At 44.1% G+C, this 105,528-nt stretch overlaps 7 protein-coding genes and 1 non-coding gene across 13 annotated transcripts; 1 reads left to right on the top strand and 7 right to left on the bottom strand.

The window, feature by feature from the left end:
* Positions 1–7,686: 7,686 nt before the first annotated feature.
* PAIP2 (poly(A) binding protein interacting protein 2) lies at positions 7,687–29,019 on the top strand. The gene is made up of 4 exons (XM_090288211.1): positions 7,687–7,828; positions 24,535–24,698; positions 26,101–26,280; positions 28,666–29,019. The coding sequence occupies exons 2-4, from the start codon at positions 24,561–24,563 to the stop codon at positions 28,720–28,722; spliced, it is 375 nt and encodes a 124-aa protein (XP_090144337.1). The 5' UTR covers positions 7,687–7,828; positions 24,535–24,560; the 3' UTR covers positions 28,723–29,019.
* LOC150000712 (small nucleolar RNA U13) lies at positions 27,652–27,755 on the bottom strand. Its single transcript, XR_016513856.1, has one exon. It is a non-coding gene; the product is annotated as a small nucleolar RNA U13 (small nucleolar RNA).
* SLC23A1 (solute carrier family 23 member 1) lies at positions 27,935–41,230 on the bottom strand. 5 transcript variants are annotated; one of them, XM_090288207.1, is made up of 17 exons: positions 40,858–41,228; positions 39,778–39,839; positions 39,317–39,382; positions 39,000–39,134; positions 38,408–38,565; positions 37,538–37,626; positions 37,305–37,372; positions 36,951–37,132; positions 36,699–36,819; positions 36,260–36,416; positions 35,781–35,928; positions 35,138–35,243; positions 34,776–34,905; positions 34,534–34,677; positions 33,939–34,034; positions 31,102–31,351; positions 27,935–28,190 (listed from the first exon to the last, which is right to left on the bottom strand). In XM_090288207.1, the coding sequence occupies exons 1-16, from the start codon at positions 40,937–40,939 to the stop codon at positions 31,116–31,118; spliced, it is 1,980 nt and encodes a 659-aa protein (XP_090144333.1). In that variant the 5' UTR covers positions 40,940–41,228; the 3' UTR covers positions 27,935–28,190; positions 31,102–31,115. The 5 variants fall into 5 exon arrangements, with proteins under 5 accessions (XP_090144333.1, XP_090144336.1, XP_090144334.1 ...); XM_090288208.1 differs by lacking the exon at positions 27,935–28,190 and adding an exon at positions 30,644–30,835 and having other exon boundaries at positions 40,858–41,230; XM_090288205.1 differs by lacking the exon at positions 27,935–28,190 and adding an exon at positions 30,644–30,911.
* Positions 41,231–42,256: 1,026 nt separating this feature from the next.
* On the bottom strand, positions 42,257–44,604 carry MZB1 (marginal zone B and B1 cell specific protein). Its single transcript, XM_090289407.1, has 4 exons — positions 44,356–44,604; positions 43,203–43,321; positions 42,736–42,846; positions 42,257–42,639 (listed from the first exon to the last, which is right to left on the bottom strand). The coding sequence occupies exons 1-4, from the start codon at positions 44,557–44,559 to the stop codon at positions 42,483–42,485; spliced, it is 591 nt and encodes a 196-aa protein (XP_090145533.1). The 5' UTR covers positions 44,560–44,604; the 3' UTR covers positions 42,257–42,482.
* A 1,138-nt stretch (positions 44,605–45,742) lies between these two features.
* Positions 45,743–49,787, bottom strand: PROB1 (proline rich basic protein 1). The gene has a single exon (XM_090288204.1). The coding sequence runs from the start codon at positions 49,720–49,722 to the stop codon at positions 46,657–46,659; it is 3,066 nt and encodes a 1,021-aa protein (XP_090144330.1). The 5' UTR covers positions 49,723–49,787; the 3' UTR covers positions 45,743–46,656.
* Positions 49,788–51,389: 1,602 nt separating this feature from the next.
* SPATA24 (spermatogenesis associated 24) lies at positions 51,390–56,443 on the bottom strand. The gene is made up of 6 exons (XM_090289406.1): positions 56,292–56,443; positions 55,058–55,123; positions 54,695–54,825; positions 54,540–54,610; positions 51,647–51,749; positions 51,390–51,541 (listed from the first exon to the last, which is right to left on the bottom strand). The coding sequence occupies exons 1-6, from the start codon at positions 56,406–56,408 to the stop codon at positions 51,412–51,414; spliced, it is 618 nt and encodes a 205-aa protein (XP_090145532.1). The 5' UTR covers positions 56,409–56,443; the 3' UTR covers positions 51,390–51,411.
* Positions 56,444–66,229: 9,786 nt separating this feature from the next.
* Positions 66,230–89,554, bottom strand: DNAJC18 (DnaJ heat shock protein family (Hsp40) member C18). The gene is made up of 8 exons (XM_090289405.1): positions 89,459–89,554; positions 87,639–87,825; positions 79,680–79,825; positions 76,293–76,478; positions 75,526–75,635; positions 74,208–74,317; positions 72,269–72,441; positions 66,230–67,265 (listed from the first exon to the last, which is right to left on the bottom strand). The coding sequence occupies exons 1-8, from the start codon at positions 89,496–89,498 to the stop codon at positions 67,141–67,143; spliced, it is 1,077 nt and encodes a 358-aa protein (XP_090145531.1). The 5' UTR covers positions 89,499–89,554; the 3' UTR covers positions 66,230–67,140.
* Positions 89,555–95,038: 5,484 nt separating this feature from the next.
* Positions 95,039–103,424, bottom strand: ECSCR (endothelial cell surface expressed chemotaxis and apoptosis regulator). 2 transcript variants are annotated; one of them, XM_090289404.1, is made up of 9 exons: positions 103,279–103,424; positions 99,412–99,456; positions 99,061–99,105; positions 98,246–98,383; positions 97,032–97,145; positions 96,535–96,633; positions 96,279–96,315; positions 95,519–95,615; positions 95,039–95,363 (listed from the first exon to the last, which is right to left on the bottom strand). In XM_090289404.1, the coding sequence occupies exons 1-9, from the start codon at positions 103,337–103,339 to the stop codon at positions 95,355–95,357; spliced, it is 645 nt and encodes a 214-aa protein (XP_090145530.1). In that variant the 5' UTR covers positions 103,340–103,424; the 3' UTR covers positions 95,039–95,354. The 2 variants fall into 2 exon arrangements, with proteins under 2 accessions (XP_090145530.1, XP_090145529.1); XM_090289403.1 differs by lacking the exon at positions 99,061–99,105 and having other exon boundaries at positions 103,279–103,422.
* Between the last annotated feature and the right edge of the window lie 2,104 nt (positions 103,425–105,528).

The following is a 105,528-nucleotide window of genomic DNA, read 5'->3' as shown; positions in this document are numbered from 1 at the left end:
GTCCTATGAATGTTAAGGGGTAAGGCTGAGATATTTTTCTTTTATACTAGTGGTTCTCAAGTGCCAGCATGCGTCAAAATTACGTGGAGGCTCTTTAAAAACATTGGGGCCCTGCACTTAGAATTTCTGATAGTTTTCAGCTGGGTATTGATTTGCATTTTTCACAAATTAATGGATGGTGGTAACATCAAGGATGGATGCCACACTTTTGGGGAAATGGCTTTACCTATAACTCAAGAAGTGTTTTTGCTAGGCTATTGCAATCAGATAAATGTCTGGTTTAGATAACTATTGAAGTAACTGGTTTTGCTACTCTTCCAAATCTAAAACTAAGGGAAACACAAAAGTAATCATTTGGGGGCATGGGCAAAGCATTTCTTTAAAAATCACGCCATTTTAGCCCTGGCTGGTGTGGTTCAGTGGATTGAGCACCAGACTGAACCAAAAGGTTGCCAGTTCGATTCCCAGTCAGGATACATACCTGGCTTTGTGTGCCAGGTCCTCAGTTGGAGGCATGCAAGAGGCAGACACACACTGTTGTTTCTCCTCTCCCTCAAAATCTTTGAAAAATCACCCCATTTTAGAACCGTAGGTACTGCTTTTCCAAGTCCTTTATATTTTGCTCAGAATATTTCAAAAGTTTTCTGGGGACCTGGTGCAGTTACACATTTCAAGAATGGAAATAAAACGTGAAGTCTTGGGCATTAACTATTTTGCTTGGCCAGAGGCTTTTTTTCTTTTTAGTTCTTTTCTAGTGTCACACCACTCAATCACATCATAGGAGCTAAGGAAAAGGCTTGGTAACAGCTAGTTTATTGAAGTTTCAAGTAAACAGTAAGATGGAAATAGCTACCTTATCACTCAGGTACAGTTAACTTGCTGATTATTAGCTAGGGCTTGATTAAAGTCAAGTCATTTTTCCTGGGATGAATCATGGCTTGAGACTGCTTGGACTCCTGACAGATGAGAGTTGGACTTACATCCATCAGCATTCTGGAACTGTGCCCCACTGCTTGAGCTCTAGTGGGCTGTTAAGATTTGATGATGCTGTGGTCTGGCCAGGCGGTACCTTTTTCAGTGTGTATCTCACCTCCAGGTACATGGAAAGAAGCTCAAGCAAAGGCACAGGCTGAGTTGGGTTTTCTATGTGGGGAAGGAGACTAGGGATTTGAGGCTTTGAGGTTGATATTCCTCAGGTCATCAAATAGTTTGAGTAATTAATAATCAAAAGAAAAATTAGCGTTTATTGGACACTGAGCTTAGAACCTGGTTGTTATTGGGTCCCATGTGTTCCCAGGCTGGGAAGTACTTTCAGAAAATAGTGTGGTACTAAAGTGGTAATTAAGGGTAGTTTAAAGGCTCTCTTGAGGAATACTAAAGGCAGGAAGAATGTTCTCAGTGCTGTGTGAATTAAAAATCTGCATGGCTCCTCCCGATTAAATGCAATGCAGGTTTTCTTTAAAGAAAAAAACTAGGTAAATGAAGATAAAATACCAGTTAAGACTAGAAATTTTTTGGATGAGAAGATTCAGACAGTAATATGATCTTTAAAGATGTAAAGGATTTATCTTAAGATTTTTAGCCCTGGCGTTTCCTTGAACTTAGAGTTACCAGAAATTCTTGTAATTTCCACAGAATTTAAGAGTTCTGTAAAAACTGTATAAAAGGGAATAGGAAAAGGAAAGAGTAATCAGTTGGGTATAGCAAAAATAAACTCCCACCCTGATAGCAGGGTATCTAATATTTTGTGATCTTGGGGGCTGTTTCCCAGAATCCTTTCTTATAAAATGAAGTCTGGAAAATCTGCATTCTGATTTATTTTGTAGTGTCATGAGTGCCTGCAGAAGAATTTCAGTTTAAATGATTATTAGTGTAAGTTATACTGAAACTCAGTGATATCTCCTAATTCATTTTCCTGATGCTGGCTACTCAAAAGCACCAAGTGTGTCTCCAACTCCTCTATTTTTCTCTTTTTTAACTAATAAAAACAACTTACTTAGAAGCAATCAGAATGTCAACAAAACAGCTGCTGCTTTTTTTTTTTTTCTTGCAATTACAGAGTGCCATTCAGTTAAGTTATTTTACATAAACTGCATCAGAGACAACTGAAGATGAAAAAACCACATAAAACTAATTAGTGCTGTGCACCTGCAAGAACCTGCTTTAAATTTCCATGCCAATTCATAACATCCATACTGTACCAGGCAAGGTTAGTGGCTGTTGAAAATATCACCAGGACAGGGCTATTTAAAGATACACTTGGTAGTGTGTGAACTATACAAAAAGACTACAGTTTTAAAACGAATCTTACACAGCCTTATGTTGCATTTTTTTTTTTTCTTGAAAAAGTGAATTTTGTTCCAAGGGGTTTAAATGCTTTACAGACAAGGAAAAAGTATGCAAAACCCAACACGTCTTCCTCATCTTCATCCTCCTTTTTCTTGCATTTGTCACTTTTTAAAGTATATTTTATTATGTTATTACAATTGTCCCAGTTTTCCCTTTGCTCCCCTCTTCCCAATACCCCCCTTACCTGCAGCAACCCCACCCCCTTAGTTCATGTCCATGGGTTGTGCATATAAGTTCTTTGGTTTCATGCTTTCCTATACTATTACTTCCCTGTCTATTTTGTACCAACCAATTATGCTTCTTAATCCCTGCACCATTTCCTAATTTCTCCCCTTCCCCCCTCCCAGCTGATAACCCTCCAAATGATCCCTATATCTATGATTCTGTTTCTGTTCCGGTGGTTTGCTTAGTTTTTTTATTTTTTAGATTCAGTTGCTGATAGTTGTGAGATGGTTGTCATTTTAATGTTATAGTGTTGGTCTTTTTAAAAATAAGTCCCTTTAACATTTCATATAATAATGGCTTGGTGATGATGAACTCCTTTAGCTTTACCTTCTCTGGGAAGCACTTTACCTGCCATTCTAAAAGATAACTTTGTTGGGAAGAGTAATCTTGGTTGTTGGTCCTTGCTTCTCATCACATTGAACACTCCTTGCCATTTCCTTCTTGCCTGTGAAGTTTCTTTTGAGAAATCAGCTGATAGCCTTATAGGCAACCCTTTGTAGGTAACTGCTTTTCTTTTGCTGCTTTTGAGTCTCTTTATCTTGAATCTTTGGCATTCTAATTATGATGTTCTTGGTGTGGTCCTCTTTGGATCTAGCTTCTTTGGGACTCTGCTTCCTGGACTTGTATGTCCATTTCCTTGGCCGTATTTGGGGAGATTTTCTTCATTTTTTCACATAAGCTTTCGATTTCTTGCTCTTCCTCTTCTCCTGGCACATCTATGATTCGGATGTTGGCACATTTAAAGTTTGTCCCAGAGGTTCCTAAGCCTCTCTTTCCTTACGTCCCAAATCATTGATTTGAACCCTGGTATCCTTCCCTTCACCATTGGTTTTGTGTGGATTTCCCTTCGTTTCATTTAACATAAACTTCACTTCCTCCTTTATAGGTTTGCCATACTTAATCATATCAGCATATCTGTCAAGTCTGAGCATCTTTATCACCAGTGCTTTGAACTCTGCATCTGTTAGGTTGGCTGTCTCCTAGTTGCTTAGTTATCCCACTGGAACCTTGATCCATTGCTTCCTTTGGGCCATACTTCTGCCTCCTCAACTTGACAGGCTCCTGTGTTAATTTGTGTCTGTGTCTTAGGTAAAGCTGTTGTACCTGCTACATTGTAAGGGGCAGAGCCTTAGGTATTCGTCAGTACAGGACGACCCATTTCACCACGTTGTGGCACTGTGTGTGGGGGAGGGGTCTGAGGGAACAATACCACTGGCTCAGCACTTGCCCCTTTTCCAGGTACTTCTCCCACTTCTGTAAGAGATGGGTGCCCCTCTAGCTGTTTCCCTGGCTGTGGTTCCCAGAGTGGATGGGTCTGTGGATGTTCTAGGACCGTGGGGGCCCTTTAAACAAACGGACTCTACTGAGCGACCCGTAGTTTCTGCCTCTGCCCCAACCCCCACTGGTTTGCACAATCAAAAGCAATGGGGCTTTATTTTCCCTGGCGCTGGAATTGTGAGTTGTGTGGTTTGCTCTGGTGCTGGGAGCACTCCCCAGTTGTCCCTCCCTACTTTTTAAAACGTGACTGCTTTCTGCTGGCCTGCCACTGCTGCTGTTGCAGCTACACCACATCTTCTCCACCCCATACCTGTCTGAATATTTCTTCTTTATATCTTTGTTGAACTTCCATGCAGCTCAAGTTTCTGGAACTTCTGGTTGTCTCTATTTTTGAGGCAATTGTATTCCTTCTTAGTTGTAGAGAGAGGCAGCATATCTATCTAGGCCTCCATCTTGGCCAGAAGTCGCATTTGTCAGTCTTGACGATTCCCTTTTTTGTCGCATCAGGCTTCCTTCAGTTCAGTATGCAACAATATCCTTTTCATATTTATCCTTCAGCTTAGCAGCCACCTTTTCTTAAGGCTGCTTGTCATCTGCAGCAGTGTTGTTCAACATTTCTCCCAGCTTCTTTCTAACATCACCGATGAATAGGTCAGTATGCTCTCCTTTGATTTTTGGGCAGTACACAGAACAAAACAAGAAAAAGGCCAAAAGAGGCCTCTTGGGTTTATTAAAATCTTGAACTTTTTTGTTTCCCCGTTAGGAGGGATATAAGTTTTCATTTCTCTTTTGTAATGGGCCTTCTCCACCTTTGCCATGTCTTGGGCAAATTTTCCTTTCTTTTTAGCAGACATGGTCTTCCTCCTCTGAGCACTTCTTAGGAAACTGAGAAGTTGGCTGAAGCATCTGGGTGCTGCTGCTTGTGATCCTCCCAGCAAGTTTGCACAAAGAAAGAATATGCCCTGGCTGGTGTGATGGCCTGCAAACCAAAGGTCGCCAGTTTGATTCAAAGTCAGGGCCCACATGCTTGGTGCAGGCTGGGTTCTCCAGTTAGGGCTGTGTGAGAGGCAACAGATTGATTCCCTCCCTCTCTCCCTCCCCCTCTCTTCCTAAAACTAAATAAAATCTTTAAAGAAAAACAACATTTATTCAACATGTCCCCATATTATTTTCTTACAACCAGCTTGGAAGCTAGGTTTTATTATACCTGTTTTCCAGACAAAAACACAAAAGGAAAAGAATATGACATTTTGCCTCTCTGCTTCTTAGGATCTCCTTTGCCCATGTTTAATTTTCCTCAGTGAGCACAGTTGCCCACTACCCATCTGGCTCGCACTTGCCCTGGTGCTATTTGTGGATCTCCATGTACTGCAATGGCTGTCCAACTTAATCTCATTTTAAGCAGCAGTTAATGCTGCACAAAACCAGCAGCAGGGAAGGGCTTGGCTCAGGCTAGAGAAGAGAAATTGCCTATACCCTCTAATACACCACACACAAAGGCACACACCACCCTTCTGCCAAAACCTTTTCCTATTAAATTAGACAAGTTTTTTGTTTTGAGTTTTATTTTAACCATTTTTAACTGGTAATATGACCACATTGTATAATCACTGTCACCATAACTTCATCTTGTAATACAAACAATACCCATTAAACAACTCTTCCAGTCCTTCACAACCATTATTACATTTTATCTTTATGGTTTTGACTACCTCATATAAGTGGAATCAAAGTACTTGTGAGAATTCACTTAACGTGAAATAGCATATTGTAGAATTCCTTAAAGGCTGGATAGTACTCCATTGTATGTATACGAGGTCTCTCCAGAAGATATCCAGCCATGTAATATGGAAAATAGAGCCATTTATTGAAGATACAAGAAACATTGTACATGGGACTATGGTGCCTCAGTCCCCTTCAAAATAAGCATCTTGGTACCTCACGCAGTTCCAGTTGCCATCAACTGCCCCATCATATTTTCCTGAATCTTACTGATGGTCTGAAATCTTCCCTTTCAAAGGTGATTTTAGTTTTGGGAAAAGCCGTAAGTCACAGGGTACCAAGTCTGGGCTCTAGTGGGGCTGAGTCACCAGTGTGATTTGAGGTTTGACCAAAAAACTCTTGAGACATGATGCATGATTAGGCATGCTGTTGTGATGAAGCTGCCAATCACCAGTTGCCCATAGCTGCAGCCTTCTGAAACACCTGAATAGTTTCTGCGATGGAATGTTCAAGCTTAACACAGAATTTGATGCAGATTCGTTGCTATACTCAGTCATTTTGAATGTGACAGCCACACACGGTACACATGCTCACTCAAGGCATCTACCACCCCCTCTGACTAGTACAGTGAAGTTGTCGTTCACACATGTGCATTCCAGTCCGCTCTGGCTGCCAGGTTACATCTATGTTGTGCAAACCATTCTCATAACAATGGCTGAACTTTTCCCAGACAGACCTTGTATACCACATTTGCTTATTCATCCATTGATGGACACTTGGTTTGCTTCCATGATTGTATTGCCAATACTGCTATGAACATGTATGTACAAATGCCTCTTCAAGACCTCCTCAGTTCTTAATGGATATATACCCAATAGTAGAATCGCTGGGTAATACGGTAATTCTATTTTTAATTTTTTGAGAAACTCCATACTGTTTTTCCATAGCGATTGTCCCATTTTTCATCCCTAGCAACAATGCACAAGGGTTCCAAGTTCACATTCTCACCGATATTTTTTTGTTTATTTGATAATAACCATGAGGCGGTATCATTTAAAATTTACTACAACTTTTCCAGGAAAAGATTATGCCAGTTATTGCTTTGTGTATTCTCAGTGTCTGTAACAGTGCTGGCACATAACACATTCAAAGTTTGTTGAATGACTTTATCTTCTTACCTGCATTCTAAACATTCAGAGCAGGGACCATTGCTTCCCTGCACAGTGGTAGGCCCTTGGGTAATGCTGGGGTATACATACTCTGTATATGATACAAGTGTCCGTGGAGACAAGGTTATTACCAAACTACTACAGAAATGTGTAGACCTCATTTCAGGTGTGATTTTTCTCCTGCTTATAAATTTAATTCAAGCTTTCATAGAGATTCAGACAATACCATGTGTACAGGAGAGAGTAAGTCCTTCATCTGACCACCTATCGATATTGCTGTCCTATCGGATATTTGCATTTATATCCACACAGGCTATATATAATTTTAGTTATAAATGGCTGTTTTGCAGTGTGCTTTTAAAATTTTATGGATAGTATTCCCTATCAATGAGTATATATCTTTTTAATAACTTATTCTTCAAAATTCATTTAACCAATTGCCTATTGATAGGTTTTGAGGTGTTTTTTATTGTAACAGCTATGAATATCCTTACATCTTTTCATAGGGCCAGTGTCTTTGGACAGACTTTTGTGTAGGGTGGACAAAAGTAGGTTAATTATAAGTAATACAAGAATAAACATTGGCGTATTTGCAACTGTAAACCTTCTTTTACCCCTCCGTGCATTTTACAATATAAAAAGGTCTGCAGGGAGGTGAGTTTAAGTCCGTGTATCTTTTCAAAGACTTCTTCAGTCCCGACTTCCCCACTCACTGCATCCCATCATCATTGAAAGACCGGCGGGTGTAGGGTCTCTCGAGTCTCCCGATATACCCCACGGTCGTCAGGGTACGCTGGATAGGATGTTGCGCATGCACACTTTTGTAAGCCTGGTAGAGAAAACTTAGAGGTCCCGAGTTCTCTCGCGCGCGCTCTAGTGGCCTCCGGGGGCAGCGTTTACAGAACGAGAGGGCGGGGCCCGAGGCGGCGGAAGTTAAGTCACTTCCGGGCTGGGGTGTTTGTTTGGACTGGAGCAGAGAGAGTCGAGGAGGGAAGCGCGCGTCGAGCGGGGGAGCGGCGCTGCCTGTAGAGATCCGCGGAGGCCGACCGGATTCGCTGGCTGCCGTCCCCGCTGCCGTGCATTGGGTGAGGGATTCCCTCGGGCCGAGCGGCGAGAAGGGTGTGACGGCACTAGTGGTACAGGAACAGTACCTCGGCGACGTCTGAGAGGCCTAGAGGGTCCCCTGGGTTTGTTGGCCACCTAGCCCGGTATTGTCTTTTGTATTATTTGCCTCTTTCAGCCGAATATGAGGGATGAACTTGAACAGACTTACTCGCGTTTTACTGTAAGAAATGGCCGTCGCTTTTTTTCTTCATTGTCATTATTTATGATTTGGATCTCGCTGCATTTTATCCGGGTCCTCCGTGGCGCGCGAGGGTTGCCGGGATGGCACTTTTTCGCGTTACGCTCCCCCCCCCCCCCCCCCCGCCCAAGTCCCTTCGTACACACCCTCCGGTACCCTTTTCCTCTGCCCCTCAGGGCCGCCTGGCAACAAAGCTCATTGTTTCTCCCCCACTTTACGCCTGCGCGTCGCCACGCGCAGCCCCTAGTTGCTGCGCGTGCGCGCTTTTCCGAAGCTGGGATGGGGGAAGAGAAAGGGGTGGAGGGAACTGGGGGGCTGGCGAACGTCCTAGGGAGCGCTCCGCAGCGGACCGGCGACCTGTACCTTTCTGATTGTTTCTCCCGCTTCTTCGCTTTCGGATACCCCTTATTTATAATTATATTGTATCCCATGCTCCAGATAGAAGAGCCTTTTGTTACTGGGGTTTTGAGCCACATCAACTCTACGGGCCTGTCCTATTCATTCTTTGATTCTGGTCACCTTTTAATTTCTCTCTACTACTTTGTGTTCATTCCCCACCACCACCAAAAATATATGGCTTATGGTAGTTTTTGAAAACATTTGCTGAAGCAAGCCAGCAGTATTATTTCCTAGCAACTCCAAAAAAGGGCTTCTTCTGCTTCCTTTTTGTTGTCTTGTTTTCCCTGCCTTTGCCGCCCCATTATCTCACAGAAACCACAACTTCTAGAAAGAATTTGGCATCCAATTTTCCATGGGAGACAGTGACAGCTAACGGCTTTTGGCATTTATTTCAGCAAAAGACAGTTCCCATTTTGGTGTGCTGGCTACTCTTGTATCTTGTTGGCATGATTTTCACAAATCGCATTTGAGCGCTTCATCAGATGTTCGTTTACATTTTCATTAAATAAACTTTGAATTTTCATCACCTGCAGGTTATGTTCACAAATAAGAAAAGGAATTTTAAATAAGATTCCTGGTATTTACCGTTTGTGCTTCTGTTTCTGGTTTATGAAATAGGATATTTGGCCTGTTAGCCTGTTTATGCTACATGCTCTTTGTGTACTTGAACAAAACTTATTTTCCCCACAAATATGTCTATGACAAATGAAAATAGGTAGCTTTACAAAAATTATAGTGTATTTGTTTCTTTATGAGATGAGAATTAGGTGTGGAGACTCACTGTAATAGTAAAAAGGCTTGGAAGGGTTGACCATTTTTCTTATAGTATGTAACATATTGTTCCTTAAGAGCTCAAATTTTGGAGTAGTAAATTTATAGTAGGTTTTTTTTTTTTTTTTCCAATAAGTATTCTGCATCTTATTCAGGTTTACCTCTTTATGACTAAGAGTGATGTTCCAGTTTTAATAAAAAATATAAACATTTATTAAACGTCTGCTGTTAGCTCAACATTTTGCAGATATTGTGGGAGATGAAAGAAGATGGAAAATAAGGCCCCTACCTCTTTCCTTTTCTGCTTTTACATATTCTTGTAATTTACAGATTTTTCAAATTTGTAATCATAACAACTGAAATAAGCAGAGCAACTTTATCTTGCCCATTTTGAAATTGAGGATAGAAGTTTGAAAGTTTTTTGTTTTTTCTATAGCACTTAGAAATGCCAGTTATTATTCTATTCAATAAATGCTTTTACAAGTATTTAATCTTTCATGTCTCTAAGTGGTAAGTACTGCCTACTAAAATAACAAATGAGAGATGTGAAGTAACTTGCCCAATGTTCCACAGCTAGTAAGAGCTGGAATTCAAATCCAAGTATTCTAGAGATTAGGTGCTCTTAACCATTATACTGTGCTGCCTATGATTTTAGTGACATATCCAAGATCCTGTGAGTGCTTAGTGGCATATCTGGGATTTGAACCGAATCCAAGATTTAAGTTTTCCAAGTTATTGCATTTATGATCTGAATCATTCTGTTTGCACAGGTGCCTTAATATCAGGTTGGTGCAAATGTAATGTCTGACTTTTTAAAAGAAAGTTTTAGATAGTATTTATTAAATTTGTGCCTCTTATAATTTTTTGACGTCACAGTGACTACTTTATACCTTATTTTTTCATATTATTGAAGTATTGTTAATAATCGTCCACAATATTTGCACCCATGTTCGTCCCATCCAGAGACCACACTAGAAATGTTTTACTCTGTGTATTTCATAAAGGTGCCAATGCAAGTACAGCAGCAAAGTCTATTCAGAGCGCTTATGGGGACAATGAAGTGACTGAAAGAAGTTGCAGGAGGTGGTTTTCCCATTTTCAAAGTGGAGATTTCAGTTTGAAAAACGAGCCAAAAGAGGGTCGTCCAAAAAAACTTGATTCTGAAGTGTTGAAAGCTGTTGTCACAGAAAACCTCACCATTACCTCTAGGGAACTAGCAGAACAATTTAACGTAGCCCATACAACCATGCTGCGCCAACTGAAAAAGATCAAAAAGGGTTCAGTAGTTGGAAAATGGGTCCCACACGAACTGTCTCCAGAGAATCTGCAACAGCATGTTGCTTGTTGTGAACCATTGCTTTCTCGACACCTTCAGGCACCATTTTTAGGCAGGCTTGTTACAGGTGCTGAGAAATGGATCCTTTACCATAACGTTAAATGCCGCCAATTGTGTATCAGTTGAAGAGGAAGAAGAGTTCAACAACCAAGAGGAAGACTTCATCCAAAGAAGATCATGTTGAGTGTATGGTGGGATATGGAAGGAATTGTCTATCATGAACTGTTAGACAACAATCAAACAATTACTGCTAATCTTTACTATGAACAACTTCATGGTTTGAAAGCAGCTTTGAACCAAAAGCGACCCTCCTTAGTCAACTGAAAGGCTGTCATCTTCCATCACGATAATGCTCATCCTCACACAACTTGACTCACCAAAGATTTCTTGAAAAAGCTTGATTGGGAAATATTGCTTCATCCTCCATATTCTCCTGACCTTGCTCCTGATTATCACTTGTTCCTGGGACTACAGAACCATTTTGATGGTCTTAGGTTAACGTCAAGAGAAGAGTTGAAAATGTGTTGGATTCATATTTTGCTTCAAACTAAAGAATTTTACAAGCATGGCATTTATAAGCTAGTTGACAGATGGAATGAGGTTCTAGAAAGCAAATGAGGTTATGTTAACAAATAAATATTTTCATAATCATGGGCTTTTTCATTTTTAAAATAGATCTCAAAATCAGACATTATTTTTGCACCAGTCTTATAGTTTGCATTCAGTACAGCCTCAGGTTCAATTCCAGTAATTCAATCCTTTTTTCTCTTAGTTTTCTCTTTGTTCAGAGCAGTGCTGCTCAGTCAGACAGCTACTAAGCAACTGTGTCTATTGAGCACTTTAAATGTGGCAGGTGCAAATAAAGAACTAAATTTTTAATTGAATTATAATTCATTTAAATTTAAATAATCATACGTAGCAGTGGTTACCACATTGGATGGTGTGGTTCAGACGTTTGAATAGCCAGTGCTTACTTTTTGTATCAGTTTTTATAAGGATGATGTTTCTGATGTGCTTTGAGTTTTTTTTTCCTTTATTTTTATTGTTGACATGAATACAGATGCCCCCCCCCACCCCCTTTTACCTGCCTCATCCATTCCTTGCTGTCCCCTTCCCTCTGGCCATCACTACGCTATTGTCTGTATCTGTGAGTTATACATATTTTTTCTTTGGCTAATCCCTTCACCTTCTTCCATCTAGTTCCCCCTTCCCCCCCTCTGACAGCTTTCAGTCTGTTCCATGTGTCCATGCCTCTGTTTGTATTTTGTCAGTTTATTTTGTTCATTAGATTCCACATATAAATGAGAACATAAGGTATTTGTCTTTCTTTGACTGGTTTATTTCACTTAATATAATAATCTCCAGGTCCATTCATGCTGTCACAAAAGGTAAGATTCCCTTTTTTTTTTTTCTTTATGGCTATGTAGTATTCCATTGTGTAAATGTACCACAGCTTTTTCATCTGCTCATCTACTTATGGGCACTTGGGCTATTTCCAGATCTAGGCTATTATAAACAACACTGCTATGAACACACAGATTCATATGTTCTTTTGAATTGGTGTTTCAGGATTCTTAGAATATATTCCCAGAAGTGGGATTCCTGGGTCAAAAGGCGGTTCCATTTTTAATTTTTTGAGGAAACTCAGTACTCCACAGTGGCTGCACCAGTTTGCATTCCCACCAACAGTGCACTAGGGTTCCCTTTTCTCCACGTTGTTGTTTGTTAATTTATTGATGATAGTCATTCTGACAGATGTGAGGTGGTATCTCATTGTGATTTTAATTTGCATTTTTCTGATGGTAGTGATGTCAAAAATTTTTTCATATGTCTGTTGGCCATCCGTGTGTCCTCTTTGGAGAAGTGTCTATTATGGTCTTTTGCCTATTTTTTATTTGGATTGTTTTATCTTTTGGTGTTGTAGTATAAGTTTTTTATATATTTTGGAAATTAATTTTTTATTTGATGTGTCATTGGCAAATATGTTCTCCCATACAGTGGGTTCCCTTTTCATTTTATTGATGGTTTCTTTAGCTGTGCAGAAACTTTAGTTTAATATAGTCCCATTTGTTTATTTTTTTCCTTTATTTTCCTTGCCCTAGGAGACATATTGGCAAAAATATTGCTACAAGAGATCTTTTCTTCTAGGATTTTTATGGTTTCACAGCTTACATTTAAGTCTTTTATCCATTTTGAACTTATTCTTTTATATGGTTTAAGTTGGTCGTCTAGTTTCATTTTTTTGCATGTATCTGTCATTTTCCCAATACCATTAATTGCAGAAACTGTCTTTATGACATTGTATGCTCTTGCCTCCTTTGTCAAATACTAGTTGACCATATAGGCTTGGGTTTATTTCTGTGCTCTCTATTCTGTTCTATTGATATACACCTGTTCTTACACCAGTACCAGGGTATTCTGTTTACAGTGGCAATCCCTCCAACTTTGTGCTCCTTTCTCAAGATTGCTGAGGCTATTTGGGATCTTTTTGATTTCATATAAACTTTGAAATATTTGTTAATATACCATTGGTATTTTAGTAGGAATTGCATTGAATCTGTAGATTGCTTTGGGTAGTATGAACATTTTTATGATATTTATTCTCTCGATCCATGAACTCAGTATATGCATCCACTCATTTGTATCTTCCTCAATTGCTTTGGTGCCCTATACTTTTACAAGTACAAGTCTTTTATCTCCTTTGTTAAATTTATAAGCACCTTATTTTTTTGTTGCAATAGGAAATGGTATTGTTTTCTTAGTTTCTCTTTCCAATAATTCATTATTGGTGAATAGAAATGTCACTGATTTCTGAATGTTAAATTGTGCCCTCCTACTTTGGCAAATTCATTTATTAGCTTTAGTAGCTTTTTGGTGGAGTCTTGAGGGTTTTCTATGTACAATATCATGTCATCATGAATAATGACAGTGTTACTTCCTCCTTTCCAATTTGGGTGCCTTTTATCTCTTCTTTTCTGATTGCTGTGACTAGGACTTATAGTACTGTGTTGAATAAGAGTGGAGAAAGTGGACACCCCTGTCTTGTTCCTGATCTTAAGGGAAATGCTTTTAGTTTTTGCCCATTGAGTATCATGGGTTTGTCATATATGGCCTTTGTTATGTTGAGGTATGTTCCCTCTATTCCCACTTTACTTGAGATTTATCATAAGTGGATATTAGATACTTTTGAAATTTTTATTTATTGATTTGACAGGGAGAAGGAGGGGTGAGAGACAGACAGACAGACAGATCCATTTGTTGTCCCACTTATTTATGCATTCAGTGGTTGATTCTTGTATGTGCCCCGATCGGGGATCGAACTTGAAAGCTTGGCATATCCAGGTGATGCTCTAACCAACTGAGCTACCTGGCTGAGGTGGGTAATGGATTTTATAAAATACTTTTTCTGCATCTGTTGATATGATCATATGATTTTTATTCTTCATTATTTGGTGTATCATGTTTATTGATTTGTGGATATTGTACCAACCTTCCATCCCCTGAATAAATCCCACATGATCATGATGTATGATCTTTTAAAGTATTGCTGGTTCCAGTGTGCTAATATTTTGTTGCGGATTTTAGCACCTATGTTCATCAAGCATATTGACCTACAATATTTTTTCTTTGTAGTGTCTTTATCTGGTTTTGGAATTAGGATAATGCTGGCCTTGCAAAATGAGCTTGGGAGTTTTCCTTCCTCCTGAGAAAAAATTTTTTTGAATAATTTAAGAAAGATAGGTGTTAGTTCTTTGAATGGTAAAATGGTAAAATTTACCTGTGAACCCAAACCCACTTGGACCAGGGCTTTTTTTTTTGCATTTCAGTCCTGGACTTTTATAATTTGAAATCTTTTTTTCTTCTTTTTAATGTTTCAGTTTCACTAGTCAGATTCTCTGACTCTTCCTGGTCTGGTTTTGGAAGACTGTATGTTTCTAGAATTTATCCATTTCTTCCAGATTGTTCAGATTGTTTGTTGGCATATAGTTGTTAGTAATATTTTCTTAAAATTGTTTTTATTTCTTTTCTGTTGTTACTTCTCTTATTTTTATTTGGACCATCTTTTCTTTTTCTTGATGAGTCTGGTTGTTAAAGGTTTGTTGATCTTATTTATCTTTTCAAAGAACTAGCCTCTTGGTTTCATTGATCTTTTGAATTCTTTTTTTTTTTTTTAGACCATTTTATTTATTTCTGCTCTGATTTTTATTTCTTCTACTCACTTTGGGCTTTGTTTTGTTTTGTTTTGTTTTTCCAGTTCCTTTCAGTGATAAATTAGATTATTTATTTTAGTGTTTTCTTGTTTCCTGACATAGGCCTGTAATGCTATGAATTTTCCTCTTAGGACTGCTTTTGCTCTGTCCAATAGATTTTGGTTTCTTGTGTTCTCATTTTCATTTGTTTCAAGGTAAGTTGATTTCTTCCTTTATCTCATTGTTAACCCATCTATTGTTTAGTAACATGTTTTTTAGCCTCCATGACTGTGTTTTTCATTTTTTTTTTTTCTTGGGGTTGGTTTCTAGTTTCATACCATTAAGGTCAGAGAAGATGCTTGATATAATTTCAATCTTCTTAAATTTATTGAGACTTATTTTGTGTCCTACCTAACATGTGATCTACCCTAGAAAGTGTTCCATGTGCACTTGAAAATAATGTGTAGTTTGCTTTGGGGTGAAATGCTCTGAAGATACCAATTAAATCCATCTGCACTGGTGTGTCATTTAAGTCCCTCATTTCCTTGTTGATTTTCTGTCTTGAAGATCTATCCATTGATGTCAGTGGGGTGTTAAAATCCCCTACTATGACTCTATACTGTCAATCACTCCCTCTGTGTCCATAAAGATTTGCTTTACATATGTAGGTGCTCTTGTCTTGAGTGCATAACTGCTTTTTTACCAGAATTATATCCTCTTGTTGGACTGTTCCTTTTGTCATTATGAGTTTTTATTTGCAGTGAGGATAGGTGGTGCTTAGCGATCCTTACTCTTACCTTTACCTCATCACCCTTGTTACATTGCAGTTTAGATTAGGGTTATAGTCTCTGATTGGGATTTTTCTTTGACATTATTTCACTCATACGGGTTTTTGGACATGTGATTTTTACATAATACCTTCTCTAAAAATCTTTAATTGCTATATATGTTTAATAAGCATTAAGATAATACTATTATTTGCCAGGCACTCTGCTTAGGTACTTTAATTGTTATACATTTTATAGATGGGGAACCTGAGACACAGAGAGGTTAAGTTACTTGCCTAAGGGGTCTAGAACTCATACTTTTTTAAAAATATGCTTTATTGATTATGCTGTTAGAGTTGTTCCAATTTCTTTTCCCTTTGTTGCCCCTCCATCTAGTGACGCCTCTCCCTCCAGTTGTCACCCACCTTAGTCCATGGCCATTGGTTGTACATATAATTCTTCTCAACATCTTCCTGTATACTCCACTCCCTCCTACTATACTTCTTAATTCTTTTACCATCTCTCCCTTTCCCCCCTTACCCCTCCCCACTGACCTCCTCGCAGTATGTTCCCCATACCTATAATTCTTTTTTCACTGTCCTTGTCTACTTAGTTTGCCTTTGTTTCAATTCCCTAGCTTCTGTTGTCGGTTGTTGTGATACTGTTTTCATTTTAATGTTCATAGTTTTGATCCTCTTTCTCCTAAACAAGTCCCTTTAACATTTCATATAACAGTGGTTTGGATCTGATGAACTCCTTCAGTTTTACTTTTTCCTGGAAGCACTTTCTCTGCCTTTCTATTCTGACTGACAGCTTCACTGGATAGAGTAATCGTGGTTGTAGGTTTTTGCTTTTAATTACAGTACTTTGAATATTTCTTGCCAGTCCCTTCTTGTCTGTAGAGTTACTTTTGAGAAGTCAGCTGATAGTCTTATTGGGACCCCTTTGTACGTAATTCTCTTCTTCTCTCTTGCTGCTTTTAAGATTCTCTCTTTATCCTTAATTTTCGACATTTTGATTATACTGTGTATTGGTGTGGTTCTCCCTGGGTCCAGTTTTTTTGGAACTCTCTGTGCTTCCTGGACCTATAAGTCTACTTCTTTCTCCAAGTTAGGGAAGTTCTGCTTCATTATTTTTTCACATCATTTTTCAATTTCTAGTTGTTCTTCTTCACCTTCTGGCAGCCCTATGATTCGGATGTTGGCCCGCTTATAGCTGTCCCATAGGTTTCTGGGCCTCTCCTCATTTTCCTCACTTTTCATTTCCTCTTTCTGCACTGGTTGTTTATTCCTTCCCTATGTTCTGATTTGTTGATTTGATCCCTGGTTTTCTTTTCCTCACCAGTAGTTTCATATGTGTTTTTGTTCATTTCAGCAGGACTAGCCTTCATTCCAGCCCCGTCTTGTTTAAGATCTGCTGTCAGATATGTAAGCATTCGTATAACTAAAGCTCTGAACTGTGTCTCAGAAAGATTTCCTATCTGCTGCTTTGTTAGATTAGATATTTGTTGTCTGGTCAGCTGTGTCACTGGGATCTCTATCATGATCTGTGCCATCCAGACAATTTTGTGTTTACTTTTCCTTCCTGGGCAGGGCTGTCACACCTCCTACACTATAGGGGGTGGAGTCCTGTGCACTTGTCACTACTGGGCAACCCTTCTCACCAGGCTGTGATGTTTTTTGTGGGGGTGGGGGTCCAAGATGGATTCTTGCTGTTCACTATCTGCTGAGAGACCAGGAGCTTCTTCCTCCGTCCCCACCTGCTCTGGCCTTCACAGTCCAAGGCAATGGGGGTCTGCCTTTTCCAGTGTTGGAATTGCAAGCTGACGGGTCTGGTCTGCAGCTGGGGGTGCTCCCCAGGCGCTTCTTGCCTCTTAAATATGGGTGTCTGTCCTTACCACCTTCCCTCCGTTGTTGCTGCCCCTGCTGCAGCCAGCTCAGCTTGACCTCTCCGTCCTGGCTTCCCCGCTTCTACCTGTCTGGACGAGCACCATGTGTTTATAACTTCATACGTTGGACTTCCATGTAGCTTTATTTTCTGGAACTTCTGGTTATTTCTGGTTTTGCAGTAGATCTATTCCTTCTTAGTCGTGGAGGGAGATGGAGCATGTCAGTGTAGGCCTCTATCTTGGCTGTAAAGTCCAGAACTCATACTTAATCGTTACCAAAAAAGAAAAAGAAAAAGAAACCATGTACCCCTTAGCCATCATGCAACATGTGATCCTTTGTGACTTACTTCTTTCACTTAACATAATGTTTTCATTATTCATGATATAATGTATTAAATATTTAATTATTTATTGTCGAGTAATATTCTACTGTATGGACATACCACATTGTATTTATCCATTTATCTGCTGGGTCCCTTTGGGTTGTATTTGCTTTTTGGCTTACAGATAATACTGCTATGAACATTTGTGTACACGTTCTTATGTAGATATATATTTATATCTTTTTAGAGAATTCCTGCATTTGTAACCCATGAAAACACACACACATATACCTCTCTTTTACATATATAAATTTAGTACACTCACTGTTCTGCAAATAGCAAAGCTGGATTTTTTTTTTTTTCCCTAAATCTGATAGGCCTAATCAAGGAAAAGAGGAACATAAAATAAAATCAGCTATGAAACAAAAGAAATTAGAATAGTGATATATTGTGCAAATTACAGCCTTTGTCATTTTATAACACAATTGAAATTCTGGAGAAAACAAAATTTTGGTGAAAAATAATTCACCATAATTTAACCAAAGATGTAGAAAACCTGAATTGACCTATCATAACAAGAAAAAAAATTAAATCTTGTTTAAGATATACTAGTTTAAAGCATTTGAGATGTTACAAATTTATTTTACCATTTTTTCCTGGCATTTGTTGTCATTTTTGGCTTAAACTATTATAAAAATTGTCTTTAAAAGAAATGTACTAGTTTAAATCATGCCAAGCCATTATAATTTTAGATTTATTTACCTTCAGGAATCACGTAGTTCTTGTTACTTAAACTATTTCTGAATATAAGGATGGAAATTTCCCAGTTTGTGTTTGAAAGCTATTTTCTGCAGGGATCTAGCATTCTGGGGTTGCAGTTATTTTCTTTCAGTATAGTCTTTTCATTATTGTTGAAACACAGCTGATTTTTCATGTCACTTTTTATTTTATTAAGATTTTATTTATTTTTAGAGAGAGGGGAGTGTGTGATTGCCTCTTACACACCTACAACTGGGGACCTGGCCCCTAATCCAGGCATACGCCCTGACTGGGAATTGAACTGGTGACCCTTTGGTTTGTAGGATGGCACTCAATCCACTGAGCCATACCAGCTAGGGCTCTGTCACTTTTTGAATGCTAAGTAAGTGGAACAACACATCAGTGTTTCTCTCTCTCTCTCTCTCTCTCTCTCTCTCTCTCTCTCTCTCTCTCTCTCTCTCTCCCTCCCCCCCCTCCCCCTCTCCCTTTCTCAGCCCCCTCCCCACTCACACTTCTCTTTTTTTGAAAGATTTTTATTTACTTATTTTTAGAGGGGGGAGGGAGAGAGAAAGAGGGAGAGAAACTTCGATTGTGAGAGAAACATCGATTCGTTGCCTCTCAAATGCCCATAACTGGGGTCTTGGCCCATAACTCAGGCATGTGCGCTGACTGGGAATCGAACCGGTGACCTTTCGGTCCACAGGCCAGTGCTCAGTCCACTGAGCCATACCAGCCAGGGCGATACTCTTTTTTTGATGAAACATCATTCTTATGGTTTTCTTTAGTTCTTTGTACATGGTTTCCTTTAGCTCTTTGAACATACTTTAAACACTTGATTTAAAGTCTTTGTCTAGTAAATCCAATGTCTGGGCCATACTTTTTCTTTTCTTTCTTTCTTTCTTTTTTTATTTATTTATTTTTTTTGCCTACATCAAAATTTTTATTGAAAACTCAACATTTTGAATATTACAATGTGGCAGCTCTGGAAACCACATTCTTCCCTCTCCCTAGGGTTGTTCTACTTGTTGTAGTTGTTTGGTTACTTTTCTAAACTAATTTTGTAAAACTTCACAATCTCTTTTGTATGTGGCCAGTGAAGTCTCTTCCGTTAGCTTAGTGGTCTGCTGATTTCATTTAAGAGATTTCTTTAAATACCTGTAAACAAAAAACAAAACTCCCCCAGACTTTGCAGATGGGCTCAAACATATATTGAGGCATATGTTCAACACTCAGGCAGATTACAACTCTTTCTTAGCTTTCACTTTAAGTGCAGAACAGAACATGATGGTCAGTCAGAGGTGAGATTGTAAGGTCATCTTAGGTCTTTTGCCATGGCTTTTCACTTATTTGTTGTTTGTCCCAAATGTTATTTCTTGCCTTAGACAGCATTGGCTACTGCTATATTTGGCTTTATGTTTTGAACATATGCCAGTCACTTTACAATTTTACACTTTAGAATCGTAAACCTTATGATGTCCACACTACATACTCAATTTTTTGAAGTAGCAAACACAAGTGGAAGCACTGTACAGATTGTGGTCTAAGAAGGGTCAAGAACAGATCATATAAGAAAATTAAAAACTCAATACATTACCTTATATTAGAACACTTTGGGTTCATTAATTGTAAGTCTGTCAACATTCTGAAAGTAAATGATCCTTACCCCTCTGACTTTGACTTGACTGGCCTTTGTTCCTTCCCTTAGCTGTCTAAAGTATAAGATAAGTGTCCAGGTTCCCGTTCATTCTTTTTTGCTTCAGTTATGATTTATTCCCCAAATATTGCATGACCAAGTAATTTCATTTACTTAGACTTCATAGACTCACAGGGATCTATACTAGATCCACAGCTTGTTTGATGACATACTAACAGGCAAAAAGCTGACCTAGGGCTTTGTCAAATGCACGGATTGGGCTGTTTTTGCTAAGCACTGTTTATATTTTGTTACTGGTTGGCATCAAATGAGGAGGGAGTTCATTGGGATTCCCAGATTATAAAATTTGGTGAAGCAGCTATTTCATTGTTTAACACAAACTTGTGCTCATAAAATGCATGGAAAACACTTTTCTTTAAAAAAAATTTTTTGCATTAATATACAGATCTACTTTAGTCACCTGAAAGCATATTTTAAAACAAGTTGAAAATATTTCTAAACGGACTTGTCTCACGTAAAGAGTTGCTGCTTAACTATTCAGTTCTATTTGAATATTGATTATCTTATACTCTATTAAACATGATTTTTGCTGTTTTTCATTGAGATATAAGTAACTTGTTAATATTTTGATCTTCTGAAAGGTAGGGTTTAAAGGGTACAAGTTGGGATAATATACATGGTGGGAAAATAATAATGAAGAGCTGTTATAAATTGGGGTGTCTTTGAACATGGTTTAATGATCGGTTTATACAAAGAGTAAACAAAGTTCTGTGTAGCTGCAAAGCAGGATTGGCCTCTGCTTTTCATAATATTTGAGGTGGATCTAAAATGTAATTCATGTAAAGATGAACATATAAATATTTGGTAGCCTGACATAAGAATGGGTAATTTTCTTTTGAGGAACTGAATGCTTTTTAGTCAAAACTTTTATCAAAATAAAGGGTTTATTTAATTCAAGATTAATGATAAATAAAAATATCAAAGATATCCATTATCTGTTTTCTGTCATGTCTACTTTCACAGTGCCTCAATTTCCTAACCCAGATCATGTTTTCTTTCTGTCTACACCCTAGGACATCAATAAATCTCAGAGTCTGTATATATACACACACAATAACTAGAGCAGATCTTCTCAGGAATTTTTAGTTTGAGAACATCTTTTAACTAAAAAAGTCAATGCTGTTGTTATTATTCAATATTTGAGAAAATACATGTGTGTCAGGATAGGACCTCCTATCCCCAACTTAGACGCTAAATTTATATTTTATAATAAAAATGAATTTTTATTATACTTAGGTTTCCTAAAGATAAGTCCATAAAAATGAATTTCAAGGGTCAGACAACACTCATAGATCAAGTCTCTCTTTGAACCTTAATCCCAGGAAAAAGTATGTTTCTGGTATAAGACTTTATTAATGTTTTACCTGATTTTGATAACTTTGAAGTAAGAAGGCTTGAAGAGGGTTTTTTTGTTTTGTTGTTTTTTTAAACACTATACTGAAATAGGTTTCCTTCCTTTGGCACAAGTCACACCACTGTTTGGATTTATATACAAGTAACTCTTGTTTTATATGAACTCATTTTTAGAATATTGTAGAATTCCAAATATAATGTTTGAACTTTTAGCCTGCAATTTTATGTCAATTAAATTAGATCAAGTTAGGCATATCTCAGAGATATTGAAGGTTCAGTTCCAGACCACAATAAAAGGGAGTCTGGTAATAGAGCCATTTCTAATTCTTTTGCTGGTGGGGAGGTTTGCCTTCAATTTGTAAAAATCACAACATCTGTGAAGCTTAATAAAACAAGATAGGCCTGTATTTGGGTGTAAGAAGCCAGTTAGACCTACTGCATTAGATACTACTTTTACTCACATAAAAAGAGATAAAGAGATGATTGTTGAACAAAGAGGCTGGATACCTGAAACTCATTGTACAATGGAGATATCCATACATTAACCCACAAATAAGGCAAATACAGCAACCTTTGAACCACATAGGGTTTAGAGGCAAAATTGTGTATAATTGGCCCACTGCATACGCAGATTCCCAACTGTAGAATTAACAACAGCTTTTAACTGCAGTAAATTGAAAAAAATCTGTGTGTAAGTTTGAACCTGTACAGTTCAAAGCCATGTTGTTCAAGGGAAACCTGTCAGCTGTAGAGTGGGCTATGAAGTCTGAGAGATCTAGCACTATATCCTGGGACTGAGGAACTAAAAGTTTACTAAAAATTTGTTAATTTTTACTTTCAGTCTCTGAGCTTTTTAATGTCGTTTTTTAAAAGTATCTGTTTTTCTGAAGTCACTGGATGGCTTGAGTCTTCCAGACCATGCTTGTTTTATAAAGCAAGAGATAGGTAATATTTTTAAAAATTGGACTGTGTGGGGATTCCATTTAAGAAATTGATTACTGACTTCCGGCCAAGATGGAGGCCTAGACTGAAACGCTCCGTCTCCCTCCACAACTAAGAAGGACTACAACTACTGCAAAACCAGAAATAACCGAAAGTTCCAGGAAATAAAGCTACATGGAAGTCCAATGTATGAAGTTATAAACAAGTGGTGCTCATCCGGATGGGTAGGAGGGGCAAAGCTGGGGCAGAGAGGTCATGCTGTGCTGGCAGCGGTGGCTGCAGTGACGGGCGGTGGGACGGCGGTAAGCACAGACACCCGTATTTAAGGGGAGGTGAGAAGCGCCTGGGAGCACCCCCAGCTGCAGTCCAAACCTGTCAGCTCGTGATTCCAGTGCCAGGGAAGGCAGACCCCCATTGCCTTGGACGGTGAGGCCCAGAGGGCGTGGGGATGGAGGAGAAGGTTCCCAGTCTCTCAGCAGAGAGAGAACAGCAGGAATCCATCTTGGACCCCCATCCCCACACAAAGCACCACAGTGTGGTGAGAAGGGTCGCCTGGTAATGACGAGTGCACAGGGCTCCGCCCCCTATAGCATAGGAAGTGTGGCAGCCCCCACCCCCCCCAGGAAGCAAAAAACTGCCAGGATGGCAGGGATAATGATAGAGATCCCAATCACGCAGCTGACCAGAAAGCAAATACATGAATTAACAGATGAACAGATAGATAACCTTTCTGAGGCTCAGTTCTGAGCTATAGTTTTAAGACAGCTCACAGAAATAACAGTGGGACTTAATCAAGATGGGGAAGGAATGAAGGCTAGTCCTGCTGAAATGAACGAAAACACATACGAAACTAGTGGTGAGGGAAGGAAAACCAGGGATCAAATCAACAGATCAGAACATAGGGAAGGAACAAACAGCCAACCAGTGCAAAGAGAGAAAACAAAAAGTGAGGAGAAGCTCAGAAATCTCTGGGACAACTATAAGAGAGCAAACATCCAAATTATAGGTTTGTCAGAAGGTGAAGAAGAAGAACTAGAAATTGAAAAATGATGTGAAAAAATAATGAAGCAGAACTTCCCTAACTTGGGGAAGGGAATAGACTTACAGGTCCATGAAGCACAGAGTTCCAAATAAACTGGACCAGGTAGAACCACACCAAGACACATTATAATCAGAATGTCAAAAATTAAGAATAAAGAGAATCTTAAAAGCAGCAAGAGAGAAGAAGAGAATTATGTACAAAGGGGTCCCAATTAGACTCTGAGCTGATTTCTCAAAGGAAACTCTGCAGGCAAGAAGGGACTGGCAAGAAATAAAGTAATGAAAATCAAAAACCTACAGCCATGATTACTATATCCAGCAAAGCTGTCATTCAGAATAGAAAGGCAGAGAAAGTGCTTCCAGGAAAAAGTAAAACTGAAGGAGTTCATCAGATCCAAACCACTTGTTATATGAGATGTTAAAGGAACTTGTTTAGAAGAAGGAGGATCAAAACTATGAACATTAAAATGAAAACTGTATCACAACAATCAACAACAGAAGCTAGGGAATTGAAACAAAGGCAAACTAGGTAGGCAAGGACAGTGAAAAAAGAATTATAGGTATGGGGAACATATAGGGGGGAGGTGAAAGGGAGGGAGATGATGCAGGAATTAAGAAGCATAGTAGGAGGGAGTGGAGTAGATAGATGTTGAGAAGAATTATATGTACAACCAATGGGCATGGACTAAGGTGGGGGGACAACTGAAGGGAGGTGGGGTCACTGGGTGGAGGGGAGCAGAAGGAAAAGCAATTGAGACAACTATAACAGCATAATCAATAAAACATTTTAAAAAATTGATTACTTTCACTGACTATTATCTGAAAATATTAGATGAATCAAGCTTGTTCGCAGGTATTTTGTAAACATTAAAATAATTTGGGGAAAAGAAGCTTTCTAGTTGCTTGATTTATCATGTGCATCTAACACCTAACTGTGGTACCTGGTGATAATGAATGCTCACTAAGAAAAAATGACTAAATAAAATGTATTGTTTTTCTTCTAAGGTTAAACACAACAACTAACTCCAACCATGAAAGACCCAAGTCGCAGCAGTACTAGCCCAAGCATCATCAATGAAGATGTGATTATTAATGGTCATTCTCATGAAGATGACAATCCATTTGCAGAGTACATGTGGATGGAAAATGAAGAGGAATTTAACAGACAAGTTAGTTTTGAGTACAAACGTTCTTTTTTTGGTACCCCATGACAGTCCTCAAATATTGTAACTATACTATAAGTGTGTTTTTTATCTGATCCCTTATATATGAAATACATGGATTTATGTACCACCACTCCTATTTTATCTGGATGCTGATTGCTACCAAGTTAGCAAGCTTTTTTCAGGGTTCCACCCCAGAGATTCTAATTGAGGTGGACTAGGGCGTAGCCTGGGAAACTTGTTTTTGAAAAGCTCCCAGATGGTTCCAGTGAGCAATTAGGTTTGGAAACCACTGACTTACAGCAATCATATTGCTCTACTGCAGTGAAAGGCAAGAGAATAGGAATCAGGAGCAGATGCACATAGGTACTAGGGTTAGAGAACTCTCCTATGTTGATAAATATTGTCTTTCATTCCCATATTTCTGGTATCTGTTCTCATCTTTTGCCACTTCCTCCCCGATTATGTCTTTGGTAGTAAGTAGCTAGCTTGATTTTGCTGTATCTGACGATGGGCATTCAAGAGAAAAACAACATAGTCTTGCCCTGCTAGTGTGGCTCCGTTGGTTGGCGAGTCATCCCATAGACCGAAAGGTCACAAGGTTCAATTCCTGGTTAGGACACATACCTAGGTTACAGATTCAGTCCCCAATTGGGGCACATGTGGGAGGCAACTGATCAATATTTCTTTCACATCAATGTTTCTCTCTCCCTTTCTCTCTGGAATCAATAAATATATATATATTTTTTAAATTTTATAAAAAACAAAAAACAATGTTGTCTTGCCCTGACTGGTGTGGCTCAGTGGGTTGAGCATCGTCCTGCAAACCAAAAGGTCACCAGTTAGATTCCCAGTCAGGGCACATGCCTGGGTTGTGGGCCAGGTCCCCATTTGGGGGCATGTGAGAGGCAACCAGTTGATGTTTCTCTTGCATATCCATATTTCTCTTCCCCTCTTTCTCCCTCCCTCCCCCTCTCTCTAAAAATAAATAAATAAAATATAAAACAATGTAGTCTTATTTCAGTGAGAATCAGTTGAAGTTTTTGTTTCTTTGTTTTTAATTGTCCATGCCCTAATCCTTTAAAGTTTTTTTCTTTTCATTTTGGGTAGGTTTAGAGTTTATATAGTTTTAAAGTATAAGTAATTCTGACATGCATTCCTCAATGAGAACACTCCTTTATTTGTTACTTCTTCCCCTCCACCTTTAATGGTAAAAAGTATGTTCTGCTAAGATAAGTAAAGACATAGCAAAACCCTAAACAGATCTTCCCAGGTATTATGGTAAACATTTTTTTCCTTAGCACAGAGAAGTATGACATTGTGCTTTTAAATAGTTCAAGATATTTCAATCTGTTCCTAGTGCTGTCTTACCAAATATGCTATAAATTATCCTTTATTATAAATCCAGATAGAAGAGGAGTTATGGGAAGAAGAATTTATTGAACGCTGTTTCCAAGAAATGCTGGAAGAGGAAGAAGAACATGAGTGGTTTATTCCAGCTCGAGATCTTCCACAAACTATGGACCAAATCCAAGACCAATTTAATGACCTTGTTATCAGTGATGGCTCTTCTCTGGAAGATCTTGTGGTAAAAAGTTATTTTTCATCTTTTTAAAACCTAGCTCATCTTTTCCATAAGTGGAAAAGCCAGCAACCATTTGTTTAAAAAGAGTTCTACATCTCTTCTCCTTCTGAAATTCTACTGCTCTTTACTATGGTGCAGAGGCCTCTCTGTCTCACTTATGACATGGAGTGACTTCTGACAACACTCTGAAGTTAGTCTGAGACTGCTAACAGACTTCTTGCCACTGCTTTTAGTTTTGATACCTGTTGCCCGAAGATACGTAAATGTCTTAAAGCTTTAATCCAAAATAAGTACACAGTATGCCCATGTGACCTGCCTATACAAAAATACCTTGATGGAGAAGTTTTGCTCTTTAATTTTGCCTTAAACATTTGGTGAAATTTGCAAGTTTTTATCTGCAAGGTAAAAATTTGGACATCCCCCCAACCCCCCCTGAATTCAGTAACTCCAGGATTTTCATTGAGTTAACCCTGTCTCCTTTTGGAATTGTGATTTAATAAGGACATCTATTAAGCTCTTGGCACAAAAGGAGCCTATTTGCATCTTTAGTTATTCTCAGTGTCTCATTGCTGATGGTATATTTGTAGTAAAAAAGTATTTTTAGGAATTGTCATAACTAGGCATTAGTATTATAATAGAACCCAAAGAGTCTTCACTAAAATTAAGAAAAAATAATTTAAAGTCGGAATGTTAACCTTTCCATCTATATTGAGAGTCTCTATTTGCTCCTACAAGGTCTGAAATTTACCCCTAAACTCTGAACTATTTCTTGCAACTGTCTTCTGTCCACTGTGCAGTGACTTCCTAACATGGCTGTGTATTATAAGTACCTATGAAACATTAAAAAAAAAAAAAAAAAGAGCCCTAAGCTACATCCCAGAACTGCAGAATCAATTGTCTAGGCATGTTTATTTTTAAAAAGCACTCCCAGAAGATAACTGTCAGCCCACCCTATCAGGCATTTGGAAACCATTCTTCTAAAGGGCTGTATAGAGAACACTGAAATTTAAATTGTGGTATAGCCTTTGTTGTAGTAAAGAACCCAATTGAGGAGATATGTGATCTGAATAGACTATTGGGATATGCTTACTTATGACTACCTTAGTCACTCCACAAATAATGCTGGTTGCTCTGATGAGTTAAGCCCTTTGCTGGGTATAATGTATAACTTTAATCTGGAACCAGTAGAAATCCATTGTCTAGAAACTGGTTTGTTCAACTTGATCTATTGAAGGTTACTTACGCCAAAAGATTGTACATTCAGGAACACTGCTTTTTTATTTAAACCTCACATTTATATATATTTCCCTTGAGAGAAGGAAGAATATGTCCTGTGTAAGGAAATGCTTGTATATAAATTTTTTTTTTTTTTCACGTCAGATGGGTAATGTGCCAAGGTCATAACAAGGTTTGTAGGAGGCACATGTCACACAGGAGCGTGAGAACCCAATCATCACACTTATGAACTACAAAAGGATCCTATATAAATTTAATGAAACTAAGATTAAATTATTGCTCAACATGTTGTTTAATATGCTTTAGTCTTGAAGTAAGTGACAGGGGGCTCAGAATCAGTCTAAATGCTTTCCATCATGCCTACATGTCAGACCCATCCTGGTTTCTTTTTGTCTTTTTCAACTTGCATTCTAAGATGTGATAGAGGAAAATTTCCATTTATTCCCTATATGCTGACACATCTGCTTAGGAAAGTAAAGATTTAGGGATATAGAATAACGGGGGTACAAATCTCTAAGACTATCTCAGAGACTTGGCGCATTCTTCCCCTGATTCAAAAATGAAGTCCCAGAGAGAGTGACTTTGCCAGGCTTACATAGGAAGTTAGGAGCTTAGCTGGAATTCCAATTTAGGTCTTCTGACTCCTCGTGTAGTTTACATATTATATACCATGTTTCCTGTGGGAATTGAATACAGCAGTTGTAGAAAGACAACTCTACATTTTCAATGAAGATCATAAAGTGAAATTAATCTATAACCTATTCCCCAATTACTTCAATCATTTCAACACTTGTTTAATATTTTTACAAAGTATGAAACTGCTTAAAGAAAGTTAAATATTATAGTTAAGAGAACAGAATTCCTTGTTCTGTGTTACTTTTTTAGTTTATGTGAAGTTAGTGGGTTTCTGGTTACACTTAAGCAAATTTAATTTCAATTCCTACTTTCCCTTTAGAAAGTTGATAAATTTTGATATAATATACCTTACATCTGATTTCTGCCTTCCCAGCCATAGTTTTTTTGGGTTAAGTTTATCTTGCTTTTGTCTTATATTTTTTGGAAGATGTTTTGCATGTAGATCTGGGTTGAATGCTTCTGAGTATATGAAACCATCTGTTAATAAATTTGCTTTTTTATGTACTTATTTTTCAGGTCAAGAGCAATCTGAATCCAAATGCAAAGGAGTTTGTTCCTGGGGTGAAGTACTAAAATATTTGAGTAGACGGGGCCCTCTTTTGGTGGATGTAGCACAATTTCCACACTGTGAAGGCAGTATTAGAAGACTTAATTGTAAAAGCTCTCTTGTCACTGTGTTACACTTATGCATTGCCAAAGTTTTGTTAGTCTTGCATGCTTAATAAAAGTGCTGAGACTGTTATTAAGTAAAAAACTGTCAAAACATTTACTGAAAAATAGAATTGGCCCCATGGCTTGATGTGAAAACAGCAAGGAAAGAAGCACCAGTCAAGTTGTGACAAAGCACCAAATTAAATGACCTTTAACTTAGTGAATTGTCTTTTTTTTAAGGCTAAACTGGTCCCTTTGGGTTAACTAACACTTGTTACTGTCAAAACTTTTTTAAAATGAGTAAATTTAAATTAAGTTATAGTTGTTAAGCAAATTTCTCTGTTCAGACTTAAATTCGTATTTGTTCCCATCAAAAAGAATCTTCTGAGGAAGGCTTGTTAATTTGAAATAATTCATTATAGACACATGTCTTTGGTTACTAAGGTAGTGATCAGATTAGAACTAATATTGGCTTTTATGATATGTTATCATGTAAGAAATATATCTAAGGAAATACGTGATTTGAGAATTGCATCTCCTGTAATTCTTGTAGCTATGCCTTTGTGAAGTCTAACATTTGACCAATCCTTAATCCAATTGAACAAAGAAATTGTAACATATGATTTGAGTGGTGCTTTTCCTTGCTTTGTTAACCATCACTACAATAGTCTGCAGCACAACTTTTCTTTTAACTAAGCTAGAACAGTTTTGGCTTCTTAAACTTCATATTTGGGTAGGTTAAGCTGCCATACGTGTTCAGTGTGAATAGTGTTTAAGTTGAAAATATTGTAAAAAAATTATATTTTTTCAAAAATATTTAAAAAAATAAATAATAGTAGAACTAAGCTGATGGTTGTGTTTCTTGATACTGAATCCAGACTTTCCTGTGGTGATACTTTACTGTGGGCTTAGTCCCTCAGGACAACCCTGCTGGCAAGATTGCTGGGAGAACAGAGTATTAGATCCCATTGTGTCAGGTGTCTTATTCTGTGAGTATCTGTCTAAAATACAGTATTAAAATAAAGCCCATAGCCCCTTCCCATGCTGATCTCCTCAGGCTACAATGTCAAGGTAGTTGTAGGATATCCATTTTAAAAAACTTTAGCTGACTCTACTATAACCTTCATTGGGTTCTACTCTTCACAAGCCCTTACTGATCTAATTGGACTGCTTTGCTATTTTGATTCACATAGACTTTCCCCTTTTTCCCCTCAAAAGCTTATTTATAATGTGTTTGTGGCAAATTACCATATTGCAGTATACTGGAGATTATAAAGTTAGGCATTATAACTTAATGATTAAGAGCAAAGACTAGCCAGACTTCCTGTGAATCCAGTCATTGTGGGCAAGTCACTCAACCTTTCGACTTAGTTTCTGCCTCTTTAAAATAGTAGTAATAACAGTATTTATCTCAGGATTGTGTAATTAGTTGATACACATCAAGCACTTGACAGTCTCTGGCACATAGAAAATTCTATTTAAATTATAGTTATTACTATTAAGTAGTCATCTCGGCCAAGTTCTCATTTTGTTGGAACTTTTCTTAGGGAACATGCACATTAAAACTACTTTGAAGTTTAATTAGAGAGCCAGGCATCTATCTACATTACAGATAGAGATGGAAAGTTTTAGAGCATCACTACTTCACTTTTTTTCTCATCATTTTGTTTTATTGTTTTTCTATTATAGTTGTCCCACTTTTTCCCTCATTGCTTCCCGCCCACACCTTCTCCCACAGTCAGTCTCCACCCCATTGTCCATGTCCATGGGTCATTTATACTAGTTCTTTGAACTAATTCATTTTGAAGTCCTTGGGACAAATGATTACCCCAGGGTAACTAAAGTAAGTCATCCTGTTTTTATTTTATAACCATTATTGAAGCAAGCAAGGCATATGACAGGGTTTTTCCAGTTCTTGTGCTATATCATTATTTCTCAGCTTTTTCCATGTCATGAAGTATAATTTGTTTAGCATACTGGAGTGCAGAGATGAGGCTGGCTGCTGGTGTCACTTGACCTCCAGTAGACCCAGCTCCTGCCCAGAGGGATCAATATTTCAGCATACTTGTAACCTCTTAGTAGCCCACAGCAGTTGGGAAGTTCCACTGTCCCTATAAAATGGTTAAGTAATTGCACTTAAGATCCATATATTGACCAGTTTACCTTCCCCTTAAAGATACCCAAATAGGTCACAAAAATGGAAACTGAGTAGCTGGATTTTTCTTTGGTTAAAGCAGAAGAATGTGATTTTTTTTTTTTTTAACCCTCCCACAAAAAACATAGACTAACATCCTACCTTACCTGGGAGTAATGTTTTAGACTTTGGTGCACACAGGCTCATTTTCTCTATTTTCTGGAACTGGAAGCGGGTCTTTTGACCTTGAAGAAAATCCTTTGAAGACTGGACAGATAGGAATGTATTTCAGAAAGGCAGTCCTTTTTACCATGTTCATTCCAATGGGGAAGTCATAGCTCTTGAGACTGGTAGACATCTCACTGTTGGCATGAGCCCCAGCTTTCCACTGTATCAGACCGCGTTCATCTGGGCTCCCTAAAAAAGGACAGTGTGGTCACTTTCCAGGGCCAGCCACTGTTGGCCACCTCTCCTTCCTATCGAGTCCTGAAGCAGACTTCTGGAATTGAGTGTCTTGATTCAAGTATCTCTGGTTCTAAAAAGGGTTGAATCTGTGATTTTTCAGCTCCTGACTTGACCAGAGCTCTAGGGAACCCTAAAAGGATACTGGTTATAATTAATTAGTGTTCATTATGTATCTGCAGTGTGCTAGGTTTTGTGCTAAGTGCTTTAATTTCATTATCTTATTTCTTCAAAATATACCTGAAGGATGTGTAAAGGCACTACTGTACACAATTTTATCATGAAGAAACTGGCAGAAAGGTTAAGGAATTGTCACCCTACATCTTGAATATGGGGCTAATGTGTGCTGGGCTGTTAGCGACCAAAAAGTACCCCAACTCTGCTGTGGGGGCAGGTTGGTATGTATTGAAACACTATAATCAGTATTAATATAATTTTGTATTTGGAAAATAAACTTTTGTTTCTATAATGCAACCTCAGAAAGTCAAGCTAAGTAAAATCTTTGGTAGTGATGATAGGGATTTTTACAATTAGGGGAATTTGCCCTACAAAGTGGGAGAGGGGTGCATGAGCTCTCTGAAGTTTTCACAACAAGGCTGGTTGCTGAAGACTGTGACAGTATAAATCTGGTAACAGTGAGATTTCATATGCTGGCAGCCCAGTCTGAGATCCCCATGAGTAGTGCAAATGAAATGTGTCCCAGAGTCAGGGAAGAGGGCACTGAGGGAAGGTTTGGGTCCTTAGGGAAGACTACTTGGAGGAGGTACTCTTCGAACTGGGCCTGGCTGCACAGGTGGGCAGAATGGAAGGGGAAGAGCTGTAGATGTAGCACAGGACTATGTTGTCTGATCTCTCCCCCCTTACCACTGCCAGGACACAACAGCTGGCCCAGAGTTCCCTCACCCACCTTTCATATCCCTCCCTGCCTGCAGTCTTTGCACATCCCCTTTAGTGTCTAACCAAAGGCCAAACTGGTAAGCTCCTCTAGCGTTTGAACTAAATTGACTGCCCCTCTAAGTTTGAGTTATGGATGGATAAAGAGAGAGCAAATGTAAAGTGGTATATCAGCAGAAAGCTAGTAAAGACTTGAGTTCTGAGCTAGCCAGGCATGGGTTGGAATCCAGGTTGTATGGCCTTAGGCAAGTGATTTCACCACTCTGAGCTTCAGGTTCATCAGCAGTGTATGTTGAAAGATTCTTGAAGATTATGTGACATAATATACAATCCCTTGGCAAGGATGGTTGCTGATGGGCAGTTGGATTGAAGGATGGGGATGTGAGGAACTCTATGAGGCAATCTGAGACTCCACATCTGGTGAGCTTAATCCAGCTACACAAATCACAGAGAAGCTCCTCAGTTTATAGCTGCCCACCTGATACCCTCCTTCTCCCCAGGTTCCCTAGGAATAGAGGCTGCCAATTTCCTCCCCAGCCCAGCTTCCTCTAAGTGAGGAGGGGTGGGTACTATAATCAGATATCCATCCATCCAAGGAGTAGCTGCTACCAAGAGCTCCCTCATTTGATGCTTTCTAAAATCCCTATAAGTGCCAGGGAGCCCTGGCTCTACCTTGCCCACACTCCAACCCACCAGCTGTGCATAGCCAACCTCTGACTCACATCTTCAGAGAGGGAAAAGCAAGTGGGGTCTGCAGCCCTATTCAAGCTGGCAAGTGGTAGGGGATAGAGGGTCATCCTGTTACTCCCATTCCTCATCTCCCTGGAGTGGTTCTGTCTTAACTCCTGTCTCCATGGAGCTTTCCCTGATCTTTCAGTCCCCCCGAAACCCTCCAACAGAGGTTGTGTGGTGAAATGACTGGGGCCTAGGCCATAACACTGCATTAGATGGACTTAAAATCCCAGGTTTGCAAAATTAGAAATCTGCACAAGTTCTGACCTATGGTGAGTCACTTGATAGTCTCTCTTTCTCACAGGATAGTTTTTGAGGATGGAGACATTTATTTTCATACCTGGCCCATTGAAGATGTTTAGTAAATGTTAACAATGCTTGTTACTAGTTAAGGTACCTGGTGACATTTAGTTTTTATGTATTTGCTGGACACATAAATGTGGCCCAGGAGGGTTCTCTGGAACCCCTACTAAGTATCCACAATCCCTGCAAAAAGCCCTAAAAAAGAAAGTTAGGGATCTTCCTAGTAGCCACCATTGCAGGCTGCTGGCATATTTGGAGTGGGTTTTTGTGAACAAACTGGTGCTGCATTTGTATCTGTCCTAGTAAAGCAAAAGCACCCGAAGGATAACCCTCACACTAGTGGCTATCAAGAAATGGAGAGGAAAAGATAAGGGCTCTGGAATTACTCTCCTAGCCCCATCCTCTTCAAGACTGTGAGGCATGTCTATGCCTCTTGTCTGGCCAGTGGTCTCTCCCTCCAGCCAGTGGGCAGGCACTCCAGTAGCCCATCTGTTCCTGCTTCTCCCTGCCTACAGGGCTTATATAGTCTGGTCACAGCTCCGGTTCAGAGGCCATCTCTTGGAGTGCAAATGAGCCCAGCGTAGTTATGTTTTTCTCCCAGGGTGACCCATACCTGGCACTGTGTTATCCAGTATGAAAGCAAGGCACCCACCCACGAACATCTCCGTGGTCAGCAGCACAGTCAGAATCTGGTCCACTTCAGCAATGCCTGTGGAATATGCCAAGGGCCAATGGACGTCATGGCCCCATCTGGAGAACAGACCTCAGGAACTTTCTAGCTGTGCAGCCTGCTGACTGACTGCCTTGAGCAGGCTGGAGGTGGAACCATACAAACCCTAACTTCCAAGCTCATCTGTACCTCTGCCTCTCCCACCCTTGGATTCAAATCACAGTTTTGCTAGTTGCTACTTATTGTCTTGGGACAAATTGTTTAAGCCTCACTATCCTCATCTGTGACATGGAAATCATAACAGTATCTCGTGGAGCTGTTGTGAAAATTAAATGAGCATATGTAAAGCTCAATACCTGTCTGCAGAAAGTGTCTTAGTAAAGGACACCTGTTAATTAGCATCTCAGCTGCTGATTAACATTCAGAGTTGAGCAGGATTTGTTGCTCCAGCTACATGGAGCCTTTGAGGGAGGGGACTGTGCTCAGAGTCGGGCCCTCCACACCTCCCCCTCCCCCACTGACATTCAGGTGGAGACACCTGTGTTGATGGCGCCAGGGTTGGACTCCAGGTAATTTGGCAGTGTAAGCCCGAAGAACATGGAAAATCCAAGCACGAAGAGGTTGCGGGAGGAGTTCATGTCCACGAACTGCAGATTGGACAGCCCCACAGCGGTAATCATGCCTGAGGGCGCAGGAGAACCTCTGGAGACACCGCGCAGGCTGGGTGTGCTCCACCACTCCGCCACCATGCTGCCACCGGGATGTACGCGCAGCACTCACCGAAGAGGGTGCAGAACATGCCACCCAGGATGGGGTCAGGGAGCGAAGCGAAGAGGGCTGTGAATTTGCCAATGGTGCCCAGGGCCAGCATGATGCCTGCACCGTACTGCACCACACGCCGGCTGCCCACCTGCCGGGGAGTCAGGGGGCGGGGCTATATAACCCAGAGATGAGTTCTGGGGCAGGTCGGGATGAGTGGGGTCTGTGATAAGAGCGTGGCACAAATTGGCCAAGGCTTGATGCAGAGCAGGGCTTCTCAAAGACTGGGTGAGACTAGGCCAAAGTGGGGACCAGCCTGAGGAGAGGCCTGCGGCAAGTGGAGTGGAGGTGGGACTCTGTGCTGTTCTGGCTTGGCGTGGCACCTTAGTAATCCCCAGGACGCCGATGTTGGGGCTAGATGAGGTGGACCCGTTGCCGGTACCAAACAGCCCTGCGATAATGCAGCAGATGCCTTCGGTGAAGATGCCCCTATAAGGAAAGGGAGCATGGGGGGATTTGGTCAGGCTCTGTCCCATTACCCTGGCTGGGATGCTCACCTTCTGTGAAAGCTGAAACTATCTGTAGTATAGTCCCCACTCCAGGCCAAAGGTAGGTGTGGGATCCAGGAGCCCAGGTCTGAGCTCTAGTCCCAGTGCCTTGGCACTTACTCCCTTAGGTGATTCTGGGTTTCAATTTCCTCACCTGTGAAATGGGGATAAATAAGGGTACCTGTCTCACAAAGTCACTTGGTGGATTGCATAAAAGAATGCACATTGAGAACTAGGCACATGGAAGGTTGTCAAGGACTGTAGTTTCCCTTGGACTTCATTATCTTCTCAACCACTCACAATACTCAGAAAGATGAGAACATCCAACCTCGTTTCATAAGTGAGGAGAATGAAGTCTGGAGAGTATTAATGACTTGCCCAAGTCCACACCTTTGTGACTCAACCCTGTTCCTATGTTTGCTTCCTGAGTGGCCTCAGAGGGGATCAGATAGATATTGGGGAGGGCAGATGAGCATACCTATTGATAGCATGTACTGGAGGGGGTGGCGCACCAGCCAGGCGAGCACAAGCATAGTAATCTCCAATGGATTCAATGATACCCGCCAATGTGGCACTGAACATTCCCAGGACAGCAGCTGCGGTCACCGTAGGCAGGCCCCACTGACCTGGGTTGAGGGGAGACAGGAGGATGTATGTTGTGCCCCTGGTTGGGTTAGGAGGTAGACTAGGTGTGGGTTTTTCTGTTTGTTTGTTTTGGGGGTGGAGGGCTGGGTAAAGGGATCTCTAGCTAGGGTGGAAACTGTACAGTTGTGGGCACTTACGTGAGATCACTCAGTCACAAAGCTTTGTAGTGAGGCTTTGAGTTAAACAGCATTCTGCCTGGCACACAATACATATGCAGCTAATGCTAGTTTTATCGTCATCTGGATTGGGATCAGCATGGGCCTTATAGATGGTCTGAGTTTGAGGCAGAGGGGCCCCTGTTGGGTAGCTCACAGGGGTAGGGGATTCGTATCCAGGGTGCAATATCCATGATGTTCCCTCGGGCGTCCGTTCGTGCCTGGAAGCCATAGGCTGTAGGGTCTGTGGGCAGCACATCCGTCAGGGTCAGGACATAGCAGAGCAGCCACACGGTCATAATGGCCAGCACAATCTGAAATGGGGAGGGGTGAGGTACACACCGAGGGCCCTGAAGATCTTGTTCCAAGCTAACCAGCCTCTACTTCAGCACTAGCCCTAGCTCTAGCCCCAACCCCAGCCTTTGCCCCAGCCTTAGATCCCAGCCCCCAACACCTGCTCCAGTCCCTGGCTGGGACCCAATTTCTGCTCTAGCTCTAGTTCCCCTGCTCTTCGGGCCCTTGTCCCCCACTTTGGTCCTGGACACAAGTCCAGCCCCTTCCCTAGTCCCAACCCCAGCTGTCTGTCAATTCCTCACGGGAAACATCTTGAAGATCTGGATGCGGAAGAGAGTGAGGCCCTTGCCCCAGCGGTAGACAGGCAGCAGGAAGGTGAGGTTGCGCAGGTACTGGGAGAAGAGGACGATCAGGAGAATGGAGCTGGGGGCAAGAGGCACAAGGAAGAGATGGCTGGGAGGCCAGGCTGAAGGCAGGAGACAGGACTAGGGGAAGAAAACATAGGGGGTGAGGGGGCTGGGGCTGGGCAAGAATTGGTCCTGGTGTCCGCTCACCAAGCTGAGATGCCCCAATGGGAACCAGCTCGGTCACCAGCAGCTTGGAAGACAGAGAGGCCAATAAGGGAGACGGTGGGGGTGACCGTGAGAGGCCCAATGTAGCTGAGCAGGGCTCCAGGCAGCCCCATCAACCCGATCACCACTTCCACCATGCTGGATACTATGATTGCACCCTGAACCTGGAAGAGCAAAGATCAACTCTAAGTTACTATGCAGAATCCTTCACCTCTACATTAAAAAAAAAAAAGCCTCTGGGCTACCTCCTTATATCTCCTAATTCAACAGTAGCTCTCACTCCCACCTAGCCCCCTCCTCAGGTCCATGTCTCTTCTACTCCACAAGGAAACCCACCTCTCGTATCCGTGGATGCCAGATATGAGAGGTGTTCAGGGGCAGACTCCAGTTACCATAGATCTCCTCTGGGGGTAGAGATAGGGATACACACATATGAACAGGGAACAGAGACACACAGAGAGAAGATGCTGCCGTGAATGCATCCTGATGTCTGGACTTGGGACAGTCACCCAGACCTCCAGGCTTCTAGTCCCCCCACTCTCCAGCACAGACCCCAGAAGTGTGCTTACCTTCTGGGGGGCATTTCCATCTCTCCAGAGCCAGGATGGCTTTGGCTGGGATCAGAAATGCAAAGGCGCTAGCCTGGAACAGTGGCAGCCTGGAGAAGAAGCACAGAGCAGCAGGGGTAGGGCAGTGTGGGGGCAGGGACAGACAGGGGAGACAAGGAGAGAAGGGCACAAAAGAGAGGGGGACAGAAAGTATCACACAAAGGGACAGAGACAGAGGGACAAGGGCAGGGGCATAGCAGACGGAAGTCATTGAGGCCCCTGGCAGGACTCTAACACATTTTGGGAAACCAAGGAAGACAACAAATGGAGTCCCTGGCCCACAACCTGTCCCCTTTTCTTCTCTACACCAGTTCCTGCACTGTGAGGGGCCACATGTAGAGAAGTGGACAGCTTAGTTCTTGTATCCAAGCTCCACTCATGACCTTCCTCCCTCCTCTCACCACACAAACAACCATGCTTTGGCCACCCAAGCCTAAGGTTGTGCACAAGGGGGTGGGTCCCCCAGGAAGACAGACTATTGAAGAGGCCTGCACAGGCCCCTGAAGCAGGGAAGCAGGTGGTCCTCTTTACCCTGAATAGCGCTTAATCAGTAGGACTTAATCGGCTTGGTGGGTAGGCACCAGGACGAATCCTTGTCCTGCTAAGGCACATTCCCTTAAAAACACAGATTCCTCCTAGTCCTTGAGAAGTGCCAGGTGCCAGAGTAGGACCCCAGCTACATAGTCCTAAGGCTGTGCCTGGGAGAAACAGCAGCAGGTTTGGGGGGGCCGTGTCAAAACCAGCTTTCTTTGTCCAGTGAGTCCTCTGAGAGAGACCACCTGCTTGTGCTGTGTGTGTTTGTGTGTCTGAGTCAGGGATGGAGCAGCTCACCGGATGCCCAGTGTAGTCTGGATGAGGGTGGTGATGCCCACGCAGGTGAAGATGGTGCCAATGAGCTGGCTGACCACACGCTGGTCATGGCCCACACACATCGCCTCAGCCAGGAGGAAGGGCACAGCAATGGTGCCGCTGAAGCACGTCAGGTAATGCTAGGGGGTAGGCGAGGGGAGTACATGAGGCCATAGAGCTCACAGGGAAACAGGGCTGCCTAACAGTTCTCAAGCTTGCCTCAGTGGGCCTGAAGCCATGCTGCCCTAGGCAACATACCCACCCAGGGAATTCCCAGAGGGCTACTGCTCACCTCTCTGGGGATTCCTAATATGCCCCCAAGTTATTCCTGCATCTTCTGTGGAGCAGGCCCCATTGCCTGTCTCCAGCACTCCACCTAGCAGGTAACACTTGCTCCCAGAGGGTTAATCCTTTCTTGGGCACCATAAACCTCTTCCCCACCCCTGTTTGGTGACAGTCACTGTTGCTGACTTTAGGTTTCTCTTCCTTTTACCCAAGATAACTTTGTGTAGCCAGGGTGGGGGCTGGGATTCTCGGGAGTGTACAGTGGGAAGACCGGTGGGAAAAAGCCCACCTGGAAGCCCAGCAGGATGCACAGGTACCAGGGCGGCACGTCCTCAATCTTGTACAACATGTCAAACTTGGGTTCTGTGGACAGGGACACAGGGTGGTCCCTCGTGGAGGTCCCTGCTAAGCCCAGGTCCTCATGCTGCGGACAGAAGAGAGCAGTCACTCAGGGTGGAGAGGTGGACAATGGCAAAGTCAATTCTGCCCCAGAATCAATCAAGTGCCTGAGTGGCCTGTCAGCTCCTCAGAATGGAGTCTGAGCCTCACCTCCATCCCAGTTCATCCACCCAGTTGTCTTTGGTCCTGACTACACCTGGCACCCACCTCACATTGCTCTGCATAGGTTGAGTCCACTGTGCTGACTCCTAGAGCTCTAGGGACCCAGGCATTCTAGCAAAGAGAATGGGCTCCTAAGTTGGAAGTCCTGGGGTAGTACCAGGAAAGGGGGCCACAAGGTCTGGAGGCTGGACAGTCCCTTGTAGGCCCAATCTGGTCCCACCTCTGCCCTTTGGAGGTCCTTGGGATGTCACTGTTGGGGTTCTGCCCCTACTGGCCCTCAAGCTGGAGTCAGCAGGTACCCAAGCTGAAGTCTTTTTTACCTCCAGTGCCACCCCCACTTCCACCCCACACCATCCCCCAACTGCCATGCTGAGCCTGGAACAGTCACTCGGTCAAGTTTATCAGAACCTTTGTCTCTGCCCTCCCAGGGAGAAGTCCTGTGCAGTCAGTCCCTCCAACCCCCACCCCACCCTGCCCCTACCCAGCTCCCATCCATCCTCCGGCACCTGTGTCTGGCCCTCGGGTTCCTCCTGGACCCTCATGTTTGGCACACAGGTATGAGCAGTTCCTGAAGAGAAGAGGGGATGGCTTTAGAAAGGCCAAGGAGGACTTTACTCCACATATCAGACATTGTTCAAAGTAAATCTGTAACCAGATCCCCAGCTCCGATCAAGATTGTGAAAGCAGGACCCACGTGGAGGTAATGTATTAACTCTAGTCATAGGGAGTGGTAAAGACTGCCCAAGCCTCTGCCACACTCACCACCCACACCTAAAACGAAACACAAGACTTATTCTTGTTCTCCAAGAGGGGGCCAAGTGGGGGGTGAGGGGTGGACAGTCTTGGAAGTTTACCAAACTCTGAAAAATGGGCACTTATTATGTTATTGTCTGAATATTAATAACAAGTTAATCATTATCATCATCATAACCACTCTCATTATCAAGGAATGACTGTACTTCAGGCAACATCTCTATATTGTGTTTAACCCCAGGCACTGGGCAATATTAACCTCTTTTACAGCTGAGGAAACAGATTAGGAAATGTGATCCGACCAAGGCCACACAGGTAACAAGATTTTAGAAAACCATTCCTAAAATTCAGGTTGGCCTGAACTCTTGCGTTTATGCTGTAAATCATACATTGAATGTGATAAAGGCACCGCCCTCCCCACCACCTCCGCTCACCCTTCAGGGTCCCTGAGGCATACTACAGAAGGAGCTGCCAAGGCTGGCCCTGCCTTGCCTGTCCCTCAAGTCAGTACCTAGTGAAAAATGAAAATGCAGGGTTCCTGTTCCAACAGTAGTACGAATTTTAAGACAGCAACAGCAGAGTGTTGAACAGTCTGGGGCCTTTTTGAATGCCAGGCTGTGAGAGCTTGTCACATAGCTCCCGACGCCAGCCATAGGCCCAGCCTGTCTTTCCCTCCTGGCAGGTCCAACCCACCCTGGCCATGGGGCCTGAGTCTGGCTGAGAGGGGCTGGGAGGGCCTGAATCGCTGAGGCTCCTTAGCTGGTGGGGTGTAGGCCTGAGTTTCTGCTCCCCACAGTGCAGCCCTAGCCCCAGCCCCCCTAGGGTCTACCTACTTCTGGGTTGCTGTGCCCATGGCCAGGCCCGGCCCGGAGGACCCACAGTCAGCACCGCTCTCCAGCTAGGCAGCAGCTTCATGCCACAGCCCTGAATCCGTCCTCAGCCTGTTCAGCCTCCAGGCTGTTCCTCTGTCCGCCTGTCCTCTCCTCTCCCTTCTTGGCTTCTGCTCCCGGGTTCCCGAAGTCGTCTGACCAGTTTGAAGCTTCAGAGCTGCTCCTTAGCACTTTCCTTTCCACCCTCTCCTCCCCAGTACTCCCCAGGGGGCAGTGGAGGCAGAGCCCTACCTCTTCCTGTATCCTAGGCACTCAATTCAACCACACAGAGACAAGGCCTTGAAATTGTGCAGGGTCTCAGATAAGAGTCACACAAAGGACTCACAGCACACAGACTCAGATGCAGACTCCACGTAAACACAGAGCCACGTCCCAGGCTCCCAACTTCACACCTAATATGACTCAGCAGTTCCTTGGGCCCTGGCTCCCATCCTGGTGCCTAGGGCTTCTCTTCTAGGGGGAGGGTCAGGGAGAAGGGACTCAGGCAGGTCAGGAACAGGTGATAGAATGTAGAGGGCTTGGCTGCAGTGTAGCTCAGGGAAGCTGGAGAGTCAGAGCGTGTTTGGTGTACCCCTATTCCTCCATCAGTGACCTTTCCCCACCCCCCAAATCAGAATCCCCTCCCAACCCTACCACTACTCAGCCTGTGACTTTTGTCCTGAGCCTCTTTTGTTGTCTAAGTCTTGGTTTCTGCATCTGTCATCTGGGGATTAGAGTGTCTATTCTGTCCACCTCCCAGGGCTTTGGAGGATCAGAGAGATACTCACTAAGGAAACTGCAAGTTGTAACATCACCTGATCCCAGGTTCCCAGACCCAGGTAGGCTCCAGCTGGGGCCCTTGACTCTGTTTGCTAGGGGAAGAGCCCCAGGACAGAAGAATTTCTAGGGAGAGCAGGACTTAGAGCCAAGATGCTGAATCCAGCAGGTTCCAGGAACCCTACCCCACCCTCTCCCAGGCAGGCACCTGGGGCCCAACCATGCCAGTTGGGGTCAGAGGCAGAATCTAGAGAGGCAGCAGCAGCTGGGTGTAGACCCAGTGAGACTGCTGTTCCGGGTGGAGCTCTGATAGCACCCAGTGGTTTCAGTAGGTGTGTCACAAGGTGACCTGCTTATAGAGTTTTCCATGGTTTTTCTTCTTTCTCATGATGGATCTGGGGTTTCACCGTTTACATAACTGGATCCATATGCCTTAGACTGCTCACTGACATTTCCAACCACGACATCTCACTTACCTCTGGAAAATTGTGAGGACCTGTATTTGACCCTCTCTAGGAGGGACATCAGCAGAAACACTAATATCTGACCTCCCAGCCCCCCAAGCACATTTTGCAGAGAGGAAGAATCAAGGTCACTGGGTTTTATTTGAGTCCATAGGGGAAGGCTTTGGCCCCCTGCCCAGACCCCAGTGCCCCAAAGCTAGAGAAGGAGGGAGAGTGGCAGCCCAAAAGGGCAAGGCTCCTGCCCTCAAGCAGCCTGCACAAAGGAGTGGGGCAGATCCAGAAGAAGCCCCTGCTGTCTTCAGGGGCTGATCCAGCTGATCCAACTCCAAATGGGAAGGAGGAGTTGGGCTAGAGCTCTGCCCTTGTGACTGACACCTCCTCTGAGCAGGCTCCCCGGGGGCCTCCACACAGCAATGCCTTCAGAGCCCCTCGGCCTTGTTGGTGGGCTTCATAGATCAGGTCTTCTCCAAACTCCCCCAGGTAGTGCAGGCATGTCATGGAGAGCCTAGGGGAGCCCAACAGGAGCCTCAGACTCTGCCAGCCCACAGCAGGCAGACTAAGGTTCCAAGGGCTCCATCCCACCTCCACCTCCCTGTCCTACCTGGTGGGCCAGGGGCCCCCCGTGACCATCACGCTGATGTGCGGCTCTGGACCATTGCTAAGTCCTGGGCCTGTGAGACGTTTCGCCTGGTTCACCTCTCGAACCCCATAGCTGTAGGCAGTGGGGAGGAGAGTGACACAGCGTTAGTGAGGGCCTGGCCAGTGGAGACCTGTCTCCACATGAAGCTGGGCACACTGCGCCTTGGCTGAGTTCAGTGCCCAGGTTCTGATCCTCCCTGGTGGAAAACTGAGGACCTGAGAGGGAGAGCTCCTGGCCCCATGAGCTTGTCCCTTGGCCACCTACCCTTCTACTTGCTCTCAGCTCCAGAACTCAGACTTAGTCCCAATTGACCACCTACATTGGACCAGAGCCCTAGTGGAGTGTGTGCGGTGCGAGTGGGAGAGCGGGAACCTCTGCCCACCAAGTCCTGACCCTGGAGGAAGGAAGGCACCAGATTTTCAACTCACTCCTGCCAGGTCTGGGAGCAGCTCTTGTCCAGGACGTCTGTGTAAACTGATTCACTCAGCTTCTGATGCCCCACAGTGGTGTGAAGCTTGGCCTCTGCCTTTGCCAGATGTTGCCACATCTGGAACAAGGAGGAGCTGAGAGTCAGGGCTAAGAGACTGCTCAGTGTGAGGGAGAGGAGAACAGGAACCTCAGTCTGGGGGAGAATGAGGTGGCAAGGGAGACTTTTGAGCAGGAAACACCTCTGAGGCATGCAGGCTTCAGGGTCCTCCCCCAGGTCCTGAAAGCTGGGACCAGGCCAGCGGAGGCAGGACCTACTTTCCTGGGATGGGATGGGTGGGTGGGAAACACTGAGGTGGAAGGTTAGGTCTGGGCACTGGGGTCCCTCCCCCAGGGCACACCTGCCCATCAGCACATGCTACTTTAAACCACAAGAAAAAGGAAAGAAGAGCCCTGGCTGCTGTGGCTCAGTGGATTGAGTGCTGGCCTGTGACTCAAAAGGTCGCAGGTTTGATTCCCAGTCAGGGCACATGCCTGGGTTGAAGGCCAGGTCCCCAGTTGGGGGTGTACAAGAGGCAACCACACATTCATGTTTCTCTCTCTCTTTTTCTCCCTTGCTTCCCCTCTCTCTAAAAATAAATAAATAAAACCTTAAAAAAAGAGAGAGAGAAAAAAAACCACAGTCCAGTCTTCAGTGACACGTGTACTCATAGGTCCCTTTCCCCCACCACAGAGGTACTCAGACAGGCTTGTGTGTGAACTCAGACACACACAGACTCATATATTCATGCACTCAGAACAAATACACACATATACCAATGCTCCTCAGTCATATTTTAGGAAGGAGTCCAGACCTGAGGATGGTGAGGATGGGCCTGGAACTGGAGGAGTCTGAGACTACAAAGCGATGACTCCCTGGGGTCTCAAGATACTGTGAGGTGTTGCAGATTGTATGGTCTTTGGGCAGACAGATGTGTAAACTGAGGCATGGAAGGTTCAGGTGAGGTGAAGAGGGCAATGTCAAGGAAGGCTGAGTCTAGTTGGATGGCTGGGCCTGGGGTTTGGGAATCAAAGGCCAGTGGTGGAATTTGAGGTAGATGGAGGGGTCTGGCTTGAGGAGGCCTGGGCAAGGAAACTGCTGGGGGAGGGACTCACCTGGTAGGCCACCACCCTGCAGGCATCACATCGAAGGTGAGCAGGCATGTGAGCTGAGTACTTCTCCTCATCATCCAGCTGTGGGGCAGTGGCTGTGAGCGAAGCACTGTCCCCGATGCCCCCTGGGATAGCCCAGGCCCCCAGAAGCAGCAGTAGCAGTGGCAGTGACAGCCTCATGGTTCGTGGAGCCAGCTCAGTGAGCATGGGCTGTGGCTGGGATGCAGGTGTACGTGTGTGTTCAGTGGGGGCCTCCCCAGAGCGCCTGAGCCAGACCAATGGGGAACTGACACTTCACCCCTCCCACTTTCTCTCTTCCCCTCAGGAGACGCCACATGTGCACTTCCCTTCCCCCCAGAAGATGCCACATGTGCACGTCCCCACCTCCAGCCAACTCCATTTCACAGGTAGGGCACAATGAGACAAGGAGAATGGCTGGGCCTGGGCAAAGACACATAGGAACTGGTACTTCCCAAGACCTGGGATCTGGCCACGTGGCAGGCACTGTGCTGAGCACCTTGGGGGAGGAGGTGTTTGGTTACTATCATCTTTATTCCACCACAAGGACACGAAAGCTCAGTGAGAAGTGACAAATCCAAGGCCACACATCTTGAGGGGCCATGCTGAAATTGGAACTCAGACTTGATTGACCCCAAAGCCCACTGGCCACTCAGCCATTAGGAGGAATGATGCCATAGGCATGGTTGCCAGACTAGGGACACCACAGTGTATGAAAGACACACGTGATCTCCTTCCCTAGTGTCCCCTCCACCCAGGCTGTACCCAGGCATGAAAGGGCATTGTGGGGGTGTTAAAGGGTCACAGCAGGAAATCAGACACCTTACACCAATTGTTCTAGCCATCATAGCTCATTGGGTCAGTGATTTATTGCTCACCAGGATGAGGTGACAGGCCCAAGGCCCTCCATGTTATGGAAACAGCATCTCCGGCCACAAAAAGATGTCCAGCTTTTTCTGGCTCATAGCTCTCCCAGTCAGATTCTGGTTCAAGGCAGGAGGGTAGGGACTCCAAGGGCCCCTGGCCCCCCAGGAACATGAAACTTAATCAAGACCTCCATCTCCATCCCTAACACTGCTTCTAATGGGCACTCTTCTTCCCCCAACTCATAACAGCACACTCCTGTCCAGCAAGACCCAGGCACTTCAAGCTCAGAACTAAACACAGACTCCCACACAGAGCACCTTCCACTTACTCCATGCACCTTCTTCCGCCCTTCTTAGAGGCTCCTGGAATCTCAGGGCAGTTGGAACACATGCCCTGGATCCTGTCCCTTACTATGGTGTGACCAGCCCGTAGAACCCGCGCCTCTTGGCATGGTTGTCACATCTGTTACTGAGGGCTCTAAGTTTCTCTGGCCAGCCCCACACAGAGGCATCCCTTCTACTGCCAGCCCTAACCCACCTTCTACCCCACCCAGAAGGGGCAAGAGGCTCCTCTGGAACAATAGTTCAACCATTTTTCTGCTTGTAAGTCCTTTCTGATGACTCACTTCATCTGCTCCCTACACAGGGCCGGAATGGCTGAAGTCCCCATTCCTGGCCCCAGGATGAGCCAGCTCAGCTCTGAGGGCTTAGAGAAGCCAAGTCAGAGGCTGGGGTTGAGGGGAGAAAAAAGGGTGGGACTCCCAGCTAGAGACCACAGCCACTTTCCCACCTGCCCCCTAGTATCCCATAGCACCTCCTATATTACTTCCCTGCTCCACCTCCACCTGCTGTCCCCACAGTTCCCCTTCTCAGACGCAGCCTGGCCCGGCTGCACCAGCCACTTTCCTCTACAGCCTTCCAGGCCAAGGCTTAAATTCTCTTCCAAAGAATAACAGATTTGATTTCCAGAGTCCTTCTCCCTCTATCCTGCTGTTGCTCACTAGCCTGCTCCACTTCAGCTGGGCCCACCTTCAGGGAGGGACAGACTACTGCCTCTGGGGGCAGCTCTGTCCCCTGCTGCTCCCAATTTCTGCTGCTCCTAGGGAACCCCAACACCCCCTCAGCCTGGCTCCTGGGGACAAGTCCTTAGACTCCTCACTTACACACACACACAAACACACTACACTCTGGGAATGCTTGGGAAAGGGGTATACAATGCTGTTGTGGAAGGAAGGCAGTCACTTCCTGAGCTCCAGCTCCATCAGCTCTGAGGTCTCATATATTCTCTGAAGGTAACTTCTGGTTTGAGGACTAGATGAGATGAGCGAAACAGGTGACAGAAGAAGGGCAGGGGATGGACGCCTGAACCTTTTAAGGACATCAACAGGCCCCAACATCATGGGGATCAGGCCCTGGGGCCTCACACAGGGAACACGGAGCCCTTGCCGGGCTGGGCAGGACCCAGGCTGGTGGGAGGAGCACAGAGAAGCAGAGGGGGTGCGGTGCTGGGGGTTCCACTCACGGGCAGGTAGTACATCCCGTCCAGGGGCCCCGCCTCTGAGGCCCAAGGTAGCTGGGTGCCGCTGAAGGGTGGCGGGCCCGGGGATGGTGGCAGTGAAAGCCCAGGGATAGGCCCATAGGCGGACGGGTAGAGGCTGGGGTTTAGGGCCAGCGGGGTGTAGATGTGTCGGGGTGGCCCCAGGGGAGAGGGCGGCAGAAGCACCTCCACGTACTGCCCGCTCTCAGGGTCGAAGAACAGCCGCAGCCGAGGCTGCCGCGGCGCCTCCACAAAGTAGTAGCGGCCGCTCTCGGGGTCCACCAGGACCTTTCCAGTGTGCGCGGCCCCAGGTGGCCTGCGTGACCCCTGGGAGTGGCCTTCTGGGGACTGGTCAGTTGGAGGCGCGGAGGCTGCGCGGGGATGGGGCGGGGCCATTCTACCCGCCAATGCCTGGGGCTCCCGCAGGAGAAGCGCCTGGGTCGCAGTCGCAGGCTCGGGGGTCGAAGGGAGAGTCTGCAATTTGGGTGCTCTCCCAGGGCTCGGGCTGGGGTGCACCTGAGTAGAGCTGGGGTGTGGTGGTCCAGACGGTTGGACTCCTGCTGGCCCAATGGACGGCTGCTGGGGTGAGGTGCGAGCTCCACCTAGAGGGCTCATCGTACTCTCACTGTCGGGGACAAGGCGCTGGGTCTCCGTAACCGGGTTCTCCCCTCCAGGGCGGCGCACCAGGACTCCCCGGGGTTCCTCCTGCCGGCGGCCCAATGCCAGGGCACCAGGCAGACGGATCTCAGTGCGCGCAAAGGGTTTCGCTGTGCTGTTCTCTGCCCTCCGCCGCACGGCCCCGTTAGGCTGCGAAGCATCTGGGGGCGCTGTGTTGGGGGACGGCTCTGGGGACTCGTAGGGGTGCGATACGACCGGCAGAAAGTCCTTGAGATAAACGGAAGTATAGTGAGCCGGGGCGGGGGTCCCCAGCACCTGGAGCTCTTGTGTCTTCGATGCACCACCCTCCTCCCGACTGGAATCCTCAGGAGGCGCAGGCAACCCTGAGCGTGGAATTACCGCAGGAAAGCTCGGCGCGTAAGTGGTCTTCACCATTTTGCGCACGTCTCGGGGCCGCGGAATAGCCACGCGCGGGCGTCCCAGGGCCGCTTCTCCGGGGCCGAAGGCTTCCGGGCGCACATCCGAATCCGCCGGGCCCAAGAGGCGACTGAGGGGCAGGTCGGGTGCAGCCACCTCTGGCGACCGCTGACTGCCTCGGGAGGCAGGATCTGGCATCTCCTGCGTGGAGGGGCTCTGAGCCTCCCTTAGCTCTGGAGTCCTGGGCGAGGATGGTATAGATGGCGCCAGCTCCCCCTGGACTACGCCGTTCACAGCTTCCCGCGTAAAGACTATCGATGACCTCTGCATTGTGGGATCCCATGTCTCTTGGGGCAATGGGCTCCCCATCCCAATAGGATGATCTGGAGCCTCGCCTGAGGACAAGGCCGGCGGGGATGGGCTCCTACTCCCCTTTACTGTAGCTCGGATTACGGGCTGCGGAACCTCCCACAGTGAAGGAGCCTCGGGGGATGGGCCTCTTGCCTTGGCAACACCTGGATTCCACTGAGAAAGGGTCGGAGGTGAAGAGTTTTTTCTGCTGACAGTTTCCTCGACGGTGGGATCCTGATTTTCCCTTACAGAGTATTCCTCGGGGAAGCACGGACTACTCACCCTCTGAATAGCCCGATTCCACGGGGACAGGTTCTGCGAGGCAAGGCAGTGAGAACCCCGCACGGCTCCATTTGGAGCCTGCCACAGCGAGGACGGGCTCCTCGGCCTCACAGCCTTACTAGGAACTTCCCAGGGGTCCCTGGATTCAAAAGGCGGACTCTGTGGTCTCAGAACCGTTCGATCCGGATCCTCCCCCGGGAACCTAGTCTTGAGTTCCTGGTTCTTCGCCTCCTGGGTCTTCTCCCCTGACTGCAGGAAGATGCTGGAACTAACTGGACCCAGTGGCTCGGTCCCGGGCGAAGGTCTGTCGCGCCGAATCGCGCGTTCTCGGAGGCTGGGCCACGGTCGTGGGGCTCTGGCAGGGGTTGAATTATACTGCACGCGGGGTGGTCGAGACCTTCCATCCTCCTGGACTATTCGTGTACTCCTGGCCATTTTCCGCGTCTCGGGCTCTGGTCGATCCGTGGGCTCGAAAGTGGCGCTGCTTGGGGCAGGAGCCGCGGAGTTCAGTTTTCTGGCCAGCGCAGTCTGCACGATGCCCGCGGCGGCCTGCAGGCGGCCCAGGGACTCGTCCAGGGAGCCGGTGCGCAGGAGCAGTCGGGGGCGCGGTGCGCCGGCTTCCTGCGGGGGACTCCGAGGCCTCGGGCGCAACTCAATCTGGCGCTTAGGCACCGTTCGGGGCCTGGCGGGCGCCGCACGCTCCTCCAGCGCTACCTCCACACATTCGAACTGCGCTGGGGTGGCAGGACTTGGCCCACAGGGCCGTAGCTCCAGGTAGGTGGCCCAGCGGGAGCCAACGTCGGGCGGCTGGAGCTGTAGTGCGGCGGGGGCGGGAGACTTGGGCCCTGGCAGAGAGAGGCCGTGGGGAGCCCGCGCTGTGATCTGTTGCACCTCGCTGTCCGCCGAGTCAGAGGGGCTGAACAGGGCCCCGGTGCCGAAGATGACTTCCATTTCCCCCGACGGCAGCATGCGCAGCTGGGGCTGGGGTGGCCGCGGGCCTGAGCCCGGGCCTCGCGGGAAACCCGAGCCTGGCCGGAGCTGCTGGAGGCTATTCTGGGCGCTGACGGACAGGCGAGGCTGCGCACCCGCCCCCAGCGCAGGGGCCACCCGGGGCCAATTCGCCCGGCCCTCCGCGTCCGGCCCAATGTCCGGGGGCTGTGGAGAACCCGGAGCCGTGTGGTAAGAACCTGACGAACCGGAGGAGTCCTGGCGCCGCGCGGGGGCCGAGGGTAGTTGACCTGTGAGCCCGGGCAGGGCTGGCGGGGCGAGCGCGATCAGCATCGTGGGGCCGGACGCCGCTCACTACCTCCCTCGCATTCGCCTCTGCTGGTGCCGCGGACGCCTGCACTGTCCCCGCCCCACCCGCAGATGCCAAGGGGTCACCGCGCCTTAAAGTGGCCGCGACCGCTCCCAACCTAGCGGTACCGCCGGCAGGAGAGATCTGGACCCTGGGCCTTATCCTCCCAAGCCCCTTCTCTGGCGCGGCCTGGCACTCCAGGTTTTGGCTCACAGGCAGGTGAGGAGAGGAAACTGAGGCTGATTGGAGAACTGCCTGAGGTCAAGTACTGTGGCATGTGGATCAGTGTGTGAGCCAGGGGATCAGACTTTCCTGCCAGGCAACTCAGGTCATGCCAACAATTTCATCTTTCCCTCAGTGCCTTCCCATCACAGGCAGGGCATCCTTGCTCCCTGGCTCTGTCATCCCATCCCAGCTGGAGCTCCTAACAGTACATCCACTTTCTTTGACCTGTCACTCCACAACCTTGGATAGAGGAGCATTGCCTGGAGGACTCCCTCAAATCCAAAAGTTGTGCTTGGGACTTCAGGAAGTTGCTGTCCCTGGCTAGGCCTAATACTGTTAGTGGGAACTTATTGGAAGGAGCTGGAGTGGACAGCTCTTTTACAGGCTGCCTTGGCAACCAGGACAAGTCCTGGATGCTGATGTGGGCTCTCTTAGGAACCTTTTTGGTAGCTGTGGTCCCCTCTCTAAAGTCCCACTGAGGCAGGAAGTCCATTGTGCTCCCGCAGGCACTCATTCAGCCTCCACCCCCTCAGCACTAGCCCTGGGGACAGGCACTGTTCGGGAAGCAGCCACAATCTCTGAGACAATGACAATGGGCACCATTTGTCCTTAAACTTCTGACTTCAAGGTCCTGCATGACTCAGGCCCCAGTTGGCCTTGGAGCAAGAGCACTGGCCCTCCTGTGCACTTAACTTTCACACTGACCCAGGAAAGGCTAACTTGACAAATCTGACTCAGCCTCCCTAGTGGGTCCCCTGCCACGATGAGTCCCTGTGATCACCTAGCCATCACTGATGGCTTCTGAGAGGATGAAGCCTGTTGTGGCCCCTTCACAGTCTGTTTCCCCACTGTAAAAATAGACATAGCATTATCCTTTTCCCTCCATTTTTGTGAAGACTGATGAGCTTCTGTCCAGGGAAAGTGTAAGAAGGTGCACATGTAATTCACAATATAACAGTTTTGTTGTGGAAACTGATTTCCTAAATTTATTGTGGTCCTGGAACCCACTGTCTCTGAGTTCTCCGGTCAGGTCTTTCTCTCTCTCTGTCTCTCTCTCTCTCTCTCTCACACACACACACACACACACAGCTGTTTATATAGGCAGGGATTAAATAATGAGTAAGAAAGGACAGTGCCCACTAGACAACAAAGTAGTTCTTCCCTAGGCTGCAGTCCCATAATCCCATGGACCCTCTGACAGGTGGTGGTCCAAAGCCTGTTCCCCACCGAGTCCCTGGTAATTTCTCACTTAGGTCACCAAGGTTCAGGAGGCAGGCAGGGAAGAAGGAGTGCCTTCTGCCTCTTATCCTGCCTCTTCCTTGGGGGCCAGGCCACTGGTGAGGCTTGAAGGGGTACCCACAGGGATAGGAAGGGTCAGAATAGGGATCCCCACAGCAGAGAAGGCAGAGGTCAGCTTACAAACAGAGATCAGAAAGTTGACAACCATTTTATTTTTCCCTGGGATGCTGGTGGCTCTGGGCCTGACGTGTCCCTAAGGCTTTCTTATGCTTCTGGTCCAGCACCCTGGCCATGTAGTTCTCCTGCTGCTTCTGGATCCGGAAGTCAGACATGTGATTCCTGCAAGGAGCCGGCTAGGCATGGGCTGGGGACAGCCCATGGTAGGGGCCAGAGGTCTGGCTCCCACATCCATCAACAACCCCCAGCCTGTCCATGACCCCTCACCTGAAGATCTGTTTCTGTTGGCTGATAACTTGCTGCAATTCCTTAATTTCATTCTCTTTGCCATTAAGTATATCTTCTTGCTTTATAATGTGAGACTCAATTTCTGTTGGGGAGAGAGGCATGGAGGAGGTGGTTCCATCCCATGGTTCCTTCCTGAGATAAGGCATTCCCTTATGGGTCTTTTCAGAACTTGGCTCCCCCCACCCAGAGGTTCTTCATGAGTAGCTGTTAATACTTTAGTAAGAATGAATTTATTATGGAGTCTTGATGGGGTGGTGGGGACACAATGTCTGATGAATGTGTCAGTGACTTCACAACTCTCTTTCAGACCAGGTGACACACATGAGGGCAGGCAAAGGTCCTTGGAGAGAGGTGGCAGCCCTGCCCAGAGGCAGGAGTATGAATGGCTCCTGGCCTGAACTCCTGCAGATCTTTGCAGGTACCACCTCTTTGGTGAGGCCCTCCCTAGTCTAAAATTATAACCCTTTCCAATACTTCCTATCCCTTTTCCCTGCTTTATTTTTCTTCTTAACATTTATATCTAACATACCATATATTTACTCATTTACCTTCTCCCCAACTAGTGTAAGGACAAGGATTTTTGTTTTATTCATGGTTTTAAGCATAAGGTCTAAAATAGTAACTGGCACAAAGGAGGTGCACAATAAATTTGTGGAATGAACAAACAGGATGTCCCCTGGGGGTTTATGACTTAGAAACATCACCTAGTTTGGTCATCTCAATTCAATCAGACCTACTGAGGACCTGCCAGATATCCAGCCCCATGCAGGGTCCCTGCCCTAGAGGCAACAGCTCCTGAAAGGAGTGGTAGGACTCAGAAACTGAGTAGAGGACAGAATAAGGTGACGCTGCAATGAATATTGGTGAGACAGTACTACCACTTTGGGCAAGCTGCCTCCTTTTCAGACCAATGTCCTCATCTATTTATATAGATGTGGACAGAGACAGCCCCTACAGGGTGGGGAGGACCCAGGGGGCAAAGCTTACCCGCTAATTAAGTGCCCATTGGATGCAAGGATGATTTTTGTAACTTGGGTCAGAATCTAGTGTGGCTTCAGGGATCTGGGGGGTGCTTCATTTACATAACTGTCCCTCAGGAAGCCCTGGAAAATTCTGATCCTCATAGGAAGAAAATTCCACTGCCTTTAAAGTTTAGACAAAGAGTAACTGAAACAAAAGCTTTGAAAATACAGACATGCTGAAGCACTTAAGGTCTCAGAAGAGACAGTTTGGTAAAAAGTTAAGGCACATTATAGAAAAGAGGAGACACAGGTGAAGGAAGAGAAGGAAAACATGAGCTCATGGGGTCATCAAAACTCCTTCCCCAGGTCATCAAGCTAAGCCTCACTCATTGCTTATGAAGTTCTCTTGAGAAAAAGCATCAAATATTTATGTAAATCTTTTAAAATAAATGAGATAAATGTAAAATAAATGGCACCCAATGAGAGGATGTTTAGAAAAGTCCTTTGAAAAGATTCAGGAACTACGTAAGTAAAACCACACAAAGGGAAGTGGTAGCAGGAGGCAAAGGCCAGGAGGAGGCCAGGGGGAGGTTCAAGTCACCAGATTTGCACAGGTGAGGGCTTATGCCCCAGTAGGGGGATTGAGGACATTCTGGGGGGAAGCAGCCAGGCTCCACCCCTGTGACTCACACACACCTTCTACAAGCAGGTGCAGAGCCCTGCGGCCTTGATGATCTCTAGGGAATGCCCTGAAGGAAGGATGTCTTTTCTTAGCACCCCCAGGAAAGGACCCTAGGTTCCTTTTAGAGAAGTGGAGATGGGGATATCCAGAGAAAGGGAAAGGACTAGAGACCAGGTCCTTGGGTATGAAGGCAGTGACTGCCTGTTGCGCCGCAGGAGGCCCTAATGGGAGCCCTTGATCAAACAACCCATGAGGCCTGTCAGGCCACCTGGCCAGATCAAGATGGCAACATGCTGGCAACTTACCCGTGAGAATACTCACCCAAGGGACAGAGAAGGCTGGATTGGAAAGTAAGAGGATGCCCAAGACTCCAGGTGGGGCCCCTTAAGAGAGACCCTGAATCTCTTTTGGGCCGGAGCTTTGGACTCTGGCCTATTCAAAATCTGCTGCAGTGAATGAAGCAGATGTATGTGAATTGCCATCTATTTCTTAAAATAGGTATGAGGAGTTCAGCATTCTGGGAAAATCAAAGTGGATAGCTGATTGAAAGTGCCCTGCAACTCAGAGCACCAACTGCCAAGTGGTTACATACATCTGCATGGAGCAGAGCTGAAAACTAATGGCTAACAGAAACACTTTACTTGGCCCATACAATATTTTTAAAATTTCTAAATCAGTTGCCAATACTAAAAAGTCAGAAAAGCTTCCATTAAAACTGATTTCTTTTTTAAAGCTCAGACAGTACTGGACCCCCATTTCCACAGCAGAGGAGCTAAGCCCTTAAGAAGCATGGTTCTTCACATCACCGCAGTCCCCACTCCTCCCTACTATCCCAATCCAGAGATTAGAGGTCAGCTCCCAAATAGGACTGTGCTTGCCCTGTTGTTCCTCTTTTAATACAGTTATGAGTAAAGTACACTATTTCTAATATCCATCAAAAGTGGAAAAACAAAAGGTGGACTAAGAAAAGTTGTATGTTTCAAGAAAAATGGGAGCAAACCCATTCCTTTATGGTGATGAAGAATATTGTACACCAACAGCTTCCCTCATTTCCGTGGCCTGCCTGGTCCCTGAAGGCCTTTGCGAAGGTGTGGCCCACTTGGGCCCGCCTGTATCCTCAGCCGGGGACAGAAGTTGGGATGAAGCCCTGTCCTGGACATGGGCATGTAGCAGTTAGGGAAGAGCCCAGGTATGTGAGCTTGGGAAGGAGCACGGGCCTCCCGCCTACCATTGCACTTGGTGATGAGCTGGTCCTTCTTGCTGGACTCCTGCAGGGCTTTGCTCTTGACAGTGGAGAGCCTTGTGGAGAACATAAGAAAGGGTGGGAAGGCTGACAGGCAGTTGAGATCCCTAATCTTTCCCCCCCTACCAGTGCCCACTCACGCCTTTTCAAAGGCCAGCTTCTCTTTCTCCAGCTGTTTAGACAGCACCTCTACTTCTCCGAGGGCAAACTGCAACTTTTCCTCTTCCTTAGCCAGGAGGACCTTGGTCTTGGCATGAGCAGCTTTCTCTTCCTGCATGGGCAATACCAGTAACCTTATTACCCCAAGCCACCTTGGGTCTCCTAGGCTCCCTTAACTAGCTTAGCTCCCTTACTCAGAGGGCCACACAGAAACCAGGGCACAGGAAGATTCTGTCCTCATTACTTGGGCTGGAGGCTCTCAGAGGCCAATACTCAATAACTCTGCTCAATCACAGGGATCCCAGGACACAGAAGATAAGGAGCCTGCAGAGGCTATTACTCACCACCAGCTTCTTCTCCACTGCCTCGAACTCTTCTTTACTGACAAAATTTTCATCCTGGAGAACCATCTGTAAAAGAACCTGGCTCAGGAAGGGCCTGGGGCTGAAGTGTCAGGGACCAGGAGCAAGGATGGATAATGGGATGGATAATGGGATGAAGCCCAGGGCACCTAAGATGAGACTGGGGCCCTCGGAAGGGGGAATTCGGTTCCACAAAGATTCACTGAGGCCCAGCTCTAGGTCCTGCCTGCAAGGAGCAGCTAGTCTTATACGGGAGATAGCCCATGCCCAGCACTTGTAACATGGTGTGTGCTATGATGGAGGAGCATAAAGTGGTGTTCAGAAGAGGTGCCTGACCTGGCCTGGGGGTCAGAACTGCTTCGGGAGAAGGAAACATCAAATCAATCCTGAGGTCTGACTGCTATATAGGGCTGGGCCAGAAGAGAGATGGAAGAAAAAAGTGTTCTAGCCTGTGAGAAAAAGGCCAGGGATGGAGCCTACCTCTTAAGGAAGCCAATAGGAAGAGCTGGGTACCTTCAGGGAATTTAAAGTAATTCAATGCTTAGGTGTCTACATACAGCCATTAGAATGAGAAAGAGAGGTGCAGTAATCTTATTTCTGAGATGGAGTTATTTCCCGTCTTTTTTATCAAGATAGAAAACAAAAACAGAAAAACCATGAACTCCACCTGGCTGGTATTTTACCATGTCTGTCCAGAGAATCTGTGGCTCCAATGCTTTGCTCCCATTAACTGGGGTTTGATAGAGAAAGCAAAAGCAAAGGGACATAATGGGGTAAGAAGCCCAAGCCCTTAAATTATCGTGTGCAAGGGCTAAACCTATGCTTACTGCACTCAGCGTTAGACACTGGGGAGGGTATGTCCCTAATAGGGAGGATGCCTGAACACGAGGGCCCTGGGAAGTCAGTGAAGTCATCTCCAACTAGAAAGGGGAAAATGAGACTCAGTGGATAGATATGGCCTTATCTACCAGAACCTGCACAACCAGGCAGAGCGAGTAGAGAACAACTTGATTTTGATTTAAATTCCCTTGTAAAATATTAATAAGATTCTGCCCCTTTTGACTCCACCCCCACAAGCCATAACACATCTGGGCCCCGCCTCCTTCTGATGACGCATTTGGCAAGGGGCTCTCGGCACGCCCCTTGCTTCGGGACAGGGTCTGGCCCCAACCCCACCATTTAGGCGGCCTCTCCCTCAGCTCTTCTGGCTGCGTACCACGTTCCTCAGCTGATGGATCAGTTCTTCCTGAGATTCAATCACGTCCCGCAGTTGGTCGAAGGCGAGACACACCGACCCAGAGCCCCCCTGCGACCACCCGGCGGGCGTAGCCATCTTTTACCCCCTCCAGCTCGTTGGAAATAGCTACCGGGGGCTGGCTCACCACGCCACCCACCAATGAGGATGCGACGCCACAGAGCACCCTGGCAACCGGGGGCGGGGGCTTTAGCTGTTAGCCGGGATGGGATCCGCCTCTTAAAGGAGTAGCCCGGGAAATTTAACAACTTTAAGGAATTTAAGTTTATGTAGAATTTGCCTGTTTTATATTGTGTTTCTCACGCAGTCCTAAGGAGCAGACAGGGCCGGACTAATATTGCTATTTCCTTTATGAGCCAGTGAACAGGCAACATACCCGCCCTCTGCCTTCTCCCAGAAACTGCAAGACTGTGAAGCAAGAGCCAGTTAAAGCAACACCTGCATCTGTAACTTCACATGCCCCTCTCCGATCCTAATCTCTAAATATACCCCAGAATATGGAGACTCCCCTCTCCTGTGTTCTCTCTTCCTCCTACAACATATGCAGTACTTAGAAGGCCTGAGCCTAAGCAATGAAGGTGAGGCTCAAGAATAGAAAAGGAGAGTGGTTTCACCCACTGGAGCCAAGTGCGACCATATCAGGGTACTGTGGAGGGCACTGAAGAAGTGTCTGACGAGATTAGAGCTGAAGTGGAGCATGAAGGAGACTTCTAAAACGGGTAGGGAATGATAAGGTGATCACACAGCTTCACCAAATCTCCCCCATTTCTGAAGCCCCGTTAAGATTGAGCTTGGGGAATATGAGAGCTAATATTTATTGAGTATTCACTATTTTGTGGCACAGTTATGCCACATGAGTATAATTTCACGTGATCTTTATAATAACCTTGAAAGTAGATTCTAATAGCCATATTTTACAGATGAGAAAATGTAGGTTCTCTGAGAGTGAACAACTTGCCCAAGGTCACCCAAGCTACTAAGCCTCAGAACGGTTTTCAGGTGGGCAGTTTGATTCTAGAGTCCATGTTCTTTTTTTGTTTGTTTTTTGTTTTTTTAAATTTTCATTTATTTTTAGAGAGAGGGGAGGAGAGGGAGAAAGATAGGGAGAGAAACAACGATGTGAGAGAGAAACATGATTGGCTGCATCTTGCAAGCTCCCTGACCAGGCACAAAGCTGACACCTAGACATGTGCCCTGACTGGGAATCAAACCGGCGACCTTTTGCTTTGTGGGACAACACCCAACCAACTGAGCCACAGGGGTCAGGACTAGAGTCATGTTTTTAACCATGATGCTGTGCTGCATTTTTGTTGAACATAATGGATACTGAAGTTATGGAAGCAGGAAATTACTATGATAAGGGGTTTGCAAAAAGTTGTTATCAGTGGCCAGGAAGGGAAGCTGCAAGTTTAGGTAGGCCTTTCAGGCTGCTCCCAGGGCTCCCGAGGGGCCTCTTTTTTAGCTGGATGTTGCGGCCTGACAAACGTGGTCATCCCAGTGATAGCCCTTGTTTTATCTTTCCTTGTTGCTTGTGTCTGTTCTCATGTCCCTGAGAGCAAGGCTATTTCTGCTTCTGTGATGGAAATGTTCATTGGCACTGTCTAGTACTTCAACTACTAGACAATGTGAGTTATTCAACCATTGAAATATTGCTCATGTGACTAAGGAATAGCTTTTTTAATTTAAAAAATTTTTAATTAGTTAAAATTTACATTTAAATAGTCTTATGTAGCCCTGACTGGTGTGGCTCAGAGGGTTGGGCATCATCCTGCAAATCAAAAGGTTGCAGTTTCGATTCCTGGCACGTGCCTGAGTTGCAGTCCAGGTCGCAGGTTGGGGGAATACAAGAGGCAACGGATCAACATTTCTCTCCCTTTCTTTCTCCCTCCCTTCCCCTCTCTCTAAAAATAAGTAAATAAAATCTTTTAAAAAAATAAAAGGCTTATGTGGCTAGTGGCTACTGTTTTGGACAGAACGAGCCTAGAGGATGCTGTATATACAGATCGTGTGCCTCAGCATAGAGCTTTCATGGAACTTTAACTATCAAATGTGAAACTCCTTGGACAAAGCTGCACATTTTTCTGGGGCAGTAATTCCTGAAATTTCTGCTTGAACTGTGTCCCCTCTGTAGGGTTTTTCATGAGGGGCTGCTTGATATCTCTTGCCATTCACCATTTACCTCCACTAGCTGGAACAGACTGCCTTGTACACTTAGGGTAAAACCCTGGAGCACAGTAGGCTCCAGCAGCTAGTTCCCTGGGGATGAACAGTTATGTGCAAGAGAGAACACTGGATACCAGCATAGTCATGAAGGATGGTCAATCGGTTGGGGACTACCACAGACTCCCACTCTCTAGGTCAATAAACATTATGAGCCCCTGTACAATCAGGGCTCAGTGGGGCTCAGGATTACATGATATCACAAACAGCTCTGTGATCCTGCCTCAGAAAGAGTGGCTTTCTACAGTGTTATCATCCTGACTGATGTTCTGGTTTTCTATTGCTGTATAACACACCACCCAAAATTTATACCTTGAAAAAAAACCATTTTGCTCAGGAATTTTCAGTTTGGTCAGAGTTCAATAATGAAAGCTCATCTCTGCTCCATTTAGTATCAGCTGGCATAGTTGTCACTCCAGTAACTAGCAAATTGGTGCTGGGAGCTGGGAGCTCATCTGAGACTGAGGACCCAGGGTCTTGTTCCTCTCCATGGACTTGGTGACTGGGTTCAAGAGAAAGCATTCAAAGTGACAGGAAATGGAAGGTGCCAGTTTCTTGAGGCCTGGGCCGAAACAGCAGCAGAATGTCACTTCTGATGTATTCTATTGATTGAGGAGCCACAGCGTCCAGCTTCAAGGAGAGCGGACACATCCCAAATTTTGATGGGAGGAATTTCAATTTGGGCTATACTTCCAGAAGAAGTCCTGACAGATGGCATGTCATTCCCTTCAGGATTCAGCTCAGATAAAATTAGACTGGAACTTAGACTAGTAGGGGAGACATAATAATCAAATAAACACTCAAATCTCAAACTAAGTCATTATTCAAATAAATAGCTTACAGTACAGCAGGTGCTAAGAGAGGAATGAGAATATTTTACTTATTATTTATTAATATGCTTTATGGATTATGGTGTTACAGTTGTCCCAATTTCTTTTCCCTCTGCCCCCCTCCACCCAGTGACCCCCCTCCCTCCAGTTGTCCCCCCCGCCTTAGTCCATGCCCATTGCTTGTGCATATAGTGTAGATCTTCTCAACATCTTCCTATCTACTCCACTCCCTCCTACTATGCTTCTTAATTCCTGTACCATCTCCCTCCCTTTCTTCCCTTCCCCCTCCCCGCTGACCCCCCCACAAAATGTTCCCCATACCTATAATTCTTTTCCCACTCTCATTGCCTACTTAGTTTGCCTTTGTTTCAATTCCCTAGCTCTGTTGTTGGTTGTTGTGATACAGTTTTCATTTTAATGTTCATAGTTTTGATCCCCCTTCTCCTAAACAAGTCCCTTTAACATTTCATATAACAGTGGTTTGGATCTGATGAACTCCTTCAGTTTTACTTTTCCCTGGAAGCACTTTCTCTGCCCTTGTATTCTGACTGACAGCTTCGCTAGATAGTAATCGTGGTTGTAGGTTTTTGCTTTTAATTACAGTACTTTGAATATTTCTTGCCAGTTCCTTCTTGCCTGTAGAGTTACTTTTGAGAAATCAGCTGATAGTCTTACTGGGACCCCTTTGTATGTAATTCTCTTCTTCTTTCTTGCTGCTTTTAAGATTCTCTCCTTATCTTAATTTTTGACATTTTGATTATAATGTATCTTGGTGTAGTTCTCCCTGGGTCCAGTTTTTTTGGAACTCTCTGTGCTTCCTGGACCTGGAAGTCTATTTCCTTCCCTAAGTTAGGGAAGTTCTGCTTCATTATTTTTCACAAAATTTTTCAATTTCTAGCTCTCCTTCACCTTCTGGCAACCCTATGATTCAATGTTGACCCACTTATAAGCTGTCCCATCGGTTTCTGAGCCTCTCCTCATCTTCCTCACTTTTCGTTTCCTCTTTCTGCACTGGTTGGCTGTTCCTTCCCTATGTTCCGATTTGTTGATTTGGTCCCTGGTTTTCTTTCCCTCACCACTAGTTTTGTATGTGTTTTAGTTCATTTCACCAGGACCAGTCTTCATTCCTTCCCTATCTTATTTAAGATCTGCTGTTAGGTCTGCAAACATTCGTATAACTGTTACAGAAACAGGGGAGTCCAAAAACAAACCCCAGAGTTTTCGGCTGGGAGGTAAGGAAAAGGAAGCAGCTTTCAGGATGCCCTTGCATGCCTGGAGCTAGTGGTTGGAAACATTGCTGCAAAGATCCGCTTTACTTCCAAGACTCAGGAAGATGGGAGGGATCTTGGACTGTGGGCTGGTACGGAAGAAGCAGACAGAGCCTATGTAGGGTTCTGTGAATGGTCAGGACTCTTTGCAACACCCACTGCGTGAGAGGACACAGGGAGAGAGAGGAGGCAGGGAGGAAGAGGGAAGCAGCTGAGGATATATTTTGGGCTGGCTCTGGCTCTAGGAGGCTCTCTCTCTCAGGCTCTCTCTGGCCCTCACGCCCTCACTCTCTGGCTCTTGTGGGCTCCCTCCATCTGGCTTGGAGAAGGGATCTCCAGGCTGCTTTAAGAAGAGGCTCTTGCCAGACTGCTTTGAGAAGGAGAGGAGATCCATGCGGTTTGCAGGAAGAAGGCAGTTTACAAGGAGGCTGAGAATGCAGGCGGTTCTGCATTGAGAGCTAGAGGGCACCACGGCACAAAAAGGACCTCCCCAATCAGAACTGAGTGATTGGCAGCTACTGGTAAAGCTGAACTGTGCCTAGGAAGTAGGGAAACGGTGTTTCTGACTTTCCTAAGACTGGCCAGGTCTGGGAGGGGGGGGCAGGACTATGTGTAAATAAACAATTATTTTTCTTTTCACCAAACTCTGGTATTCAGAGTTATAATTCTGGCTGCGGGCAATCGGGCCCCTAACTAAACAGCCCATGGGTTCTGTTTCAATCGGAGCAGCCCAGGGGTTCTGTTACATAACCAAAGCTCGGAACTGTGTCTCAGAAAGATTTCCTATCTGCTGAGCTGTTAGATCAGATATTTGCTGGCTGGTCAGCTGCATCACCGGGCTCTCTATCATGATCTGTACCATCCTGACAGTTTTGTGTTTACCTTTGCTTCCTGGGCAGGGATGTCACACCTCCTATGCTATAGGGGGCGGAACCCCGTGCACTCATCACTAACGGGTAACCCTTCTTACCACTCTGTGGCATTTTGTGTGGGGGCGGGGATCCAAGATGCATTCCTGCTGTTCACTCTCCACTTAGAGGCTGGGAGCCTCCTCCTCCGTACCCACCCCCTCTGGCTCTCACAGTCCGAGGCAATGGAAGTCTGCCTTCCCCGGCGTTGGAATCGCAAGCTGACTGGTCTGGTCTGCAGCCAGGGGTGCTCCACAGGTGCTTCTCATCTCCTCTTAAATACGGGTGTCTGTGCTTACCGCTGTCCCACCGCTGTCCTGCCGCCATCACTGCAGTTGCTGCTGGCAGCACAGCTTGACCTCTCTGCCCCGGCTTCGCCCCTCCTACCCGTCCGATGAGCACCACTTCTTTATAACTTTGTACATTGGACTTCCATGTAGCTTTATTTTCTGAAACTTCTGGTTATTTCTCATTTTGCAGTAGTTGTGGAATGTGTCAGTCTAGGCCTCCATGTTGGCCGGAAGTGGAATGAGAATATTTTAAAAGGAGATTTATCCTAGTCTGGGGAATGGGGAAGGCTTCTGTGAGGAAATGATTTTTGAACTGGAATACAGGAAGATAATTAGGAAGCACTTAGCAAAGAGGGGAGGGCCAGGTGAGTGGGAAAGGGTTCTAGAAAGAGGAACCAGTGTACACAAAGTCCCTGGGTTAGCAGAGTGTAGTAATGAAAAGGCTAGTATGGCAGGGGAAGAGGCCCGAAACTTGGTAGAGCCATATTAAATATCAGGCCATGGTAATTATTCTGGGGGCAAAAGAAAGCTACTGAAATATTTTAATCAAGAGGGTGGTGTGATCTAATTTATGCTTTGAAAAGATCTCTGTAGTTGCAGCAAGGCGTACACATCAGAGAGGCCATAAGTTAATGCACAGAGACTACTTATACTCGCGAGGCTGCTGCAAATTTTTATCAGAGAAAGTGGATGGTAGTTTGGGAGTCAAATGGTGTCAGAGGGAATGAAAAAAGTAGATGGATTTAGGATGTTCTGGAGGTAAAACTGTCAGGACTTAGCAATAATGGAGGGGATATGGGAAAAAGGGAGCCAAGGTGTTTTGGTTGTTTATTGCTGCAGACTACCACAAAATGTAATTAATGACTTAAAACAGCAACCCTTTTATTATTTGCTCATGAGTCTGCAGTTTGAAGAGGGCTCATTGGGGCAGCTAATTTTTGCTCTGCCCAATCAGCTGGCCTAAATCGATCATATATCTATGTTCTTAGTTCTTGCTGCCAGCTCAGTCATTTGGTTCTCCTCTGCATACCTTCTTCATGTGGTTAGCTTGGTGGTGTCAGGGAGGCTGGACTTACATGGCAGCTGGCTTCCCCTGGTGCAAAAATGGAAGCTGCTAGTTTTGCCACATTGTATGGATTAAATATCAAAGGCCAGCCTAGATCAGAAAGGGGACTATGCAAGGGCATGAATATTAGGTGTGGTCCATTGGAAACCACAAGTCTACCACACGGTTTCCTGGGTTTCTGACTTTTGTACTTGGATGATGATGCTATTTATAGAAATGGGAGCACTCAAGGAGTGTTGCTCCCATCTCTTTCATTAAAAAATAAATCACTGTACTCTGTGAGAAGGGTGATTATATTTTAACTTCCTCTTCCTCAGAGTTGCTTTCACTGATCCCTCATACTGGATTAAATCTCTTTGTTATATATTCCCATGGTTCCCCTGGTATCCCCTTTGACATTCATCCTACTGGGGAGCACTATCTAAAGTTGGGTTCCCAATTAGATGTGAGCTCCAGGAGCCTCTGTGCTGGGTCTCACTTGTTCCTGACTCCCATCCCAAAAGCTCAGCTCACCTGACATATGTAAATTCTCCATCTTTGTTGAATTGAATCTCATCTGAATCTTTCTCCAAATGACAGGTAGACCAGTTGGGCTCTGGAGAACCCAACCAAAACATGTAGTGTATTTTTAAACCAAAACTTTCCTAAACATGGGCCACTGGGGACAAAGTCAGCAAGGAACTGAAATAACAGCTTATTTTCAGATGCTAAGTAGTTTTGGTCTGTACATTGGTTGTAATATGCTGCAGCTGCTGTTATCTGATAGAAAACACAGAACTGGTGATGGCACCAGGCTACCTATTGTTCTAAACACCAATAATTCCCCTGAAGGATGAGGGAAGACTGGGGAAGAGGGCAAGAGCTTCTCTAGTCTTCAGTGGCTCCGAGGGAGTCAGCAATATGCAGTGCCCAAGGGTGCCATGGGCAAAGGTAAAAGAAAAAAGGAAAAATATAAAGCCACTCTTTATATAAAATCATTTAATTTCTTTCTCGGTTAAAATACACTCAATCCGGATGTAGTAGATTAGGTGACCAGATTTTTTAGGATTCGGACTCCACCAGGAGCTGATTCCATCTGTGTCAAACCTGGCTCTGGTCACAGAACGTTCATGTCTTTAATTCCAAATACTGAATGGGATGCAAATGATGTAATCATATCTAACACATGGGTATATAGTTACTTGGAGGTCATTGCACAAGGTATCAACAATGCAGGCTCAAAAAATAAGATGTACAGTAACTTGGCCCTTTCCAAAAACAAGTGTATTAGGATACTAAGCTTATACCTTAAATGAATTCAAAATAAATACTAATTAAGTGCTAGATCCTGTGAGGAACAGTGCATGCAGAGACAACTTGCATGTGTGGCCAGTTATAACAGAAAACTTCTGGAATCCCAACAGTGCCTTCTCACAAAGCCAGTCCTGAGTGTAAGGATGAAAATGAGAATAACACATAGGTTGGCGAGGCTGCTGGATTCCATGTTCCAGTGGGGTTTGGAGTTCAATGTAATTTCTAATAGTTTCCAACAGAAAGCATAGCAATTGCATTTTCTTACTGGTCACTTCTTCGAATTTGTGAGGCCTGGAGCTGATCAAGGAAGTTCTGGTTTGAGCAGATGAATCCCAGGGTTGCTAATCTGGGGACATGGATGCCTTCAAGCTGCAGTGTCCCTTGTGGTGAGGATTTTCACGCTCCCCTCCTCATTGCTGATCATGTAGTGCAAAGACCACTATCATTCTAATGATGAGAGCTTCAGTTTCGGCTTGAGCCTCAATCCCTATTTCTTAGCCCCTCTCCCATCACATGTCTCCAATTTATACTAATGCTCAGGGACCCAGTCTAGAGCTGCATGCCAAGTTCTGATAGCAAGAATAAGCCTTATCAAAAGAGCTTATTTATGACTAGGAAACCTTCCAGGGGATGTAGGCAAGAAGAAAATGCTAATTTGTACCACCATGCAGACAACCCATCTAAACTATAACCTGGGAAAGTATAGCTTAACAATATTCTGGACTGTACCAGATAGATTAATCTATCCTTCAACCAAATGCAAATAACATTCCTTTGAGGAAAATCAGATGTGACTGTTGTGGTCTATTAGGTAATAAATAAAATAGTACCATCAGTCTTGTAAAAACAGACAATAGGCCTGACATCTATTGGAGTTAGTATTGCCTCTATGTCATATCATCACAGATAACTAACATCTGCCATGAAATCCATAAAATGTGTGACTACAATCTTCATGGGCATCTAGAGCAGGGTCTTTTATAACCTGTTTAATTATGGCCCATTTTCTAGCAAGGATTGGGGTTGAAGAGAATGTGGATTTTTATGTGTGCAGGAAAACTTTCCACAAGCCTGTTTGACTCACAGGCACATTTTACCATATATGTCCACTCAGTCAGTCAGAGGAAATCAAGAAAGCCCCCAAAACCCAGGAGGATAGACATAGTTGGGCATCAAAATCTGGCTATCTCTGGAGCTGCTCCCTCTCCCCTAGCCGAGCAGTTGTCCCCTACCAGCCACTAACGTCCCATTCTTTCCCTCTGGAGGCATCTCCTGACCCTGTGGAATGCCCACATGTGGAACCATACTAGACACATCTGTCTGAAACATGATTGGGTATCTGAAAGGAGGAACTCCACTCTGGAAGTCAGCTTTCATGTTGAGTCTGTCCAACAGGAACTTTTCTTCCATACTGAAGAAAATATGAGTGTTGCCTTCCAGGTTCAGATTCCTGATCATCTAGGCAGCTCGGTCTGGTGGCTTGTGTCTGCAGGCAGGCCCAGAACCACACGGTCCAGACAGCAACTTACTCCTTCCTTGTCTCCGTGGCGGGCGGGGGGTGGGGTGGGGCGTGCTGCCTGCCTTTGAAGGACCTTTTATTTTGCATACTAAGTTGATGTAGAGAGTTTTGGCTCCTAAAGGCTAGGGGAAAGGTGTCCTGAGTGGATGAAGGACTGTCACAGAAAGGATACAGGGTTACAGGGTCGGGATGGAGGGACAGGGGCATCCTTGGGGAAGATTCTGCTTTACCAATCTGGCTAGAATCACCTGAGAAATCGGAATGATCTCACACTTTCTACTTGATAATGAGACTGCCATCTAGCTCTGCCACTATCACCGTTCATCCTCTCTGGGCCAGTATTCTCATTCATAAAAATGGGGATAACATGTCCACTTCACAGAGCTGTGAGGAGGCTCAAGTACAAAAATGCATGTGAGAGCCCCTGCTTCATGCCAGGCACTCAGTAAATGTTGACTACATGAAAAAACATCTGTCACAAACTACAGGCCACTGGGTGAAAGAGACTGCTGGAGCCAACATCAGGCCTCCATAGCTATGGAAAGAAGGTCCTTCCCCTCTGTCTCTAGGCATGAGCAAATAGTCCAGTCAGCTGGCAGCACCTCCTCTTAGGTCTGACCACTGTACCTCTGAGCGGTGCAGGGACCCAGTTCCTGTGATACTGTAAGGGGAAGCGACATAAACGACATTCTCTGGGAACTATGATTGACTAAGAAGCTGAGACTTAAGTGTTGCCTTTTATGTTCACCCCTGGCCCCTATTTCCATTGAATTGTTTCACTCAATTGCTTTTAATTTCTGGAATCCTCTACAAGAGAGAGTTAAGGAAGTAGAAGAAACTCAAATCAGGCATTTTGCTAATAACTTTGAATAGAGATTAGGTAAATAGAAAACTATTGACTATAATAATTTACATTTCTCCACACTCCCCTTAGAAAATGGAAATATGAATAGGAACATGTTCCAAAGGCTGAATCCTGTGGACGATGATGACTCTCATGAAAGGAGAGATAGAATTTTTGGTAAACTTTGTAAGCAACTAATATTAAGCTGCTTTGGCTATGCCTAGGAATGACTGGTTAGTACGGAAGGGAAGAAAGAAGAATACATGAAATCTGCTGTGGGAATGCCCTGAACTACATTCCTAAAGGCAGGGCAGGTGCGGGGTGGGGAGGCTGAATCCAGTGCGTTGTCATTAATTCAACTTAGATGAACTGTTTCTGGCCCCTAGAACCAATCCCCAGGAAGGATTTTGTGATAAGTCTGGCTCCATGATCAAGTGCCTTCAACTCAGCCCACCCAACTTAGCAAATTGTAAAATGTTCACCATTTCCTACTTTTGTATTATCAAATGGAATTAGGAACATAAATAGTAACAAGTAGCAAAACCCAAACCCTGCGTAGAACTATCATCCTCTCAGCCACCTCTGCGTAGTCCAATAAGTTTGGAAAGTTTTTCACAGTTTTCAAGTTTCAGCGACTCTGCTTTCTCTTTCAATCGTTCATCTCTATATAATCCTGCCAAATTTGTCAGCTCTGACTCTGAAAGACAAAAGATGTAACCAATTAATCAAAAACACTTGAACTCCTTTGCGTCATTCCAATATTTCTGAAACCAAAGCTCCTTTTACTTTATTTAATGCTTTCTTTTTCAATTAAAATTAAGAAACACTTATTTATTCAAGAAACACATATCAGGCAGCTATACTACACCAGGTGCTAAGGATTAAAGGACATCTGTGGTCCTAGAGTCCTACAGTATCTGTGCTCTATTATGAAAGCACCAGACTTAGTTCTTATCAATAGAACATTTGGCACCAGACTTAGGAGGCCTGCACATGTGCAGTAAGAGGAGACTGTTTCACGGTCTTCCTACGAATGGTATTCAGATGGCAGTTGGGAGAGAATGGAGTCCAATCGCCTGTTCCTGTCATCTGAAACAAAGACAGCTGCTTCATTCTTTCCCTTGAGTTGCTGGATCAAAACTCATACACTCTAACTGACACAGAGCCTACTTCTGGTGGGTAGGGCTTCTATAGAAGGGCAGGTTGCTGGCAGCTTCCTTCATTCCCTCACCACATGTGGGGTCCCCCACTCAAAGGCCAGAGGCAGCTGGGCTCTTTTAAAAGTGAAATTATCTGGATCCGGTGACCTTTGTCTCCTTGACTAAATGAGTTTCATTTTCTCTTAATGGTGGAGGTCATTCTATTTTTAATCAGAATATAATCTCTGCTGTCTTCCTCAACTCAACAATAGTTGGCGGCTTCTATTTTTTATTCTTTTATAAAGTTTCAGAGACAGTCTTATGAGGAAAGGCCTGAAAAGCGCCTCTAGAGATGTGTTGTATATTAACAGGATGGCATGCTTGGATGGGCTGTGTGGCTTCTGAAAGCCTCCAACAGCAGGAAGATACTCAGTGTTTAAGAGACCATACTTGTGAAAATGCTCTTTTAATTATTTGGAAATATGCTATCCATTCTTGGTCATCTTGCTGACAGATTTTGTTTTTCTTGGTGGAACCAGAGGCACCTGTCTGATTAATCAGTGAACTGCCTGGAAACAGGAATTAATACTTAGACAGGGGGAACAATGGGCATTGGTTTCTGAATAAGCTTCTATCAACACAAAGCACCGTCTGGCATTTCTGCTCACAATAATTCTATTTACACCAAGTAAGGCCCAAAGTGCAGATTAAGTGCAGGACTCCAGGGTGAGGGGTGGGTATGCATGAAAAACCTCCCTCTACAATGAGGGCTCAGAGCCTGGGCTCTAGCCCAGCAGTTGCTTGGCAAGCAGCAAGTCTCCTAGGCTTCAGAACAATGTGCTCTCTTCCCTTGATGTGGGTGCCTGCAGTGCCTGCTAGACAGAGCTTGCCTTGGCATGGTCTCCTTGCAGGTGATGGGCCTTCATGGAGGAACATGTGCTGCACCCAAATGAAAGCCCCTGATCCTATATCCTGCCTAGATTGCAGCAGTAACTCATATTTCTCTGACTCCTTCGGCATGTGGTAAAGCTGTTCAGGAGGCCTCTATAAAATCAGTCTATCCCTTTGGTCCTCTGGAATCACAGTTACACCAGTGTATGGAACAGATTCTGTGGCTTTGCTTTTCCTTTTTTCTTTTTTTAAAATTTCTTTACTTTTAGAGAGAGGGGAAGGGAGGAACCGGGCCCGCAACTCAAGCATGTGCCCTGACCAGGAATCAAAGTGGCGACCTTTCAGTTCAATCTACTAAGCCACACCAACCAGGGCTTTGCTTTTCCTTAAAATGATTTCCTAAGGTTTTTTTTTTTTTTTCCTTCTTCCATCTCATCCTTTTATTTTTTGATTTCCTTAGGTTTTTCTTGCTTACCAAGCTTATCTAAATGCCTCATTGCCTGAAATCTCATTCCAGAAAACATTAAGGCAATTGATTCTTACTATTTTCTACACTGAAGACCATGGTAACAAATTGGTGAAAGATAACCACATATACATGAATGCTTTTCTTGAAAAGTTACATTGCTTTTCATAAAGTTCATTGAAACTGGGTTTCAATGCTCCAGAGCGTGAGACCCCTGCTCCAGAGCGATGACCTTGCACAAGGTCAGTGTTTCAGAAAACCATGTCCCAAACCCTCACCACCAAGTTTAAAGAAAACTTCTCTTCAAACTTCCAGTGAATCCTTTTGCCTTTCAATGAAGCAAAAGGTCAGTTCAGTGAATATGTTACCTTTGGCAAGGCCTGTTAATATTCAATAAGTTCTAAGAGAAAAACATTTTTGTGAGGGGGAGGATCAAGAGAACATCTTTTCTTCTTTGTAAAATGTTTACCTTGCCCTGAATGCCAGTATAATAAATGGACAGAGCTTTGAACCTTCAAGATAAACTGACTCAGAAAAGTGCCAATAGAAGCAAGTTCCAGAACCTCTCCTTAGAACACTCTACACAAAAACCCAGATCAGAATCTTGACCCCAACAGATCACAGTCTCCCTTATGAGACAGTGCTGCATCTAGTCTAGCAAGGCCAACTAAGGCCGGAGCTCCACCAGGAACCAGGCACTTACTATGTGCCAGACACCGTGCTAAGCACCCATACCATCTTCTATAACGCATGCAACTTCTCTAGGAAGAAGTTCATTTATTTCCATTTCAGAGCCTAAGCTTCGAAGCGCTCTGCTCCCCTGCTCCAGAGCATGGAAAGAAGTGCTCCTCCGCCAGACAGGGCAGGGAGCTCAGCTCAGCTCAGCTGGGCCAGGAGGCAGTTCCTGTCTATTTGGCCCAGCCCAGCCCCATGGCATGGCTACTTCCCTTGGCATTAGGTTTATTTCTAGACGCAGCTGTGAAGGAGAAAACAGGGCAATTACTGTTCATAGTAAAGAATTACTCCTAGAAGTTCACTCAAATTAAGCATTCTAAGGGAGAGCAGAGAAAAGAAATGAACAGAAGATTTAAAAAGACAATGGCTAACTTTGCCAAAAACAGTTTCCATTGGGTATTTTGCCAAGAGTGAACTTTGTTCTCAAGTGGGTTTATTTTTACCACCTCCAAGTGCTAAATTTAACCTTGTTGGCTGTACTTGCTGCTGGATCTGGAGGGCAGATGCTGCTCATTCTCAAATGGCATTTGGATTGTGTGGAGGCTATGGACAGCCACCACCATCCTTAAATGCCAGAAATAGATTTTTAAGGCATTTGTGCTGATAACCCTGTTTAGAACTTGTGGGTGCATGCATCATGTTTACTCACTGGACTTTTATTTATACCTTGAGAGTGCAAAAGCCCCAAAACTAGGCTCCATGGGATAAGGACAAAAGTCTAGAAGCCACCTTAGCTGCAATCCTTATTATGAGCTCTTTGGCTGGTTGCAGCTGGGGTATGAGTATGGGTGGGTGGGTGTCTGAAGAATGTGAAATACAGATTTTCATTCAGTTCTTGTAGAAAGCAACAAATTCAAAACCCTCCTTGGACCCAAAACAATGGGGGACTTTCAGGACACACACTGTGGCCTTTACCTGATTTGGATCTACAAATATATATGGCTTTTAGTCTAAGGCCTTTATCTTGATCCAAATTCCTTCCTCATTTTTGAAAACTTGTAGGATACTTCCTGAACCCTCAGACTCTCCAATAAAAAAGCAACTTCCTCCTCTTGCTTAATTCCCCTTTATTCCCCAGAGTCATTGCGTACCATACTCCCAATGTACCTGAGAGTTCAGCAGGGCTTTGCCCTACAGATGTAGATGAAAGAGACAAGGTCCCTAAGGGCTAGGGTTAAGACACTAACCCTGTTCTGTGATTCCTAATCCTCAGCATTTTCATTGTTTTTCAGTCCTGAGAATCCTCTCTTCAAAACACAGTTGTTGAGCACCTGTTCTGAAACAAGGACTGCGCCAGGTGCCAGCAACACAACATTAGTAAGACATGGTTCTTGTCCGCAGAGAGCCCACAGTCCAGCACAGAGACTGATATGTATCTATGGTACACTTAACACTGTGAGAGTAGTTACTATGTTAACAGGATGAGCAAAGTGCTTTAAGAATACACAGAAAGAGAGATTAACTTGGGGGTGGGGCTGGGACGCAAGATGGGTCAGCAAGGGCTTAGCAGCACTGTGACCGAAGAGCTAATTTTATCAGACACTTTGAGATGTTTAATAATACCCAGTACTAAGGATTTTAAAAAATGAGTTAGAGCTTGCTTTTAAGAAATTAACCAAAGCTAGGTTTTATAAGAAACAGTTACTGTGTGTCTATGTGTGTGTAAGTGTGTGTATATGTGGAATTCAAGTGGAATAAAAAGCGAACCTGTTGGCTGAGAGACAGGGCTACCCTCGCTACCAGCACTCTCCATTAATACTCACTGGAACTGTAAGCCAAGTGGCAGACACTGTTACCCAAACTGTCTCCAGAAAGGGAAACAGAGTAGAAGGCCTGCTCACACCCATCCTTACTGAAGGAGCAGACCCAGGGAGGGTCACTTTTGTTCTGTGTGGCCATAGCTAACAGGAGGAGAAGGGAGGGGGCATGTGTCTCAATAATAACAACCTACAAACCTTTGGTCTAGCTCAAAAAGTTGGGCTGGATCAAACAGATTTCCCTCTTGGGAATGTGGTTGAAATTAGGAAATTGGATCAAAGCAGCTAGCAATGAGAACTCACAGAGGAAGCTTGTGATAGAAAAAGGGCCAATGACTGGTAGGGCTGGAAAAGTTGGAAGAGCAACCAGAGCAAGACAAGGTTATGAAGGAGGGAAGCCTGAAGACACAAAGGAAGGCAGAAACAGAGAGGAGAGTGAGGCAGATGGGCAGAGAGAGGTAGAGACTCAGAGACAGAAAGATAGAGAGGCAACTAGTGCTGCCTGTGAAAGTTCCTAAGATTTCCAAGTCCTGGCTACATGTGCCCTGTCAATAAACTTCCCTTTTTTATAGTATCCTGAATGTGCTTCTGTCATGTCTCTGTTCATATGAACATGTGCAACTCAAACAAGGAGAGAGGAGTGATCAGGAAGCTGGGGTTGCCCCAGATTGGAAGCATGGCCCCAGCTAAAGCCTCTTTTAGAGCATCTTACTTTGTTGTTTCTCCTTCCAACAACTCGTCTGGATGTAATCAATGTAATCCTTCTCTATCGTCTTCTCCAGTTCACGCAGAGATTCCCCTCTGTAGACCTTGTCAAAGTTTTTATCCACAAAGTAAGGCACCTGCAGGTTTTGGGTTTCTCTAGAAATGGTATAGCCCAAGGTCCTAAAACAGGGAAAGAGAGGCTCAGGTAAGCTTATTGTATTCGGCAATATCACTCAGCACTGGCCCCACAGATATCATGATCACAACTACCTCTTCATAGGGCAGATATAGATATCATGGACTAATGCACCCAACATTTATAATTTCCCTAGCAAAGTATTATAGTAAGTGTAATGTTTTCATGAGCATCTTCACACTGTGGATTCATCCTCAACTGAGTTCTCTTAAAGGATTCACCTCTCTTATACTGCTTTCTATGCTAAAAGTAGAACGCTAATGCTGAAAAAAAAATTTGGATATCGTGTAGGACCTAGTGTGGTACAACAGGGTAGGCTATTGGTAAATTCTGGTTGAATAAACTGATTGTTACAGTAAACTATTTACAAATAAGCAGTTAGTTTACACCCACCTAGCATCAGTCTTTAGGACAAAATAAAAAGTACTTCACACATAGCTGCTAAGTGAGAACTGCAAAAAACTCACACATAAGATTTCAATGATGCTTCTGGGCTAACTCTCTGTGGGTCTAAGATCTCCAAAGGTATCTGGTGCTTAGAAACATTGACAGGTCTGCGTTCTAAATTCTAACCATAAAAAAAATATAGAAAGGAACTCGAATTCAAGGTAAAACAATGTAACAGCACTGTGCAAAATGCAAGCTGATTTTTTTCAGTTGGACAAATTCTATTTCAAATGAGTTATACTTTACCTTTTCCCACCTCCCTCTGGGAAATTGTTAGCAGTTTCCTGACTGCCCCACTGGCCTAAGAAAGGAGGTAGTAGCATATCGCAAAACATGGGAAGTCAGGAAATAGAGGGTTTCAGGCCACTGTGATCTAATAGCAATAACCTATCTGTGAGTCTCAGATTTCCTCTCTGTAAAATGAAGATAGTGACTTAGAATGACAGTTTTCAGTCTACAGTGATCACCAACAAAGACTCTTCATTTTCTAAGGTTTTTGTCTACTAAGCTATAATAAGAAGTAATGACTCATTTTCTCATTATAAATTTTTAAAAATAATGATTTTTGAACCTCGGTATGGACCAGAATAATCTAGAGTGCTTGTTCAAACTCAGATCACTGGTTCTCATCCTCAGAGTTTCTGGTTCAATAGAGAGTGAGGCCTAAGAGTTTGTATTTCTAACATGATGCTGACGATGGTCTGGGGACCAACTTTGAGAATTGAATTAATTGAAAGAATTAATTGAAGAAATAAAAAAATTCCCACTAGAGCTCATAATCTGCATGCAATACAAATATTACAATGAATTTCTATATTTTCAGCAAAAGCAAAGAAATGTGATAACTATGGTTTGATTATGTAGCCTTATCATGAATAAATGTCCTATTCTTGCAATTTCTTAAATTTAAAATCATTGGACCTCAGTTACTATGTTCCCAGACCCACAGGAGTCCAGCAATCCCATCACAAGCTCAACAGATCCTTTCTAATTGTAACACGGTGTGAAAGGATTGAATCTGAGCCTGGAGTTATTCTATTTATCTTTCAGAAATCAGTTGTTGCTGTTCTGCAACTGATCAGATGATGTCGCTGTAGAACAAAACAATACATGTCCTGAGTACACAGGAAAATGCCTATAGTATTTTTGAGTCTCTGAACTATTATTATCCAGCTGTTCCTTTAAACACAAAACAATGTTTTCTACAACGAAAGGTAAAATAAAATGTTAGTAATGTACAGGAAAAAACTTCAAGTCTTTCACCATTCAGATTGTTATTAAGATTTATAAATATTTGACTTACGATTTGTAGAATAGACTATATGGGGGATTAGTAGCTAGCAGCTGAGTAATGACAGATATAATCACAATCACAAGAACTGGAAGTAACTGAATAAATGCAGAATACGTAGTCTGAAAAAGAAAAAAATATCTGGTATAAGTGTTTTCCATCAATATAAAGCTTATAGAAAATGGAATTGTTTTCCCAAAGAAAATACAAATCACCAACGTACTGCCCAAAGCCCAGGGCCTTTGAGGGAAGGCTATGCTTTGCTGAGAAGTACCACACAACTCTGTTCTTTCTGCTGAGAAAGCTAAAGAAAGCCCACCCACAATCTGACACCCAGTAATTCTCCTGCATTCCCCTTTTCTAAGAACAATGAAGCAGACACCTCTGGGTGAGTCTGCCCAGACTGTGACTCTCATGGGGCCATGTTAGTATTATATAACCTTGTTGCCTTGAACAGACTGGGGGACATCTAACCCTAGCAGTAATAATCACATTTTCTCCCCTCCTAGGACTTGGGAATTGAGATTCATTATCATTCACTGTGACGCAGTCACTTGAAGAAAGGACACATACTCTTAGGCACTGGGGACTGGCCATTTGCAAGAGGAAGTAGAACAAGCCAGGTTGATTAGCAGTGAAAAGAGATGGGAAAACTGGAGACAATCTGGCCTGAACTAGTCATGGAGCACAGTTGTGTGGGTGCCTGACAGCACCCATTCCTAGTTCCCATCTGTCATGAGGCTTAGCTGAGCTCACTACCCTTGAGTTTCATGAGACCCTCTTGATCTCTTACCTTAAACCCTCTTTAGTTATGAATATTTTGAAGGGGATTATTTTCTTTTTCTTTTTTTAAAAGATTATATTTATTTTTAGAGAGAGGGGAAGGGAGGGAGAAAGAGAGGGAAAGAAACATCAATATTTGAGAGAAATATTGATCAATTGCCTTTCATATGTGCTCCAACTGGGGACCAGGCCCACAACCCAGGCATGTGCCCTGACTGGGAATCAGGCCCACGACCTTTTGCTTTGTTGGACAACATCCAGCCAACTGAGCCACACTGGCCAGGGTGAAGGGGGTTCTTATTTTCTGCAGTCAAGAAAACCTTGATCAAGGTACCCCACAGGGGAAATGATTTCCTGGGACAGCCACTAAAGAGTGGGTGGGGAAGGGGGTTACCATTCTGGTCTATTTAGGCCAATTACCCAGGTCATCTTACCATAGCCTCTGCTTTCCTAAAGCACTTTTCAGTAATAAATTTCACTTTGAACTTTTAACACCAGCTCAGTACAAGCGTTTATGAGCAGCAGTTCTCCTGTCCTCCCTACATACCTGAGGTTTATCTTCTTCCTCCTCCTTCCGTGTCTGTATCCTCTCATGTCGGTGCCGCTGGCGGTAATAGTGGGCATCATCTGTCACGTTTGAAAACATATGAATATTTCCTGGAGAAGAAAGAAAAACCCTTAGTATGGAATATGGCAAACACTCCTTCGTTGCCTTTTCCAAGTTTCTTCCTCCCAATTAGGTTCTCAGAGGGCAGAATATTGTCCCATTTCACCCAGTAGACAAATAAGACAATAGGAAAGCCAAGTGAATTAGCTGGAGATTGAATGTGCTTAGCTCCCTGTCTTTATTTAAATAGTCCTGTGTAACCAGTGAGTGATAGAAACCTAAAAGGCAAGTAAAGAAAGAGCATACGTATGTTTGCTTTCTTGCCCAATATCAGAATCTTTAATAGCAACTCATAAAATTCAGTTTATTTCCTGGGCATTTAATAATCCCAATTTCCAACTCTCTGGGGGTGTTTTTCTAACTTTTATCTTTATATAGCTGCTATTTTGTAACAATAATAATAGGCATTTTGCTATTAAATTATAAAGCACTTAAAAATATGTACTCACAGCAGCGTTGTGAGGTAGGTATTATTAACCCCATTTTCAGGTGAGGAAACAGGATAAGAGAGACTAGTGATTTGGTTAGAATCATACAGAGCTGGAGGCTGGAGACTTGCCTCAAATCCCAGTTCACCTGATTCAAAATTCTTGCTGTTTTCACCATACTCTCTCTCTCTTTTCTCATGACAACTTTAGGATACTGACCTGTAGGAAATTGCCCTCCAAAGAAGACGTTGAATAGCTCTTCTGGAGTGATGTCAGCTTCAAAGTCCCTGTAATAATGATAAGGTCTGGCTCGAGGGGTAGCGAAAGTCACCTGTTCATTTCCATATTCATCATAGCGGAGCCTCTTGTCAGGATTGCTAAGCACTGCAAAGGCATTTCCGATTGCTGCAACCAAAACAAAAAGGCATCTGAATACACAGTCTTTGCTGTAGCTGAAGCTGATCACAGTAGCAGCAATGAAGAGCCCAGAGATGATTGGTGCTGGATAGCTTCTCAGGGGCCTGGGGAGGTGCTTGGGCTTAGAAAATACACCAAGTGCTTGCCCTTGAAATTTTCCATGATCTAGTTGGGAAAGCCAGAAACAACACTGGACTTAAGATGAACTAAGAACTACTGCTTTCATTCTTCAAAAAAATGTGTTCTTATTTTACTTGAGAGCAATACTTTATGGTTGGGAATAGTTCATACATAAGTAGTGGTGTTCTAATTTGAAGTCTAGAAACAATTTCCTGAATAAAATAATCAGTAAAATTATTGTTTGGCTAAAAGCAAAGTCCTCACTCATCACAATCTTATTCAGCTTCCTGTAGAAAATAGTCTTTAGAAATCAAGAAATGTATCTTGAATGTCTCAATGAGAAATCAAAAACTGAATAGATTACAAATGCTATCATCACCTCTCCTCCCTATTTGTCCCATTTATTTCAAACATATAATCCATACCTCCAATTAAGTACTCCCCCCCCAACCTTTTAAAGGCATTCCCATCCCCTATCTCTGATTCAATCATCACTGTCAGAAACACAGTCAGAAAGAGCAGTTCTTTATGATTCTTCTACCTAGGGAATTGTTGAATATTTACAGCAAGAAAACAACTAAGCAGAAAAACAAAGAAACCTAAATGGAGTTGCTTAAACATTTACATCCCTTGAAATCTGGCAGCTATATCACAGAAATGGCATTAGTCTGTGAGATATCTTACATGAAGAACATGGGTTACCTATTTGTTTCTTTGTAGAAACTGTGGGGAGAACTAGGTTCACAATGGCACATCATCTGAGGTAAATGGTAACTTTTAAAAATTTATCAGATCTATAATTTTTTATTTTGAAAAATTCAGCTCTATAGACAAGTTGAAAAAAAAAATAGTACAATAAACACATGTGTATACCCTTTACCTTTAAGCCCTGGCTGGTTTGGCTCAGTGGATTGAGCGTCGGCCTGCGAGCTAAGTGTCGCTGGTTCGATCTTCCAGTCAGGGCACATCAGAGAAGGAAAACTCTGACTCCAAAAAACCTCTGCTGCCTTGCGGCATACCTCTTCAGGGGAAAGGCTAAGGGAGTAAACCCCAACAGAAAATCCGGAGCCGGAGTCCCTAAGGCGGTTTGACGTTGTAGTCAACACCAGCAACTCCTGCGGCGCACCTGAAGCCAAGCTGTATTGACTCCGTCTTTCCCTTGGACCCTTCAGCTGCGAAGAGAGGGGGGGTCTGCTGCATGGGCAACAGCAGACCCTCCATATCACCCTGCCCAGGCTCTGTAGCTTCAGCTTCACTGGAGAGGACACTCCAGCGTCATCGCAAGATGTCGATTCAACACGGGAGGAGACAGATACCGTGTCACTCCCGAGTCGGACTGCACAGCCATTCTCGGCGGTGCAGATAGACTCTTAAGAAGCTACACCATCGTCTCTCGAGACAGACGGCTGCCGATGATACCCTTTACCTTGATTCATAAATTGTTAGCATTTTGCCACATTGCTTCCCTCAATTCTGTATACATACATAAATGCATATAATACATTTTCATTTCTTTTACTGAGCCATTTGAAAGTAGGCTGCAAATATTACAACACTTTGCCCCTAATATTTCAACATTTATCTAAAAAGAAAGGCATTCTTCACCCTGGTTGGTGTGGCTCAGTGGACTGAGTACTGATCTGTGAACCAAAAGGACACACTGGTTAGATTCCTAGTCAGGGCCCATACCTGGGTTGTGGGCCAGGTCCCTGTTTGAGAGTGTGCAAGAGACACCCCATCAATGTTTCTCTAGCACAATGATATTTCCCTCTCTGTCTCCCTCCCTTCCACTCTCTCGCTAAAAAAAAAAAAAAAAAAAAAAAAAAAAGACATTCTCCTACCTGATCACAATACCATTATGACAACTAAGAAAATGAACATTAATTATCACCCAGGCAAGGTTTACATTTTGCATTTGGTTTCATATCTCTTTAGTTTCTCCACTTTTTTGCTTTTTATTATATTAAATTTTTTGAAGAATAGTTCAGTGTTCTATGTAGAATGTCCCATATTTTGATTGTTTCCTCAATATTCAGGTCAAACATTCTGGCAAGAATACCACATAGGTACTATACCACATAATGTTAGGTTGTTCCAATATCGAGGATAAGTTGGATCATGTGGTTGAATTGGTGACAGCTAGGCATCTCCGTTATAAACAAACCTCCCCCTTTGTAATCACTAAGTATTCTGGGGGATGATACTTTGACATCATGTGAATATCCTATTCAATAATCAACCATCACACAGTGGTTTTAGCATTGATAATTCTTGCCTGAATCAATGAGGGTGAAGCTCTTAAGTAAGATTTTTATTTATGTGTTGGGTCCAATATATTTTTAAAAATTTAATCCTCAACCAAGGTTATGTTTACTGAATTTAGAGAGAAAGGAAGGGAGAGAGAGGGAGAGAACCGATGTGAGAGGAGCATCGATTGGTTGCCTCCCCTACCCACCCCAAACAGGGATTGAACTCACATCTTAGGTGTGTGCCCCAACCAGTAATCAAACTTACAATCTTTTGGTGTACTGAATGCATGCTGCAAACAACCAAGGTACCTGGCCAGGGCTCAAAATAATTTTTAAGAATATATTTCTGAAAGTACCATGGAAATCAATGGAAAAAAGATTACACAGATTTTTCATATAAACATGTTAGGGACTAACAGAGGTTTAGTCAACAAAGTGTTCCACGGTCAGAGAAGTTTAGAAAAGCTGTTTAGGCCCTACTTGCATGTGGCCAACAGCCTACAAGTTCCACAAGAGGGATAATGTCTGTTTTATTCACCATGGCACCTGCCATATAGATCTTCAATAAATATTTACTGAATCCATGGATAAATGGTCCCAAAAGATATTACAGAGAAACCAAAAATTTTTTCAAAAGAAAATAGGTGCAGTGAATGAAGACAGGAGGGAGCTATGCTGATAATCAATATTTGGGAGGTGTGGCAAGGAGAAAAATCCCTGCTTGTGGCTTTATAAAACAATTACAAGAGAGGCTGAATACGACGTGTTATGACTGAACATCAAAAGAAGGGCAGAATTAAGCATTAGTTCAGGATCAGACCTTTGAAAGCATCTGTTGCTCCAGGAGCACGGTTCTTGTCGGGGTGAAATTTCAGGGCGAGTTTTCGGTAAGCTTTCTTAAGCTCTTCATCACTGGCCTCTCGAGAAACTCCCAGGGTTTCATAGTAATTTCTGCATTTCTTGATCCTAAAAACACACATCAGAAACATATATGTCTATAAAGGCCCCTTTAATACAATTAACTGCAAAATAGTACATTGATCCTCCTTCCAATCTGTGAACCCCAAAACAAACCTAAAAGAAAACTGCTGCCCTGGCTGGTGTGGCTTAATGGATAGAGCACTGGTCTGAGAACCAAAGGGTCGCCAGTTCTACTCCCAGTCAGGGCACATGCCTGGGTTGCAGGCCAGTTCCCCAGTTGGGGGCGCTCGAGAGGCAACCACACATTGATATTTCTCTCCCTCTCTTTCTCTCTCCTTTTCCCTCTCTCTAAAAATAAATAAATAAAATTTTTTTTAAAAAAAGAAAATTGCTGAACACATTAATGAAACATTTAAAGTCATTAACAATGTCCTCCCACTGAGAGCATATGTCTTTCAAAGTAGTTTTACATCTGATATTTTACTCTTTCTACGTCCCTGCCAGTGTGTAGAACAAGTATACTAATCCTTACTATCAAGGTTCAGGCTAAGGTCTTGAGAGCTGAATCACAGGACAGCAAAGCTAAAAGAAACACCTAATTACCCTATTTGTTTATATTTTCTCTTTTTCTCCCCTTATTCTTATGGCTATCTTTTTAAGCTTTGTTTTTAAAAGTTAATATGAGTATATACACATGATGGAAGAAAAATATCCAACAGTACTAAACTATACAGTGAAAAAGTCCCCTGCTTCCCCATTCCCTGTCCCACTGTCTCCCACTCTAAGGACAACCACTCTTAGAAGTTTTCTCTGAATCCTATGCACAAAGTGAGCATATGTATAGGGACATCTCTATTTTTTTCTTACCTAAATGGCAGGTTTTAGGTAGTTATAATCACCTTTATACTTCTTGCTTTTTTTAAAAGTATATTTTATTGATTATGCTGTTACAGTAGTCCCAATTTCTTTTCCCTTTGCTCCCCTCCTCCCAGTACCCCTCTTCCCTCCAGCAATGCCACCCCTCTTAGCTCATGTCCATGGGTCGTGCATATAAGTTCTTTGGCCTCACCCTTTCCTATATTATTCTTAACTTTCCCCTGTCTGTTTTGTCCCTACTAATTATGCTTCTTAATCCCTGCACTATTTCTCCCCCTTTCCCCTCCCAGCTGATAACCCTCCAAATGATCCCCATACCTATTATTCAGTTCCTATTCTGGTTGTTTGCTTAGTTTGTTTTTGTTTTTATTTTTTAGATTCTGTTGATAGTTGTGAGTTCGTTGTCATTTTAATGTTCATAGTTTTGATCTTCTTTTTCTTAAATAAGTCCTTTTAACGTTTCATAATAATGGCTTGGTGATGATGAGCTCCTTTAGTTTTACCTTGTCTGGAAAGCACTTTATCTGCCCTTCCATTCCAAATGATAGCTTTGCTGGATAGAGTAATCTTGGTTGTAGTAGGTCCTTGCTTTTTATCATTGAATATTTCTTGCCAGCCCCTTCTTGCCTGCAAAGTTTCTTTTGAGAAATCAGCCGATAGTCTTATAGGAAGCCCTTTGTAGGTAACTCTCTGCTTTTCTCTTGCTGCTATAAAATTCTCTTGTTCTCTTTAACCTTTGGTATTTTAATTATGATGTGGCTTGGTGTGGTCCTCTTTGGGTCTAGCTTGTTTGGGACTCTCTGTGCTTCCTGACCTTGTATGTCTATTTCCTTCGCTAAATTTGGGAAGTTTTCCTTCATTACTTTTTCACATAAATTTTCAATTTCTTGCTCTTCCTCTTCTCCTTCTGGCATCCCTATGATTTGGATGTCGACACGTTTAAAGTTGTCCCAGAAATTCCTAATCCTTTCCTTTTTTTTCTTCTTTTTTTTCTAGGTTTTCACACCTAGGTTTATTGAGGGAAGGGAGGGAAAGGGGTTGGAGGTAAGAGGGAAACTCCCAGTCCACCTCAAGGGCCTGTAGAAGCAAGGGAAGGGGGTGGGGATGAGAAGGGGGAAGGGGGAAGGGAGGGGGAGAGGAGACTTCCAGTACACCTCAAGGGCCCATAGGAGTCCCCTCTCTCCTTGTTTTTTTTCAATTCTTGCTTCTTCATTCTGTACTTGTTGACTGTTTATTTCTTCCTTAAGTTCCAAATCACTGATTTGAACTCAGGTTTCCTTCCCTTCACCATTGATTTTATGTGGCTTTTCCTGTTTCACTTAGCTTAGCCTTCACTTCTTCCCTTATGGGTTTGCCATACTTAATCGTATCTGTCAAGTCTGTGAGCATCTTTATCACCAATGTTTTGAACTCTGAGTCTGTTAGGTTGGCTATCTCCTCATTGCTTAGTTCTCCCACAAGAGCCTTGATCTGTTCCCTCTTTTGGGCCATACTTCTCTGTCTCCTCAACTTGTCAGGCTCCTGGGTTTGCCTCTGTGTCTTAGGTAGAGCTGTCGCACCTGTTATCTTGTAGGGTCACAGCCTTAGGTATTTGTCAGTATGTGGTGACCCATTTCACCATGTTGTGGCACTGTATGTGGAGGAGGGGTCTGAGAGGGAACAATGCCGCTTGCTCAGCACTCGCCCCATTTCCCACTTTTCCCACTTCCTATATGGGAATGGCGCCTCTCTAGCTGTTGCCCTGGCCGTGGTTAGCAGAGTAGGTGGGTCTGCAGATGTTCTAGGACTGAGGGGGCCCTCTAAACAATCGGACTCTGCTGAGAGACTAGCAGTTTCTTTCTCTGCCCTAACCCCCACTGGTTTTCACAGTCAGAAGCAAAGTGGCTTTATTTTCCGTGGCGCTGGAACCGTGAGCTGCATGGTCTGGTCTGGTGCTGGGAGCGCTCCCCAAATGTCCCTTTCTACTTTTTTTTTTTAAATGTGTTACTATGCTTTCCGCCGGCCTGCCACTGCTGTTGCTGCCACTGCCATAGCTGCTGCTATACCACTTCCTCTGTGTCCATCCTGCCTGTCTAGATGAGTATTTCTTCTTTATATCTTTGTTGGACTTCCATGCAGCTCGATATTCCGGAACTTCTGGTTGTCTCCAGTTTTGAGGTAGCTGTGTTCCTTCTTTGTTGTGTAGGGAGATGCAGCATGTCTACCTATGCCTCCATCATGGCTGGAAGTCCTCTTGCTTTTTTAAAAACTAACAATTTATCTTAGAGATTAATCCATAACAACTAGAGATGAGAAGTATAGGATAATTGTTTAGAGTGACAGTTCTGAACTTTCTGATCTCAGAAATTTTTTATACTCTTAGGAGCTTTTGTTCATGTGAATTACATCTATCAATATTTACCATACTAAAAACGAAAACAAAAAGTTTAAAAACACAGAGTGATAATATAGTTACATATCAGGTAGCCTCTCAAAATGCCACTGTACAATTCTGAAAGAATAAGAATGAAAAAGGCAAATAATGTGCTTGTATTATTATGAAAACAGTTTTAATCTTGCAGATCTCACAAAGGGTCTTGGGGTTCCCAAACCACACTTTGAGAACTGCTGGACTAGAGCATGAACTGTAGAGTCAAAATGCCTTAACTGGGATCTGATCTTGCTGTGTAGTTAACGTGTGCACCTTAGTTGTCTTCTGAAGTGAGCTAATAATGATAACTATTTTCACAGAGTTGTTATGATTAAATGAAGTACTCATCAAAGTGCTTGATACTCCTGTCTCTCCCTCTCTCTCTTTTATAAATTTATTTGTTTAATAATAGCTTTATTAAGCTATAATTCACATCTCACAAAGTTCACTCTTAAAATGTACAATTCAGTAATTTTTAAAGTATATTTAGAGTCATGCACCCCTCACCACTATCTGATTCCAGAACATTTTCATCACCCCATAAAGAAACCCCATAGTCATTAGCTGTCATTCCTCATTCTCCCACTCCCCAACCCCTGGCAATCACTAATCTACTTCCTATCTCTATAAATTTGCCTATTCTGGACATTTCATATGAAAGAAATTGTACAATATGTGGCCTTTTGTGGCTGGCTTCTTTTATTAGCATAATGTTTAAGATTCATTCATATTGTAGCATATATCTATACTTTATTCCTTTTTATTACTGAAAATTATTCATTGTATAGATATTCCCCACTTTGTTTATCCATTCATCAGTTAATGGACATCCAGGCTGTTTCCATTTTGGGGCTATTATGAATAATGCTGTATGAACATTCATGTATAAGTTTTTGTGTGGAGAAATGTTTTTATTTCTCTTGGTATATACCTAGGAGTGGGTTGCTAGGTCATATGCTATGGTTACCCTTCTGAGAAAGTGCCATGATATTTTTCAAACTGGCTACACCATTTTATATTCCTGCAAGTAACACACAAGGTTCCAATTTCTCCACATTATCATTAATACTTGTTATTCTCCATCTTTTTTATAATAGCCATCCTACTGGATATGAGGTAGTATGGTATTTCATTGTGACTTTGATTTGCATTTCCCTAATGACTAATGATACTGAGCAACTTTTCATGTGCTTATTGGCCATTTGTCTGTCTTTGGAGAAATGCCTATTCAGATCATTTGCCCATTTTTCAAGTGGATTGTCTTTTTATTATTGAGTTGTAAGAATATATGTCCTAGATACAAGTCCCTTACCAGATATATAATTTGAAAATATTCTCTCCTATTACTGTGGGTTGATTTTTTCACTTTCTTGGTGGTATCTTCTGAAGTACAGAAGTTTAAAATTTTTATAACATCCAATTTATCTATTTTTTCTTCCGTTGCTTGGGTTTTGGGTGTCATATCAAGAAACCATTATCCAATTCAACGTCACAAAGACTTACACTTATGTTTTCTTCTAACAGTTTTATAGTTTTAGCTCTTACATATAGGTTTTACATTAGGTCTTTGAGTTAATTTTTGTATTTGTGTGAGGAAGGGGTCCAAGTTCATTATTTTGTATGTAGCTATCCAGTTGTTCCAACATTTGTTAAAGACAATTCTTTACCCCATTAAATTGTCTTGGCACTCTTGTCAAAAATCAATTGCCCATAAAGGTTTATTTCTAGACTCTCAAAATTCTATTCCATTGATCTACATGTCTAGTCTATCCTAGTTCACACTGCCTTCATTAATTACTGTAGCTTTATAGTAAGCTTTGAAATTGGAAAATATGAGTCTTCCAACTTTGTTCTTCTTTTCTAAGACTGTTTTGGCTATTCTGGGTCCCTTGCATTTCCATATGAATTTTAGGAACATCTTGTCAATTTCTGCAAAAAGGGCAGCTGGGAATTTGATAGGGATGTGTTGAATCTGTTGATCAATTTGAGGAGTATTACATATTACCAATAATAAGCCTTCCAATCCAAAAATACAGGCTATCTTTCTATTTATTTAGATCTTTAATTTATTTTAATTAAGTTTTATAGTTTTCAATGTACAATTTTACTCTTGTCAAATTTATTGTTAAGCATTTTATTATTTTTTGATGGTGTTATAATTGAAACTTTTTTAAAAAATTGTTTTCTTTTCATTTTTGGATTAGTCATTGCTACTATATACAAAGGCAATGATTTTTGTATATTGATCTTACATTTTGCAACTTTGATGAACTCATTTATTCTAGTAGCTTGTGTGTGTGTGTGTGTGTGTGTGTGTGTGTGCACTCCTCAGGATTTTCTATACTAGATCATATCACCTGTGAATAGTTTTACTTCTCCTTTCTAATCTGGATGAATTCTATTTCTTTTTGTTGTCTAATTTCCCTGGCTTGGACCTCTAATACAGTGTTCAATAGAAGTGGCTAGAGTAAACATGGTTGTCTTGTCCCTGTCCTGTTTCTTATTTTGGAAAGCATCCCATTGTTCACCATTAAGTATGATGTTAGCTGTGGATTATTTGTAGATAGCCTTTATCAGGTTGAGGAAGTGCCCTTCTATTCCTACTGTGTTGAGTGTTGCTATTATGAAAGTGTTAGTTTTTTTTTTTTTTTTTTTTTTTTTTAAGAGAGGGGAAGGGAGGGAGAAAGAGAGGGAGAGAAACATGGATCTGTGAGAGAAACATCAATCTGTTGCCTCTTGCACACCTCCAACTGAGGAGCTGACCCACAACCCAGGCATATGCCCTTACTGGAAGGCCAGTGCTCAATCCACTGAGCCACACCAGCCAGGGCAGAGTGTTAGATTTTTGTTGAATGCTTTTTCCGCACCTATTGAAATGATCATGTAATTTTTGTCTGTTATTCTATTGATATGGTGTATTACATTGATTTTCATAGGTTAAACAACCTTGCATTCTGGGGAGAAATCCCACCTGGTCAATATATATAATCCTTTTTATATGTTTTTATGTGTTGCCAGAATCTATATCCATAGGGACATTGGTTGATCATTTAGTTTTCTTGTGATGTCTTTGTCTAGTTTTGGTTACAGGATAATACTGGCCTCATAGAATGGGTTGGAAAGTGTTCCCTTTTCATGTACTTTTTATCTCTAGTTTATGAAGGGATTAGTTAATTCTTCTTCAGCCATTTAGTAGAATTCACTAGTGAAGCTATCCTGGCCTGGCATGTTCTTTGTGGTAAGTTTTGTGATTATTAATTCAATCTCCCTGTTGTAGGTCTATATGATTTTCTATTTCTTCTGAATCAGTTTTATTAGTTGTTTATCTGTCTAGAAGTTTGTCTGTTTCTCTAGGTTATCTAATTTGTTTGCATATATTTATTCATCGTATTCTCTTATAATCATTATTTTTGTAAGATTAGTGATAATACACCCACTTTCATTTTTTATTTTAGTTATTTGAATATTCTTTCTTTTCTTCTTGGTTAGTCTAGATCAATGATTTTTGACTCGTGTACAACAAGAATTTTTAAAACAAGCAATATCTGACTACTTAAGTCAGGGGCACTGACCTCTTTTCCCCTAGATTGTCAAATAAAAAAAATGACAACACACAACACAACAATAACTGTCCAGTGTAAATGAATCAAAATTATACCTATTTTTTACTGTGCCACAGAATTTTAGTAATTAGTTTATGTGTGCTATGGGATGAAAAAGGTTGAAAATCACTCGTCTAGATAAAGGTTTGTCAATTTTGTTGATATTTAAAAAAAAACCAACTGTTGGTTTTGTTGCCTTTATTGCTTTTCTATTCTCTATTTCATTTATTTCCACTCTATATTATTTCCTTCATTCTGTATGCTTGGATTTAGTTTGCTCTTCTTTTCTTAGTTTGTTAAGGTAGAAGATTAAGTTATTGAGTGTATATACAAGTATATATATATATTTATAGCTATAAATTTCTTTCTAAGTATTACTTAGAAGCATCCTATATGTTTCAGTATGCTGTATTTTCACTTTCATTCATCTCAAAGTATTTTCTAATTTTCCTTGTGATTTCTTCTGTGACCTATTTGTTATTTAGGAATATGTTGTTTAATTTTCACATTTGTAAATTTCATAACTTTCCTTCTGTTGTTGATTTGAGAGAACATACACTGTATGATTTTAATCCTTTTAAATGTATTGAGGCCTGTTTTATGACCTAACATAGGGTCTATCCTGGACAATGTTCCATGTGTATTCTGCTGTTTTGTGGTACAATGTTGTACAGATGTCTGTTATATCTAGTTGATTTTCCCTCCTTCTTTTACAGTAGAAGCAGGGCAGATATCTCAGATTTATACCCTACCACTCCACTTCCACATAGTCCTTCCTGCCCCTGGGGCCAAGAAGCTATTGTGCTTTAATATGAGGACGACGACAACTACTACTACTACTACTACACTACTACTACACTACTACTACTACTACTACTACTACTACTACTAGCAGTCAGTACTATAGAGCACATTGTCTGTGCCAGGAACTCTGCATAAAATCACTCAATTAATCCCATCACAGGCTCACCTTTGTACCCCAAGCAGCTGCTCCTCAGTGTAAGTGGCACTCCCCTCACCCTGCCAGGTCTGATTCCATTCATTCTCAGACTTCTTTTCCTTTTGTGCCTTCATGCAGTTACAGCAGCCACAGGAGTCATGACTTTCAGGGGATCTGTCTTCTGGGTATTTGTTTCTTCTAACTGCATCAATGTAAGCTGCAAAGCAACAGTCACTTTCACTCCATTAGGCCTCAGTCTGACCTGCACATCAACTTTGCTACCTGCCTTAGCCATCTGGGAGGCTGCTTGTAGGTATGAGAGCTGAGGGCCAGGCTACTGACATCATGCTGACTTTTAAGCATCCATACAAAAAGGAACAAACATCTTCCTTGAGAAAGCAATACAGAAAATATGGAGGCACCCATGAAAAACTTATGATTCCAGAAACAAGCATAATAATGTCCACCATCCCTGCAGTGGTCAGTCATCAAATAATTTTGACTCAGAGACAGAAAATGTGCTCAAGAGGTGTCTGCCCAATACCTTTCTTTTAGTGAAATGCAGAGGGAAGGCCTAGTTCTCTGTGGTCCAGGGTAAGAAGTGACATTGCCCATAAAATATTTTTTGTTGTAATACCTCCAACTGCTAAGATTTAAAGTAGAGATGAGTTTAATTCTTTTAAACTAACAGTTATAGAAATAATATGTATAAGACACTGGTTAGCTAGATCAAGGAGATATACAGAGAAGGTTTACTCCTGACCATAAAAACATTATAGTTTTAAGGGAGAGAATTCAATTAGTCTTAACACCTGCAGAATGTAAAGAGGGCCATAGCAATCCAGTCAAAGAAGGCAGAGTACTCATGTCCCATCTGGAGGATATGGAAAAGTTTTTAAAAACATTCTTCTCCTGTTGACTACACATTGCTCTTTGTCCAAATTTCTTATCATGGGCCCAGGCTGCCTCTCTTGCCTCATCTCTCACCACATGTTCCTTTGCAGTCTATGCTCTAGCCACACCAAACTCCTTTACGATCAGCAGTGCTTTCTCTTTTCTCTGTTCCTTCTGCCTGCCACATTCTTCCTGCAAATCAGTCTAACTCCAACGCATGCTTTATGGCATCATATGTAACACTATCTCCATACAGCTTCCTCTGACACGCAGGCTGTGTTGCATGCCTTGTCTGTGTGCTTCCCAAAACTAGAACTTACTGTGTATAGCCCAGGAGTTGACTCTGTTTTGTAATTGGCTGTTTACCTGTCAAACTCCCTCAGTGAACTAAGAGTTCTTTGATCTCAAGGGCCCACGTCTGTCAAATCCCTGCTGCAGGATCAGCATAATGCAGGGTACATAATAGGTATTGGATCAATACTCTTTGCCTGAGTGTAGGATGGAAAAAGCCGGCCTGTCAGTCCTGATGCCGGCTGCAGGGACTAGACTAAATCGAGACCAAGGATCAGGTGGCCCAGTTTAGTAGCGAGCGTAAGGGGAGGGAAAGCAAGCTGCGGGAGCATTGCCTCGCGGACCCTTCGGGCACCGTGGCGCAGGAGGGATCTGACAGTCGCAGGGGCCCTGGGCTGGGGCGGGGCTGGGGGCCGGAGGCCACCTGGCGTCGTGGATGACACTAGGCTCGCGGCCTCTTCCTCTGTTTGAGCCAGCGCTCTTGGTTTCTGGATCCCGGCCCCTGCCCTGGTCGGTCCACCAGCTCATCCGGAACCCTACTCAGGCTCAACATCTTCTCATAGGCCTCCATCCTTCACCGATAGCCCTCGGGCACCTTCAAGGGACCCTATCCCTGATTGCTCTTGAACCCCGCCCTGTCCCGTCCTATGGCTGGGACCTGGTACCTTCCGTCCAGCGCTCCCCGCTGCCCAGAGTAGCTGCCATTTCTGGTTTCCAGTCAGCAGGTCAACCGAACCTCCCCTGCGCCTGAGGCTGAAAAAGATGAGGGGGAGGTGTGGGGGGGGGAGTAGGGAACTAGTGCGGGGCATGCTGGTCATTGTAGTCCAACCCACTGAAGCTGCGGGATATTGGACTACAACTTCCGGCAGGCTCTGCCAGAGGGACAGTTGGAAATGCAGTGGAGTAAGGGGTTCTCCGCTTCGAAGCGAGGCCTGTGGAGGTGCGTTGTTGCTAGTTGATTGCTGAGCGGCTAGGGGCTCACAGCAGGAACCTGTGACTACTTGGCAGCGCTTTTCCTCTTCTGTAGAATGGGGATATTGGCTTCGTTCCCGCCTAACACTGGGGACGTTCAAGGAGGCGCGATGGAATCCTGCCAGAAAAAGGCTTTTCAAACCATGGGCTAGAGTGTGATAGTAAGACTATTTTTCTCCTCAGGGATGTCCTTTCAAAATATACAGGAAAGAATGCCCTCTGGCCAGGTAGCTCATTTGGTTAGAGCGTGGTCCCATATGCCAAGGTTTTGAGTTCCATCCCCCATCAGGGCACATACAAGAATCAACCAATGAATGCATAAATGAGTGGAACAGTAAGTTGATGCCTTTCTCTCTGTCTCTCTCTTTCTCTAAGATCAATAAAAATATAAAAAACCAAATATACAGTAACGCCTATTGGAGATTCAGGGACAGGTTATGGGGATGCTGAACACAACCCTGGGAAGTTAAGAGCTACGAAAAGTAGAAAAGTGAGGTAGATTTATGTGGGTAGAGGGCAGTCTGAGTATGCCCCTCCTGCCCCAGCTCTTCAGGCACAGCATCATTAGAGGGACCACTGGAAGTCCATGCTATGAATTATGGGGCTACTTAAGAGTAGAGTCCAGGTTCAAGAATCCTGGACAAGATTTGGGAGCAGAACAGGGCAGGTACATATTACAGCCCCTATCTTTATTTTCCTTATCCTTCATCCCATCCTACTCCAGCACCCTTCTGAGACTTTTCTCCTCTCTTTCACCCCAGTACTTTCCTTGGCCCATTCCCTTTTATCTGAAGGACCACACCTTAGAAGATCAGTAAAAAGAAAATGAAAAAATATTCCTGCTTTCCCTCACTCAGATTTGCATGGAGCCTTTTAGCAAAGAATAAAACCACTTCTTCATAGGTGGATAGGTCCAGTGTCCTTACTGAGTTATACCTGCAGGTGAGTTGGGATGGCCAAAGATCGGGTCGGCAAAAGTGAAAAATGATCATGGTCATCCCCAAACAAAGAATTAACCTGGAATTCATTGAGATCTTATCCAGGAAGACCAAATCAGTTATGTCAATTATGGTATCAACCAGTAGCTACTCAGGCAGTTGGGGTGGGGAGATGTATGGCCCGAGACACAAACTGAAAGGAACAAGCCTACAATAGTATACAGTTCCATCCCTTCCCTGTAGTCATGGCTGTGGGATATGTCAGTATCAGTGTGCTCACAGAAGACTGGGTTCTGAAGAAGCCACTGTGCTCTTTAGACAAGGGACCTGATCAGGAACATCCATTAGGTAGTTTTGAGAGACTAGACAGATTGCTTTAGAACCACGGTTCTCAACCTGTGGGTCGCGACCCCTTTGGGGGTTGAACGACCCTTTTACAGGGGTCGCCTAAGACCATTGGAAAACATATATAATTACATATTGTTTTTGTGATTAATCACTATGCTTTAATTATGTTCAATTTGTAACAATGAAAATACATCCTGCATATCAGATATTTACATTACAATTCATAACAGTAGCAAAATTATAGTTATGAAGTAGCAACGAAAATAGTTTTATGGTTAGGGGTCACCACAATATGATCTAATTTCCTAATTAAAGGGTTGCAGCATTAGGAAGGTTGAGAACCACTGCTCTAGAAGATGGACAGGGAAAGGTGGGGTGTGCTTTGGAGCCCAGGGGTATTAAGGTCTGGAGGCACTCAGAGATGTCATAGTAGCATTAAGTTAAAGGTACCTGGTTGAGCGTGGGAGTGCTAGACAACTATAGGGGGTGATTGGATTGAAAAGCCATGCTATGAATTATGGGGCTACTCAAGAGTAGAATCCAGGTTCAAGAATGCTGGACAAGATTTGGGAAAGTGAGACCTCTTGAAAATACACATATATGCTACCTCAACAGCCTTTCCCATCATCCATCATCTGAAACCTCACTTCCCTTCTTTTCTAGGCAACTCATTTACTCCAAATCAGAATTAAAAGGGGTGGGGGGAGATATTCAGCACTGCAACCTTCTCAGATAACTGCCATGCAAATATACCCTTTTGCTCATTTACACCTCACTTAACACTTCTGGATGAATTTTTCTATGACTCTATCACCAGTACTAATTTAGAACTCTAAACCCCAACATTTAGAACAATTCTGTACCAGTTTTTGTTTAAACACACCACTCTACAAAATAATTCCCACTGTCAAATTCTATCTCTGGTGTTTGGTAAAAGAAGAAGCTGTGGGTTCAAAGGTTTCAGGATGGCGGTATAGGGAAAGTAACAGCAGGAAGAGTGAAAGAACAACTGGGAAGGAAATAAGGGAAGGGAAATTGGACTCTGTAAGGCAGTTCACAAAGATAAGAAGGGAGGTGTAGAAAGAAGTTCAGAGAAGTGAGAAAGGACATCCACAATCCAGGGGGGTACTGCTGAGCAGAGACACACAGTATTTTCCTGCAGATTCAAATAGAATTAAGTAGTGCTAGCCTGAGTTTGGGAAATTGTGTGCAGAAGCTAGAACAAGGGGCTCTGTCATGATTTTTAGTACACTAAGCTGTTTTACCTATAGCCAGCCTCAGATTTCTATCTTTTCTCTACTAACTTTTAGAAATGCTTGTTGAACTGCAGTGAATTTTTGCTGGTGATACTGAGGTTTTCCATGTACCTATATGATTGAGATGCTGCCCCATCCAGGCCTGGAAGAAAGGTACTGAGTAAATGGTCCCTCTGTCTGACTGGGACTGTGCAGCAGGGCTGGTTTGCTTGTTGCCCTCCCATAGGATGGGGGGAGAAGTGAAAGAAGGACACTACAGCAACCACCCTACCCCCACCACCTGTGCCTGCTTTGGGATTATGTAGTTCTGTGTTAGAATAGGGAGGAAGTCATCTTGTAAATGGCCACCATCCTGTTGTCTAGACATCAAGGAAGACATATTGTCTAAGGGAAGCTTCAGGAGCTGCAGAAAGCTGAACTTGGACTTCCTGTCAGAGGTGGGTCTTGTTTTTGTATAAATAGTAGAATCCTCCAGCAAAACCCCCTCTCATACAGTTTGCTTGAGAGCAGAATTCAACATTAAGTGAATTCATCCTTGACCTCTTCCAAAAGGGTATTTAGCAATCAGCGTGGCACTGCAGTGCTAGTTTTAGGGTAAAAGTCTTTCAATTTCATATTAATACCAGTTCACACCCTCTCCCTCAAATATAAATACCTTATGATTAACAGCTTATATTTGCAGGACATTGTCCATAGTCAGGGAAGCTCGTGGCCTTACAATGGAGACATCAGCTGAGTTACCTAGAGTGAAACCCATGTCCTTGACCTAATTAGTCCAGTATGATAAGCAGCCAAACCAAGTGCCCATGGCAATCAGAATAACAACTGAAACAGAACCCAGTACTTCTAGACATTGTTATGTCACCTGGAGGGTTCTATCCCAATGATGGATTTTTGTACTGGAGCTGGCTAGCAAGTCACGTGCTTTTTGCAGTGTGGCTCAAATAAAATATATCTGAATTATTTTTTAGAAATGCTGTAGTATTGCTGACATGGGTTGGGTACTCCATGAAATAGACTCTGAGACACTAACATTTGCATGCTGACAGTTTATGGGTGAGTGCTTCCAGGAGCATCTATGAGGCGTAAAGGAAGCAGTATTGGGCAGAAATTGAGGCAAGAGATCCAGGTCTTCATCCCCATACCCACCCCTGTCAACCAGTCATCAACCAGCTATGAGCCCTTAGCAGCCAACACTTCCAGCAGTGGGGGAACAAGTGCACTATCCTGAAGTGTAAGATCTAGACACAAGCAGTACTCTATGTTTTCTGCTACAATTGTCAACTAGTACTTCCCAAGTATCTCCACATTCCATTTTACCTACTAAGTAGCCTGTGAGGTAGACAGGGCCAGGTAGGATCATTCTTTCCTTTATGCACATGAGTACACAGGGAAATCTAAGTACAGAGAATGTAGACTTGCCCAGAGTCATCTAAGACTTGTTTCTGGCTCCCACTCAGAGCGATGTCTACTCAAAAGATTAATTTTTTTCCTACTTCTAGAGTTTATAGGACTTTAAAACATAAGGATCAGAAAAGTCAGTAAAGTCAAGTAATTCAGCCATCTCACTTTAAAAGAAAACAGGCTCAGAGATGGGGGCTGATTTCGCCAATGTTGAGCTGTGGGTCTGTGGCAAAGTAGCCTTGTGACTTAGTTTTCCTGCACTCAAGAGCCAGTGTTCATGACCTCTGATATGCTGGACACCATGTACCACATACAGTCATGAGCAGGCTCCAAGTGCTGCCTAAAAGGATTTTATTTTATCTTTATTTTTATTGTTTTTCTATTACAGTTGTCCCATTATGCCTCTCCCCCATTGCTTTCTTCTACCCCGCCCGCCTCACTCCTCTAAGAGGATTTTAGAATCCACTAAATTTCTTTAGTGCACTTGAATTGTTTCAGTAACACAGAGAAAATGAAACTTTTTGTTCTAGGTTTTCTCTCATATCACCTTGCAGAGTCTAAATCCAGAAGAAAATAGCCTATTTTGGTTTCAGAGTGGGTAATCTGTGTTCTCCCTCTGTTCTAAACTGCCAACTAGCAGATGCTTATGTAGAGTTAAACACTGCAGGCAAACACACACAGATGACTCTTCCATTGACTCTCCCCAAGATTTATTTTCAAACACAGATTTCTAAGAAAACAGATAATTGCTTTCTTTTCCTCCTCTTTAAATGACTTTACATTATTTGTTATCTTTTTTTTTAGGACACTAAGATATAGCTGTATGGGGTAAAGTTGGTAGATTTTTGCTTTATACAGTGATAGACCTGTCTTTGCTCCAGATCTTCCCAGTATTATTTTCACAGCTAGAACCACAGTGAGGCATGTCTACCCTGGGACAGGCAGAGGACATTTGCCCTTTAAGTATTCAGCTCTTACCACTGGAGTTTCCTAGTCAGAATGTGTTGTGTCTCCCATGTTCTCACTCTCCAGATTTAATATTTCTTTACTGATGACAATTGGTCACTCTTTACATCTCCTTTTCTCTCCCTCCTACAAGGGTGGTTAGGTTAGTCAGTCAACTTCACCCCTGCTTAATAACCTAGATGGATGGAGACAAACCTGACAAAAAGTTCTTTTCACCTCCAGGTCTCTCAGAGAGCTTCCAACAGGGACAGAAACTTGCATACATGCCTTGCTTAGAAAAGGAGGCCCCAGAGCTGCTTCTAGAATGTTCTGTTAAGAAATGTACATGGGAGCAAAGATTTTAAAAGAAATGAGACTGCAAGCCAGAAAATAATTTTAATGCCAAGTAGAATGGACCAATCCACTTTGTCATTTTCCTTGCTTTTGCTCTATAGATTTCTCCTTCCCATGGCATTGAGAAGGTGGGAGGAGCTGGCCATGTTTCTGGATGTCCAGATGGGAAAGAGGCTCTCATATTGGTAGCTTGCTCCTAGATCTGGAGGAATGTAGCATGGAGTAGATGTGGAACAAAACAATAGTTTATGTGGTTTGTTGCCTCTACTGATCCCGTCGCCTTCCTCCTTACAGTCACAGGGCAGCTGCATCATCCTTGGACTCATAGGGACCCAAGGTTGCTTTTAAAGAACCTGCAAAATACATCCTTAATGAGGAAGGGTGAACTTCTTAGGAGTGGTAATATAGGCAAGAGGAGAGAAGAGCCTGGGCCTTTGAAAGTATGTCCTTTCTGGTTAAGGAACAATAACCTGAAGAAGGAGGAGGGGGAGACCCAGTAAAAATGAACCTTCTCTGCTGAGCGGCATCCTTTGCTGTTATTCATGTTGATATTCTTCATGGAGATGAGGGTGATGCTATCTTTCTCTGCATTGGCTGTGGAGCAGCTAGAGGTAGGAAGGGAACATAGGTTATGGATAGGAGGAGTAGGAAGACAATGTTGGGGGTCAAGGAATTGTATGGGGGTTGCTGAAACTTAGACCTTTGTTTCGGTGGTGGACCATAATGAAATGAAAGTGTTTTGAAGCCCAAAAGATTTGTATTTAAATCTTTCTATTACTATCTACCGCTTGTGTGATCTTGACCAAGTTATGACCTTTCTTAAGTCTCAGTTATTTAATGTACATAATGCAGTAATATCTGCCTTGAAGAATTACTCTAAGGATTTGAGATAACATTACCAAATATCTACCACAGGGCTTAGGATATACAGGCATTCAATAAACAGTTCCTTAAATAAGTATCTTCTTTTTTAAGGGGTATATTAGAATCTGAATTCCCACACTTTTCATGAGGAGTAATAAGGGCTTAGACTCTCAGCTGAAGAGTTCCAGTCCATCTCCCATCAACTGGTTAGTTCCTTTCAGGTTCAGGTCCATTGCTGTCCTGTTTGCCTCCAGCTCTGGCTTCAGTGGTGGCTGTCAGAATTCTGTGTGTGTGTAGGTGTGTGTGTGTGTGTAGAAGGCAGGAAGCATTGGTTGTTGGCTCCCTCTTGGAGGCAAGACTGAGGGCAGATAGATGATTCTTACTTCCACCTCTGACAGTCTTACCTTTCAGACAGCCCAGAACTCCCAGGTTTCTGGGGATCTGTAAAAATCCAAAGGCACAGATTGGTTGTCACATGCTGTTACTCAGAAGCCCAACCTGCCCTGTAAAGTTTACTGAAGTGGACCCTCCCATTTCATTCTAATGGTGCTGATGTGCCATTCCTTCCTTCAACTCCAGGCTGGATGTCAATCCCAGAATTTAGCTCTGAGTCCCTCAGCAGAGAAACGTAAAGGGGGGCCCTGAGGGTCAGGCATGTACCTTCAGGTTCCTTATTTTTCCGACACTTAAACCTTAGACTGACCACACTGACCAGGACGATCACAACAACCACCAGGATGACAATGAAGCTGATAACACCTGAACAGAGAAAAGGCTGGGGTGAAGGGGAGGCAGAGGAGGGGACAGAAGAGGATAACAGGAGTTCAAATTCTTTTCCCAGCTAAGTGCTGTGTAGACAGGCTCCAGAGCAAAGTGAATTTCCCTTCTCCACTGAATGAATGAGCTCTCAGCCTGCTTCCCTGGCTAGAGTGGGTTCCACAGCCCTTCCCCATCCTTCATAAGAACATGGAACTCAGCAGAGTCCAGCAGAACTGACTAGAGCATCAGTGGAGACTCTTTTCCACCAGAGCCTTCTTTGTCAGCCAAACCCTCCTGGCACAAAAGGCTGAGATTTGAACTTGTGTTTCCAGACTCAGAGTCCAAGTCAGTTCAGGGATGGGGTCCCCCGCCACGCACCACCTTCTCCTCTCTCTCACCAAATGCAGCCACCGTGAGCACCGTCTCTGATGTAGGGCTGGGCAGGATGGTCGAGTCTTCTCTTGTCCTCAGGCTCATGGTGGCTGATTTGATGGTAACATTTTGAGACGTGTCTGAAATGGAGTGGTGAGGGGTACACCAGTGAAGGAACTTACTTGGCCTACCAGAGAGAGCTCCCCTCCCACTTCCTCTAAGTGAAGGACTGCACGGAGAGTTCAAACCCTACAGAAAAGACTTCCTCCCTGCCCCTCTGACCAGGTCCCATGAGGATGGAGGTCAGAACTGGGTGATGTGGGATCACATGACTAGATATCTGGTCATTCGTGTTACTAGTTCCAAAGGCCTCCAGAAAGTTCAGGATGCTTCCCTCATTATGCTCTTCCCTTGGAGCCCAGACGATAGAGATTTATGCTGCAGATATAGGGAGACAAACTAGGCAAGGTAGAGCCACAGTGTTTTGCCAAGGGTTGAAGAGGGAGGAGAGAAGGACACCAGATGTTTGTCCCCAGGCACTGACCTAACACACCAGCCTGCCGGTTAAGAGGCCCAAGTTTCTGACCCTCTTAAAAAGTGGTATGGTCACCCGTCTCTTTCCTTCTTGAACTTATTATACTGCAGACCTGAGTGCTGTTCCATTTCCTTGTCCTCACCCCCATCCTAAATAAGTCTAGGAGCTTAAAAACAAGGTCCCAGAGCTCAGGGGTAGGATGAGAGAAAGGGTCTGGGTGCTCTTTTCTGTGAGCACAGACAGGACATACTCCACTTCTGCTGCCACTTCTGCTGTCACTGATTAGGAAATCTGTGCCTGCACCAGGAACAGCAGGCCAATGCGGAGGGTATCCCCCCCGCCTCCCAGCTCTTCTCCCACACCTCTGGGTAAAGACCAACCTGCCCTGAGAAGTGTGTAACCCTTTCCTAACCTTTCCTGCTTCCTTTTCACTATTTTGGCTTCTCCTAACTCTCCCTTTCCCTCTCTATGCCTTTACCAATCCTGAGTCCAGACTCTTTCTACCTTCCTTGTGACCATGCCCAAGTCCCTGTCTCTGCTCCCCACCAATCCTCTCTCCTTCTCTCCAGACCAGGATGCCACTGATGTGGATCCTGGTCTTGAGACCCCTCATTGTGGGGCAGGACCTGGGCCCCCAGAAGACAAGAGGAAGGAACCCAGCCAGACATGATCTGTTGTATTTCACCCCCAGCCCCAGATACTTACCAAATTCTGATATGTGCTGATGTGGTTGGGATGGAGTCAGGCCCGGCAAGTTTCGGGGGTGACCATCCATGGTGCTTGACCTTGGCGTCACAGGTTTACTGGCTACTGTGGGGACCTTTGAGACCTTCTCTGGAGCAGCTGTGGGTTAGGAAGCATGTGTGAGCCTACTTAGGGCTTTAGCCAGCATGTACACAGGGAGGGCTCTTTAGTCCAAATCGTTCTTTTCATTACTGCCTTCACCTCGGGGTCTTCACCTGTACAGTTCCCTCTGCCTGGAATACAGCCTACCACCCTTCACCCCCAGTCTTCATTTGGTTAACTCCTTCGTTGGCCTCAGCTTCGGAGCTCACTTGCTCTGGAATGTCTTCTATGGCCCTCAACTCAGAAGTGGCTGACATTTGTCTGGGTTCCAGCAACACTTTCTGCTATTCCCATCACAGCCCCCCTTGGGGGCTGCTTTGTAATGGTCAGCATGAGGTCTTGTTTACTTGTCTGCTCCCCCACTAGTCTGTGTTCTCCCTTAGAGCAGAAACTGTGTCTGCTTCCTCATGGGGCCCTCCCTGAATGGGAGTTGTAGTCTGAGTGGCAGAGTACCTGGGATGCTGACGCTGGACAGAGAACTTGGGCTGTTGGGATCTGAGGAAGGGCTGTCTTCTGCAAGGACAGAGGCAGTAGGGGAATTGGGGGTGGGGCAGGTTTGATGACACAACACTTGTAACCCATATGAGAACCCTTGGGCTGCGGAAAGTCTGAAGGGATGGGCAGGGGGCTAGGGGTGGGCAGGGATTGGCCCCTCGACAACCACACTCACTCACCTGTGTTGGGAGTTGACTCTGTGGTCAGATTAAGACTGAAGGCTCCTGAAAACAGATGATCTGAGGCTGAGGGTTTGTTGCCGCCTATTGCTCTTGTCTCCCTCCTTTTCCCCACTGCTGGTGTTTCTAGTCTTCCTTCCTACCCCATCCCTCACCTCCAACCGTTCACTCAAAGCAGGTTAGACTGGGCCGAGCTGAAAGAAGTCCCTAGATGAACTCAGTTTTAACATCCTGAGCTCTGGCACCACCCCTAATCACCCGAGACCTGTGCAAAATGGGGCTTAGAGATCCTCTCACCCTTACCAAGCTCCCAGACCTAAATGCTGGAGAAGGCCCTGTGTTTGGTCTTACCCTGAGGGCTGGAGGGCTGCTTTGTTGTGGGCTGGGAGTCATGGCCTACAAGAGAAAGCAAAACACAGACCAGCTTTGTGAGGCTCCTGCCCAGCACACAGTGCCCAGAAAAACCGAGACCTTTTGGCTTTCCAAGCCCCCCATGCTGACAGAAGGCTAAAGGATGTAGCTCCAGCATAGGGGACTGGCTTCCTCTGAGACTGTGACTGAATAGCACCATCACCACCACCTCATGATTCAGTGTCCCAGAGTCCTTTCCTGACTCTTCAGTCCCAAATGGGTTTTATACCAGCCTGACACAACATCAGGGGAAGGTCCTTTTAAATTAGTGATATGTCTAAGGACAGAGGGCCAGTTACCTGCCAAGTCTAGACAAAGAATCCAGGTCTCTAGGCTAATGTTGTCACTATACTACTATTGAGCCATCCATTTTCCCCTGTGAATCTTGTCATACTAGTCCTGCCCCTAGGGAAGGGGATGGAAAGACGTGATGAATAAGATGGAGTTAGGGCTTGGGGTAGGTATCTGGGTTATCTCTCTGCCCTCCTCCAGCTGGAGGTAGGGGCCTACACAGGAAGCAAGTTCCGAGATATATATAGGAGTCAGGGAAACTCTAAGACGAGTGATCAACTTACTCTCACAGGCAAAGACTTCTCAGAAATGGTTGTTGAGCAAAACCAGGGAGGAGTTTACCAGGAGACCCAGTAAGAAGCCCTCATTAGATTGTTTTGTAAGGACATATGTATGCCAGCCAGCCTCTATGCAGATGTGTGTGTGTGTGTGTGTGTGTGTGTGTCCATATATGTGTCCCCTGTGTCTGTGGGACCTCAAAGGTCAGGTTGTGTTTGCTCATTTTCCACAATGAAATCATTCTTGAAACCTGTGAACAATGTGAAAGGAAAACATGGGGAAGTGGAGCCGCCCAGCTGGGTTCCCGTCCCTCCACTTGGGCTGGGAACAGCCGCTGGCCTGGCCCTCCTGCTCCTTCAGCCCCTCATCATCAGGGAAACACCAAGATGGGGTCTGGGTGAACAGAGGCCAAGGGGGACCAGGGGCTCACCCAGCCTGGGGCAGCCTGCTGGTCTTTTTTATTTTCCTTGGCCACTGCCTTCCTCCATGGGGCTATCACTTGGATAGTGTGGAGTTAATTGTTTCTAAGACCACGCTTTCCCAAACCCTAGGTCATGCAGTGTTTTTCCAGGTCAGCATCTCTGACACTTCATACCATCACTGGGTGGGGGGTTAAGAGGAGAGTTAAAACCTGTAGGTGCCCCAGGCTAAAGAGAACTTTCCCCAGCTGGGGAATGACCCTTTTAATCCAAGGCATGTCCTGAAAACACCTGTCAGTTGATGAAGGTTATTTAAGGCACTGTCTAAGCTCTATACAGTTATAACTTTAGTTTTTAGTTGGAGGGTACAGTGCCTGCCTTCCTACATTTATCTAAAAACAAAACTAGTGTCTTGGAAAGAATTCCGAAGTCACAGATTCCAAGTCCCAGTAGCCTACTCTTGTCTCCTGCCCCCTACCCCTACCGAAACTTTTTGTCACTAGGAGATTCCTCTGTGAGTAGAGGAGGGATCCAGGGAGCATCTGTTTTTACAGGCCAGGGTGCTCAGGCAACCACAGCACACTGGGCACTGGAATTTCTTATTTTCCTGTCTCCTCTCCCTAATCTCTACCTGCTTCATTTCCATCTAGCCCAGTGGTTCTCAACCTTCCTAATGCTGTGACCCTTTAATACAGTTCCTCATGTTGTGGTGACCCCCAACCATAAAATTATTCTCGTTGCTACTTCATAACTGTAATTTTGTACTGTTATAAATCGTAATGTAAATATCTGATATGCAGGATGTATTTTCATTGTTACAAATTGAACATAATTAAAGCATAGTGATTAATCACAAAAACAATATGTAATTATATATGTGTTTTCCGATGGTCCTAGGCGACTCCTGTGAAAGGGTCATTCGACCCCCAAAGGGGTCGCGACCCACAGGTTGAGAACCGCTGATCTAGCCTCTCTCTCCTCCCCTTCCACAACCACCATCCGGTTTTCCTCAGCAGCATACCTTGGTAGTTAAAATAATGGACTCTGGAGTTTGACAGGCTTGAGTTCAAGTCCTGACTCTGTCAGTTACTGACCTGAGCTTTAGTTTTCTCTTCATTAAAATACAAGTGATTTTAGCTCTGGATGGTGTGGCTCATTCCATAAACCAAAAGGCTGCAGGTTCAATCTCTGGTCAGGGCATAAGCTAGGTTGTGGGTTTGGTCGCTGGTAGGGTTTGGTCCCTGGTCAGGGTGCATAGAGTCAGTCAGAGTGCATACTGAGAGGGGTTGGGGTGCATATGAGCAGCAATCAATCGATGTTTTGCTCCCTCTCTCCTTCTCTTCTCCCCTCTCTAAAATCAATAGGCATGACCTTGGGTGAGGAAAAAATGATAATAAAATAAATGCAAGTGATTTTAGCACCTTATAAGTGGTTGTGAGGGTAAGAAAACGCATATAAAGTACTTAAGGCAGTGTCCGGCAGATAGTACATGCTCAATAAGTGCTGGCAATTTAAAATTTTGCCCCATTCTCTCAAATCCTTCAAGTCTCAAGGCTACTCTGCCCTGACTTGTATATCCATAGTCAAGTCCCTCTGTGGGCCTGAATATTCTCAAAAGGATCCTCACTGCACCAGAATGAAGGAGACAGTAAGTGCTCTAAGATACTGGGTAAGAGATGCAAGCAGTGAGCGTGGCTTACATAGCACACAGGGCATCCCAGCCCTGGCTCTTGTTGGGGACAAGGCAGTGTGTGGGGAAGCTGGGAGAAGCCCAAGCCTATGAGAATACCACCTCATGAGTCTCACCTTTTAACCTCATCTCCTCTGCCATTTCCGCAATTTCTACAACAGCCTAGTTCCCCAGCTCCAGAGCAAATGTGTGACTATTCGGGAGGGGTTGGGGAGGAGCCGGGTGGGTGATCAGAGTTTTACTTCCAACCCATGGGCTTTTTAAAGAAATGTGTAATCTCTCCAGAAGGCAGAGCCTTCTGGTACTCAGGCCTTCTCACCCATCACCAGAAATGGCACCCTACCTCCCACCCAAGCACTCTTGCACTCTCTTCTGCTGCTTTGAGCACAGGTTCATGAATCTTCCACAGAGGACTCATGGAGGGTGAGGTGGGGGTGGGGAAGAAATGACCTAAGGGAAGTGGCTGCCCTGTGAGTCAGAATCTCCTCGATTTCTCATGGTTCCCAGCAACTGCTCCCTAAGTAGAGGACCCCTTAGTGAGCTGCTTCTACACTCATCACCCAGCAGGGCCTTGTCTGAGAGGTGTTTTCAAGTTATCTCTTCCAAAGATCATCTCAACTAGGCCCCTGGGTGAGGATGTTGAGTACATCCTCTTTGGGAAATAGTTCTTTGTATCTAGCTTGAATCCCTCTTGCTGCAAGCTTAAAGTCAGTACTTGGAATTCCCAGGTTGTTACTCCCCATATGAAAGAAGAAAAAAGATCACCCATAAAGCCCAAGGTATAGACAATGTCATGCTAGTAGAACACCCTGGAAGGAGCTTTTGGGCCTCGCTCTCACACCCAGATAGTCATTTCCCACATTTCAGGAGGCCAGCCTTCATGGGGGCCCAGGTTCACCCTGGGAATTTTCCCACACAAAGGTTTAACTGTATGCTATTTACCCTTGCCTGGTAATGACTGCCCCCCAACACAACCGATCCTTCTCACGAAAGGCTCTGGAATTTCCCTTGGGCACAGCCCTGGATGAAGAGCTGGATGTGTGGTGTGTGTCCTGAAGGAGGGACAGGCGCCCAGGACTGCCAGTCCCGGGAGAGAACTGCTGAAAGAGTGTGGCAAGTGCCTCTTACCTCGGAGTAGGAGGAAGCCAAGGATCACCCAGCACAGCTGCGTTGCTCTGACAGTCCCCATGTCAGCTGGGTCTGTGATGAGCAGGCAGCTGCTCTGTGGAAGCTCTGTCCATAGTGGAGAAGAGAGAGGGAGTGCTGGGGCGGGGAGTGGCTGGGGGCTGGCTCTCCAGGAGCTTCCTGTCAAAGAATGGAAGGAAACAGATTGGGACTAACTCCAGGGGCCCTGCTCAGCCTCACAGCCCAGATGAGGATGTAAGACTGAAACATCAACGACTGGGCTCCAGGAGTCCTCGTGGCCTGGGCTAGTGCCAATGTGTTTTCCTCCAGGGCCTGTGCTCAAAGACTAGGGATAGCAACACCCCTCCCAACCCATCCCACCCTCGTTCCCTCTCTTCCCCTCCCAGGGATCCATCAGGTACCTCCACACACCACCTAGAAGTTTTCCTGGAGTGTAACTCCAGTCCCTCCCCATACTGTTTCAGACTGTGGCAAGCCCTAAAGCTCAGCCCACCAGCCACCCATGCTCTATAGACTCTGAATTCTTCACATTCCTCTCCCTCCTCAGGACTACCAATGCAGATGGGACTCCCAATATTTCTTATTATTGTTAGTCTTAATAGAAAAACAGGAGAACCACATTCCAAGCATCCGTCCCTCCAAGCCCTCCCCTGACTTTGGGGTCAGGCCTTCCCTTGTTCCAGTAGTGTCCTTGTCCTTAGCATCCAGCCACCCTATAGTACTCCCTCCTGTAGACACATTGTCATTTTTCCAGTATCCCTAGGACCTGGCATAATGCCTGACATATAACGGGTCCTTGGCACATATTTATTAAACTAAACTCAAAAGACTTACAGCAATGTAACATACAATCCTCTTTAACATATTTATCATTGTTGTGAATTTTCTTCCAGCCTGTGATAATATGCGTATATATGTAATCATTTTATGATTGGTGTCCTTTTATCCTTTATTTTTTATTTTTTCAATAAGTATTTTATTTTGAAGCAATCACAACTGTACAGAAAGTACATTACAGAGAACGTTTTTTCCTTGAATTATTTGAGAGTAAATTGCCAACAGAATGCTCCATTGCCCCCGAAGTGTTGTAGTATGTATTTCCTACAAACAAGGACAGTTTCCAATATAATCAATACAGCCATCAAAATTAGAAAATTAATATTGACATATTAATACTGTCTAATCCTCAGATCTCATTCAAATTTTGACAATTGTCCAAAGAATGTCCTTTCTAGCAAAACAGTCCAGTCTAGCCCTGATCAGTGTAGCTCGGTTGGGCATCCTCCCACAAAGCAAAAGGTCGCCAGTTGGATTCCTGTTCAAGGCACTTGCCTAGGTTGCAGGTTCAGTCCCTGGTTGAGGCACGATTAATATTTCTATCACGCATCAATGTTTCTCTCCATCTATTTCTCCCTCCCTTCCCTTTTCTCTAAAACAAAATAAATAAATAACTTTTTTTTTTAAAGGGTCCAGTCCAGAATTACTCATTGCATCTCTCTTGTCTCCTTCAATCTGGAATGATTCTTCAGTCTTTCCTTGATTTTCATGACCTTAAAGGTTACAGTCCAGCTATTTTGTAGAATCTCCCTCATTTGGGTTTGTTAGGTCATGCATCTTTGACAGGAATGTCACAGAAGCAGTGCTGTGTTTCTCTCTTTGGATCCTATTAATTGGTGCATGGTTTTTGATTTGTTTCATGGATGTTCACTTCATCACTTGCTTAAGGTGGTGTCTGCTATTGCCTTCGTTTCCTGTTGCTGTATACAGCTTAGCATAAACTGGTGACTTTAAACATCAGAAATGTACTACTCTCTCACAGTTCTGGAGGCCACACTCCCTCTGAAGATGCTAGGGAAGAATCCATTCCTTGCCTCTTCAGGCTTCTGGTGGCTGTTGGTCATTCCCTGGCACTCCTCAGTATGCAGCTGCATCACTTCAATCTCTGTCTCTGTCTTCACATCGCCTTCTCCTCTGTTTTCCTCTCCAAGGACACTTGTTATTGAATCGTGCCCCTCTGGATAATCCAGGGTGACTTGCTCATCCCAAGACCCTTAACTTAATTACATTTGCAAAGGCTCTTTTTCCAAGTAAGGTAACATTCACAGATTCTCAGAATGAAGATATGGACATATCTTTTTGGAAACCACCATTCAGCTTTCTCCACTTCAAAGTTACTTTTTTTTCCTTTGTAATTAGTAAGTATTTTGTGGGGAGATACTTTGAAACTATATG

The sequence above is a fragment of the Furipterus horrens genome, unplaced genomic scaffold, assembly GCF_987537825.1.
Source record: "Furipterus horrens unplaced genomic scaffold, mFurHor1.1.pri manual_scaffold_10, whole genome shotgun sequence".
NCBI lineage: Eukaryota > Metazoa > Chordata > Mammalia > Chiroptera > Furipteridae > Furipterus > Furipterus horrens.
This window is presented reverse-complemented; position numbering and strand designations above follow the sequence as displayed.

Excerpts from the sequence above, each read along its gene's own strand:
- PAIP2 (XM_090288211.1), top strand. The coding sequence starts at position 24,561 with ATGAAAGACCCAAGTCGCAGCAGTACTAGCCCAAGCATCATCAATGAA. Across the intron at positions 24,699-26,100 it reads AAGAGGAATTTAACAGACAA|ATAGAAGAGGAGTTATGGGA; the intron begins GTTAGTTTTGAG and ends TTATAAATCCAG. Across the intron at positions 26,281-28,665 it reads CTTCTCTGGAAGATCTTGTG|GTCAAGAGCAATCTGAATCC; the intron begins GTAAAAAGTTAT and ends CTTATTTTTCAG.
- SLC23A1 (XM_090288208.1), bottom strand. The coding sequence starts at position 40,939 with ATGAAGCTGCTGCCTAGCTGGAGAGCGGTGCTGACTGTGGGTCCTCCG. Across the intron at positions 36,820-36,950 it reads CATTGGGGCATCTCAGCTTG|CTCCATTCTCCTGATCGTCC; the intron begins GTGAGCGGACAC and ends TCTTGCCCCCAG. Across the intron at positions 35,929-36,259 it reads GATACGAATCCCCTACCCCT|GTCAGTGGGGCCTGCCTACG; the intron begins GTGAGCTACCCA and ends CCCTCAACCCAG.
- MZB1 (XM_090289407.1), bottom strand. The coding sequence starts at position 44,559 with ATGCTCACTGAGCTGGCTCCACGAACCATGAGGCTGTCACTGCCACTG. Across the intron at positions 43,322-44,355 it reads GCAGGGTGGTGGCCTACCAG|ATGTGGCAACATCTGGCAAA; the intron begins GTGAGTCCCTCC and ends TCCTTGTTCCAG. Across the intron at positions 42,640-42,735 it reads GGGGGCCCCTGGCCCACCAG|GCTCTCCATGACATGCCTGC; the intron begins GTAGGACAGGGA and ends GGGCTCCCCTAG.
- PROB1 (XM_090288204.1), bottom strand. The coding sequence starts at position 49,722 with ATGCTGATCGCGCTCGCCCCGCCAGCCCTGCCCGGGCTCACAGGTCAA.
- SPATA24 (XM_090289406.1), bottom strand. The coding sequence starts at position 56,408 with ATGGCTACGCCCGCCGGGTGGTCGCAGGGGGGCTCTGGGTCGGTGTGT. Across the intron at positions 55,124-56,291 it reads TCCATCAGCTGAGGAACGTG|ATGGTTCTCCAGGATGAAAA; the intron begins GTACGCAGCCAG and ends GTTCTTTTACAG. Across the intron at positions 54,611-54,694 it reads AAGCTGGCCTTTGAAAAGGC|GCTCTCCACTGTCAAGAGCA; the intron begins GTGAGTGGGCAC and ends GTTCTCCACAAG.
- DNAJC18 (XM_090289405.1), bottom strand. The coding sequence starts at position 89,498 with ATGGCAGCTACTCTGGGCAGCGGGGAGCGCTGGACGGAAG. Across the intron at positions 76,479-79,679 it reads AGCAACAGATGCTTTCAAAG|CAATCGGAAATGCCTTTGCA; the intron begins GTCTGATCCTGA and ends TTTTGGTTGCAG. Across the intron at positions 75,636-76,292 it reads TGGAGGGCAATTTCCTACAG|GAAATATTCATATGTTTTCA; the intron begins GTCAGTATCCTA and ends TTTCTTCTCCAG.
- ECSCR (XM_090289404.1), bottom strand. The coding sequence starts at position 103,339 with ATGGGGACTGTCAGAGCAACGCAGCTGTGCTGGGTGATCCTTGGCTTC. Across the intron at positions 99,106-99,411 it reads GCAGCCCTCCAGCCCTCAGG|GAGCCTTCAGTCTTAATCTG; the intron begins GTAAGACCAAAC and ends ATCTGTTTTCAG. Across the intron at positions 97,146-98,245 it reads TCAGCACATATCAGAATTTG|ACACGTCTCAAAATGTTACC; the intron begins GTAAGTATCTGG and ends ACTCCATTTCAG.